At 37.6% G+C, this 144,179-nt stretch overlaps 2 protein-coding genes and 2 long non-coding RNA genes across 5 annotated transcripts; 2 read left to right on the top strand and 2 right to left on the bottom strand.

Moving 5' to 3' along the window:
• Window positions 1–30,269: 30,269 nt before the first annotated feature.
• Window positions 30,270–32,319, top strand: LOC139126956 (uncharacterized). The gene is made up of 3 exons (XM_070692876.1): window positions 30,270–30,320; window positions 31,205–31,391; window positions 32,186–32,319. Exons 1-3 carry the CDS (start codon window positions 30,270–30,272, stop codon window positions 32,317–32,319), a joined length of 372 nt encoding a protein of 123 aa, XP_070548977.1.
• Window positions 32,320–35,859: 3,540 nt separating this feature from the next.
• On the top strand, window positions 35,860–44,602 carry LOC139126955 (uncharacterized). The gene is made up of 3 exons (XM_070692875.1): window positions 35,860–36,169; window positions 36,409–36,474; window positions 39,396–44,602. The coding sequence occupies exons 1-3, from the start codon at window positions 35,860–35,862 to the stop codon at window positions 39,632–39,634; spliced, it is 615 nt and encodes a 204-aa protein (XP_070548976.1). The 3' UTR covers window positions 39,635–44,602.
• Window positions 44,603–45,514: 912 nt separating this feature from the next.
• On the bottom strand, window positions 45,515–113,795 carry LOC139127051 (uncharacterized). Of its 2 annotated transcripts, none has more exons than XR_011550911.1 (3): window positions 56,867–56,971; window positions 55,632–55,745; window positions 45,515–45,561 (listed from the first exon to the last, which is right to left on the bottom strand). It is a non-coding gene; the product is annotated as an uncharacterized lncRNA (long non-coding RNA). The 2 variants fall into 2 exon arrangements; XR_011550910.1 differs by lacking the exons at window positions 45,515–45,561; window positions 56,867–56,971 and adding exons at window positions 113,307–113,417; window positions 113,710–113,795 and having other exon boundaries at window positions 55,719–55,745.
• Window positions 113,796–125,835: 12,040 nt separating this feature from the next.
• Window positions 125,836–133,261, bottom strand: LOC139127014 (uncharacterized). Its single transcript, XR_011550889.1, has 3 exons — window positions 133,178–133,261; window positions 128,376–128,449; window positions 125,836–125,930 (listed from the first exon to the last, which is right to left on the bottom strand). It is a non-coding gene; the product is annotated as an uncharacterized lncRNA (long non-coding RNA).
• Window positions 133,262–144,179: the final 10,918 nt, after the last annotated feature.

Genomic DNA, 144,179 nt, shown 5'->3' with positions numbered 1-144,179 from the left:
GTGATTATCCTGAGGTGTGCAAATGTTGCGTAACATCTCCTTGCGTAACATCTCCTTAATATGAGACAGGTAAATGTACAATTGTTTTACGCAATTTCATAACAGTCAAAAAGTATGCAGTAATTCATGTCATACTGTATTATTTCATGCGTCCAGTAGTGTCTGATAAATGTCAATACATGTCGAGTCATAAGCAGTCAATTTCAATGCTTGATAAATAAGTTTGTAATTTTGTCAAACTCAAAGTCATTCCTTCCATTCAGGGGTCGCATTATAGGTCAAGTTGTTTCTAGTCTGTGTACTGGATATCGAACATTCTGTGGAGCGTACTACTATTAATGAACATGTTGTAAAACACGTGAGCACCTTCAGTTCATATCTGGTTAGAAGTTGGGATTTTGTACACGCATTACCGTATCCTACGATAAATAAAACACATTGCGTTCATCAACATTGCATTTTTAGCTCACGTGTGTAAACACGTGGGCTAATGTCATAGCGATGTCTGTCTGTCTGTCCGTGTGTGTGTGTTAGTGTGTGTGTGTGTCTGTCTGTCTGTCTGTTTACACGATAACTCAAAAACGCCTGAACGGATTCAAGTCAGATTTGGTACACAGGTACCATATGCTACTTGCAAGAACTAATTAGATTTTGGTTAGTGTGGCTTGCATATTAATGAAGTTATGCAATATCGTTTTTTTCCGTACAATGGTTTCCCTATGGAGACGGTAATGACAGTGTAGACATATATCAAGAAATACTGCACAAAATTTCATGAAACTTTTCACAAATGACAATCTAAGAACATTATGATGATACTGTGAGTGTCATGTCAATTATCTTCTCATTTGCATATTTAATGAACTTTTGTTATAGTGAGATAACTCTGAAATTCCTGCACCAAACTTGATGATACTTGCAACAAATATTGATCTGATATATATCTAATTATACTTAGAAGCATTAGGCAGTGTCAAGTTAATAAATAGCTCATTTGCATATGTTATGAAGGTTTTGTAATTAGTGATATAACTCCAAAATAACTGCACCAAATGTGATGAAATCTGCTGCAAATACTGACCCGACTGATATCTAACTGTAGTGTAAAGCATTTAGTAGTGTGAAAGTAATTAAGGGTTCATTTCAATATTTAATGGACTTTGTAATTAGGTATGTAACTCTAAAATTACTGCACCGAAGTCAGTGAAATTGGGTACAGATATTGTTTTGATAAATATCTAATTATACTGAGAAGCATTTGGCAGTGTCAAGTTAACAAATAGGTCATTTGCATATTTTATGAAGTTTTGTAATTAGTCATATAACTCCAAAATAACTGCACCAAATGTGATGAAATCTGCTGCAGATACTGATCCGACAGACATATAATTGTGGTGTAGAGCATTTAGTTGTGTGAAGTTAATTAAGGGTTCATTTGCATATTTAATGAACTTTGTAATTAGTGATATTACTCCAAAATTACAGCGTTAAATTTGATGAAACTTGCTACAGATGTTGATCTGATAAATATCCAATTGTACTGAGAAGCATTGAGCAGTGTCATGTTAATAATTAGCTCATTTGCATATTTCATGAAGTCTTATAATTAGTCATATAACTCCGAAATAGCTGCGTCAAATGTGATGAAAACTGCTGCACATACTGATACGACAGATATCTAACAGTGTTGTAAAGCATTTAGTAGTGTAAAGTTAATTAAGGGTTCATTTGCATATTTAATAAATTTTGTAGTTGGCTATATAACTCTGAAATTTTGGCACCAAAATTTGTGAAATGTGCTGCAGATATTGATTTGATAAATATTTAATTGTGCTATGAATCATTGAACAGTGTCAAGTTAATTTAGGGTTTATTTGCATATTTAATGAACTTTGTAATTAGTGACATTACTCTAAAATTACAGCATTAAATTAAATAAAACTGCTACAAATGTTGATCTGATGGATATCTAATTGTCCCATAAAGCATTGAGCCGTGGTCAAGTTAATGAACAGCTCATTTGCATATTAAATAAGTTTTGTAATTAGTGATTAAACTCTGAGAGTACTGTGCGAAGTTTAAAAACCTGCTACATATAGTGATAACATATATCTCATTGTTCTGTGAAGCGTACTACTATTAATGAATTTGTTCTAAAACACGTGAGCATATTCAGTGTATATCTGGTATTCGCATGCAACACGAAACTATACAAAAAATACCTGCTGCAGACACAGAAAACGGGTCAAGAGTTCAAATCAAAAAAAGTAACAATTTTTTTCGTAAATTTACATAAGAACAATAGTCCTGGCTTTTTTGGCATACTAAAAAGATTTGTCTCATTCTGTACCTCATACAGAACGGCCGTCGCGACATATCGTCTAAAATCTAAGTTAGAGTCTAATATTAGACGAGTGGGGAAGAGGCAGATGCCCGACATGCTGTTTTATCGGATAATATCCGATAAAATCGATAATATCGTCTAAAATCTAAGTTAGAGTCTAATATTAGACGAGTGGGGAAGTGGCAGATGCCCGACATGCTGTTTTATCGGATAATATCGGATAAAATCGATAATATCGTCTAAAATCTAAGTTAGAGTCTAATATTAGACGAGTGGGGAAGAGGCAGATGCTCAACATGCAGTTTTATCGGATATTATCGGATAAAATCGATAATATCATCTATTTCTAAGTTAGAGTCTAATATTAGAAGCAGATGGGTGAAAAATTCTAAAAACGCTGTTTTATCGGATAAAATCGATAATATTATCTCTATTAGATCACTTTGGTCTCATGTTCCTGGAACTCTCTAACTTAGACATTTTAGACGATATTATCCGATAATAAAGAAAAAGCCTATGTCGCGCATTCATGCAGCGAATGACCAGCGAAATCTGTGGGCCAGTATTTTCAAAATCAAACTGCGCGTAAATTTGTAACATTAAAAATTGATTAATCAAAATTCTGTACACTGATTTTATAGACCATATGGTAAGGTTGCCAAAGGTGGGAAAATAGAGAAAAACTAAAATTATCGGCGAATAGTATTTCACATTGTCTTTTAGGCATCGACTTTGAGTGTAAATTGCTTCCGACCTAGCGATCACGTGAACGGATAGCGTATCCCGTATGTCTCCATCTGTAGCCAACTTTTATACCTACACGCTGTGTTATTACCGTAACATTTGTTGTTCCGCATTACTTCAATTTACTTTCTGGTAATGAAAACAATTACTGACACCCTTTCCCAAATATCACTGTGATTCACCATCAGTTTGTCACAAAGATCGCGAAGGTTTTGCGACAAAATGCACAATTGTGCCGGTCTTTACATGCCAATAAGTTTGAATACAATGAGAACACGGCCGGTCGCAAACTTCTCTGCTCTGCGACAACTCAGCTCCAAGACGAAGTCGGCCTCTCTGTGTGTAGAAGTGTCGAAATTGGTCAAACTCTAAAGACTTTATTCCATCTAATTAATTTCTATCCCCGACTTTTGTGAGTTTGGCGTAACAAAGGTAGTGTTGAGATGGGTATAGGGTTGTTCACAGTTTACGTGACTGTTCTCTAATTAATATGCAAAAATAAATATTTGTCCGCATTTTTAGATTACGCTTTTGAAAATTACGCATGTAAAAATGACGAAAACACATCTTAGTACACGACTACTAGTGTAACAATGAATACTAAAAGGCATATTCACGACTCAGAGTACAAGCTGCAAAAACGGCCATGTATGCAACATTGATAAAATTTGTCCGCATTTCAAGCTGCGTGTCCGATGTCGCGCGCGTACAGCTATATTTAGTAACAAACATGTAACCGTGAACAGCGCTATTGTGGTGTTGCCTGAATATACTCTGGGCATGTATAAACTAACGCAATTCCTAGATTCCGTTGTGTGCTTTTGTCAGATTCCGTCGAATACTCTTTTTAATTAGGTCCTCTCTCCCTCCGTATAATTTCTCACGAGTCCCTGGCACGCTTCAATTGGCACACGTCACGTGGCACGTGAATTAGGCTTACCCCTGACGCTACTCGTTGCATTTGATGTCAAATTTCGTCGCAGTCGCCAGGAATCATCCCATTGTTATTTTGAACTTCTAATCTATATCGTTAGGACATCCCGGTCTGTTACAGCCCAAACTTTGGTAAAGAATATCTGACATACCATTACTGTGAGGAAGTGTCAATTTATTCCTAGTGTATGAACGAATACTATCTTCATTTTAAAAAGCGGTAGGATATATTCGCGTGTCCACTCCTGAAATATCAATCAAAGAGCAAGGTGTTTCTGTCGCTCCAATGCAATAATTTGTGTACATCAAACCCAAATGTGCTGCTTCAGAGATGTCTTTCACCATCGATCCCAACTTATTTTCACCAAGAGGTGAGTTACAGACCCACACTTTATCTGTGTATCAAAATTCGGTCTTCTGTCTTTGAAACAAAACGGACTGTTTCGGTTTTCTCTAGGGTCTATGGTTTAGACAGGTGTACGTTCAAATGCACCGACCGGGCAATTTTCGATAATGCTTGTTTAGAGGGTCGTTTTACCACCGCACCATCCGTAATAAAACAATATTTCAGCATCGGTGGAATGAGCTCTTGTCCAATCACAATGGCGCAGGGTGGCAGATATAATATAATTGCAGATAATCAGCATTTGACATCTTTAAGTAGATAGCTACAAAAATTGGTTCAAATGCTGATATAAGTCAAAATGCAAAACGCTATAAAAAGCCTTGTACGATAAGAACAAGTTACGCATATTCAATAACAATGTTCAGCAGAATAAAATAAATTAGGTCAAAGTACAACCAGTACAGTGCTCAAGACAAAGGCAGTAGCTCAGCAGTAGCTCAGCTGTAAAAATAACCAGCTGTAAAAAAGGCCACTAAGTAATATCAATGCTTTACCATTCCCCACAGGTTGTACGTACTAGAGAAAATGTTCATTGGACTTTCAGTCGATCGAATGTACTTCATAAACTTTCGATACGTGAAGCATCAGCCTCGAGAAACGTGTGCGAGCATCCCTACCCCTTATTGGATCTCAGCAATTGGTGTCATATGTCATTATGTGTGGTAGATTTTGCAATCACGTACGCTTCGTTCAGGTACAGCGGGGATGTCATTCAAGAGCCTCGATAAAATACCTCCTCACATTGGTATTTCACGAAGACCAGCTTATATGATGTTAGATAATACCTGGCTTCCCTCGTGTCCCTTTCGAAATCAATTTCATAAAAAATCCGCCTATGGTTTGGATTTGTAAATGATTCCACCCACACCGACTTCACTGGACACCAGCCATCATGAAAAATCTTGTTGTTACAATTTTTCCGCCTCGCATTACACCCACAAAACCTTGGATAAAATACCGGCACTCCTACCTTGAATGAACCTATTTTATCATTCAGGCAGCAAAAATCAATAGATAATGATAAACGAGCTTTCGTACAAAAAATCGCGAAAATTGCTGACCCAATTCTTTTTAAACAACCCTTGCCATTAATTGTACTCTTTACCTTAGCCTACACTGATTGTAGTAATCACAATTGACAAGCAGACAAAACAATATATGGAACAAAAAGGCTCCTACCATGTTCATTCCATCTTCTATGAGAAAGACGAACCTCTCCGGTTTGGCTTTACTGACATTACCATGATATAACGTGTCCAGGTCACGATACTCAATGTCATTGGCGACGTCATATACCAGATCCTCGGCTTCCTCATCAAAAGACGCGAAGCCCCATGACATTTGTACCACGCAAGCCGCTAGGAGAAAGGACGTGTAAAGTAGCCGTATAGTTTGAGGTCTGTCTCTTGCATAAAAGGTCATCTGTGAGAAGTAAATGTACACTGCAGATTATATACCTTGTTACTGAATGACTATTTCACTCTAGAAACAAAAAATAAACTAAAAACTAATGCAGGAGTTGAGGCATGGTATATTTGTTGAATAGATTGGCTACAGCAATACTTTAAACAGGTGGTGTAAACGTTTCCAGCCAAATTCATAATTGGTGAGAGACGACACAATTTTCTTGGAGAAAACAAAAGTGATTGAACACGTATTATTTCTTTGATAAGTATAAACCCGAACTGTGCCCACTAAAGATGGAAATGCTATACCTTAAACGTTAACCCAGTGTGCCTACTTAAATGAAGTAACTGAGAAATACCATGCAGCCTGTGAACTGAATCAGCCTGCAATTGCAGTAAGTATGAAATTACGTTCCTTGTATGATGATATGGCTCTGTGTATTGTGAGCACGAAAGTATGTATAGGAAACATTCCATCGCATAGTAAGTTGGTTAGTCATACAATGACTAGATACAATTTACATCTTCTCTGACTGGAGTATTGGATTGTGAAGTTTGCAAGTACAGACGAACTTTCTTTTATCCATTTGATTTTATAGTTTTCCTTCATTTTGAAATTAATAATGACAGTACCAGCATGTCCTCAATCGGAGGTCGGCTTTTGCTTTAAACATATATCAATTATTGTGTACCTACGTCTGTCATACTTCACGTTCTCCTCAAACATCTATCACGAAACCTAACATCAGTGCATTCTGATTATTTCAGATATAACATTACTCCTACCGGAGGCGAATATCACAGTCACTCGTGAGCTATTCAGCTCTGGGACTATTCACCCCATAGACGTATGTACATACGCGAGAGAAAAAAACGGGTTTGTCTCAAGCATATGTGCACACGTCTATGGGCGCATAGTCCAAGAGCGGAATAGATCACAGGGGACTGTGCGAATATACACGAAATGTGAATGCAAAACGGGGCATAAGGTGAGTGACATGGACGGACGTGCGCCAAATCGAGTGTATGTCCGCCTGCAGAGGGTGTTATGATATAAACTCGTGTGTTTCCGGCGAGATATAAAGTGTTTTCGTCCGTACTCCGAGCGCCCGAAAATTTATAAAGCAGATTTCTGCCGTCACCTAGCCACAGTGGTTTTTTTTCCTCGCTTATGTACACACGTCTATGGGGCGAATAGTCCCAGAGCTGAATAGCTCACGAGTGACTGTGCCTAGCCTATCGAAGTCAACACAGTCAAAACCGCTAGGTCAAACCGAGCGCATTACTAGTGACACTATGTTATAGTCGACGTCGCTATTAATGAAGGGCCAACGGCCGCCATGATTGTTGGCCATAGCTGACCTTAGACCGAGACTTTGAATAACCCTGTAGTCATTTACGTAAATGCTACGGGTCAAGGTTGATGACGGCTGCCTTTGTTGGCCCGTTGATGACTGGTTCGAGTAGCTTGTCACGCTTATCTCGTTTACATAACCTCTAACGTACACAATATGCCGTGTGTCTAACCCAGCATCATCTAGAGTTTTGCAAGCCTACTCAGCTACTGAGTTCTGTTTTTACCTATACACCAACGAAGCGAGCCACACCGTGAACAACGAAGTACTGCACGCTGCACACTGCACTGAATGCTGCGCGTCGGACGGGGACAGCTGAACGCTGGCCAGACAAAGAAGACGACAAGTGCATGCAGGAGGACTCAAACTTTGATAAAGCGTACAGTAAGGTATTGTTATTTATCGATAATGTGCAAGATTCATCATTTTATGTGGACATGGCTTTCCCCACCATTCCGCCCAGTCCTTATTCGTTGACATAAAAAATCTTGTATTGTTATGAACCCTGTCACTGGTATTGACAAAGTTATGATATAATAAAGCAATAAAGCACACCCAGCGACGGTATACCACGAGATTTTGACCAGTTCACGACATATATGCATGAGCGATAGCGAGTGCATATATGAAGTGAACTGGTCAAAACCAAGTGGTATACCGTCACTGGGTGTGATTTATTGCTATTATATCACAACAGTGTATTGAAATTCTGGCATGGAATCTCAAAAAGGATTTTTGCTATTGCTGAGAGCTCACACGTTTGCCAACTGTGCTATATCGCGATATACCACGTTCTTTTCGCGTCTCGACCAACCAGATCGCTGCATTTGCGCCACAATAGCCTATATTGGTATGATATAATACACATTAATGGTCTGTTAACATGCCCTGAATATGAATAATAAAATTAACAACTCAAAGTATGGTTACTTTACAGCTCAAACGTAAATCATAATCAATCACAAAATAAAATATAGCACTTGTAGGCCAAGTTGAGAAACTTTTTTTCTGAAATATTTTCGGATTTGCCAATTTTTTACAGCGCACGTGACAGTGCATCGCGTATCGCTCAGTTCTGGGGCTAGTTTGTCGTTTCGCGTCCGGAAATTTTCGCAAATTTTGACGGGTTTCGAGAAAAGCCAAATTAACGGCTCGGCAAGCCTTGCCCGTTAATTTTTGGCTTTCCTTTCGCCCTTGCCCATAAATAAACGTTAATGGTCAGCGCGTCACCAGTTATTTTGTATAGTTGTGGTCAGTCACGTTGTTCAGCCTCGACCAATCAATATGACCGGCAAGGCGTGGTATATAATTAAGCAATAAAGCACACCCAGCGATGGTATACCACGAGATTTTGACCAGTTCACGACATATATGCACGAGCGATAGCGAGTGCATATATGAAGTGAACTGGTCAAAATCGAGTGGTATACCGTCGCTGGGTGTGATTTATTGCTATTATATCATAACAGTATATTGAAATTCTGGCGTGGAACGTCAAAAACGGACTTTTGCTCAAGCTGAGAGCTTGCGTGTATGCCAGCCGTGGTATATCGCCAATATACCACGTTCTTTTCACGTCTCGACCAATCAGATCGCTGTATTTGCGCCATCATATACTGGTATGATATTATTTCCAATAACGTACCCCCTTTCGGCCCATAATGGACGAAAGCAAACTTTGCACGACATAATGTACGAGGCGAAGCCGAGTACATTGTGGAGTGCAAAGTTTGCTTGAGTCCATTATGGGCCAGAAGGTGATAAATTATTGCTATTATTTTATAGTTTTGCCAATGCCAGTGAATTTGTAGATGTAAACAACGAATAGGAAAGGAAATTCGAGTTTGAAGACAGTGAGCATCATCGGCCCTGAATTTTATACTGTATCCATTTACACGCACTCCACACTCACACTGCACTGGAACACGCACGTTCAACACAAAAAATGAGCAGTACTTTCACGGTTCGATTTGGAAATAAAAAACGATGTATTTTCGAAGGAAATGAAAAGAAATTGCATCCCTACCGTCTATATCGAACTTGAAACATCAACTTTCAATATCATGCCATTCAAAAAGCTGAAACACGGTGAAATGCCAGGCATAAAGAAAACGGAATGTTCATGCATCGACATCAGCGAACTGCATGGTATCAGCTGATCGATACGATCAGTATTATGTCGCTAGTAGTACAGCATTCAATTGCAAACAATATCAACAGAGTTCAACAATGTTATTCAAATGTTTAAATTTCATTAGAAATTGTGGCTATGAATTTAATGTGTGACGTTTTATGCTTCATTTGCGTGATCTTTTGTGTTATAACTCCCCCATCGTTTTTTGATAAATCGCAATGGGGATTTGGCCGAGCGGTTCTGTCTGTTACTTCTCCGCTAGGTGACTGGATGCCGTAGTTGTGGGTTCGAACCCCGATTGAAAACTTGGTATTTTACCACTCCTGAGGTTTTCTTTTACAATGTTAGCATATGATGTTTTAATTAGGTGTCGATGTTTGTACCCCTATATGAAGAGAATTACGAAAGAGCCTCTTACCTATCTCCAACATTACTGAGGTATGATTTCAATGAACCGCGAGATAAAGATAGTTAATCTTCTGCCAATTAGAGTGCATTATAGCCTTTTAAAAGGCTACAATAGTGCATTATAGCCTTTTTTATAGCCTTTTTCACCCGTAGTATTGTATTTGGTTTCCAAAGGATTGGAAGGGGGATGACCTTAAACGGTGGAGGCGACAAGAGCAGATAATAAGGTGGAAGACTTGTATTACTTTAGCATCAGCATTGCACTTGTTCTTACATGGCTACGGTAACTAGGGGCAGGCGACCTCTGTGCCATCCTTACTTGCCACGTACATTGTCCTGTTGTCACGTTGTGTAATCTTCTCATTGTACATAAATCTCGTCAGAATATGCCATTACTGGGCAAGGTGTCACCTTTATTGTACAGTGGAATAGAGTTTCTTTACCTACACCTATAATCATATCCGAATGCCCCCTATTAAACTTGTCAAAATAACTCGTATGTGTGCTATGTCTGATGCCTTTGTTGGCGGCTTGAGTTTTTAGTCTGAATTATATGGGATTAATTATTTTACCTATCACATTGCATATTGTACACAGTGCATTGTATTTGCAAGGTACCATGCACAAGCAAAGAATTCGTTATTTTTTGCAAGTACAAGAACTTTTCAACAACAATTCCGCGTTTAAACTTGTGAAATACTTTAGGAATAATATCAATACGCCGTGGGCAATTGTCTATCACGGAGCAAATGCCAGACGACCTCCCGGTCAACATCTACCTTCCCGCAAAGTTATACACTATTTTAAAGATTGCATAGGCCTAGAAATGTTCTTCAGACAAAGTTACGCCATTTCTCGAGAATAAATAATCATCTGAATTTCAACGACGCGATCTGCGTAACGTTTCGCCCGACCCAGGTAACAATGACCAGCTTCGAGTTCGTTGTCTACGCAAATTGTTCACGTAATTCCTTAGGAATTTACAGGCGGTACACTCTTGGGTTTTTTTGTTTTTCGGAGTTTCTTGTCGTAGTCTATGAAATATCGATTTCATTAGATGACTTTTAGTGGCCTGGACACCGCACTTAACCCCTTTGTTGCAGTCACTCTGGAAACTGTTTGTCTTACCGCGTGAAAGTACACTGTGCGTCGAACGTTTAGGGGAGGTGGGGTCTATACGAATACAACTCAATATGAGGAAACTACGAATAAATTTTTACGATACAAAACTAGCTAAATCTTTGCTTTTATTGATGGTTGACAATTCATATCACTGTACGAGATGAGAATAGGGTGTTCGAAAGAGCAGTTGTGAAATATATATTGGAATTTCTCCCAAGTGACTATTTGTAGATGAAAGTTTAAAGATCAAATCAGAAAATATATGTAACTCAGATATTTTTAACACGGACTGTGCCACGCAGGCGAAGGTTCAGGGTTTTTACGCACGGAAACTAGTGAAGTTCACTTTTTTCTTGCAGACACTTATGAAGGGTCAATGTTCTGTATTGAGGGACAGTGGTCATTTATTTTTCCAGCTGGAGTAAATTTCACGAGGTTTGGGACACATAAGTTATCATCTCCCAAAATGTTATTTAAAGGTTGTTTTGACCTGAAGCTTCCTGATGTCAATGGTGACTTTATGCACTATTCTAAGTAGTTTGTTTTCAGTCAAAGTTCTCACAACATAATTCTACATACGACGACATGCACGTTTGGCACTGACCTAGATCCGAAGAGCCCCGGAAAATGGAAATGGCAGAAAATGAAAGTGCCAGAAGAAGGTATTTGGAAAGGAATGTGATATTCAATAAATGTTCATTCCCCCCTGCAATGTTAATGTTTTTCAGATACCCCAATGGCATGTTGTAAACTTTTTCAACCCCCCCCCCCCCCGACATCTCCCCCTCCAGACGTGTTTGTGAATGCAGTCTTACCACTACATAAACATTTCTGGTTTTGATATTTGTATTTCAATGAGCTAAAAAAGCATGGGAATGATGATAAACAGCGTGTCCCCGCATCATCCTTGTGAAATTAAGGAACCGCCATTATGTTCATGGCAGCAGGCACGCAGTTACAGATCCGAAGGCATCGGTCTTGCATACGACTGGGTTCTCCGCAGTTGACAAAATACATTGAAACATCGGGGAAAAAAGCGCCGAAACGTTTAGTACTAAAACGACCGGTTACGAACCAAAAGTGCTGAACGGTTGGAATTAATTTGTGTAGACAGTGATAAAGCAAAAGTTACACGAAAACCATGATGGTCGCAGGCTCTCCCCACTGCCTCCATGCTGAAACTGGCCCTTGTTTGATTAGGTCACAGTCCCTCCACTGGAGGGACTGTGATTAGGCGGAGTAGACACTCCATTGAACCATGCAATCGATTATCTGCATATCTCGACTACGTAGAATTATTGATTAACTGTGTGATGTCTCTGTAAACATGCCTGGTACTTCACAATTTTAATCTCCATGGATACGGTCTGCGCGTTGATATACACAATTCAAAGTTTGTCTAAAACTTTACCGTTGTGGACTATGAACTTTGATTGAAATCACGGCATTGGTGGTACAGGTGTTGCGCCTTTGCAGTGGGAATGTTGAGATAAGTAGCAGAAGCAGTCTGATGCGTGTAAATTAAATCCCGTGTTAATCTAAAAATCTAAAAACATGACGGTACCGAATAGTTGTTTTGGATATATATGCTGGCCCTGAAAACGGCTGCACGGTTTGTGTACATGTACACGTGTTTTACACATGGAAATGACAATTGTGTTCAGAGGGCTGGTACGGTTTTGACGTAACAGTTATCCAAGTAACATTCCGACTTCATTTCGACAGTTCAAGGTGAACAAGTAAGCGCCATCTCCCAATCTCGTAAACGCTTTAGGATACCCCTGTCGGACGACAGCTCATTTAGTCCGGGCTACATCGTAACAATATGTCGACAGAGGCTGGACTCCGAAGGTTAACAAACATTTAGTGCAAAAACTTGCAATTGCTCCTATTACGAATCATGTTGAGAATTCTAGGCAGACAGTTTATGAGATTCAACATGAATGTGAAGTAGTGTGTCAGCATACCAGCGCGCATTATTCTAAACATTACAGTAAGCCACGCAAATCAATCACTGTCTGTCGCCAGCGTCAACAACGCAATATCTACGGATAATGGTTCTGTTGATTGAAAAGTTCAATTTACGTAGCAGCAAAAGCCGAACCACAGACAAAGAGAAAAACAAACTATAAACGCGGCATGCCGTATGATCTCATGGTCGTCTCGATCACCGTCCATCCGTGGTTGGAGGGACGGTGTCACGATAAACTATGGCCTTTTCATGATAAAATGAGTTTCACAGAGGTCAGACTTTTAGTAGACTTCATGCGTGTTGATAATTGCACGAGATAATGTGAAAAGTAGGACAGGATTTCCCAGAGTCATGTGTATCGTTCTGCCTGTCGCGTAGCAACCATGTTTACTTTGTGTGCTCTCAGGGCAGAAACACTGCTTCACGTCACTCAAATTATAACACGCCAGCAGTTTCATAAACTCTTCCCCAATGGCGAACTTGTAGAAGACGATATGAGTAATCGTAAACCAATAAGTGAAATCTGACAGTATGGATAAAAGACTTTCAAATTTGGTTCACACACACTTATAAATATTCAAAAAAATATGAGAGGAATTTTAAAAAATCACCTCCCCGAAGCTCAAACTTTTTTCCGTTTTCGCGTGCACGCCAATTCCGCTCAACATTATACGACAACAATAACACAAACTTTGCCCAACGTACTTTCGCTAAAAATTGGCGACAATTCAAAACCTACCGAGAGCTGCATGTTCGGCACTCTTCGGAAAGCTGAGTCAAGACTCAAGAGCTGTCTGAGGCAAGGCGTGTATGGAGGGGATTACAACCTTGAACAATACCCGTTTCTAGTCTGTTTTCACTTTTTATGTAGCTAGATAAATATACCATGACTGTAGGATTTGTATGGAATATTTTGCGTGCTTATAGGGTGAACAATCCATCAAGCTTTGTGAATGTTTTGGGCTTATTTCGTATCATTTTGAGAATTCTCGGCAGAGTTTGTGAGATTCAACATGAATCCGAAGGAGTGTGTCAGCATACAGCGCGCATGATTCTAAACATTACATTAAGCCACGCAAATCATTCACTGTCCATCGCCAGCGTCAACAACGCAATATCTACGGATAACACTTCTGTTGATTGAAAAGTTCAATTTACGCAGCAGCAAAAACCGAACCACGGAGAGAAAAACAAACTATAAACGCGGCATAGAGTTTGATGATATTGTCGTCTTGGTCAACGTCCCTCCGTGGGTGGAGGGACGATGTCTCGATAAACTATAGACGTCTAGACTTCATGCGTGTTGATACTTGCAAGAGTTTATGTGAAAAGTAGGACAGGATTTCCCAGAGTCATGTGTATCGTTCTGCCTGTCGCGTAGCAACCATGTTTACTTTGTGTGCTCTCAGGGCAGAAACACTGCTTCACGTCACTCAAATTATAACACGCCAGCAGTTTCATAAACTCTTCCCCAATGGCGAACTTGTAGAAGACTGATCGTAAACCATTGAGTGAAATCTGACAGTATGGATAAAAGACTTTCAAATTTGGTTCACACACACTTATTATATATATTCAAAAAATGTGAGAGGAATTTAAAAAAAATCACCTCCCCGCAGCGCGATTTTTTTTCCGTTTTTGCTTGCATGCCAATTCCGCTCAGCGCTATACGACAAAAATAACACAAACTTGGCTGAACATACTTTCACTTAAAAATTGGCGACAATTAAGAAACTACCGAAGGTTATATGTTCGGCATTCTTCGGAAAGCAAATCAAGAGCTGTCTGAGGCGTATATGGAGGGGATTATGCAACCGCTATAAACTTGAACAATACCCGTCTCTAGTCTGTTTTTTTCTTTGTCTGTGGCAAGATAAGTATACCATGACTGTAGGATTTCCATGGGAATATTTTGCGTGCTTATAGGACAAGCATGACTCATTCGCAAAACCCGTGCTGATATAAGGAAACACGGCATAACTAAATATTGACAAAAGGTATATTTTCACCTGAACAGTGTAGTATATGTTTTCAGTTTCTGATTATTTTTTGTATGCCTCGAATGAGACAAGGACAGTCTGAATTTCTGGTACAGAAACTTTAACACCTGCACCACCATGGTTTATATGACAGAAGTGGATTCAAATGAAAGAAGTGCACTCCATTGAACCATGCTATCTGCATATCTCAGCTACATACAAGTGTTTCTTCACTGTATGATATCTCAGTAAACATACCTTGAACTTCACAACTTTAGCGTATCTGCATATCTCAGCTACATACAAGTGTTTCGTCACTGTATGATATCTCAGTAAAAATGCCTTGGACTTCACAACGTTAATCTCCATCTCCAAGGATACGATCTGGGCGTTGATATAAACAATTCAAAGTTTGCCTTAAACTTTACCATTGTTGATTATGACCTTCGATTGAAATGACGGTACAGGTTTTCCGCCTTTGCAGTAGGAATGTAGAGATAAGCAGTCAGATGCGTGCAAATCAAATCCCGTATTCATCTAAAACTCTGAGGACTGAGGACGCATATTCCACGCACAGTGCGACAGGCTTCTTTCAATTAGGCTGTCCTAGATTACGAGTCAATGAATCATCAGAAAGATATGAGTTCTTGATTCAAGGCTTTAAATGTAACCTGATAAAATGGAGTTGACCAGCAACACGTAAAATGCTGCAAAAACTTTCAACATGCTTGTTGCGAACTTAAAGATGAAAGCGATGCAAAACTTGACAATTTAAAATCGTACATACCGTTATGGTAATGGCTTGCAAGTGTCACTCTACGAACAAGAAAACGATAAATTTCACGGTCGCAACCAATATGCTGAAGACGAAGGACCAGGCGTCTTTAGGAAAGTAGACACAAATTTGACCTATTTTTTTATTTTCGCTATAGTTTTATATCTCCGCAAGGAAATGTAGGCGTGGCTATGTTCCACCAATCATCTCCGAAAGAGATAACGCACTGAAAAGCGCGTTGTCGTGCCCCAGTTATAGTTGATGACCATATCACAATGCTATGTCCATGCACATGATGTATTCTATTATTGCGCCTGACGCAATCCACGAAACAATGTCGTTAACCTAGATGTACGATATAAGTATCCCATAATTGTAGGCTTTGCATGTGAATATTTTGCATGCCGCTCATTGGCCAGAACGACTCTTTCACAAACCCTGTACTGAATAAGAAATTATGAGGACACATAAAATCATTAAATATTATCAATTTGACCTTAATCGTGTAAAATAGGTTTTCAGTTCGCTGGCTATTCCTTTTATTGTGCCTCGGATGAGACAGTCTCACCTTCTAGCACCAAAAAACTCCAACCCCTTCATACCATGGTTTGTCCCAATTCTTTTGTTTTTCATGACAAAATTGGATTTCGATACAGGAAAATACGATGACAGAGTCAAAATGAAAGCAGTTCACTACAGTGAATCACACAATCTATGTATCTACATACCTCTGCTGTGTACTACTGTTATTTACCACCTACATGATAGTTACGCAGTAAACACGTCTGGTGATTCATAACTATAATCTCCATGGATACGGTCTAGACTTTCATATCGCATTTAAAGGATTGCCTGAAAGTTTACTACTATGGATGATGAACTCTTGGCTGAGGTAACGTTACAGGTTTATGACGCATAATCAGGGCCAAAATTAGCACCTACCATTCAGAGTGAAAAGCAATTCGTTTGGAACCAACCTCAATGCAACTCTCGTGAAATGCATTCGCTTTGAGCCAACCTCAGTGCAACTCTCGCGAACCTCAATGAAACTCTCGTGAAATGCAGTTGCCTTGAGCCGCGCTTACTGCAACTCTCGTGGAGGACATTCGTTTTCAGAATGAAAGGCATTTGCTCACTGGATTCGGTTTGAAGAGCGGTTAATTTGAACTACTCTGCTTTCGTCTTGCTTGCTCCCCTAAACGTAGAGCCTTCTACTAAATTCATGGCCCTCCCCGTCTCGATTTTAATGCCAGTACATACATAAAATTATTATTTTTTCTAACAATTATTAACTATTTAACACCTACGGTATAATGCCCCAAGGACCATGAACACGTAACCTGAAGTGGCTAACATGTGAATGACTTCATACTTTATTAAGGTAAACTTTGGAACTGCACTCCAAATAATATTTGATATTATTAAAAGGTATTAATTATTAGCAAATATTTTATATTATTAGCTTATTATGATGAAGGTTAACGTGTACAAAGCATTGTCGTAAAATGGATGTTATGTTCATTATTCAAGCAATTTTGATTATGGTTATAATCGCCATTGCTACCGTCTCGACTTCCCTGTCTTCAAATAGGTAAACTTTGTCTTCAGTAGGTATCTCTCCTCATGCTGAGAATGACCTGGTATAGCCACGGGCATAATGACACTTGATTTATTCGTCGTTTCGCAACAACGTTTCGCAATTGTCCGTTTCAGTGCACAATACTGGGTGCCTGGCATGTTTATGCTCGTTGGACGGTACACGTTTCAAGAGAGTACTAATATTCGATACAGTGATCAGACCAATTAGTATAGGACATTGAAGATGTACGTACTTCGATCGATCGACAGAGACAGAGACGATCAGATCGATGCTTTCGATGGCTTGCAATATCAGTCCATATATAAGGACAGCAGAGAATTTTGATCGCTCTTTTGCAGAAATTAGAACTTGATTTAATATTTAAAAGGTAATTCAATAGCTTTTCGAAGACGTAGAATTAAGGTAGATAGATATCAAATCGATCATTTTTCTGTTAAATTTCAAAATTCTCAGAGAATACGCCTTAAGTAAGGCCTATCATATGAGATGTGTCGCTAGTTCAAAATAAGTAATGGTTTTCGTGTAATTCACAATTTTTAAAAATTAAAACAAATCACGTGAATTACCAGAGAGCCCGCCATTTCATACCGTAGAGTATCTTTATTGCAACATTTTTTAGTTTTCGTCATTTTCCCCAATAAATACCATCAAACATTGTCTTACTACACCCTCCACATTGAAGCCGAGGAAGAAACTCAGAGAGGCGGCGAAGAGACACTTGAAAGCAAAAAATGGCCGAAGTTCGTATGACAACCAACTACCATAACGGTCCCTAGGACCGGCGAGTGGATCAGTACCGACATCCAGAAGAGGCTGTACAACGTTGCCACTTCTAGGAACAATAGCTAAAACTCTTTTGAAGGAAATTGCTACATCTGCCAAATTTTATTTTGATCTATTTTGTATCAATATCTCATGAAATCTGACATAAGAACTGTTTTCACTCCAAAGGTATTGTGGCTAAAAATATTGGCTTTACCAGTATGTTTCACCTGTGTCCATACCCAACAGAAGACACCTAAAACTGTTCTCTATCTAACTTAATACTACGATCAAAACCAAAAAATACGTCCACTTCTGTTAACAATTTACATATGAGTCGACACGCCACAAAGTTTCACACTCAAAATTCTTCGATCAAGCTCCTAATAAAATTAGGCCCGAAAAAGCAACAAGAAAAACCACGACTTTTTGTGGTATATATGTCGGTCAATACAATGTCCAACATTCAAAACTGTTCCCAGAATCCAAACCTATTGATGCCGAACACCAAAACATGCCCATTTCTGATTATAACTTGCAAACCAGATAAAGTCCAACATTCGAAATTGCTCCTGCTCCGAACTTATTTTACCCCTAATATTACCCCCGAATATTTCCCCGAAATTGTGCGCGAAAAAATACGCCGACCTCTCCTCGGACCCGATCGAGAAACGTTGCCCCGGGTAACACACGTCGACTTTTTCTACATTACGTTCGAATGACCTTGCCTTGGTTTGGAATCTCCACCGACTGACCGGAGCTCAGAGCAATTCAAAACAGACAATGGACCCTCTTTGGGTAGACATTCATGATTGATTGTTCTTCTTTCGTTCGCGGCATGTGTATGTTGTGCTCATAGGCACGTAGGCGATGCACTGATCAGATAACGGGTCAAAGGCCATCTCGATTGAACACAATTGGAACTAATTTGGAATAATTGGATCAGCGTATTTTCCCAATTTCTCAAGAGTGTTGGATGCCCTATAGCTGATTGTTGCAATATTACAAATTACTCATAAAAAAACAAGTGTATAACTTGAAAAGAAACGCAGATAAGCCTAAGAATTTGCAGCAGAACCGACATTAGTTCATCATCCAATTATCCCAAATTAGTTCCAATCTTGTTATTGTAAAGTACGCTATGATTTACAGTCCAAATTCGGGTCCATGGTCTTTTTTAAATATTTCAAATTTTGTTTGACGCAATTCTAAATTTTGGCAAGACTTTTATAGGAACACAAACCAAAACAAAAATACGTCATTGCCTAACTTGCTATTTCAAATCGACAATTGGTTTATGGTGTAGATGAACTGTACCACGCCTAGCTCCAAGTTATACCGTACCTAACGCAATGGGCAATAGTCACGAACGAACGATGCCACTTTGGTTTCATTATTTGTACAAAATTAACGTTGTGGGTCTTTAAGAATAACGTATTCTGTTATCCCTCGTCGTCATGGATTCACAATCAACTTTCAGAACAAATTGCCTTCATAACTCTCCGGACCCGTGATCAAATTGTTGTTTGACCAAATGTTAAAGAAGGCGAATATATTTTAGGAGCCCCAAACAAAAGATAAACCAATTTACATGAATCACACAACAAGATAATAGCTTTCATCCTACCGCTCCCGGCGCAAAGAGTCGTTCAGTGATCGTTGCCTTGCTCAGAAATTTACGGCTAACCCACTTACACAGCCAGAAAAAATGGAGGGTAATTACTAACTCGTGTTTTTTGCGACAGCGTGAAGTTCAGACTGTCTGCTACAAAGCGGTAGAGAGATGCGATCCTTCAACAAAGTAGGTCGCAAGCTTTCCTCTGGTTCTAAGGTGCGTAGATTTACATGCATGAATAAATAACACGTAGTGCGACAAATTGGAGGCCAGTCTACAGCATGGAAATTAAATGGCCAAAAAATTAGGTCGACACATGTCTTAATCATGCTCAGTGTAACCTTAGATTCTGTAACCACAGTATGACTGGGACAGTTATCGCTACATAATTTAAATATACATATCAATGGAGATTTATAATGAGCTGATTGTTGAAGGCACGATAATGTTGCCGTGTTACTCGTCAAAATACGAAAACATCAGTCGGTACCGAACAAACTTCGTATGATAACCCCTAATTATACATGTTTATCTCGAAAATACCCATAGGTTATGGGTAGAAGTATAAACTTTCTTGACTTGATGATTTCCATCATCACAACTTTGGTCAAAACATCGATGTTTTATCACTTTCATAGTATGGTTGGTCGAGATTACACTCGCCGCTTTGCAGTGCTTGACGTCTTTTTCGTCATTTATTAGACTACCTCTCACAGCTTGTGAACAATAAACAATTAGTCCGATCACAGGGGGCAGAGAAAAGTCCCCTGGGGTGGGGAGGGAGTGTTTTTTTTTTGCAACGGTTTACCTTATTTGATTTTATTAATTTTGACTGTGATATTTCAAATAAAGAGTTCAACTCCACACCGTCTGACTGCTTTATATATTACCGACAAGTCCTTATCTCCTCTCCAACTTGTGTATACACCACTGTAATTGCTCCGAAAACATTGCCAACTTGCTAATCCGCTGTCCGTATCAGCAGATTAATTGATTGAGTCAACACCACAGCCGTACGTGTGGGACGGCTGTGGTAAAATTAGTTAAATTAGTAAACAAATAAGGTAAACCGTTGCACAAAAAACATTCCCTCCCCACCCCAGGGACTTTTCTCTGCCCCTGTGGTCCGACAGTATCAAGTCTACGTCGCGTTGCAGTGTTTATCTGGGGAACGCACGCAAGCCTATTTACATAATTATGAATTTAGTGCACGCCATCAGTAATGACTGCTGACGTCATTGTTTTCGCCCGCTGAAGCCATTCGCTGTGACGACGTGCCGAAACGAAGGCTCAAAAAATCGGTAGTTTTCCGCGATTTGCTTTATTTTCCTCTGACGTTTTCTTTGAACAACTATCATTCCCGGTCGATACAATCACTAGGTTACAAAGTATGCCCGTGTTTAGGCTAATGTACGTTTAATTATCAAATGCAGTGTTAACAAAGTAATAAAACAGTTTGGTTTTTTTTAGTTTTTCTCGAATTCAATGTGTGAATAAAGTAGCCTTATTTGGCACCTCGTCTATTCGCACTCAGACATACGAGCTGCTTGAAATTCACACTGTCCATTCGAAACACAATGAACTCAAAATCCGTGCCTTGGATTTCCTTTATATGCCTTTGTTTTTTGTTATGCGCTCCTGAAGGTGTTAGACTAAGGTGCTTTTCAAGGAGTTGTAATTGTCACGCTATATAATTTGAATGGAGACGTCGACAAAAAATCGTAGACACAGGGTACCTAAGAAAGTGTAGCTTTTGAATGAAAACGATAGCTTTGACACCGTGCAGGATAGCTTGGGTAGGGAAACGATAGTTGCTGAAAGCGAATCCGTAAGTTTGGTCATCTAAAACGATAGCTTTGAACATATTTTGATGTTGAGGGCATAAAACAAGATGGCTGACAGCAAAAGCAGCTGTCAATAGCTATCGTACCGTTTTAGACACGGGTTTTGTGGAGGGACCGTGTTTTAGATGACCAAACTTACGGATTCCATTCCAGCAACTATCGTTTCCCTACCCAAGCTATCCTGCACGGTGTCAAAGCTATCGTTTTCATTCAAAAGCTACACTTTCTTAGGTACCCCTGAGACACGGATTTGAAGGATATTGTCAAGGCTTTTTAATGACCAAATTTCAAACGGAAATCTTGCAGCGTGTTTGGTAAGGGAGGAAACACAGATTTTTGGAAGGTTCAGCAAAACGCTTGTCACGTGACTCTTATGCAAATAATGACTGTGTACTGGGCATGTTCGGATTTATCTTTATCCGGGCTTTCAGAAAATATATACTTCTTTTGGTTTAGGACTTCTTCAAGTGAGAAAAAAATAAAAATCTGAAAGTGTCTAAAAGATATTTCCAGGCGACATCGCCAGACCTCGAGCGACGCGACGATATAATACAAACGAGGCATCGTAGCGGGCAACTCGACTTGCCCACAGACAACGAGTAAAAAAGACTATAAAATCCTAGTTGCGGCGGAGGAAGAATGGCTAAGCTCAGTACAGAAACATAGGGGGATCACTGATCAAACAACACGCACACAGGTACGTAGGTATCTTGGATCAGTAGGGTATTTATTCAAGAACAGACAACTATGAACTATTAAACTCCCGGTCACGAGTTTTACCCTATTGACATGCAAATGAAGCTAAACAATACAGATGAGTATACCGGCCTAGGGGCAAACACTGCTAATCCAACTAAAACTAACAGATAACTAACCTATGGACTAAAGTCTAAAAACTCCCAACATTAATTTTGTAAAGCGGTACAAAGATAAAATAAATTATTATGAATTCTCATTAAGAAGTCACTTTGGCATTGAAATACAGATCGCAAATTGTAAAAACTCATGTGATAATGAGCTGAAATGCCACTCATCGCATTCACCCCACTCACGCGTTTCACATGAAAACAGAACACACATCGCGTTCATCCCACTCAAACATTCACAAATCACAGACTTGAACCGAGTCTACATAACTGCCTAAAATGTAACAAATGTGCTTGTGAATAAACAATGAATAAACATGGTGATCCCTCTTGCAAGCTCCACAAGGAGTTCAAACCAGTGAAATATCTAACCAAGCCTGAAATCCTAGTTGCCGGAGGAAGTATGGCTAAGCTGTTGATAGCAAAAGAGGGGGATCACTGATCAAACAACGCGCACACAGGAACAGGTACAGTTATGTTGGATCAGTAGGGGTATTTATTATAGAGCAACAAACTACGAACAAATAAACTTCCTGTTACGTGTTTTACCCCAATTGACCTTGCAAATTAATCTAAACAATACAAATGGTATGCTGGCTTAGGGGGGCAAATACTGCTAACTCAACTACAACTAACAGACTACGACTAAAGTTCAGGAGAAGTGCCGCACTGAAAGACCCATAATGTTTTGCATTACAAGATAAACCAAGAAAACTACATCAAAGTTCAGACCAAATAACTTGGAGCGAATATTCCAAACCAGCAGGGTTCTAGCTTCTTGACCAGAATATATGTGGATGAAGAGTAAGCGCAACAGAAACTGAAACATGGTTGTGTAAAGTTGAAATGAAATCTGAGAGTAGGGAAGGGAAGGGAATGAAAACGCCAAGCTTGGCCGGCTTGATGTAATTCAGATACTGCATAAGGAATATCATTATCTTTACCTTGGTTCGTATATTTTGAAATATTGATATTGTAACGGACTGACAGCCAGAATAAATCCCATCGGGCGGACATAACCTCAGGATTACGTGAAGTACCATGGTTCTTACAGGCCATAGCAACAGTACTATCTGTGAAGATATGCACTGTAGAATTCATCCAATGCTTTGCCCAACGTCTAGCAGCTAAAATAACGGACAAAACTTCCTTATGATTTATGTTCAGAGAAGCAACATTTAGCCAGTCACTAGACCAAGGGCATACTGCCAGTCCCCTTTGCGGAAAATACCAGAAACCAAATTAGATGTATAGATGCGGACATCTGTATTAAATAGGGCTAGGGTAGATAAATTTCGTAGCACTATTGATCAAGGCAGGCATTATAACCACCATTTATTATCAAGGTGAAAATCCTTAGATAAGAGCATTTGGTGAGATGAGCAGCGTAATTTGCCTAGCTGGGAAAGAGAACGCCGGTGCAAGTTCCACCTCCGTTGACAACTCTGCATGCCCATGCTAATTTGCCAGCAAGAGTTTCAAGTTGGCGGCGGCTAGCCCATTTTCCAACAGAAAAGGAAATGAGAGATTTTGACTTCTTTAAGCTTTTGCGGCGGCAAGCTTAAAGTATTTATAAGCTGCAAAGTATCAATTTCAATGCGAAGGAAAACTAAACGCTGAGTAGGGCCTTCTAACTTCTTCCAGGATATGCGAAAACCTAGCTTTCTAAGCAGACTGAGGAGAATATTAAGCTTCTATGCAGGGTTTGAAGAGCAATTAGGAGAAAATCATCCAGGTACAACACAGGGCCTGGCAAGAATTATTAGTGTAGGAGTTATGAATATGATCAATAAATGTCTTGTATTAAACTTCTTTTCATTATACAAGCCTTACCTGTGTCTGGTGTGTGCCTATTACTTTACCCTAGCTTAGTAGCTATCTGTGTATAGTGTTTCAAAGAAAACAGTCTATATCTGTTAATTGCCCTCCCTAATCCCCTTCATTAATTTGTTCTGCCGATCACTGACGCGAGGGCTTATCGCCCTGACCAAATAACTCGTTAGCAGCTCATCTACTACCTTATGAGCTGCTAACGAGTTATTTGGTCAGGGCGATACGCCCCCGCGTCAGTGATCGGCAGAACAAATTAATGAAGGGGATTAGGGAGGGCAATTAACAGATATAGACTGTTTTCTTTGAAATACTATACAGGGATAGCTAGCGTAAAGTAATAGGCACACACTAGACACAGGTAAGGCTTGTATAATGAAAAATAGTTTAATACAAGACATTTATTGATCATATTCATAACTTCTACACTAATAATTCTTGCCAGGCCCTGTGGGTATAGACAACATAGCATCAAAGCCACGCCATGCCATCATCCGTATGGCACTCTGAGTTAGCCTATGGAGAATGCTTGGACAAAGTTTAGCACCAGATGGCAGGCAGGTGTCAAAAAGGTAGGGGGAAGAGATTTACCTTGAAAGTCCATTCAAGGCCCGTGGCTTGATAGTTGGAAGGTGAGTATTGACTGAACGATAGATAGACGAGGTCAACTTTGGAGTGGGGTGCGGAATTGCTGGTTAGCTGAATACCCCCTAACTAGCTAGGTAGCTAATAGCTACGTTAGCTATAAGAATAGCTTGTATTTAGCTGTTTGTGGCTATCTAAGCTATTATTAATTGCCAAAGGACATTTTTAGCTGCTAATAAACGTAGTAGATAGCTATTCAGCTAAAAATAAATGATTATTATAGGGCTGGCTATAGAGCTATTCAAGCTATTAGCCGTTTTTAGCCGCTAATAACCACTCTTAGCTAGCTATTAGCTGGCTACCAGCTACAAACTCCTGATGCCGAATTGGGCTGGCTATTGAGCTATTCAAGCTATTAGCCGTTTTAGCCGCCATTAGCTGTTATTATCCAGCTATTAGCTGTTATTATCCAGCTATTAGCTGGCTACCAGCTAACAACTCCCGCAGTAGGAATGGGCTGTCTATTGAGCTATTCAAGCTATTTGCTGTTTTTAGCCGCTAATAGCCACTCTTAGCCGCTTATAACAACTCCCGAGGTCAAAATGGGCTGGCTATTGAGCTATTCAGGCTATTAGCCGTTTGTTTGCCGCTAATAGCCACTCTTAGCTAGCTATTAGCTGGCTACCAGCTAACAACTCCAAAGGTCAGAATGGGCTGGCTATTGAGCTATTCAAGCTATTAGCCGTTTTTAGCCGCTATTAACTGTTATTAGCCAGCTATTAGCTGGCTACCAGTTAAGCAGTGGACACGTCTGAAAAAGCCTGACAACTACTTATTACAAAGGAAGTTACGAGCGTGACTTTCACTTAGGTGTACAAGAATTAGACATCTCATATACTGAATAAATATTGTAGAACAAAGAACGTAGTATTGAGTTCTGTATGGAAAATGTTTTCTTTCATGCAAGTGTAAGTTTCTACTAACCACGGCACATGGCATTTGTTTCTGAATTGAGAGCTAAAGAAATCACAAATTGTACGTGTTGAGGATTTCATTCACTGGCATGAAAAATTCTCTTGTAAAACGAAATGATCGGGGAATCTTGCGATTTGTAGAACCAAGAAAATATATCAAGTCACATGGCTAGTTGAGCGGTAGAGTAGTTGTGGTCAGTTAGTCTCTGTTTGAAAAGGTTTCATGGGATTGCTTGTGTCTGGAAAAGTTTCATGTAATTAATTGTACTGACATTCACGCAGAGGCTAATTAAATACCTGTGACGGGTTTCACATTGTCTTTTGTTCAAAGACTTATTAAATATGCATGTCAGTTTGCAGCTGAACACAAAAATTGTTCGGAGAAGCTTCCCACAACTGACAAGTACTTACATAGGAAGATACACACGCGTTTGGACGAAAAGCTGTTGTTTTGGCTTGGCCTCTGTATTAAATGAAATGTGCGAGAATATGGGTAGAACCAAGAAAGTAATATCAAATATCAGGTTACTTTAGAAAAACCCAATGGCATTGTGTATTTCTTGTCGAGCGGGGCTCTACAGAGGAAATGGTGATCGTGGTAACTATTTTGTTTATTATAAGCGAAGGGTAGAATCACGCCAAAAGTTAACGCTGTACATGATAATTGGTAATGTTAATGCCCACTTTACAGGTTTTAACAGATACTAATCCCGGTGACGAACATGAATGACTGATTACACAGGTTCTAAATCAGACAAAGCACTGGGACAAGTTCATGTGGAAAAGCGGAAGCGCAGTTGCTCGGGTTTAAAAGTTCGTAAGCATATGTTGAATGTGTAGTAAAAAATCAGAAAATACACGTACGAATTGTATGTCTCCTCAGTCGGCGTGTTAATGATGGGAATATTCGTTTCCAGGCAAGGCAATAATTAATACGGAAAACATGACTGATTTTGCATGAGTATGATTGATAAGAAATAGCTAATAGCCAGCTAATAGCCAGCTAACATTTACTAATAGTGGCTAAAAACGGCTATTAGCTTGAATAGCTGAATCTAGGGGATAATAATTCCCTGTTTCTGGAATTTCCGACACACGACAGGCCAGCAATCTGTTCAAAACTACAACAACAACATGTTCACAATAGGACTATCGAGTTCCACATTGTAATCTGAGCGCCTGATAAGCTGATATGCAAGAGGTCAAAGGTCTGTTTGGACACATTGTAATCTTTTTTGTGTGTATGTGTAAAGTAGTCTGCCCACTCACACCTTGGAAAACCAATAGGTTTCAATGGGTTTTTACAGGGAGTTCGATCACAATTCCGGTAGGTCTGATAAAACTTTTAGGGGGGACTACAAAAATATGAAGGTTTTACGTTCAAATAAACAGATGGGAACAAAGTTCTAAATTTTCAACTGTTCCCCTCTTGCGTCTACCAAGCATTCAGTGAAGTACAAACTGTATAAATCCAGAGCACCAATTAAGTTTATCAGTTTATCGGTATCATGATAAAAATGTGACAACAGACTACCATAAAGTGTAAAGACTATCAATGTAAAAACTATTTACCCCTTTGAGCGCCAAAGTAATTTTTGTCGCCTTTTTAAAATATGCCCTTGTCAATTTTTTTCCAGATTTTCGCCAAATTTGATAAAAAGTGTAGTCAATGAAGTGTTATGTTGGTTAATTATTTCCGTCCTGTATTTCATTAAACTTAATATGGTATGCACTGCAACTTCTCAGACTAGAACTTATCAAATAAATTTGTTATTAGAAGAACATTTTGAACAAAAAACAATAAAATTATAATTAAAAAAAGACAATTTCCATGTTTTCCTCACATGATGTTAATAATGTTGTATATAATAATGAAAATAAAAGAGAGACATTACGTATCCGGGAATTCACTCTCTGTTAACGATCGGTATCACATTAATAACATATTTTTTATACAGAAGTATTTTTCGTTGGTTCTTTTTCGTTTAAGATAAGAAACTTTAATTGAAATTTTAGGAGATGATTCCAACGCAGGCTTACCACCAATACTCTTGAACATATTAAGTGAATAATTTTATGTGCTGAGCAATTTAAAATTCTGAGAAGTTAGGACGGTGAGAGCAAGCACATTTATTTCTTACTTCCTATACCAAACTGAAAAATGTCGTATTGAGAGTTGAATTTGAGTAAAGAGATAAGGATTGAGAAACTGTCGGTAATTATGGAACAAGTATTGTAACATAGAATAGTTTCGGAAAGTACTCTCCTAAAGTTTCCATGCAGGCTGATGGGAAATCACCTTTGTGGTATTTGATAGTTTGAACAAATATTGATAGTGTTATGCCATTTCCCTGGAGACAGCGGAACAATCGTGACGTAGGAATTGTCTTTCAGGTTTGTTTGTCTACGTGGGTACCAAACTTAAGACAGCGTACAGTTGGCATTCTTACAATTTTGTAAATTGACATATTACTACTCTCCAGAATTCAAATTTTGAGGGCACAGTTTTTGACTGCATTTTGGGGATATGCAGAATGAAGTGTAAAGATAATAGAATGGTGAGAAATAGATTTATCACAAGAATTGAGCAAACTTTGGTAAATGAAATATAACAAAGTTGACACTTAAATAATCCCATAGTAAATACCAACTTCCTACTTCCGTATACTACACAGAATAGTGTACAGAGACTGTAAACCTGTAGCTAGTGTAGTAAAATCAATACCACACTGTGTGTCAAGATAAGTTAGCTCAGATGCTATCACAATCGTTGACTGTGAATCTGTAGCCAGCAGTCATGGCTTAGTAAAGTCAACATTACACTGCGTCAAGACGGGTGTAGAGCTCAGAATGCTATCAAACTTGTGAATAAAATTTCAAAGTGTTGTCAGATCTTTTGTTCTCTCTTTCACTATCAGTAAATTAATAATCATGATCCATGCGTCAACATTATATCATTTTTAAAATCATAAACATTGGTATTGTTGCATTCACCAGCAAATACACATGTAATATTTGTCGCTGTAGACTGACTTTTTTCCCAGTGTGTACTGTTACTAATTTACAATCACCACTCACTCAGAGTTCAATGACATTTTCTTTAACATACTGTCAGTTCACACAGAAGTTACACAATGACGTTGTATGAACAAACATACCACTCAGTTGTGTAATCTTGGAGCACAGAAATGTAATCTATTTATTTAAATTCCTTTTAGCGTGGGTAGTAAAGTATTGCTAAATCCAGAACGGTATTATTTCCCTAGCAGCCAGTGCATAACATAGAGTGTTATGTTATTTTGACTTGTAGCAAAAGGTACTCAGAAAATGTTTTTTAGGTGAACAGGTTAATATGTGTATGATCAATTTTAAAATTGTTACATGAGATAACAGATTGTCCTAACTCGGTGTGCAAAGAATAATGGAAATTAGATAAAGCAGTAAGATCGGTCACTGCCTCTTGTTTGTTACTGGTACATGTATGTATTCACTTCATACTAGTCTCTGCCTTCGCATACAGAAAAGATAGTTGCAAGTATAAACAGTAATTATAGCAAAAACTATTGGAACATCTCTGTATGAGAATTTAAAGAGATTACAAGAATTAACCCTTTCACCACCATAGTGTGACCCTACCTATTGTTATCAATGGTAATTGTGGACCTGTTTACAGATCATCAGGATTGTACAGGTTAATTTTGTCATGTATGACATTTGCATACATGATGATGAGAAATGAGATAATGATTGTATTGCTCTCGACGCATTCTGTTCATCGCTACTGTCAACCAAAGTGCAAGAGTTCTGTCAAAATATAACATACAAGTTAAACAAAACTATTTTAAAACATCACATCACAGCAGAATTCAGGACATACACCCAAGACACATACCTTGTACTTGTGAACAAAAGAGTAAAACAATGTGACCACTAGAGGGCATTCTTCAGCATGCAGTTATATATCTTACAAAAGGAAAGCAGCAAGTTGCATGCCAATGATATTCAGCTCTGTTCTTCAGATATTATTTAATGAATTCTCTTCTCATTATTGTTTCTTCCTTCCATTCCCAAATTTTCAAGATCTCTTTTACTTGTCATTCTCTGACAATCCTGCATAGATCAAACCATTTAAACTGTCCAATTGGTCACCTTTACCTAACATGTTAGTGCTGCATTCACACACTGATTGGTGCTATGTGTCGTCACTTATTTAATCACTTATTTAATGTTTTTACCATTGTATTAGGGTCTAAAAGCCCAATTTCAAATATTTCCCACGACACCAAAATGAATGCAAATGAAGTTATGAAATCATTTGTGAAAGTAACCCCTAATTTAGAAATGACTTTAATTGTACCAGTTATTACCCTTTCTAATGAATACCGCAAAGCGTGCAGTGTCAGATATAATATCAGTCTGTGTGTATAGTAGGGTACCTGACTGTATTATACTGACCTTGTATCAGAAAGGTATTCAAATCATATTGGATAAACTCACTGAAAGATGAGAACGTTTACCTTTCCGCTGTTGTTTCTAGTACACCAGCTGCAGGATACTATAATGATGATGATGTACCTGACTTCATGATCAAGTACGCACACGGCCCTGGCTATTCATGATCAAGTACGCACACGGCCCTGGCTATCCTATTTACTACTACTCTCAGGTAAGCCTTGTCTTAATGTTGAAATGTGTTTTATTTTGTTGTTGGGTTTTTGTTTTTTTGTATTTTCTTGTCAAAGCCCTGTACAGGTGGTTAGATATGTTTGGTATAGCACCAGAAGGTTTAGAAGTAGACCAATGGCTGCGCCCAGTTGTTGCCACAAGAATTCATCTCAGTTCTTGAATGCTAATAGCACTGCTACAGAGATTTTTATGTTCAGAGAATTTCAAACTTTCAAGCAGTGCAGGTTGTGTCACTGTCCTTCAAGTTCAAACTTATCTCTGATTGTAAGTGTGGCTTTGTTAAAGCTTAGGCTGAACAAAAACAAATTGTGATGTTCCGATAACCCGATCTACCCTATTTTTCACCGGCAGACCCTAAACTTTTAAGAGCTACGGAAACACGAAAACACGGAAGTAAAAGGTAGGAAGAAAAAATACCCGTGTAAAATCACGTGTTCATTACTTGATATTTGATTTTTGCTCGAGCAAGGATGTCTTTTATGGGTTTTTTTTCCTTTTATATGTATGATACATTTTTCTGGGAATGTTGTGGGCAGTGTTTGACCGCCCTGAACCCCTGAAAATGCTTATTTAAAAATAAAAATATATTTTGGGAAAAAATTTCTGGCCGAACTACCTACCCTATTTTGAAACCATGTTATCAGAACGGCACAGTTTTTTGGGGGGCCTTATTTGCTTACACAAGTATTGTTCCCACCAAGACAGTAATAACCAAGAGCAGTTTTTGTGTATTTTACAACATCACCAGAACTCACTATCTCAATTCAATTCCCATAGTACAGCAGCAGAGATTTAAAATCATCAAACACACCTTACCAGAACTGAAGAATAAGTCATACTAATGGTTATTCGGGTTCTTCATAGAGCACCATTTTGGATGGCAAAACAGGCAGACCACTGCTGACCCCCTACATTAGAGATACGGTGGGATCTCAGAATTCACCCCTGACGATCAGTGTTGAAGGCCATGGCAACGACATCTTCCTGTACTGGATCTCAGACTGTGAGAAACGTGACAGTGACAAAGATGAAGAATTCACATTTATTGAAGGTTAGAGAGACCACACTATGACCTTTAACCTATTATCTTTTGTACTCTTACGTCATCTGGCGCATCATAACTACCGGTACATGTATGTGACGGTGATACCAACCTGTATACTGTGTAAGCAGTGAGTAATAGTACAGCGATAAAACAGTTGGTAATTTTTCAACAAATTGATTTATAGGGGACACTAAATCTTACTTTTAATATTTTAATTAATTTCATCTCTGAAAACAAGCACTTGTACATTCTCCCAAAAGTACTTTGAAATACAAATTATTAATCTCGCCAGTTGACACTATTTGTATAATACAAGTTATTATTTTTGACAGCTGCATTCTAGTGTGCATTAATGTTTGGTCAGTAACGATAAGCTTGTACTTAAAATGGTTATGATTAAAGTAGCCATTTCGGCATAATCTTGAAATGAGACAAAAAACTAATTTTCAAACAGAAAAAAAAATACTAGTAAACACATCAGAAGTGACGGCTAATTGAGATTTAAGCACAAGGAATAATTTCAATATATAGATGTATACATGGCTATTTGGTTGCATGCTGGAAGAAAAAATATTACTAAATCAGAATGGTCTTTTTGACTTTTTTGTCCAGTGTAGAAATCCGTTTTGCGAAAATGCTACATAAGTCACATAGAGTTACAATTCCTTGATTCTCCTTATGTTGTATTTTCTGTGCAGTCACACATGACAAATATTTTCTCATATAAATACTGTCAGCTTTGATATCCTCTCCTCTGATTTCAAAGCTTTCTAACATTTACCAAATCTAATCTTCCATAGGTACCAACGTCCATGAACAGAGCAGATCTGACATGTGTAAGCTACGGTTCAACTCCAAAGGCTATACTAGAATGTACATGATGAACAGACAGTCTAATACACCAGGCACAGTTGTCTACAACTCTGGTCAGTGATTCCCTCTTCATCGACAAGTGTACCATGTGAATCGTGTGTAGTCAATTAATGATAATCAGTGAATTTACATAATCACAGGGGGTTTCAATTGGGTGCCTCAAGTGTATGTGGCAGACAGTTTTAGCTTCGGCAAACATCTTCTAACTGTCAGCTGTAATTGTTACTAAAAACAGCTACATTGTAGATCAGCTATTGGTCCAGATAGAGCCACTGCTTCATGCTGGGTTTACTGTAACTTATCAATGAGTTGATGACTTTGACATGTGTGATGGTACCCAAGGTAATCGTTTACATCGCACATACATATCTACCTCACACACAAAGTTGTGGCACTGAATTGTAACCCATTGAAACATGTCACTTAGGCTGCGTTCACAAATAAGGATTGGGGGGGCTGGAGGAATCTCGATTGAAATCTTATTTGTTTTCAGATCCCCCCCCTAAGTACCCTAAAAAATTCAAATGTCCCCCCTCTATATGGTCAAAATTTTTCAAGTCCCCCCAAAAAACTATCACAGGCCCGCATATTTGTAAAGGATGTGAGCGCAGAAAAAATAAACATGTATTGCGCCGTTCTGCTCACAGGTATTCAACACTACGTATATTAGCATTTTGTATAGTCACATTCCCAAGGCATGTTCTTTAAGTGCATCAGTGAATTTTTTAGATTTATTGGTCTAAAGCCAACTTGAGTTAATCAAACTCTGGCCAGGTCAATTGCTCCTGTTGAAGAGCACACAAAATGCAATCATGAGAGAGTAGGAAAATTGTGAATTCTGGCTAATTGCCGTATCGCACAGTGACCTACCAAAAAATTGTTTTAAAACTACAAGACGGATATGAATTAGATGCTACTCAAAATTGACAATACCGGAAGGTAAAATATTCCATCAAATAAATGTTTTAATCTCTGAAATTTTTGGTGTGATAATTGCAAATTTGGTTAAAAATAAATATTTCCATTTGGTCACATATTTTTCTTTTAGTCTCTACTATTCAAAGTTTTACTTATGTATCATTTATAATAAGAGTGTGAAAATTTAGAAAATCAAGCATGGTTACCCTATCTTTTTTCTTTAATATTTGATTATTCTCATATGCCAGAATTCACATTTCTATGTTTTCTTCCATGTGTGCTCTCTGGCCTGATCTTGTGTACAAGTGGGGTTCACAGTCATGAGTGTCATTTGACCAACACTCCTCTTCAACTACCATGTACATCAGAGTCAGAGCTGTCTCTGTCACTGTTCAGGTATGCAGTGACAGTGACACTGCAGTAGCAGGGTAGTATCTGATAGTGACACTACCCGTAGGCAGTAGCTGTATTAACTTTGATGATTTTGGCAATATTTTTGTTCAGTTGTACAACTGCGTTCTTGTTCTACTCCCTACAGCATGTTGAATTGTCCAGTATTTAGCTTGCTATATCGCAGCCTATGTACCGGTATGTGTACCATGCATTTGTATCACTGACAACTGACCGTCAGTCTGGACTCAAATTAAATTATCACAAAATACATATTTATATTTATATATACAGGCTTTGTCGACAAACTAAATATTGTGTGTTTGAGCATGCTGTAGGGAGATAGCAAGAAACTGTAGTTGTTATATTGCATAGAAATATTTCAGAAATCATTAAAAGTTGCAGCTTCTGCCCTGTTACGAGGCTCAGTTTGTTTTTACGACAAATTAGAGATTAGATTTTTTCAAGATAAAAGTCATGAAATGTGACAAAATTATTCTAGATTTTCTTAAATTATTACTAACATTTTGATGACATAAAAAATGGTATTCATTTTTCATTGATACCTACAAAAACTTGGAATTGGAAAATGTAAAACTCAAAAGGGACCCAAAAATTTTCAAGTCCCCCCCTACAGGTAGAGCAAAATTTTCAAGTCCCCCCTCCACTACCCCCAAAATTTTCGAATCCCCCCTGAATTCCTCCACCCCCTAACCATTTTTTGAGAAAGCAGCCTTACACACCAAAAATGACATTTATATCACGATTGCAGAACCGTATGATGCTAGGGTGCAAGTGTGCCTGCCCTAGTTGTATTTGTATGAGTGGTCTGGTATGGTTTGAAGTCCATGAGTGAAAGAACAGTGATCTACACACTTCAGCACTTCCACTCTTAGAAATGAATATGAAAATATATAAATTTCATATTGATATTTCTGAAATGTATTGAGAGTCTGTTGCCAAGATCTCTCACGTTTGTCACTACAGTATAAACATGCAATTTGAAACCTAGGGCTTTTTAGTCTTACGCTTAGAGCTTGTTTGTCTACTCTTGTACATCTGCATGTCCTTTGTTAACCAAACTTCTTTCTCATTTAAACAGAGGAGCGATGGGAACTGGAGCACAAGAACGTTGTCAACACATCCTCCCGGGCCTGGCAGTATGTCCAGAAACATCCAAAGTTCAAGAAAACTTACATGAAACATCTTGCGAAACAGAGACAACTTGAGAAAGGCGTGAAGAAAGGAAACACTGCAACCGGAAGCCGACAGCAAAGTAAAAAAACAGGTGTGTCAGCCACGTCCCCATCACAGGAAACATACATAGCTCATTTAGTGGGAATGACAAAAGGAAAAAGCCAAAGAAAGACACCAGGGTACCAGTCTGGAAAGAAAAATATTGGGAATATGATGAAGATATGAATGATGGAAATACAAGATACGGGGGTTGGTCTCCTCATGATGATGAGAAGCATCGCCGAGGAAAGACACCAACAAGAACATATCCTGGTGACTGGCAAGTGCAAACGCCATGGAGGTACCTATATTTCTCTGAAACAAAATGGCCACAGGGTTTGAACTTGGACTCAGGATATCATGGAGACATGGAAGATCGGCAAACTTATTTAGGGGACACTGCGGGTTTACCAGGCAGACATGGAGATTCTACCACAAATTACCTTGGCAGCTTCAGAGACTTTCAGATGGATGGAGAGCAAAGAGGTATAAATGGGCCTTACCGGTATCTGACAAATCTATATGGGAAGTACAGTACCCAAGAGCCTTTTGAGACAGCGTACAGACAGCTTGAATCTATGAACTACCACGCTGATATCTGGAAACATCCTCTAGGGCAGCCTGATCAAGAGGAACGATACAGAATGTTTGAACCAGCAGAGAATCTTGCCACTGGAGACAAACAAGGCAAGTTTAGAGGGAAAAATTCCAGGAGTGACAGAGAAAAAAAGGAATGCTGTCTTGCAGGCAAAAAATCCTCCAAGAGACTGAGGAGAAACTCCTCCATTATTTCAGACAATGGTAAGTCTGAAGTTAGCTACCCTAACAGGGATAATGCCAGGATTCTTAGGAAAAGAAGCTCAGTGCTCGGTGATGACATCCAGTTTCTGAATTCTAATCACAGGTTTGTAAAAGTTTTTGTCACAGAGGATGATCTCTATGGCAACAGTGCGCTGTCTCTTCAAATGTCGATGTCAATTCCAAGTACAAAGGCAGCCACAAACCAAAAGGGAAAACGAAGACGAGGAGTAAACACAGTGTCTTCCAAGGGAATGCAATGAACACAGATAATACACATCACATTGATCAGAGTGATAATAAAGGTCGCAAAAGAAGCATATCCGAAACACTCAAGAGAAACAGGCGCCATGTTGGCCCGCACGATGGCGGCGGCATGCAGCGACTCCTCTCAACTGGCACACTAGCACCTGTGTTGAATTCCTCAAATGCTGATGCCGAACACAGCATTGACGTGATCTTTGCTACATACTGGTTTTACCCAGCAAAGACCAGGGTGATCTTGCCTGTACAGCAGAAATGCATCGATGAGATGATGGACAATGAAGTACAGAGATTTGATCCAAACAGTAAGTAGAGCACAGTCAAACATTTGTATGGTGGCCATCCAGGGGACTGGAAAAAAGTGATAAATATATACCGGTACATATATAGAAGTGGTCTGTCTGTAGAGGGTATTCATGGCACAATGTTTTATATCAGATGGGAGGGCAAGAATAGGCAGTGTCAAGTAGTGTAATAAAAATAAATACTTTGAAATAATTTCACATTTAGCAGACACAACTGACAACGTTCTTGCTAATTACAGATCAGTACTATGGGGATGACCATGATGCTTATGAAGATAAAGTAATGGATATGTGTCTGGGTAGTGGTGAGTTAACCATTCAGATGTGTCTATTGCAGTAATGTAAACTACCGGTAGATGCAGTGCTCAGCAGTAGTGGAGTTGATTTGTAAGAAAAAGATTGTGTAGTGTTTGTAGGACTTTTCCTCTTCTATGTTTTACCCACCTTTGTGCTTCACCCACCCCTGTTGCCTTGCCCTCTTCAATCTGTTGACCACCCCTGTCACTTGCCCAATCCTGTGTGTTGCACTCTTCCATGCCCACCCACCAAAGTCACTTGCCCGCTTCCATGCTTCACCCACTCTTGTGTTTCACCCACCCTTGTGCCTTGCCCTCCTCAATCCGTCACCCCTGTCACTTTCCCAATACTATGTGTTGCCCTCTTCCATGCTTCACCAACCCCTTTCATGTACTGTCTTCAATGCTTTGCCTGCACCTGTCACTTTCAAATCCCTTGATTTAATCACATTATTCATTGCCCACCTCACAATATACTAGTACCACAGAAATTTGCGAGAAATGGACACTTTCTCGCTTTTTGCGAGAAGTAAGCGAGAATACATAACTTTCTCGCAATAACTTAGCAAGAATTTGATTTCCTCGCAATCAGCTGGTGAGAAATGTGTTTTCTCGCTCAGCATCTGCAAGAAACTGAATTCTCGCAATCAATCAGCGAGAAATTTGTTTTCTCGTTCTGCATCTGCGAGAAATTGTATTCTTCTGTGTAAGCATTCACAAAATTTCACAATTTCTCGCAGATGCAGAGCGAGAAAACAATTCTCACTGATTGATTGCAAGAATTCAATTTCTCGCAGATGCATCGGAGAAACCACAGTTCTCGCAGCTTGATCGCGAGAAAGTATGTATCTCGCTCACTTCTCGCTATACAGCGAGAAAGTGTCCATTTCTCGCAAATTTCTCGCAAATTTCTGAACTAGCTATATTTACCCTGCCCTGTCTCCACAGCTTTGAATTTGAGAAGAGTGCACCTTATTCAGTTTCTTTGCCACATGAGTAATGTTTTGACATATACTAGTTAAACTCTTATCTTTTGAACTACATATACCAGTAGTTACTTTTCTCTTTTCCCCTGATACCAGATCAGCAGTATACAGTATGGACATGTATCATGGGAGATCCCAGTGATATTTAAATGTGTACTCCTTGCGAGTTAAATACTATCAGGCATTGAATCCTTACAAGGGAAGTCCAGTTTTCAAAGAAACACTTTTAAAATCTGTCCAACAGAGTATGAAATTTCGTACTCTACACCACAATTTCCTACCAGATTGTTAGTTCCCACGGACACTGTTCGGGGGACTTATAGGTTTGGTCATCCGTGCGTGCGTGCGTGCGTGTGTGCATCCGTCCGTTCACGCAGATATCTCAGACATGCCAAGGTCAATTTCTTTTAAACTTTGCACAAGGATAGTACCCTACCCCATACAGATGCATGATGATTTGTTTCACAATGCGATCAACTTTGGCTGTGTTAGAGGACTTTTTAGTTTACACCTCCATAGACTCCCATGTAGAAGGCTGTTCTCCATAGACTCCCATGTATAAGGCCAAGAAAAATAAAAATTTAGTTTCCCATCATATTTCAGCAAAAAGGATGCAGTGACACAGTTTTTAGTCCCCACAGATAAAGTCCAGGGGACTTATAGATTGGGTCATGTCCGTCCGTGAGTCCATGTCAGTGTACCTCATTAATTATGTGCATATCTAATTTTGAGCGAGCCAATACAGCTAGAAATCTGATTTTTGGTATATAGGGATAACTTAGCAATACAATTTTTTTTGACAAAATGTCACGTGACCTTGGTGACCTTTGACCTCAACTATACATATTTGTCCATAACTCAGTAACCACAAGTGCTACACCCTTCATATTTGGTATGATGGGAGACCTTATGGCGCCACATACTGTACCTCATTAATTATGTGCATATCTTATTCTGAGTGAGCCAATAGAGCTAGAGGTCTGATTTTTGGTATATAGGGATAACTTAGCAATACAATTTTTTTGACAAAATGTCACATAACCTCAATGACCTTTGACCTCAAATATACATATTTGTCCATAACTCAGTAACCACAAGTGCTACACCCTTCATATTTGGTATGATGAGACACCTTATGACGCCACATATTGTACCTCATTAATTATGCACATATCTAATTTTAGCGAGCCAATAGAGCTAGATGTCTGATTTTTGGTATATAGGGATAACTATAGGATAGAAATTTTTTGACAAAATGTCATGTGACCTCGATAACCTTTTACCTAAAATACATTTTTATGTCAATAAATAAGTAACCACAAGTGCAATGTCCTAAAATATTTAGTAGGATGGGAGACCTTGTGACAACACATGCTTTACATCATCAATTATGCATAAATATAATTCTGGGCAAGCCAATAGAGCTAGAGGTCTGAATTTCGGCATATAGGGATTAATTAGCAATACAATTTTTTTCTTCAAAATGTCACGTGACCTTGATGATCTTTGACCTTGATTATACATATATATGCATAACTCAGTAACCACAAGTTCTATACGCTTCAATTTTGATAGGATATTAGACCTTAAGATGTCACATCTTGTACCTCATTTATTATGTGCATATGTATTTCTTGGCTGGCCAATACAGCTAGAGGTCTGATCTTTTTTCCCGATTTAGAACCATAACTTAGACATGCCTCTTGTTTCAAATTGAGAACAATGACATAGACCTATGTTCCCATAGATCTGAACATGTACACTTTAATGATACTTCTTAATGACCACATTTCCCTGCTCCATCAAGACTAATACTCCTATTACAAGTGGGGACTATGTCATTGTCAATTACTTGTTTTCCTTAAAATCAGTGGTTTCTTCAAACCTACAAATTTTATCTTTCTCATTCATTCAAGATATGCTTATGGCCTACCACTCTTGCAGATGATGACGGAGATGAAGATGATGCCATCCATGAATCTCAAACCAACTACAACCCCTTCAACATTCACATGGGACAGATGACAGTGTACAGAATGCGACTGAAATGCACCTGTGAGGGAGATCCCAGTCTGGACGATCCAAACAAACACTGCAGTAGAATACTGCCATACAGTCAGCAGCAATGGGCAGCTTACATGGGAACCCATGGCAATAGTCTGTTCAAATCTAGGGATGATTAGCAGTGGGAGCCAAACTAGTACTTCACTGTAAAAAAGTCTTTTCCGTATTTCAGTGCAAGTTTGTAATATTTACCCTTGCAATTATGCACAGATAAGACAAAATCAAGAAAAAATATAAGCCTTTTTAGCACAGTTCTCAAAACGAGCATGTCACAACCTGTTTCAAGATACCGGTACATTCTCTAAAGGTTTGTTATCATCTTGATTTGCACCGTTCTGTATTGCCAGCCCATTCAAAACAAGCAGTACGGCATTACACCACACAACATGCTCATTTGTTTTTCAATGTGTCATTAATGCCTACCTGAGTTTAAAAGAGTGCTGATGTTGACACGCTATTCAGGAACAAAATATTTCTATTACATAACGCTTTTGCCTTGAAGACAACACACCTCTTATAAAATATAATTCCTATTTTGTGAACTTTGCAGAAACCACGCATAGTTACAACGTCAAATATCCAGTCCTCACACTTTGATCACTCTCGTTCAGTCCAGTTCTCTTGTTTAACATTGAAGTTGGACATTTCCAAACAGAAATGATGCAAATGGATTAAATCTTGTTACCTCAATGGTGAAACAGTTGTTTTTTCCAAAGCTGGTAGGATAGATCTAAAAAAATAAAAGAGAGCTTAAAAGAGTTCAGGAATGCGGAGTAATATCCTGTGTGTATTTTCTGCTTGGATGATTGAAGCAAATGCAGCATTTGTACTACAGCCAGAATGAATGTACCTTACTGAGGACAAATGAGTTTCAAAAAATGTTACAGTCATTCTGTGCTTACCGTAAGCTTTTGCCAAGTCACTTTAGAAAACGAAGAGACATTGTACCAGTGTTCAACATTGAATGTAACTCTTGAGGTCCTTGAGCTTGGACCATGAGATTCACTCAACCAGGGTGTATTCATACCTACATGAGCCAGTCACAGTGGCTTGTGAATCGATACACAACATCTATGATGTGGTACATATATACATTAGAAAAGTTGGTTGATAGAAAGGCCACGATTTTACTTCAAAAACGATCTTCTTTTTTTTGGTGCGATTTCCAACAGTTCAACATGACCCACACTTTCAACATGAAACCACGACCTTCTTGCTACAGCAGTGGGTGTCATTGTGCAATCATTGTGGTACCCTAAATTTTAATGTTTCTAATGATCACGGACTGACAAGATAGCCGATCACAGCACCACTACTGTCAAACCAGACCCTGACCACCTGCTGCTGTTGCGAGAATGCCACTGTAGCACCACCACTTTCAAACCACCTCTGCTGTTGCAAGAAGTTTGCAGTTTCACGTTGAAAGTTTGGGTCTCGTTGGAAATCGCACCCAAAAATGCAAAGAAGATCAGTTTTCATGCAAAGGAGTTATCAAGTATTTATTTTGAGATGTGTTGAAAGCCGCTGATGCTGGTTGATTGAATAAATTGTGGCTTTTTGTGAGGGAAACTGTCTCCAAACTATGCGATATGTATGTATAGTTGCCATTCCGTTTCCCAACTTCCTACTTACCTGATTCATACTATACAGCAGCTGCCATGTATTGGTTCACAAGCGATTATGGTGCCAATTTTTGTCTGTGTGCACTGTTATCTATCACACTGTATATACCATGCCAGTACATGGCTACCAATGTGTATGCAAGTATTGATCAATGCACTATTGAATAGCTGTTACTTGACTGTACATGTATCATGCTTGTTAATACATAAAAGATGCATGCAAACTGCTTGTGTATGTCATATTATTCAAAAGTATTACATAGCCTACCGTACATATGTTTGTGAACAAATTTGTTATTTTATGATGTGCTTCTGATCCAGTTTACATTGATGTTCACGTGTAGTACATGTATGTTTATACCTATGTTTACACAGGGTTGTTCAGTGACAGCCAAACAGACTGAGGTGATCAGAGTTTTCTCATCAAAAACAGTTTTGTCCATGAGGCGATTAACCCATGTGATATGTTCCCTTCCCTAGAGGTCTGTCATGGACAATATGCGTCTTGAATGAAAGATTTGTTTAACATTATATACACCTTATATTATTATGTATGTACGTGTGTATGTGTATGTGTGACTATGTATGCACTAGGACATACAGGGAAGGTTATACCCGTGTACAGTTCATGAACGACTCAAAAGTGGTATTTCTTTCTACATTTTGTAAATACCACACAGTAAAACACTCCCACATAAATCCTGGTTTCTGTACAAGGATATGCACACACCATGTGCTGGCATGGCATACAACGTCATTAAGTCAATTGCAAAAACAAATACCTCCTTTTAATGTGTCTATTTAAATAAGCACATATTTTGAACAATATTAAAGTATCTGTAAACAATAACCCACATCTTCCTACAGTTTTACAATTCCATGTCACGATTTATTAAACATCAGATTTATATCAAAATAGTTCACATGACAAACCAGTAGAAAGAAATTTCATTTCAAAACAAACCTCTTCAAAATCTTTTCAAAAAATTACAAGGTCTTTCATAATTTTCTCCATGCAAACAATGAAAGTAGCTTTTTTGGGTTAATGATTCTAATATATGTGTATGCAAAGATTAAACACTTCCTTGTATGCTTGTTTGCAGATATTTAACTATTTTTTTAAGCAGTTGGTGTTTGTGATTTAGGCATGTCACTGTAGTGTCATGAAGGGTCATTCAAAAGATAATTAATTCATGAAAATATATTTTCCTGTAATATGTGTAGAAAAGATATCTGATATATGAAGACAATAAGTATGCAATATTTTGATTAACAAAATGAGTAAAGAAAGTTTGATCAAAACTCAGAACTACTTGTTGAAAATACATATCCTACTTTAAACTGACTTGCATATCATTTATGGAATAATTTATTATTGTATCAGTTGAACTACATGGAAATAAACAATGGCTATACAATATGATGTTAGTAAAATTGTACATCAATGAAAAGCACAATCGCAATCCTTTAATGCTGATACTACAAAACAAAGGCACACATAAAAACCTAAGGGTCTTGCAAGTTATCCATAAATGTCAGCAAACAGAAAAAATTTGCATGAATAAATGTCAAAAATAAACTGGATTCTTCATGTTCTCCTGGATTTAATGATCTGTCAATGCGTCTTTGTAGAGTTTTTACTTTAAACTTGAAATTGGACAATATGAAATCGGAGACATGCATATTCATATGTTTTAGGTAATTTCAATATGGTCGCCAGGCGGCCATTTTGTTCATGTTTAGAACTTAGTATCCGAATCAGATTTGACATTTTTTCATGTCGAGAGAACTTGATTTTGTGCAAAGGAAGCACAGAGTTAAACTCTTTTTGCAGACAGATGTACATCAGCTTACATCAGCTTACTGGAAGATAGATACACATGGGAAAGTGCCAATACTCACCCACAAGATCATGCATTCCTATATGAATCTATTCTCCATGTTATGGTAGAATGAACCTCGGGGACAAATACTTTGACTCTCCAACTTACAATTCTTTTCTGATCTTGTGGGGGCTCATTTCAAAGCTCTTGTGTATAATTTTTTTCACATTCTTAGTTTTATTCTCTGTAGAGGTAACTCAGGGATTGTGGCCATTTTGAATATAAATATAGGTAATTCTTGGGTAATTTGTCTCCAGTAACTAAATTTGCTTGGTGATCTCCCAATATTAGTGCTGATTTTGAAAGAATGGTGAAAAGTTTCCTCTGCCTATGTAATAACAGTTTGTTCCCACCTGAGGACTGTAGTTTAATGTGCCCTACCGTATACTTATATATCGCATCTTAATGGCTACTTCCTGGCAAGGGTTGTGTTCTCGATTTTGGCTATTCTCTGACCTAAAGCTTTGACCTTAACAGTCGGAAAGCAGCAATGATATGACTCAAAGAACCGAAGCAATCATTGTTCAAAATCATCTAGTAGGACATTTTTCAAAGTCGCAACCTCATGCAATAATGCAAGCTAATTACTGGTTTTACAAACTTGCCAAATTTCAGTGTAAAATATCGCAATATCTTCTTTCTCTACTTGGTCCAGTTTATCGTCAACTGTCAACGTCCATAATGGAAACAAATAACATGCTACAATTATTTGCTAATTGTCTTGAAATGAAAAGTTATATGCTCTGATCCAACTTCTACTTAGCAAACTCGTGGCTCAAATCAACCAAATGCAACCTGCTGTTTTTGGTTTTCCATAAGTTTTTAAACCATACATTAACTAAGTAAATATCACTTTTGAGATCTCTTTCTAAACAAGCACTAATTTAAATAATTTGCAAGTATCTCTAAATAATATACCATGTCTTCCTACAGCTTTACAATTCCATGAACATGATTTATTAAATATCAGATTTATATCATATATTCTCATGTCAAATCAATAGATATACTTTTTAGAACAAACATCCTCAATGGTAATTTTTTTCAAAATAATACCAGGGCTTTTATGATAGTCGTCATCCAAACGATGAAAGAAGTTTTTTCTCAAAGATGATTACAATGAATGTGTATACAAGGGTTAAAAACTTTTCATGTCTGCTGCGGATCTTTCAGTATTTTTTAAAGTAATCGCTGTTAGTGATTTAGGCATTTCACTGTTGCGTCACGGAGGGTCGTACAACAGATAGATATCCCATGAAAAAATATTTTCCTGTAATATGTGTGGAAAGGATATCTGATATATGAAGACTATAAGTATGTAATATTTTGATGAACAAAATGAGTAAAGAAAGTTTGATCAAAACTCAGACGTAGGTGTTGAAAATACATATTCTTTTTTAAACTGACTTGAATAATTCATTAATTTACCGGTAAAATGCTGTATAGAATTACATGAAAATAAACAATGGCTATTCAATATATGATGTTGCTGTTTTTTAATACAAAGTACAATCCTTTATGCTAATTCTATAAAATAAAGGTAAACATTAAAAACCTTAAAATCTTGCATGTTAACCATACACGCCTGCAAACAGAAAAATTGTTATGAATAAATGGAAAAAATAAACTGGATTCTTCATGTTCTCCTGGATTAAATGCACTTTCAATGTGTCTTTGTAGAGTTTTTACTTTAAACTTGATATGGGACAGTATGAAATCAGGGCCATGCATGTTCATATGTTTTAAGGTAATTTCAATATGGCTGCCAGGCGGCGATTTTGTTCATGTCCAGAACGTAGTACTCGGACTTCTTTGAATCAAATAGTTCAGGCTCACCAAAGAGAAAAGGAATATTAGGTTCATATGATATGACAGTCTCTCTTTATGAAGTGCTATTTTATCAGATTTGACATTTTTTCATGTCCAGAGAACTTAATTTTGTTCAAACACCGTCCCTCCACCCACGACGGTGGTTCAAAGGAAGCACAGATTTAAATGTACATCAGCTTACATGAAGACGGATACTTCTAGGAAATGCCAATACTTCTATACAACTTACAAGATTTCATGCATTATTCCAATAAAAATCTATTCTGCATGTTGTGGTAGAATGCGCCTCGGGGACAAATATTTGGTCTCTCAAACTTTTACAATACTTTTCTGATCTACCACTCATTTGGCCTCATTTTAAAGCATTTGGTGAAAAATATTTTTCAAAGTCATAGTTTTTGGAAACAGTTTTATTCCCTTTAGAGGTAACTCAGGGATGGTGGACATTTTGAATTTAAAATATAGGTAAATCTTGGGTAATTTGTCGCCAGTAGCAAATTTGCTCGGTGACCCCTAATTTCTATTGTTAATTTTGAAAGAGAATTGTAGAAAGATTTCTCCAGCAAAAGTTTAAGCCTTTCACTTTCGAGGTGCATACTACCTCTACCTTAAGCTTATTAATGGTTTTACAAAATTACCAAATTCAATCTAAAATATTACAATATCACGTCTCTCTTTTCTGTCCAGGCCATCATCAATTGTTAACAACGTCTGAAATGGAAATAAATAACATGCTACAATTATTTGGCAAAATATTTTAGCAAACTCGTGGCTCAAATCAACCAAATGTAACAGGCTGTTTTGGATTTTGCTACGTTTTCGAACCATGCATTAAAGGAATTCGATCTCATATATTAACCATGACATTAATTTTCATTTTGAAGGCCACACAAAAAGTGCTATTCCGAAACTACATATTGCCGCTTTTGTCTTACGAAGTTACAACCCTGGCCCAAAAATCTTACCACATACTCTTAAGGCCGTGGACTAGACGGGGGTCTATGTGCACTGCCCCCAAGGATAACAAACCTGTATTTTTCAAAAGCCCTGGGATCCCTAGGATTCGAAATGGAATTTAAACAAAAAAAGGGATTCAATACCTGTTACGCCCATGTTTTGAAGGGGTACACGAAATTACGATTTTGTGACCCACATGCGTTTTAGCCAAACATGTCTTCTTCTAAGTCATCTGTTAAGCTTATTATTTAGCATAACCTGACTTGTTGGCTATCATTGGCAAAGCAATTTATTCTTTTTTAAAATGATATATTGTAATATGCAATATCTTCTATATTTTTATGATATATGACCAAAACTTACACCACACCTGAAAACTTTATGTTACAAATTACAGCTAATCTCAAATTCTACCAATTTTTTGCCTATAGACACAATACAAAAGACAATACTTTGTATTCAGTTTGTTTTATTTGTTACAGGGGCAAGTCAGAAATATGACTTTTATGACTTTTAATAGCGAAAAGTATTGGCATGCTATAGTTGTAATGGTCATATTTTGAAGGGTACGCCAAATTCACAATATTTCGACTCGCACGCGTTTTTGTTAAACCTGTTTTCTTGTTAGTCGGTTGCTGAGATCATTTTTCAACTTTACTTAGCTCGTGGGCTATCATTTTAAAGGCAATTTATTTGTCATTTAAATGGCATTGTTATATGCAGTATCTTCTATAGTTTTTATGGAATAGGACCAAAATTTATCCCATAACCGAACGTTTATGTCGCAAATCAAGTAAGTTTCTGTCAAAACTAATCTCAAATTCTAAAGATTGTTTACTTAGACATAATACAAAGGTCAATGCGGTGTATTAAATTTGTTTTATTTGCTACAGGAACATGTCAGAAACTTGAATTAGACTTTTAACAGAAAAATATTGGGCATGCTATAGCTTTAACTGTCAAACTTTGAAGGGTACTGCAAAATCACAGTATTGCCGACTCGCATTCGTTTTTTGTTAAACCTGTCTTCTTGTAAGTCATCTGCTGAGCTCATTTTTCAACGTAACCTAGTTTATGAGCTATCATTTGCAAGGTAATTTATGAGTCTTTGAAATAACATATTGTTATATGCAGTATCTTCTATAAAAAAGATCAGCAGACGACTTACAAGAAGACAGGTTTAACAAAAACCGCATACAAGTCAGTAACACTGTGATTTATGATACCTTCAAAATATGACAATTGATAATTAAAGCTATAGCATGCCAATATTTTGTCTGTTAAAAGTATATTTCATATTTCCGACATATTCCTGTAGCAAATAAACTAAATTGAATACAAAGCATTGCCATTTGTATTATGTGTCTCGGTAAAAATAGGTAAAATGTGAGAATAGCCGTGATAGTAATTTGCGATATAAACTTTGGGGTATGGGGTAAGTTTTTATTCTATTTCATAAAAACTATAAGAACACTATTGGAACTAATTTGGGATAATAATTTGAATTTCATATTTTTCAAATTTCTCAAAAGTATTAGGCGCCCTATAGCTGAATGTTGCAATATTAAAAATTACTCATAAAAACAAGTGTGTAATGTAAAAAGAAACGCAGATGAGCTTACATTTGTAGATGCTGGCAGCGGACGATTTCCAAGAAGACTGGTTTAACAAAAGCGCATGCGAGTCGGCAATATTGTGGCTTTGCGGTACCCTTCAAAATACAACCGTTACAGCGATAGCATGCAATATTGTTTCTATTAAAAGTCTATTTCAAGTTTCTGACGTGTTCTTGTAGCAAATAAAACACATTTAATTCAAAGCATTGCCCTTTGCATCATGTCTAGGTAAATGGTGGAATTTGAGATTGGCTGTAATTTGCGACATAAAGTTTTTGGGTATAAGATAAGTTTTGGTTATATACTATGAAAACAATGTAGAAGGTATTGCATATTATATCATTTTAAGACAAATAAATTGCCTTTTCAATTATACCAACACGCCAAGTTATGTTAACGATGCGACTCAGGTTCAAAGGTCAATTTTTAGCATTTTTAGCTCACGTGTTAAACAAGTGGGCTAATGTCATAGCGATGTCTGTCTGTCCGTGTGTGTGTGTGTTAGTGTGTGTCTGTCTGTCTGTCTGTTTACACGATAACTCAAAAACGCCTGAACGAATTCAAGTCAACTTTGGTAGACAGGTACCATATGCTACTTGCAAGAACTGATTAGATTTTGGTTAGTGTGGCTTGCATATTAATGAAGTTATGCAATATCGTTTTTTTCCGTACAATGGTTTCTCTATGGAGACGGTAATGACAGTGTAGATATATATCAAGAAATACTGCACAAAATTTCATGAAACTTTTCACAGATGACAATCTCAGAACATTATCATGATACTGTGAGTGTCATGTCAATTATCTTCTCATTTGCATATTTAATGAACTTTTGTTATAAGTGAGATAACTCTGAAATTCCTGCACCAAAGTTGATGATACTTGCAACAAATATTGATCTGATATATATCTAATTATACTTAGAAGCATTGGGCAGTGTAAAGTTAATAAATAGCTCATTTGCATATTTTATGAAGTTTTGTAATTAGTCATATAACTCCGATATAACTGCACCAAATGTGATAAAATCTGCTGCAGATACTGATCCGACTGATATCTAACTGTGGTGTAAAGCATTTAGTAGTGTGAAGTTAATTAAGGGTTCATTTGCATATTTAATGAACTTTGTAATTAGGTATATAACTCTGAAATTACGGCACCGAAGTCAGTGAAGTTGGGTACACATATTGTTCTGATAAATATCTAATTGTACTGAGAAGCATTTGGCAGTGTCATGTTAACAAATAGGTCATTTGCATATTTTATGAAGTTTTGTAATTAGTCATATAACTCCAAATAACTGCACCAAATGTGATGAAATCTGCTGCAGATACTGATCCGACACATATCTAATTGTGGTGTAAAGCATTTAGTTGTGTGGAGTTAATTAAGGGTTCATTTGCATATTTAATGAACTTTGTAATTAGTGATATTACTCCGAAATTACAGCATTAAATTTGATGAAACTTGCTACAGATGTTGATCTGATAAATATCCAATTGTACTGAGAAGCATTGAGCAGTGTCAAGTTAATAATTAGCTCATTTGCATATTTCATGAAGTTTTATAATTAGTGATTTAACTCCGAAATAACTGCATCAAATGTGATGAAAACTGCTACAAATACTTATCCGACAGATATCTAACTGTGTTGTAAAGCATTTAGTAATGTTTAGTTAATGAAGGGTTCGTTTGCATATATAATAAGCTTTGTAATTAGGTATGTAACTCTGAAATTACGGCACCAAATTTGGTGAAACGTGCTACAGATATTGATTTGATAAATATTTAATTGTGCTATGAAACATTGAACAGTGTCAAGTTAATTTAGGTCTCATTTGCATATTTAATGAACTTAGTAATTAGTGACATTACTCTAAAATTACAGCATTAAATTATTGAAACGTGCTACAAATGTTGATCTGATGGATATCTAATTGTCCCATGAAGCATTGAGCAGTGTCAAGTTAATAAACAGCTCATTTGCATATTAAATAAAGTTTTGTAATTAGTGATTAAACTCTGAGAGTACTGTGCGAAGTTGATAAAACCTGCTACATATAGTGATTTAACAGATATCTGATTGTTCTGTGAAGCGTACTACTATTAGTGAAACTGTCGTAAAACACGTGAGCATATTCAGTTCATATCTTGTTTAATTCAAATTTCGAACCCCTGCTGACACGTGGCCTTTCTTTCGGCGAAAAGTGTTGGGACACATCGTACCGGGAAATTCCTGAAATATTACTAAAATGGCAAACTATAAGGGGGTTTACATGTGCTTGTTTACTCCGGAGCTGACACTGGATTAAAGTTAAACCTGTATCAGTTGGACTTGTGACCAGACAACACCGAACTAACAAAGAACTAATTAATTCGGTGTCGGAGGGCTGGTCTCAGGTTCGGTGCTCTGTACTAAACACTGGCCTCTTTACACCTGTGACCAAAAGCCGAACTAAACGCCGAACTATATCATGTGTTCTGCCTGGCATAAAAATGCGAAAGAGACTTCCCACTTTACTATCCAAAAGTTTGTGTTTCATTGGTATTGTTTCATTTCGGATATGTGTGAAATAGGATTCCCACATTACTATGCAATGGTTTGTGTTACAGTATTGCTTGTTTCGTTTATGATACATGTGTGTGTAGGGAATTACATGTACAATGTGTATGATAGTGCTTTGTTTGTGTGGAGAAAGCTTATGGACACAAGCAGCCGGACCTATAGTGTTACAAGCGTTGATAGAATGCACCTTTGTTACTTTTTTAATAAAGTCGTCGTTGTTGTTACAAGTGCGAGCATATCTGAGGAGTTTGCCTTTGATGAAATCGTTAAAGGTTGCTGTCGAGTGACATGATAGTCTGTCCATCCAAAGTCTGTCCTTCTTATAAATGTCTTTGCAAAGAAAACAAAACCGAGCGTAGACAGCAGTTGCCCGATGTTTGTGTCTACCACTAGCAATTCTGGGCCATTGGATACCGCTTGGCCCGAAATAAATTTATACCCTAGTGATTGACGTAAACATAAGATCGTTTAGATCACTGATAGGGAATATTTACAGAGCAACTAATCGGATACCTCCAGTTTAAAAAAATACAGGTGTAACCGCAGCTTATCAGCTACACCGCGTGGCATTATTTCCCTTTTGTCTAAACGGTCGCGGATTACCGACCACGATATATTTGATAAGGGACTGGACACAAATTACAGGGGGGGCGGTGTTTTTTGGGGGTGGGTCGCCATTTTTCGCGCAAGCATTTTTGAAGGGTCATAAAATTTTGTGTATGCCTATGGGGGAGGGTCACCCTTTTTTATGCATCAAAGCTGAACTTGCATGTGCACGTATTGAAGAATGGAATACTGAAAAAAGAAAAAATACCTCCAGGCACTTTCATTTTCTGCCATTTCCATTTTCGGCGCGCCCTTCGGGCGCAATTTTAAGGGTATAATAAACAATGTATTGATGATCCAAGCAGCCACATTGATTTAAGTTGTCATGATTTCTACTTATCCAACTCCTCTATTGTGCATAACTGTCCCCTATTATGACTCTTTCAATAACAATTTGGGAGATCACTTATTTGATATCATTCTCCCATTGGCAATATATTAGGTATAGGTCGGTGTCAAATGTTCATGTCGCTGTATGTACATTTTTTATTTTTTTAGGACATTGACAAAATACAAACTATTCAGAATAGTGCAAAATGTCATCAATAACAACTGGAAGCTTCAGGTCGAACAACTTTTGAATAACAATTTAGGATCAGATAACCTATGAATTATTTGTAGTTTCCTCATAGCCTACAATGTATAGTGAATCAACATTTCGATGAAATTCCAAAATCAAATTTCTTGCACAACCATGGACTTGAAACCACTCTAGTCTAATCATTAACATTAATACTAATAAATAGGTGTACACAAATGCACAGATTTACTTATAGTTTTGTATTGGAAAAACAAATATTCATAGTTTTGTCATAGACTGCTATGCATTATGAAACAACATTTCAGTGAAATTCCAAAATTAAATTTATTGCACAACCATGGGCTTGAAACCATTCTGGTCTAATCATGAACATTAATACTAATAATTAGGTGTACATAAATGCACACATTTACTTAGTTTGTATTGGAAAAAAATTATTCATAGATTTGTCATAGACTGCTATGCATTGTTAATCGACATTTCAGTGAAATTCCAAAATCAAATTTCTTGCACAACCATAGACTTGAAACCATTCTGGTCTAATCATTAACATTAATACTAATAATTAGGTGTACATAAATGCACAGATTTACTTAGTTTTGTATTGGAAAAAAAATTCATAGTTTTGTCATAGACTGCTATGCATAGTGAATCGACATTTCAGTGAAATTCCAAAATCAAATTTCTTGCACAATCATGGACTTGAAACCACTCTGGTCTAATCATGAACATTAATACCAATAATCAAGTGTACATAAATGCACAGATTTACCTAGTTTTGTATTGGAAAAAAATTATTCATAGTTTTGTCATAGACTGCTATGTATAGTGAATCAACATTTCAGTGATATGCCAAAATGAAATTTCTTGCACAACCATTGACTTGAAACCACTCTAGTCTAATCATGAATATTTATACCTATAATCCAGTGTACATAAATAGACAGATTTGCCAAGTTTTGTATTTTAAAACAATTATTCTTATTTTTGTCATAGACTACAATGTATGATGGATGAACTTTTTATGCGAAATTCCAAAAACAAGTTCTTGTACACAGATGCACGTGGTACCACCCTCTTCTAATCAAGTACAATTATGTCAATCATTCAGGGTCCATATATGCAGAAAAAGTGCATATTATTAATTGTGAAAATCTTTTTTTTACAATTTTGTCATAGACTCCCATGTATAGTGAATCAACATTATCGATGAAATCTAAAAATTACATTTTTGTACACGCATGCACTTTTTACCTGCCACTTCAGCAAAGTACATTTACATGAATTATCACACACATATGATTTGAAATTTTTTGGACAAAGCGTTATATCAGCCACATTTTGCCTTCCTTTTGGGAGGGGGATTTCAAAAGTATAGCAAGTCAGAGGGGGGTCTTGAACACATTGCGGGTTTGTTGGGGGGTATTGAGTAACAGGGGAGGGTCATTTATTTTCATGCACGGATAAGGGGGAGGGTCACTAATTTTTGTGCATGAACTTTTGAAGGGTCACTATTTTTGACGCAGCGGTGTTTCGAAAACACCGGCCCATCCACCCCCCCCCTGTAATGTGTGTCCAGTCCCTAAACACGCAGAGATTATGTATAGGCTTGGCGGCATAGTGCACAAGCTCTCTTCAACGCTGTGCTCAGCGTTCTAAACGTTGCAGGTATCGGTGGGTGGAGGGACGGTGATACCGCAAAAACACGTCCAGCAGACCAAAGCTGGCGCTCAGTACCGTTGAAAAAGCAAGCGTGGGCCACAACGGCAAACCTGAAAAAGACTGCGTGCGCAAGGTCGATTTAAATGTAAAACAGTCCGACTTTGGCTCATACTGCACTGTAACAACGATCAAGAACGTAGTGAAGAGTCAGATTTGGCCGAGGACGCAGTCGTTAACGGAGACGTGCTCAGTTCAACAACAATGAAAGTATTTGACACGCTGCTTTTCGAACATATTAGGCTACGCTGATTACATACCCGAGTCCTAAAATTAGCCTGAGCGAGATGAAACTTCTCTTAGTTGCGATAATTTTATCTCTCTTGCTGTACATGCTTGGTGTTAGTATCGTGTTCTTTTATTTTTACCTCGAAGTTTCATCTTTCTTTGTGCAGCCTTTTCGTGCCTGTCAATTATAGAAACCTTGAGCAACACCGTACCCGACAACACGCGACATTTATGTCAAGGAGTTTCCCAAGCGAGTGCATGAGTTCATACACACATAATGCAGATTCACAAGAGCAAGTTCACCGATCTGCTAATTTTTCAAAACAAAATGCAAATGTTTTTATTTTATTTCATGCCTTTTCTTTCTTAAATTAACCTAAAAATTTAATTACGTCAAAGTACACATGGATTGCGAGAGTTCACAAATGATTCTTGTCTTGTCTGAACTTGTCCATTACCCGCAGACTCCACAGCTGCTAGCTTGACCTCAACACTGAACGTGAAACAAACCTGGCTCAACTTCTAGCAGTGCCGAAACTAGCAATGAGGTTGGTTTCACGCAAGGCAAACATATACTCAGAAAATGTTCGCAATAATTTTGTATTCATGCTTTGCGGAATTTCTATAAGTGTCTGAAAGGTACGTGTTCACTGCATATGACGACCCATCAGCATCAGTGACTGACCAGACAACGATCTGTCCGGTCAGCACTAGTTGAGTACGCTTTTCTTTTCTTTTTTGCTGGTTATATTATACCATGGTGAGATTAGCGGTGCATAGAATTTCTACTTACGATGAATAAAGAATTGGTGACAAATATGGTCAGTCATCAAAAGTTTGATTACAAGAAAAAATCTCTCAAATAATTATATGTGCACTGGTAATGCGCACATCCAGTGACTCCACTGTAGGTTAGTCGATACCCTGTCTCTCGGAACACGCTGTCGATGATAGCCTGCACTGTTTTACGCCACAGCGTGAGTATTAGTTTGATAAAATCGGTACAAGAACATATATAAATAAAATTTAAAGTTTGAAAAAATAACACAAGTCCATCTCTCCCGTCGTAACGACGGGTGACAAGTTTGCAGCGCAGTGCAAACACTAAGAAAATACAATTTTTCAACAGATCTAGACATATTATGTCTAGTCAAGAGTTACATGTGTTCGTCTCATTTTGAGGTAGGAAAACTAGCAACTGACGTTCCGTTCGGATAGATGTCGGCGCTAACATGAACTTGACAATCACTTTTCACAAAGAACATGAACACATTGCCGATCGCGAGACAGGAAGTAGACAACTCGAGTCAAGAACAAGCGAATGCCCGACGCGATCGAGCGACGACAGCACATAGGTCTCGATCCGATAGACTATTTTACACAAGTTTCGACATCTTTATCTTGACCGTAAACTCTGGTGACAAGATTGTAACCGTTGAGACAACAGTATACAGTTAATCTAATAGCTTAAACGGTCGAAAAATGGATTAAATCGCTAATTACCCTTCTGTATTTGTTGTGTAAAAACCACCAACTGCTGGCACTAAGCATTTGCCAGGTCGGTGTAGAATTTCTTTCTATTTCACACAATCTGCAATCCCAAACATGTTCTAAATTCCCAGAATTGACGCTAAATATTTCAGCTTAGTCCTTCGTGTAATAAAATTCGCAGAAAATAGTGGGCGAGTCAGACTTCTTGGCCACAGTCTGTGACGCACAGGTCGTTTAACACAAATCGTCGATTTTCCCAGTTCCGTTTTTGGCAGTGCGTACATCATTCAAATAAGTATAAGTCGGCGCCTAGACAGATTAGCCTGATTTTTGACCCGTGGACAGTGAATGAATATATCTGAAAGACCGTATCTCAGATTTCCGATGAAAGGCCTGGAAGTAAAGATATCATGACAAACGTTAACAAAGGCCGATAATTTATGCAAAAATCGGCAAGTTGACACTTTGAAGGCTGATTGTGCGAAAACAAATGCGAATTTCAAAAATCCGGGACACTGTTTTTGCCAAGTATACCCAGCCGTTGATAGCCGTAAACAGATCACCAAGGCCGATTGAAGATTTGTACTTACACTTTTGTGAGTAAAAAAACTAAAAGACACTTGTTTTTGAGTAACACAACTGTATGCGCACTGTTTTTGAAAAACTAACAAATTTTCTGAACTCTTCGGTGACCGAGCAGATAAAAAAGTACCACATGTCGGGTGTGTGACCACTTCTTCTTTGTGAAAATGAGGATTGAAAATACGTGTCAATGAACCTGAGTCGCTACCTTAAAAAATGAGCTCAAAAGATGACTTCCAAGAAGACGGGTTTAACAAAAATGCATGTGGGTGACAAAAACATGGCTGTAACAGCTATTGAGTCCCTATATTTTTTCTGTTAAATTTCCATTCCGTATCCTAGGAATCCCAAGGCTTCTAAAAAATACATGTTTGTTATCCTGTGGGGGACACGTAACCCCCCTCTAGCGCACGGACTACTTGACGTATGCAAATTTGCTGTGATCGGGTAATGCTAAGGGACCCACTGAACCTACCAAGAATGTGAAGAATAAAGCACCAGCTGACAAGAAGTGCCAAATATCATGGTAGTCGTAGAAATCAAACCAGCTGCAGTCTTTGTTGCCCTCACGTGATATTGCCGGAGTTGTCTGTCAAATGAATTACATCACATCAGTTGGTAAGTATACTATTTTCAAAAGAAAACAAGTTCATTTCGGTAAAGCTTGCTACTATATGCTCTTGGCAACTTCACACAAATGTTTATTTAGGCAACGTAATAAAAATGGCTGTTTAGGCACATGGGAAGTAGGGTAAAGAGTCTAAGAAATATGATATTGATACATGATCATGAAATATTAATATTATCAATACAATACGGCGCGTCCTAATAGTACAAGTATACAAAAAGGGACGCGCCATAGGCTACAATGTCAAGTATAATTCATACACGTTCAATAATTTTATCAAGTATTGCCTAAACTCGATTGGAACTAATTTGGGATAATTGGATGGTGAAGTAATGTCTTTAAAATCTGCAAATGTTAGCTAATCTGCTTTTCTTTTAAAGTTACACACTTGTTTTTATGAGTAATTTGTAATATTGAGACATTCAGCTACAGAGCACCTATGATTTTTTGAGAAATTTGAAAAATATGAAGATCCAATTATCCTAAAATAGTTCCAATCGTGTTCCTAGCAGAGGAGAGAAGAGAATATCAACCCTGATGGAATACCAAAACAGCTTTATTGATAGTATTAAGATTTCAAAATTATATATCAATATTGTATTTCTTAGACTATTTAGTCCTAGTTTGCCTGTCCTCTAGGCGACGCGATACAAGTGATATCTCTCAAATTGCTGCCCAGAATATTTTGGCATGAACAAGTGGTGGGTTTTGCTATATTAGGCTAATAGGCGATTTCTTTTTTGAACTCCTGCCGCTGACTGCAAAGAAATTGGATGGTTTGTGTTTGTACGTGTGTATAAATATGTTCGTGTGCGCATATGTGAGTATGAAGTTAAGAGCTATCAAGTGGCGAAGTAACAACGTAGGAAGAAAGGAAACCCTAGGAAGCATGCGCAACATCGCTTTTAGCCATGCAGCTGTTGGTCAAGGATCTTGTAAATTGATATTGATACAGTTTCAACTTGACATCGCAACTTGTAACAAACACAAGAAAGATTTTTCAGCAACTTCTCCTACCTCCCATTTTCTAAAAAATTGAACAGCTTTCACGTTACCGCAAAATATATAGCAAATGCACTTACTTCCCAGCGAGTTAATCCTTGACTAAAGTAGATCCATGCTGGTACCCATAGACAACACGCAATTGTGGCACACACGATGGGAGGCACTGTCCAATGCTCCCATAAAACTACCTGGAATAGGGCATTGTGAAACAGACATTTAGTTAACTGTCTGTCCCTTGGTAGAATCAACTTGATAAATTTGAAATACTGAAAAGAAATTACACGAACCGATTTTAGTCTGATGATAATGTATTTCTTAGTGACGCTTAAAGTTACAATGGACAAGGTCATTCTTATTGAACGATTATTAAAGATTGGGGGTCGTCGACGTCTATCTTAAATTTTTTCAATTTCTGTGTTTGCCGAGCAAATGTGCTTTTTAGTAAATTGAAGTTCGAGTTCGCATCTGCAGGGTATTGTTTGTACCTTCGTAATTATGTAAAAGGAGAAGTACAAGCCTAAATTAACCATCAAAATGCCCAACAAATATGTTTCAAAATCTTCAGGTTGTTCAACAGCTGCAGCTATGGCACTAAGAGAGAGAGAGAGAGAGAGAGAGAGAAGAGAGAGAGAGAGAGAGAGAGAGAAGAGAGACAGACAGACAGACAGACAGACAGACAGACAGACAGACAGACGAAGAGAGAGAGTCAGAGAAAGGCAAAGGCAGCCTTATAAATTGGCACATAGACAGACAGACTTCATAAGTCATTAAAGAGCATCACCATGTACATCAGTTATGATACCTTTGTTCTAAAAGGGTCAAATAATGCTTTTAAATTCTCCAGAGCCCATTGTCAAGTACAAACAAGCTAGGTTATCACAAAATTGATACTATCCGGAGAGAATCGAAACTTAAAAGGATTCAAAATCTATGTCCTTTTTTCAAGGCGAGCAACGACGAAAATGTTAAAAGCGTTCCTAACAGCAAGTTCCTGAAAAGCAAAAACGCGCATACATATGCAAACTAGATGGCTGGCGAACAAATATGGCAAGACCAAGACAAAGAGTTTTACTTCTCAGAATATTTAGATTGAAGAGCAAACGATAGAAGAGGATAGCAATTCTCAATGATATAAGAAGGAAATCAGGCATACAGTAGCAAGAACACAATCAACAGGCATGAAGATATTCATTATGTAATGCAATGAAATGTCAGACAAACCATAATGTAATCACTGTTATGGAGACGAACATCTTTGGTGTTAATAAAAGTGATAAGAATCGTTATAGAACGGTAGCAAGAAAAACGTGTATAATTTCACACAACATACTAGTAGACAGTTGCCAGCAACATGCACATGGACAGCGAACATTTACTTACGTCAAGAGGTTGAATACATTGACGACAAAGATCAGAACTGTCTTACACTAGGAACAAACAGACAACAAAGAAAGAACAAATCGCATGTCTTAAGTGTTGTCAAATTTCAATTTAAAATACACTACAAGGCAATCAGAGTCTGCTCAACTTAGCGATGAACATTTCGAATTTTGATAACGAACCTTTTCTGTACTTTATCAAGAATCGAACTCAGTGTGACCAGTGTATCATATTTGGAAAGGAAACTGCTACATGCATGTTAATAATATCCATGGACAATGACTAGCGCGGTTGGTCAATGGGAACAATGTCTTGCAATATATAGATGCGTGGCGGAGTAAACTACGGGGATCCCTCCTTAAACGTAGAATGCGTCTCCGGTACAGATATTCTGATTCTCAAATTTCTACAACTGTTTTCTGATCTACAACTTAGGGAGCTCATTTAAAAGCTCTAGGAGAAAGAAAAACTTTCACCGTCTCAGTTTTCGAAAATCCAAATTTATTTTCCCCATACACTAAGGGATGGTGACTATATAAATCTCAAATATAGCAAACTCTTGGATAATTTGTTTCCCTAGTTCCAAACTTTGCACGGTGACCCTCGGTTTTTATTCTTGATTTAGTAAGAGAATGGTTGAAAGTTTCATTTAGGAAAGTTTATGCAAAGTTTGAATCTTTCACTTTCGAGGCGCACACTACTCTAATATGTTACTGCCGACTTCAATCCTTTAATATCTTCCTGCTAACTGTACAGCTATTATAATAATTCTGGTCAGGTTCCAAACTATGTGCCTGGACAATGCTTGTGTCATTACAGGGACTTTAATTTCAGATAAGTGTTTCATTGTCTTTGATATTTACCACAAATATAGTTTCTTACCCTATTCTTCTCTGCTCCTGCACTAAAAATAGTTGTCAACTACGACATCGATAAAAACAAAGGTCGTGTTGAACTTTGAGCATTTAGACATGCTTCTTGGAGTCGAAAGAGGCAGTATGTTTGTAAACACAACTAAAATCTTTTTAGCACAAATTTAAATATATTTAATATTTTTGTCAATCTATCATCAAAACCTAAACAACCCAGGCTCAGCCTGTTCAGGGAAGCCAGGCAAAAAAAGACAAGTTCAAGGAAATTTAGGATATCGTCCGATGAACTTTGTACAAATAAATGGAACTTTCATACATATTATTTTACTTTGACAATGATTTTAGTTCATAAGCATCCAACGTCGGCATGTAAGACTTACTACAATAACCACATTTTCATCGTCGTTTTGAGTGTCATCTGTGGAGGCAAAAACGAAAGGAGGATGTCTGATTAACGCATAACGAATCCATTTGCAAAACCAGCAATTTATGTATCTGTCGTCTCTTTAGGGGACAGGCAGGCTTCCTTTGGGATGCATTTGAAACTAAAAGCAAAATTTACTCAAAGTGATATTGACACCGTCCGGAACATATGATCAACGGTTCAGTATTCCTTAATGCGTGTCGGAAATTTGTCTCTCATAACAGACATACATAAATCAATATTGATATGATTATTATTCTTGATCATGATATTTGGACAGCCGTCTATTTTAGTAAACACATACGAGAGCCTGTAAGCTTTCCTTAGTAAATTAAAATATTGACTCACCATCCGAGCATGACCTGTGTCCTTTGTCATGTTTATAGTACAGCAAAGTAAGGAAGCCTGACATGCCAATGTGCACGAAGACTAAAATGGTCCAGAATGCCCAGTATGTCCCAAACACCTTACGGGGAATTACGAATTGAGATTATCAGATTATCTTCCTATTGAATTCAAACAAGAATGGGACTGACTACTTCATTACAAAACCGTCTGCATCAATATGCATACGTTTAGCTGCAAGCGTTACGAACAATCTATGCGTATTCAAATACTCTTGCTTCTGTAAATAACGGCTTGATAGAGCAACTGAAACTCACCAAACCAAGGAAAGCAACGATGTCCAAAACAGCAAGGCAAGTATATGTAACATATGCACAGGCCAGCTTGTCTGGGTGTCTATTCTGGAATAGTTTCAGTGTCGCAAGGCATACCATAATGTACATACATATATTGGTGGTGCCTGGAAGATATGTTATATTCATGTACATGGGTTTCGTCGATTTTGATGACCTTAGGACAAGTTAGTCTGAAATTTCGAGATCCATGAAACTTAAGTAACAAACTATTAATTTGTGCTTGAAGTAATCTGTGTTATTATTCACAACACTCTGTCCCTGGCATCGAGTTCTCTAATTTCTTACGATGTCATGTATTCTTATTTGTCTGTCTGTCCGTATGTCTGTTAGTTCGCTGAGATCAGGGTAACAGCATCTTTATAATTAATTACCGTCGATAGTATGATTGCTTGCCGAGAATTAGTAATTATGTCGATGCATATTTGTGTTAATTTCTGTTGGCAACGCGACATTGAAATTCTCTCTCTCTCTCTCTCTCTCTCTCTCTCTCTCTCTCTCTCTCTCTCTCTCACACACACACACACACACACACACACACACCCATATTATCACAATCATTGTCATCGTCAGTAACGTGAAAACAATGCAACCTTCATTCACAGTGCTCAATTCTTACGGGATTGATAGATATCTCTTGACTCTAGCTAACGTGATGGACATGCCATGACGATGAACTTACCAACTGATAGTTTGAACCGTTAGGACAAAAATGATACGACCCATTGAGAACACCTTCCATTAAAAGTGCCATACCAAGAGTGTAATGGAGGTCGTAATACTTCTTGATGCCATAGCCCTGTAAAGAAGAGGGTCTCTCAAAAGTAAGTCATCGATTAACAGCACTGTTTTGTTACCTTCGATGGTATCCTTGAGGAAACAATTCACTGGTCCTAAATCCCCTCCTTCATAAAGATAACAGCATGTATTTAATATTATAAATGAGTATTAGTGATGTAGCTGAAAGTTAGACTTTATCTTATTTAAGAATTGTCGTGTTTGCCTTCTACATTTCGCATGAGTGTAACGGATGGGGCTCTCTTTCGAACCATTTCGCAATCTTGCTTTTCAGATGTAAATCACTCTGAACGGGATTGGAAACATTTCGGATAAGTGCATGATGTAGTGGTGATTTTAGATTGTAATATGAAGAACTAGATGAGCTATTAATGGTGAACGAAGAAGAGTTAATTTCTCATCAGCAACATTGTCTTCTAGCTAAGTGCAAAATGCAGTTCATTTGATTTTCTACAAATTATTACATCACGGTACCTTTAATCCTTCATCGGAAGTAAGCTTATCTTTCGATAGCACTATGATCAGGTACAAAAAGCCAACAAATATGTACCCTGTGTTGCTGAAGACACTGTTAAACGCACTGAAATAAAAGAAAGTGGATCAATTGATTGCGGACGATGCGGTCAAGTATTTACAAAAATACATCGAACAAAAAAAGACGACTGCTCAGATTTCACTCAGCGTATAATCTCGGAAGCGAATGCAGTTTGAGGATGCTGTGGAAAACTAACACAAATTTTATATCGTGCCTTTTATGTGACCAGGAGACAAAATGACTGCGAGCGCTTATATTTTTAAAGAAATTACAGGATTATTTTCTTGCATGTATTGATCATTTATGGCAAAATTGAGTGTCTTTATTCCCGATCACTGATGAAGTACATGTGTACATGTCATAACTTTGATTATATATTGTACTTCCAAATTTGTTATGAAATACTTTGCACTAAATAACAGCACAAATTCAAATTTTCATCTAGGGTCAGGGCGATATATGTAATTATGATACATGCTATGCCTGTATTGCAATTCTGCTCTTGTTTAGAGAGTACTGATACTAACCAGTATTGAAATGTTTTAATGAATCATATTTTCACTGTAAGCGGAACTGCATCACGGCGTCGGGATGTTCACATGAATACGGCAAATTAACAGAGCTACTCAGTTTCCGAACGTCCAGTTATGGGCATAATTGTTGATTCTGATCCCTTTCAGCTTTTGGTATGTGCACTTAAGCACAATTTTACCGAAAAATAAAAACGCCTAATGAAAATTTGCTAGTATTATACACCTGACACGAAAAACTGCTCAAAAATATGTATTCTGCTTGCAGAGTACAGTGGGACGGCCGGCTATCACTCTACAACTGCACTCCAATTTTCCGAAAACGAGTTGTACCATCCGAACAGTGCAATTACCTTGATCGGAACCATCAATCGAGCACAAAACAATTCCAAAACACGACTGATATGTCTTCTGCATAATTTGTGCAGTGACTCCAAGTATCAATTGCCATAGTATTCTTTAAAGTTTCAGTATTTCGTTACAGACGGATATACTCAATACAAATTAGTATACTGTAGTTTCCCTGTAGATTTTATTTCTAGATTTCTTGCGAAATGGGGCAATTGTAAGTTTTTACTCGTTCGTTAACTTTCATCTTTGTTGTTTAAAACTTATTTTATTTCTGAGCTTTCTGCCGAGACGAATGCCCGCTCAGCAAATCCTTACCCTTAGCATTGCGAAGATCCGTTGTTTCAGAACTCACCTCATTTGACCCAGTGAATTTGTACACATATAGTTGAAGTAACATTTTTCTTCATTTATACCAGTATAGTTCTGTATCTAATTAGAATATTTAAAAATTGTATAAAATATATGGTTCATTAGAACGTATTAAGTAATTTTGTTTGAGAAAGTTCAGGCAAATAGTTTCGTACCTTGTCATCTTCTGCAAAATGATCTCTCTCTCTCTCTCTCTCTCTCTCTCTCTCTCTCTCTCTCTCTCTCTCTCTCTCTCTCTCTCTGTATGTAATCAGTGTCTGTCATAGGGAAAAACTCTAGCTTTAGTAGTAGTTATACTACTAAATACATCCCGTGAAGGTGAAGAAAAATTATCGGACCTCTCAAACTTGTCTGAGACTCCCGTAATCATGATCGAATTGTATTATCAATGCATATTTTTGAAGCATAATCACATTTGTGATCCACATAAACCTTTTACTTACCATATGATTGGAGAAGACGAGTTGTATCACAGGCAATACGTAGAAGATAGCTACTGGTATGAAGTACAATGAATACAAACTGTCCTCCTGTGCAGAGACACGTGGTTACAGTTTTGAAAACCACAAATATAACCAAGTCATCTACAAAATCCAACGTTGTTCGCAGGAATGATACATTGACTATTCGGAGAGTTATATATGTCGTAAAGAACATAAAGGATAAACGTAAGCTGCACTAGCACAGACAATTTTAGTGCTGTGTCAGCTTGAAAGCGATCACATATTTATATAGATTCTAATGAAAATATTTACTGATAGTTTTTGCTCCCATTAAAAAGGCCACATTTCTACAGACTTCATTACAAAAAATGACACTTTAAGCTTGAACGGATGGCCCTACCTTTGTCTTGTCATCGCCACTATCATTTCTGTTATCTGAATGCAATATAGATGACACGGATCGATATAGAATGGATCGACAAGGTTAAGAACAGCAGAAAAAACTTTCGTCGATAAATTCTTAATCAACCACTGTCAATGCCAATAAAGATTCTGTTTTCTATAAGAACAAACTCTTCAAAGTTTTTAATTCGTTAATGTAATTATATTATCATGGGATATGCCTAAATCAACACATGAGGATTCCATAGCTTTTGCAATTATATTGCAGTCAATCGATCTCTCTCAATTTTAGGAAAGGGAAGCCGGTTACAATTTGTGAACTTGCAAAATAATTGGACTTCGTCTCGTGTCTGACGCATCACAACTGACACGAATGCTGATACGACACAGGAACAGGCGATATTGGGTAATAACTTCTAAGTGTGTGTTATACCTCACGGAAATGTAAAACGTATAGCTGTTAATTAAATACGGCGCTTTCTGACAGCATTTTACATATCATGTGTCGATGAATACTTGAGAGTTACGTTAAACCTGGAAAAGCATAAACATTGATTACTTAAATTTACTTCAAAAGTGAGTAGTGTTGTATTTACCTGCATTTTGTCCGTCTTCAATTCTACCACTTCTAAGCCCACTGAAAAATACGAAGGGGGCCGTCATTATTTACGGCCTGGGGGTGGAGAATGTGAGGGGCGTCACTCAAAATCTTCATAACTTAAGGGGATTTGCTCAAAATGTAGTGAGGAAGAGGGAGGTAACTCAATTTTGTGCGAAATAAATTGAAACACCTCTCAGATTGTACCATTGCACACATCAATTTCTCAAAATTTTCGATGCGAGAGGGGGACATCCCTTTCGTGCTCTCCCGCCTTGGAGTGTTCTAACAGTTTTACTAGCAAAAGACAAATTGAAAACACCTGTCAGATTGCACCTGACTGCACCATTGCACACATCAATTTCTCAAATTGAATGTTTCACAGGATCTGGGACAAAACTGAACTGTTGTGAATTCATCCTTATTATCAAAGGAACGTATAGTGAAATTGACTTCATTTCAATAACCATTTGGACAACTAACCATGCCGTATCCAGGATTTCCGTTAGAAGCTTGCAGCTGGAGAAATAACACAAGAAGGTCAAGGATTTTCCATTCCTGCATATTATTTGGTCTTCAATCTCTTGCAAACTGACTGCATTGTCATAGTTCGGTTGTTAAGTATTTTGATTCAAACACTGATCATGTAACAAATATAATTAAAATTTCAGTATTCAATGTCATTTTCAAACAATTTTACCGAGTGCAAAATAATTGAAACATCTCTCAGATTGCACCATTACAAACATCAATTTCTCAAAATTGTCCATGCAAGATAGAGACAGTCCCGTCTGACGCTTCCCCGTCAGCCGCTCGCGTGTTCTCCTTCCTGTACTTTCAAATTCTGCCCAGTCAGATATCCTTGTACAGTGAAAGCCCTGTCATGATACAAATCAAAATTATTAAACAATCTGTTTGGTTGGATACTGGTTATGGTTATAAATCTGTATTTTGTTGTCCATTTGTGCTGTTTTTTGGGGGTTTTTTTGGTTAATTTTACAAATACATGTATTGGTATTTACCTTTTTCTAAGTGGGGGGATCAGTCAAAATTTCCGAGTTAGAGAGGGGATTACTCAAATTTATCATGATTGGCAGGGGGTTAACTCGAAATTTCGGAGTTTCCGATGAAATTCCTCCGACCCCCAGGCCGTAAATAATGGCGGCTCCCTACAAGCAACGTAAAAAACAAAAAATGTAAATAAAACTTTTAAAATTGTAAATTACGTAAGGTTTACCTACATCATTGCAGACATTAGTGTTTCGTTGTTTCGAACATGTCTAAACATTGATCAACATAAGACGCTGAATGCCTAGGTTCTGTTCCTCGCAAACGCTTGTGAATTGCGAGAGCGCTATCGAAAATCAAATAAAGCGATAAGGCTCTGCCTGTAGTCCATGTATGTGTGAACGCTCAAATTGAAAAAGTACATCGTTCGAAAAAAGCCGAATATTTACCGGTACTGTATGAAAACATAGATCGCGAAGGCAATATAAAGACAGAGGAAAAATGACGTTGTTACCATGGTGCCAGTCCAGTACACGCTACCTGCGAAACAAATAAGTCTTTTTGAATGAAAGGTTAATACCGTCTTAAATTAGAGCTGTAGATGTAGGGGATATTGAAGCAAAATGGACAACTTTTCGCTTTCTGATAGAACTTACGAATTTGTGTTAGACTGGTTTTTCAAGCACAAGGTTTAGAAGCAAAGACATGAACAGTTTTTACTGACAGTTTCGGTTGATTTTGCAAAATGCAAAAGTGATTAAATATCCTAAATTTAATCAAAGCTTGAATGAGACATGTTTTGCCTTGTACATAAATCAATAGCAAATGACTTTCGACGTGTCTGTCATTGTCATGACACAAAAATATGTCAAAAGATGATTGATTTAACTTTTTCAAGTCACTTTATTAGTAAAAAACCCGATGTTCATCACAACAATATTAAAGTTAGTACCTTTACATTATCAAAATTGTGCTCGTCACACTTTAGTTAATACCAGATATGCTGCCTATATTGCCATTACATTAGGTGACGGGATGGTATTATAGATTTATCAAATTGTATTTACTCACTTGACTTTGTGGGTATAATTTCTAGCGTCACGTTTTTCAATCTGATCATTTCATGCACTGAAGAAGTAGAACTCGCTGAGCAAAACAGAAAACGGTATATAACAGAAAATAAATGTTAATGTTGGCGGCTACAATTTAGATCTCAATACAGAAAGTGCGGAAAACGAAAGAGGTCATGATATATGACCCGTTAATGCATATCGAACATTAGAATTCTCAATATAGTGAGGTTATTCTTCTTCTATATTTTCTCAATATATTGAGAATGGTTACTCTACCCCACCGGTTAGGAAACTGGCCTGTTCCTTTGTTTTAGTCCTTGTCTCGATAAATATTTGGGACAAAAGGGTGTTAACGAGTAGTTCACACGTTGGCCTACTGGTATACAGTGATAGCACACGTAATTTTAATGGAACGGTATAGAGTCAGGACCTTGGATGTAAACAACCTGATCCGGATAGCGAAAAAAGATGGCCGCCGTCTCTAACCGAAATAAAACAATGTCTGAAATCTCAAGAAAAACAGCATGAAAGGCCAAATGAAATAGCCATTGCAATTAAGTGAGCCTTCAAATGTTTGCCAAGACTCGTAACTAACACATTTGTTGAATATTGCACTTATATTTTGGGTTGGAAGTATCGCCGCCATTTTGAAAGACCAGCTGCAATGCAATATTACGGTCTCGGAATCTATCGCCTTTTTCTTTACAGCAAAATGAAATTAACTCATAAAATGTGGCATCCAGTAAGTTTCAAACATCAGGTCACGTCAATTAAGATAATCCGTTCACTGATTGCCATGCATTTAAAATAAAAGCCAAGACACGAAAGAACAAAATGGCGGAGTTAGACATCGTCGGCAACAACATACGTAACAGTCGTAAATAGCGTCGAAATCATTTAATTTGCAAACAAAGCAATCAAAAAAGACATAAACTACTTGTTTAATTCTAAGATGTACAGTTTCAATGCTATGCATCGAGATTTGAAGGGTCGGAATACACAGTACCTGTACTTGCGATGCAATAGCGAAAATGTCTGCCGTCATACAACATACTGTCAATTTTCGCAAACATTAATTCTTATTATGATAGAAACTACCTACTCCTCTGTTATGTATACATTTTCATCCTTCGAGCAGGGCTTTTACAACGTCGGTCTCTCTCTAAACTGCGAAGAATTTGCGATTTTCTTGGCGCTTAGGTCGACGCGATGCCAGAACGCACGCTATGACGTCATAGGCTTCGGGTGCGCATTCCGGAGGTAAGCTCCTCGTTCATACATTTGAACAATACAAGTTTCCTAACTTGGGGATAGAGTTAAGGTATTAAAACACGAGTAAAATATTCGGTAGTTACCAATCAGATGTAATTCAGAGAAGAAATCTTTGACCTTTGATTATTGACAGTTTGGTGTTTATTTCTGCTTGAAGAAGGCAAAGGAAACTAGAAAACATTGTGGGCATTATAGTATATGAAGTGGGTCTTAAATTATTACCTTCAGAATAGAATTTACGCCGTTAGATGCTATAGATGAATACTCGAGTTTCTTGAAAAATCATCATAGATATTTGCCCTGTTCCGAAGGTTCTTTAGGAAGTATTTGATAAGTTTGCAATTAAAGAGCAACATTGTGATATTTTCTGGTCGCGAAACCGACACTTTTCGTACCAGCCCTAAATTAAGGATAACATTACGGTAATTTAATTATATTTGATATACCTTACCGGTTTGATAGTATACATCGTTGACTTTGCTGTCATTGACAATAGACTTGCATTGTGTTTGACGATTACATGTAGAGTCATCTGGATGGGCCAACAATATAACGTAAAACTCTCGCGATCGATAATCCTTGGCCTGGAAGTAATTGACCGTATGTAAACATTCCGATAACAAAACATATAACAAAACATGATTCTTCAGAGTACGTTTCCTACAAATAAGCCAGTATCATCTTGTTTATATATTGCTGTAGAAGATTCCAATAGCGTGGTCACCATTTGTGAACGTTAGGATACGAACTCGGCTACTTACCCCTATAAATGTTTGTTCTGTGATGCATAACGATGCAAAGGGTACATTAACATAAATGTATGTATGTATGTATGTATGTATGTATGTATGTATGTATGTATGTATGTATGTATGTATGTATGTATGTATGTATGTATGTATGTATGTACGTACGTACGTACGTACGTACGTACGTACGTACGTACGTACGTACGTATGTATGTATGTATGTATGTATGACACACACAGAGAAATGTCCTTAAGAAGCTCTTACACTAATTACCTTGTCATCCCTACGTTCTTCAATCAACAATCTGAGTATGTCCAAAAACCCACCCTAAATTATGCACATAATTCACCATAAAATTATGCCATATGTACACACTAAAGAGATCGGGACAATTGTTTTGAAGACTGATGGAATGCCATGGATTAATCAAACATACGATTTCAATTGTTCAAGCAATAATGTACCCACTCCAGGCCCATAATGGACGAAAGCGACCTTTGCACGACTTAATGTACGAGGCGAAGTCGAGTACATCATGGAGTAGAAAGTTGGCTTGCGTCCGTTATGGGGCAGGAGAGGGTACATCATCATTGCAATAATTTTAACGTTTTGGCAATGGCAGTAAATTTGTAGATGTAGAAAACGAATAAAACAGGAAATTTAAACTGTCTTTGAAGCCAGTGAGCATCGTCCGGTATGGTCGGCCGTGAATCTGTATACAGTAAAACAATTTTACATGCACGTTCAACACAAAAAATGCATAGCACTTTCACGACTCGATTTGGAAATAATTAACGCATATGAAAAGGAATTGCATCTCTACCGACTATATCGGACTTGAAACATCAAGTCTTTATAATATCATGCCATTCAAAAAGCTGAAACATGGTCATGCATAAAGAAAACGGAATAATTATGCATCAACATCAGCGAGCAACATGGTATTAGCTGATCGATACGATCAGTATTATGTCGCTAGTAGTACAGCATTCAATAGGAAACAATATCAACAAAGTTCAAAATTTTATTTAAATGATTAAATTTCATTTATAATTGTGTTTATAAATGCGAATTGTGTATTTTTGCGAATGAGAAAACTCGATGTAAACGAGTGCTTGAAAGATACTGTTGACAAAATTACTGGAGGGTCTTCGTCGGGAACTAGTCGGAACCGTTGACGAAAGTTGTCAACGATATACAACGATTCATCAGAACTAGGTAGCCGAGATGTGAGATCAAAGGAGAGCCCACATTGTCATGATTGTTGATCGTAGCTGACCTTGATCGAGACTTTGAATGACTCCGGAGTCATTTCTGTAGTCGCTACCGGTCAAGGTTGTGAGACAGCTTCAGTTTTTGGCCCGTAATGACTGGTTTGAGTAGCTTTTTACGCTTTAAACCTCGTTTACATGGCCACTAACGTACATGATATGCCGTGTCTCAAACAAGCATCCTCCAGGAATTGCAAGCGTACTGAGTTCTGTTTTATCTGCACATCAACGAACCAAGCCATGCTGTAGACAACGGAGTACAGCATTGAGCACACTGCAGCATATCGGACGGGGAAAGACGAGCGCGAGCCAGAAAGCAGACAAGGTGCATGCGGGAGGACTCAAAATATTAATAAATCGTACAGTAAAGCATTATTATCGATATTGTGCACCACTATCAAGATTTATCCTTATATGTGTTACATGGTTTACCCCATAATTTCCCCCTTTTTAAATGCCCAGTCCTTTATTCGTTTACAAACAAAAAACTTGTATTGCTATGCTCGCTGAGGGGCCACATTGCAGGATAATCGGTTACATTATCGCAAGAAATTCACTGGTATTCACAAAGCTGTAATATAATACTCGATTATGTGCCATATCATAGAATCTAGCTCACTAGACTTACATATGACTTATAAGTTGTTTGATACTGACCTGCACAGTGATGGATGACTGTGTCGTCTGCGTCTGAAACTTTCCGATAACCTCGACATTGCGCAGTAGATGAAATACAGGACACTGCAAAAATGACCAAAACAGTTTACATATATATAAACAATAAACACACACACACACACACACACACACACACACACACACCACACACACACATATATATATATATATATATATATATATATATATATATATTCCCATGGTATTTTCTCTGTTTGACGTCATCTTAACCGAGTGTTTTTCGCGGAAAACTTCAAGCCGAAGGTGAGAAGTTGTGCGGCTCCGCGATAAACACGAGTATATGATTATGTCAAACAGCCAAAAATTCCATGGGATTATATATTTATCACATGAACAGTCTTCTTATTTTTATTTTGACGCATTACATTAACGCATTACATGAATTTCGTCGATTTGTGTTTTATATACGCTGATTACTTTCATTTAATGAGTAAAGCGGCCCGTCACCCAGGAGATACTTTCATTCATAAATCCCATCAAATTTAAATTTTGATACATCGAATGGTATCTCCACCAATCAGACATACGGATTCGGTCACATGAACGTATCAATCATTGTCTCGTGCTGCACCAATGCCAAGACGAGTCGGTCATCGGCGGACATAGCTTCACCGTGCCAGAGACAGATAGCCATAGTTTTCAGAGTTATTTAAAATATTTACAAATATATTTTTGAAGTAAATGCAACGACACGATCGAAACGGTTATTCCCATTCTTAGAGGCGCCGTGGTTTTTGAAAATCTCACACAAATTTACGACCTTGGCGAGCTCGAAAGATTCCCTTCGATGGCACACACAGTGTACCCCATTGCATGTTGTAGCAACAAGTGAACGCTGTCGTCACCGGTCTCCACCGGCGTTGATACTCGTCAACCCGATCTCGGTCGTCAATGTTTTCGTCTGACCGACGAACTTTGATGTTTGCAGTGACACATATCTCGCCCATAGATACACCCAGTATTGTTACAGACAGAAACTGTGTTCTGTTGTGAGTGTTGTCTGAGTCAACTTTTGAAATACATTGGATTCCACAGCGCTGCACTGCTGAGTTAAGAGCTCGACAGCTTATGTCTTCGGTACAGCCTTACGTTGCATGTTTCATTACGGGCGAGAATATACGGACTCTTTGTGTGATGAAGGAAATTTATCTGCTGATGTGCAGCTTGAATAAGCTCTTTCTCTGATTGGTCCATTTTCACTATTCACAGCCACTTAGGGAGTCTATTTGTATTGTTTTCATTAATTGGTAAGATTCAGCTACCCAATTGGGTCAGATCTTATTCAGCGCTGCACATTAGCCCAAATTATCGTTGTTAGTCTAACGACTTTATGCTTCTGCCTCCTATGTCACTTTCCTGAAGATTATTTATTCAGTTGAACTTACGTTGTCGTGTAGATTTCAAACCCGCCAACCGGAATCGCCAGGTACGATGTCCACATCATCCTTACGAATAAACTGGAGTCGCGATGTATTGTTACTGAACCAATGAAAATAAAACGATCGATGGTATCCCGATTCGATTCTCGGGAATTAATAGCTATAGTTTTTAGCGACTCGAAATTTCGTTGGACAAGCCATGCTTTTTATGTTTCCAACTCTGGATTTAACGGGTCAACTTTTTGTAAAAATGTCATGAGGTCACGGCATCGATCACGAAAATCGGTCTATGTCGCGACGTGCATACGTGCATGTGCGAACGGTACAGGAAAAAAGTTCCGGTTGATGACGTACAACAGGGGTAATACGGATTTCTTATCTGTGCTGGTGTACGTCACACAGGCGGAGATACGGGCCAGTTCATGTGATATATTTATATATATATATATATATATATATATATATATATATATATATATATATATATATATATATATATATATATATATATATATACATATGCCTTACTTATATATATATATATGCCTTACTTCGGAAAGATTGGACATGATTTGCATAGCGTGTTGCATAGCATACGCCAACAGCACAGAATTGTCAAAATATGCCTTACTTCGGAAAGATTGGACATGATTTGCATAGCGTGTTGCATAGCATACGCCAACAGCACAGAATTGTCAAAATATGCCTTACTTCGGAAAGATTGGACATGATTTGCATAGCGTGTTGCATAGCATACGCCAACAGCACAGAATTGTCAAAATAGTCTGTCACTTGAAATCTCAGGACAAACCATTTAACATATCATGGTCAATCCTATCAAAAGCAAGCAGTTACTCAAATGTGTCAAAGAAAGGCAACCTTTGCCTTACAGAGAAGCTATTCATAATCAATGCAGATAAATCTAGCCTTTTAAACAAGCGTTCGGAGTTGGTCTCCAAGTGCCGACACGAAAACAAATTTTACTTGTCAATTTCAATCCAACCCACAACACCAAATGGTTTGACCAACCTGACACTTATATGTAAGCACCTGAAGCAAATTTCACAGAATAAAATCTACCTATCTGACGATCGCGTGTATGCGTGAAACTCGAGTAATAGGTACCAAACATACTTGATGTGTTCTCATATTTATTGTGTATATATATATATATATATATATATATATATATATATATATATATATATATATATATATATATATATATATATATTATATATGCATGGTACCGCTCATACATGCGGGTCGCGACGTGAACATGACCGATTTGTCGTGATCGATGCCATACTCTCATGTAATTTTTACAAACACGTGACCCGATAAATCCACACATGGAAACATATGTCCAGCGAACTTTCGAGTCGCTAAAACTATAGCTGTTCCCGAGAATCGAATGGGGATACCGCCGATCGTTTTATTTTAATGGCTTAGCTTAGTAACGTCGCAGAGCCAGTCGAGTCGCGTCGTAAGGCTCAATATGGACATCGTACCTGGCGATTCCGGTTCAAACCTGAAATCTACAACTCAACGGAATGTTCAACTGAATAAATGAGTACAGTATAATCTTCGGGAAAGCGACTCGGAGGCAGAAGCATAAAGTCATTCGATTTAGAACGATAAAGTTCCTTCATCATACAAAAAAAATCCGTAAATTCTCCCTCGGAATCAAACCTGTGTAGCACGTAAGGCTGTTGAGCTGTTGAGCTGTAAGCTTATATGCAGTGCAGCGCTGTGGAATCCGATGTACTTCGAAAAGTTGACTCAGGCGACACTCAAAACAGAGTTTCCGTCAAGTAAAACTAGGATGTATCTACGGGTAAGATATATGTCACTGCAAACATCAAAGTCCTTAAGACGAAAACATTGACGACCGAGATCGGGATTAACGAGTTGACACCGGCATGGCAGAGACCGGTGACGGCAGCGTTGTGGGCATAAACATGCAATGAGGTACACTCTGTGTGTCATCGAACGGAATCTTTCGCGCTCGCTACGGTCGTAAACTTGTGTGATATTTTGAAAAGCCACGGAATCTCTGAGAATGAGAATTACTGTTTCGATCGTGTCGTTGCATTTACTTCATAAATCCATTTGTAAATATTCTTAATAACTCTGAATACAGGGCTCGAAATTAACTTTTTCCCCAGGCTGGTAGTCCAGTGAAAATGGCTGGTAGCCCATGCATATTTTAGTTTAAGGATATTGTTTTTCATTAACCAGACAAGAAAAAGCAATTTTTCAAGATTCTGCCCATGAAGTGAATTTTCTTGTCATTTGATGTGAATACTTACACACCTAGTACCAAAAGGAAACAGGTATAAGCCCCTCCCCCCAAAAAAAAATGTTTCTGGTCCTTGACATTCAGAAAAAGTGATGCGGCGACGCGGTTTTCTTTTTTTCCTTTTTTTTCTTAACAATGCTGGTTTGGCACTATTGATGCAACAGTTATTGTCTTTTATCACTGGCTGCATAATACTTCCGTTTTCTGTTTAGCATTTTTGGACATGCAAACAGGGGTGCTGATTAGTATGTAACCCAAAAAAGTGCCATGACAAGCAGGTTCTGAAATGACAAACGCGGTGACCAGAAACGATCTTTTTTGGCCTAAAGGACAACAGTGATACTCAACAGTTTGGTGATCTATTGACAACTTGTTTCATTCTCAGAGTTGTATGAAAATTTTGATAGTCACCATGAGAACGACCACGACCTTCTCAGCACGTCGAGACTAGACATACTGCAGTAGTGCTAAAATAGACCATGGGCTTTCTGTAGGGAGGAGGCATATTGCCCGTGATTGATACATTATGATCAAAATGCAATGAAAATGCCTTTTCATTGACCATCACTCCAGTGCCTGTCATTCAAGTACGTCAGTTCGATATTTGACATTGCACGCCAACTACTGACTGAATTTTATGTCCCGGTCTTTGGTAGTCCGTGTTGGCTACCATTTCATGGATTTTGGTAGCCCCAGGGAAAAGTTGGTAGTCTATGGAAACGGGACTACCGCTAATTTCGAGCCCTGGAATACCATGGCTATCCGTCGCTAGCACTGTGAAAGCTATGTCCGCCGATGGCTGACTTGCTTTGGCATCGGTACAGCGCGTGACAATGATTGACACGTTCATGTGACCGAATCCGTACGTTTGGTTGGTGGAGATACCATTCGATGTATCCAGTTTCAGCTTGATGGGATTTATGAATGAAAGTATCTCCTGGGTACGGACAGCTTTACTCTGTAAATGAAAGTAATGCGCGTAAGTAACACACAAATCGCGACGAAATTCATGTTTGTTACGATAATTTTGATCCATCTACGTCAAAAGAAAAATAAGAAGACTGTCCATGTGATAAATGTATAATCGCATGGAATTTTTCTCTGTTTGACGTCATCGTATACTCGCTCGAAGTTGTGCGGCTCCGCGAAAAACACCGAGTATACGATGACGTCAAACAGAGAAAAATTCTATGGGATTATATATTTATCACATGAACAGTCTTCTTATTTTTCTTTAATGTGGAATGATCAAAATTATTGTAACAAATTGCATGATTTTTATCGCGATTTTTGTGTTTTATTTACGCGGATTACTTTTATTTAATGAGTAAAGCGGCCCGTCACCCAGGAGATGTGCGAATGTTTACAGGTAGGCCTATTCTTTCATTCATAAATCCCATTAAGCTAAAATTTGATACATGTAATGGTATCTCCACCAATCAGACATACGGATTCGGTCACGTGCGCGTGTCAATCATTGTCTCGCGCTGGACCGATGCCAAGGCAAGTCTGCATCGGCGGACATAGCGACGAATAACGATAGTATTTTGAGTTATTTAGAATATTTACAATTATATTTATAAAGTGAATGCAACGGCACGATCGAAACAGTAGTTATCATTCTTAGAGATGCTGTGGCTTTTAAAATATCACAAGTTTACGGCCTTGGCGAGCCCGAAAGTTTCAGATCGATGACACACACAGTGTACGTTTGTAGTGGGCACTGCCGCCATCGGTCTCCGCCGGTGGCCACCTCAGTCGTCAATGTTTTCGTCATACGGACTTTGATGTTTGCTGTGACACATATATCGCCCGTATGTACTCCCCAATTTTGTTACTTGACGGGAACTCTGTTCTGTTGTGAGTGTTGTCAGAGTCAACTTTCGAAATACATCGGATTCTACAGCGCTGCACTGTACAGGTCGACAGCTTATGTCTTAACTACGTATATAGTGTTAAGCTGCAGGTTTGATTCCAATCGAGAAACAACGGAATAATTTGTGTGATGAAGGAAATTTATCGTTGTTCGTTGAATGACATTATACTTGTGCCTTCTATGTCACTTTCCCGAAGATTATACGGTACTCATTTATTAAGTTGAACTTTCGTTGAGGTGTATCTTTTGGGTTTATCGCCAACCGGGATCGCCAGGTAAGACGTTGCTTGGCGATCGCAAGTATGACGACGTCCACTTTGAGCTTTACGAATGGTGCCGTGACGTTACTGAGCCATTAAAACGATCGACGTCCGGTATCCTCATTTAATTCTTGGGAATAGCTAAAGCTTTATAGCGACTCGAAATTTCGTTGTACATGCCTTCTCTGTTTCCATATCTGGATTTATCGGGTCTTGTCACCTTTTTGTCAAATTGCCATGAGGTCACGGCATCGATCACGAAAATCGGTGTATGACGCGACGTGCATACGTGCATGTGCGAACGGTACAGGAAAAAAGTTCCGGTTGATGACGTACAACAGGGGTAATACGGATTTCTTATCTGTGCTGGTGTACGTCACACAGGCGGAGATACGGGCCAGTTCATGTGATATACATATATATATATATATATATATATATAATATATATATATATATATATAAATATATATATGTGTGTGTGTGTGTGTGTGTGGGGGGGGGAATACAGTGCTCGATGCTAAAGCGGAGCGTAAAAATTATTAACACACATTACTTCAAGTACAGGGTAATGATAGCTGCTACTTAAGTTTCATGTATCCTGCGATCCTTAGACAAAAGTGAATCAAACGTACTGTTTTCATTGATTAGATGCTTAGATTGATTGATTAGATGAAGTCAGAATGTCGTCAGTAGACTAATGTGCCCCTCACATCATGTTCCTCGAACGATAGAACATAGTTCACCACTAAAAAATAAATCATGATAACTGACATGCAACAGAAACATTTTGAATATAGACTGCTATCATAAATATACTGCTCTTTTTTCTTTTGAGAAAACTGATTTTTAGACATAGCAACGAGATTTGCAGAATTTGTGATATTAATTGACACAAATTACTTATACACGTGAGTTTTCAATTATGATAAGTAAATAAAGAATTAAAAAATTTTCATAAATGCAAATAATGATAGGTCCGATTTTCACAAGAATTTCAGCACAGGGATAATTATAGTCGAAACGAACAAAACTTATGTCCGTTTTGATGTCCCAATGTTTCCATGGCAACCATTTTTGGGTTCAAAATATCAATTTTTGCTGAATGTCATTGGAAATGACTTAGAATTCAACAAAACTTTGAAAAATGGTTTCTGGTGGTTGTTATAAACAAAAGTGATCGCTATACTCAGTCTCTTTCCATGGCAACCATTTCAGGGTTCAAGATATCATTTTTTGTAAAATGGCATTGAAAATGGCCTAGAATAGAACAAAACGTTCGAAAAAATTTGTGATGCATTTTTAATTTTAACAGTTATCCTATACTCATTCAGTCCGTTTCCATGTAAACCATTTCAGGGCCAGAAATATCAGTTTTTCATAAACACTACTGAAAAGTGAAATTGTTGGTCCAAAATTTTAAGAGCAAGAGCATCTAGGGCTGAAGAAAGTTAAACGTAATATCCACTACAATGTTACCTGTACCAATAAAGAATTGATGCGAATAATAATAGGTCCGATATTTACGAAATTTTCAGGAAAGGAGTATTTTTGGTCGAAATGAACAAAAAATGATGCCCGTTTTGATGTCCCATGTTGTAATAAGTAAAATCAATCTTTATACACATGCAGCCTGTTGTAAGTTGTAATAGGTAAACTGATCTTTATACACATGCAGCCTGTTTCCATGGCAACCATTTTGGGTTCAAATATCAATTTTTGTCAAATGCCATTGAAAATGGCATAGAATGCAACAAAACTTTCAAAAAAGGTTTTTGATGGGTTGTAATAAGCAAAAGTGATCTTTATACTCATGCAGCCTGTTTTCATGACAACGATTTCATGGTTCAATATATCAATTTTTTTCAAAAAGCCATTGAACGTTGCTTAGAATTCAACATGATGAGTTGTGAAAAACAAAAGTGATCTTTATACTAATGCAGCCCGTTTCCATGACAACCATTTGGTGGCAAGATATCTTAGTTTTTCAAAGAGCACCACCAAAAAGGTTTGATCACTCCAAATATTTAACAATAAGACCATCAAGGGTTTAAAAATTCCAATGGAATGTCTACTATGCCACTTGTTTCCCTGGAAATCACTTTGAACTTCTAAATGGTTGCCATGGAAGCAGATGGCATAGTAGTGGACATTATATTGATTTTTACCCATCCTAGATATGCTTATCGTTAAACTTTCGGGGTTTCTGTTAAATTCCAGTAATTAGTAAAGATAAAGAAATATACAACTTTAAGTATAAGGTAATGTGGCCATCAAAGTGGCTGAAATGACTGCCAGAAACGCATGTAAAATATCATTTTATACTGTTCTGCCAGGCTACATTCACCCCCTTCCCTCCAGGAGTGTCTGTGAATGTAGTGTTAGTGTACAGTTTTTCTTTTAAGTGTCAATATGAACATTTCTCTGGTAAAAGTTTTGGACATGCTTACCTGTAAGACACTGACCTATGAGACATTAGGCAATACCTTTTGATCAAAGGCCAAATGACACGAAACATACATTAGTCAACATACTTTATATTTACTTCTTTATGAATCTGTATCAAACTAAGATGGTTATAATAAATACACTTATTGTACTATTAAAAAGCTCCAATTCCTATTGCCTTCAAATAATATTTGGGAAGAGTTCACCTCCGAGACATAGCTTAGCCTACTAGTATACCTTATGTATGTGAAGTAAAATGATACAAAACACAATGGTTGGCATAGATTATATGTTTACTGCGTGATGGATCTGTCTCAAATTAAGATCTATTTAGGGTAAGACATTTAGTGCAATATTGTGTATTTGAAATTTAACAAGTCATCGTTGATGACACAGTCCTGACTTATTGATGGGTACTTTGAATACGAGTCCACGGAGAAGGTAGAGTCCTGTTCATTAATTGGGTCTGTAAATAAGGGTAGACCCACCTTCCTTGGGTGCTTTTGGTCATTTTTTGTTCTTTGGTAAATTTTGAATCGGTGCAATATGGTCTTTGAGTGGACTAAAAGTTTGAAACCATAACATATCCGGAAATGTGTTAGATTTTAACAAAAATGAACATTGTAGGCCAGTTCGTGGGCCGTTGTTTTTCTTATATCTTAACGGTTTCCAGATTAGTCAAGACTATCTCAAGAACGCAAGTAGATTACGTTAATTCCATCCGGAGGAGTGCGCATACGTCGGTCTTCTTCCGCGTTACCAGTATGCAGTAGGAAGTATATCGCCCGGGTATGCGAAAGAATGGTCCACAAAAGCGAAATATCAAGCAAATGGCAGAGAATGGGAGAAGAGTTGAAATTGAAGCTTAAAACTGCAGTTTCCAATGCGTTTACAAAAGGTGTAAATTGGAAATGGTCGCAAGGGCGCACTGTAAGTTATGCAGAACTCTACTCATTCCACACTGGACTGAGCTTCGAACAATAGCTGATGATATATTTTGCGCACAACTGAGAGACTGCTCATTGTAGTCTACGTTATATTCACCTTGTTTTCATGTAGGACATATTTAATAACACTGTTCCTGTATAAAACAAATAACAGCCGAAAATCCAAATATTACGTCTCGTCTTATGTTTTACATTTTTGCCAAATAAAGTCCAGCACCAAAAATTAATCGCCGCCGAAAACCAAAACGTACATTCGTTTTCGATAACAAGTGACGTGACTCAATGCCAAGTATAGTCTCACGTTCAAAACTGACCCGCCCCAATCAAATTAGGCCTACTGCCGAAAATTCAAAAATTAACATTTTATATTTTCGTCTGCACCCTATGAAGTCCGATATCCAATATGATCCCACTCCGAACTAATTGCGACTGAAGATAAAAATGTCTGATTATGTTTTATATGTCTGCAAATGCCCAGTGAAATCAGGCATTCATAACTGTTTCCGCTTACGTCACGGTTTAAAGTATGCAATGAAGATTACGTTCCTGTATGTGACCACAAATTTTCTATCTTTTTTGTGAAAATAGTTGCCCCCTCTTTTTGTTTCGACCGTTGGTCAACAACATTCCTTTAAGTAGATATTAGAAATATGCCAAAAGTCGAACTTTTATGGCGAGAAAATCGCGCCGGTGTCTGCTCTGCCCGATTGGGAAACGTAATATATTGTAAATTCTATGCGGGTAACGCACATGCAATTTTGCTCCATTAAATAAGAATGATGCCGTGATTTACAATATAAACACAATGTTGACCTAGCATTTTGTTTTCAATCTGTACTGGAACTAATCATAGAGCAGACAAATAGTATAGTTTGTCTCGACCTTCTTTTATTGGCGGACTGCTCAAGAAATTAGTCGAAGTCAACCTCGAAAAGTATGCGATAATTCACAGTACAAATTCATGTCAGTATAGTTTTTGAATGATTACGATTCAATTGTTATTAGGTAATTATACACTTATGCAATAAATTTAAGAAAAATAATAAGACAAATAATAGAATAATTTCCATGAACTTGAAAAAGTAAACAACCACGAACGGGCATTTTCGAATCAGCAACTGCTTTTTCCTGTGGATGAACTCAATCAAGCTGAGGAACAGCGTACTCCTGGTCTGCCTATTGTCGTTGTAATAGCAGTTCAACAGACAGTCAAAATGGAAGAACGATGTACTCACGTTCAACATATATTCAGAGAACGCGATATTCAATTGTTTGACTGAAGTTCACGTATTTCATTACTTGTAAAAAACTCGACCGTCGCGATTTGGAGAATGACGCATTCCGTTATCAGCGTGGTCACAGATTCACATCTGTTTTACGTACTTGCTGAGACAAAACAAGTTGCTTTTTAACGCTTGGCTTCGTTCAAGTTTCGTGTTAGAATCGATTTGTTTCAGTTTTTCGCCAACTTCTACCTTTTATCTTGTGTTAAAAAATCGTTTTAGATACCAGATATTCTCTGGTGTAGCGTAACGATGGATTCCAACCTTGCGCAACACAACAGTGTTTGTCCTGCACTAAAGTTGCTCTGAGGTCGCAAACCGTGTTCAAGGTGGACTGTTGTCGTGCAACAACATGCGGTTGACACAAACTCGAAGTGTCGGGTTCTGATACTGTAGAAGACGTAAAAAAGCTGGGATGCAACTACAATTGACTCGGTCCCCTCGCTCAGTACTCGTACTCAGGAAGAAGTTTCACCTTTGCAGAATGGAACGTAAAACTAAAAGCTAGCGCACGCAACATGGCGTCGGAATGAACTTCACGGCTTTGTCGTCATGGATGACATGCCAGGAAATGCCAAGACGATTTGACCGGTTGACCTCGCTGTTAATTTTATGCAGGAAATTACAATAACAATGCTTGGTCGAATGACGTAGTGCCTTGAGGGCGGGATCGCCAGTGGTAGAGGGGGAGGAGTACCTTCCCGATGGTGATAAGTGGTGCGGATTACCGTCGCCTAGGTGACTGGCGTATACGCGTGCCAAAAGACACCGTCCCCGTCTCGGGGCTGTTCTCGGAGCGGGACCGTTTTCTCTGGTTTTCCGTCAATGTTTTCCACCATGGACAAATGGTAACAACACTGAACAAAAACCTAAATATCTGCTTGTCAACCCAGTTTGTGTCAGTGCCGCTGGTCACGCGCACCACCCAAAAGTTTGACCGTCACTTAATATCGAACAGTATTCAAAGAAACGGTCCTACTAATTACTGCCGTCCCTGCCCGTCATTCTTCTAGCACTGCCCGTCACGAAATTGGCCTTTTCAATACAGTAATAGGTCGATATCTTAATATTCCACAACATTTACCTGTGATATAAACTTATAAAATCATAGTCCAGGGCCCCCAAACCGCCGATCGATTTACGACCCGATAGTTATGCCGCTGACGCTGATATTCACCGGTGGTTGCCTGTGTGTGCGTACATGGACAGTTTGCATAGCCTTGAATGTGGTCTCGGTTTTGATCAAACTTACAATTGAGGAGTATATATCAAAACTGATAAATGATTTATGTTTTCACATGGATTCACAAAAAGTTTCGCCCCGGTGTTCATTTTGGCCCTGGAATTCCATCTACCCACCCTTTGCAGAGTAGTACGCTTATCATTTGGGCAAGTAAACATGGATGCGCCGGTGCGATTCAACGATCAACCTGTATATCGGATCGAAAGTCAACAATTTTACGGCTCGGACTATGATTTTACAAGTTTATATAAAAAGTATAAGGCGCAGGGTATTATATATTGACTGATTACTGTAGCTATGATGGGCTACATTCAGGACGGGCAGCTACGGGCAGTAATTAGTAGGCAAAACAGGTGGTTTTCACCGTGGGCAGAACTCGGTGCCATGATACTGAACTTTAATAGTAAGCCTGTCACCTTGAAGGTAATACTGTAGGTGAAACAAGGACTTCAAACGCACGATGGTACAAACAACACCACAAGTGAAACGTACACATAGAAATACACGCGTTCCTACGTTGTGCCCACCCGGGCCACGCGATTAAAATATGACTGATACTGCTGGATAGTGTTAATTGGGTCGGTAAACAGTCAATTAATAGTTTAATTGACTACCTGGGTAATTGGCAGGGTCGTGTCCAACGACGCATATGCAAAGCAGGCCAAAAGACAAAAGCCCCCAAAGATATTGACAGCTGGCCAGGGGTCACCATGAATACGTAATGACGCTTCACTACGCAGAAACTGCGTAGTCAAGCCCTTCTTAACCGGTCACATCCTCTTGGCATTTTCCCTCATGGACATTGTTAATTTATTGTCACTTGTCAGGACAGGAAGCTGAAAACGCGGTGACGATTGCGCAACCAAAAGACAGGATGTCATCGGACTTCGCATGCAAAATCATATCATTTTTACGAATATATACGCAGCCGGCCATTTCTTCGCTTGATAATCAGATTTTAACTGGTACACTACAGTGTACAGTTAATACGCTAGTTTGTATTTAACAAGAAGATTATCCCCATGGCCAGATTTAACTCAGAATGTAAATAAAGCCTAACGCCTCCGCCGAGAACTGGCCTTTTAGTGTTCATTTTCTTCCAATTTTTCATCACATCATGTATTATTTCATTCATACCACAAATTCAGACAATTGTTTAAAAAGTCCTGTACTTCATAATGACTGGGAATTTCCACCGAAAATGTGAGCGAACCGGATTTTAGCTGACTTTGTACGATTCCAAGGGTCGCATGCACATTTCTGCGATTTACTCCGTTCCGTTTTTGGCAATTTAAAGAATATTCTGGAGAGTGTAACTTGATGCCATGTTGACAGATTAGCCTTATCTTTGGACAGGCCGTAGTTAGTGACCGTTTTCACTTGCTATTGACAGCCAACTACAGCATATCACCTCATCACTCATGAAATTAACTTCTATACCCTACAGATCATGCAATGAGGTAGTGGCGTTGTGTCACAGTCACATAGCTTATTGGGTATCAAACATTTACCATGAGACAGTGTTATATTGAAACATCAAATAATACATTTTCGTATAGCTCCAAGGAGTAAAAATAATTTTTGTCAACTATGAACCGTTTTGTGCAATTTTGGCGTGTGCATAAAAAACCAGGCTGAGCCATGTCCCATGAGAAAGCACTTCCAAAATTTACATTAGAAAGCTGTTAATTTTTAGTCCCCACATGTTGATCTTTCCTTTGTATGATGACGTGCACAGATATGTAGTATCATGTTAACCCTCTGAAACCCGTAATTTTTCCCACACAAACTTTCGTGCAACATTTTACCGATTTTTATGAATTTTCTTTCACTTTTAGGATAATTTTGTATCAAATGGACATCACAATTTATTAGCTATAGGTTTTTCCATTTTGTCAAAAACCTGAAAAAACCTTGAATGGGGTATTATTTATAAAGCAACATAAATTGACTTTGGCGCTCAAAAGGTTAATTAATTGCTGATTTGCATATTTACTGAATTTACTTACGTACGTTACTTATGTACCTACAAATCAGGCGCTGGGGTTGTGGCGTTCTGCTGTTGTATGTGTTCCCATCAGCTGTGAAAATATGCTGTCAATAGGGGCTACTTTTTCTCATTTCAGAAATGTATGTAAATACATTTGTATTTTGCTAGCACCATAGAGAGTAGGGAATAGGGAGTACTACAAGTGCAGCAGCCTAAGTATTTTCATCATTAAAAAACAGGGTAAGAATATCATCAAAAACGTGGATTACATGTCAAAAATAACTTGTCAAATTTTCATACCAGCTTGCATATTGACATCATTGGGTGTTATGCTGATGAGAATTAAGATATTATTATTATTATTATTAATTCTTTATTTCGGACAATGAGCATGTCCATATATATAATGGTTACAGGATTGGCAAAAAGAATGATACAAAAAGGTTACATCAAGAAATATTCATTTATGGGTTAGACCATAAAGACATATTTCTGAACACAGATTAGAAGACTGAATTTATCCATCTTTCCTCAAGTCAGAAGTGAAGTACACAACATCATACACCTTACGTATAATTAGGTTCTCACTCATAGAAACCCTTTTCATCAAACTATTGATTTGCTTTCTAAGCAAAGCATCAAAAGTGTCAATCCTATTATATACAAACATAGTACTAGCACTGCTGCGTCTGTCATATCGTAGAAGTATGCGACCAGCATTATTGTAAGCAACTTTCAATTGTTTCAGGGCGCTTTTATTATAGCTGACCCATAAGTTACCACCATACAATTGATAGCAATATGCTTTAAAGAGTTTACATTTAACACTCTGAGAACACATAGAAAATTTTCTCAAAAGCATGTTAGCAGAGATATAAAAAGATCTCCTCTGACGCTCGATATCAGAATTGTCACTGAAGGTATTTGCCAACATATAGCCGAGGTGCTTTTTCTTTTCAACAAATCGCAGTTTAACTCCATTGAGATAAACAGCCGGAATATGTTCCATCATACATCGCTTGAGAATTATACACATACATACAGTTTTCTCTGTATTGAAAACAATATCATGAATATCGCCATAATTGCTACATATATTTAAAAGTATCTGAGTTCCTTTCACTGACGGGCTTATCAGACATATATCATCTGCATACATCAGATGTTAACAAAAATACCACCGATGTTGCAACCAACCTTAGAATTAATCAATCTATGGCTAAGATGATCCATATACACATTGAAAAATTTTGGGGACAATACACCACCTTGCTTCACACCGTTTTTAACAGTAAAATGTGTTGAAATACAGGAGCCCCATCGAACAGAGATTTCCTGCGTTCTGTACCAGGTTAAAAGGTATCTCACATAGCAAATAGGAACATTACGGTTGATCAGTTTCTTGAATAATGACCAGTGATTCACACGATCGAAAGCTTTAGAAGCAACTATAAAAGTAACGATAACATTGCTACCATGATTTCTATAATAGCTAATGACCTCTTTCAGGACAAACATACACATATCAGTAGAATGACAAGTTTTAAAACCAAATTGTAAGGTGAAGATCCAAGGAACGACTCAATCTTATTCAAAATAACTAATTCAAAAACTTTCGAGGTAATAGTAGACAGAGCAATCGGGCGATAGTTGTTCTTATCGCTTACATTTTTGTTCTTATCCTTAACAATGGGCACTAACAAAACTTCAGAAAATCTAGGAGGACATACATTATGAATAAGCATTGAAGTGAGACACATGCTCAAAAGTACAATTAACTTATTACTAGCATATAAAAAATGCTCAGATGAGAGAGAATCTGGACCAGCAGATTTACCTTGTTGTAACTTGTCAATGGCTTTACGAACATCACTAGGTGATACAAAACTCATTTGATCAAGGTTGCAATCGTCAACCTTATTCAACACGAATTCTTTGTCTCTAACCGAGTGCACCACATTTAAGAGATCACTAAAATGGTTCCGCCACATTTCAGAGATATTGACATCACCACTGCAGCCATCTACAGTGTTGGGTCTAGGCGGAGTCTTTGCATTAATTCTGTTGATGGACTGCCAAAATGCATTACAATTACCAGTAAACAAACTATTCGCAGCGCATCAGCTTTAATTTGCTCCTATTTACGTCTGCAACTTCTTAAAGCATATTCAAACCGCGCATGCGTACGACGCTCGAAATTAAATAGGGCCCATTCCTCGGTTTTCCACTTTCACGCCATAGTTTAAATGCATCCCGAGCAACAGAATGGACGTCTTTGAGGTAATCATTCCACCCTGTCACAGTATGATCAACATTATCACGAATACATGGTGAAATCTGAAGACCTGCTGAATACAAGCTATCAATAATATCATCATAAAACTGAGAAATACACCGAGCATGATTTGTGTTGTGGCAATGAACATCCTTACAACAAAGGCTATCAGTTGGAATGTGAATCTCAGCAAGAAGCTTGTCAGAGATATTACGATATTCATTACATGATTACAGTTCACCTTAGACCAATTTACACCTGATAGTACACCTGATTCATTATATCTGATATTTCTTTGTGGTACTACATAATTCTATTGGAACAGGTAAACTCTAAGTTTAATGTTTATTTAAGGAAGATATATCTCCGGTACATGTTTAACTAATTTGTATATATTCCCCAGAAAAGCGTCAAAGTCCACGCAACAGGACAAATATTTTCGTAAAATAATTTCAGTTATACAAGACCGGCAATTATTATTCTGGGGACTATTATTGGTGCTGTACACAGTATAATACCACGCCTAACTCCTGTGCTACTCATGTCAGGGTAAGCTTACGGTACATACCAAGTCCACCACAAAGTAGACACTGTAATTATACAACAGTTGATTAGAAATTGTGCCCTTTACAGTCCTCTCAAAATTACACAAATTCTTAGAGACTTAGAACAGTCTCTGAGAAATTTGTGTAATTATGAGAGGACTGTACTCGAAATGTCTCACTATGTAGAGATGTCAGAATTAATTCATGTACCATACGGCTGCCTTGTGTTGAATACGATATAAGGTCCTCTTTGTACAGAGGCGCGGGAGGACATAGATAATATATCGAAAAACTTTTCTGGCATCCACACTTCATGTCGGAAAGAATATTCTTCCCACCATTCAGCTTATGGTGAAAACTCTTTTTCTGATTCGTTGTGTGTCTATGATGAAATTACATGTTGACACGCTGTTGAAATGGCAAGTGTTACATTTGCATAGGAACAAGTTCAACTCGCCATCCCCTAAACCCTAACCCCATATACATAACACCAGTAATTTGTAGTAAACAAGTTAACTCACTTTTGAACATATGTTGAACTATATTCTTGAATACCTTCTCGTATAAATTACATATTCAGGCGCTCCCACAGAGAGCTAAGCTGAGCATGTTAACACCCTACATGAGCAAAATAAACGCTAAGCTGAGCATCTGAACACCCTACATGAGCAAAACGTGTTGCATTGTGGGTATTTTGAAGATGGCAGCCGCCATGACAGCCTCAGCACTGAAAACTAGTGAGTACACATTCTGGTCGATTCTATCGTTGAGAAGCGTTATTTGGGAAAAATAAAAACATCAGAGTACGCAGCATTATTTCAAGTGTCTATGCACATAGTTCATTACATAGCAGAAGCTCAAACTACAAGATTACTCCAACACATATTAGGAAAGCTCGATAACCCTCAATAGCGTTATTGGATCACTAACTAATAGTTTTTGCCGCTACACTTGTGGTTTAGCCCCTCTCAGTGTAAGCATTAGAAATATTGCATCGATCGGCCCAGATATCATCCGCTGAAGAACTGAGAATTATTTTTAGGCATTTTCATTTCACAGAGAATGGTAAGACGTACCATTGCTAATCAATAGGACCCATAGGCCTACTTTATTTCATATAATTCTTTAAGACCCTTAGCGATTGTATGCAACATAATAATTATATAATTCTTTATGCCCCTAAACTTGTATAATAATAATGTAATAATAATAATAATAATAATAATAATAATAGGAAGAAGAATAAGAAAAAGAAGATCGTATTACCCCTACTTCTTGAACCGCAATGACTGAGCAAATTTTATCCTCTGAGCGTCCCCTTACTTGAACTGAATTAACGCCCTTAGGAAATCTAAAATAGTAATACTGTAAAAAATAAAAAATAAATCAATGCTAAGGAAAAGTAGATATTTCAAACGTAAACTTATTTTACGTCGGTGAGGTTGCCGTAGCTTTGCAGCAATTCGCTTAGAAAAAAAATTAACACTAAAAAGTTGCTGTCTTTTCATTGTGATTAACAAAGCGTCAGAGTCAAACTATATAATCTAAACTTCATGCTGCTGACAAACTGATTCCTAGCATCAAACAACAGTCAATGGCATTTTCACAAGTGGTTTCATCACCACGAAATCTTCCCTGACAAGAAAACTACTGCATCTTACCTGAGGCTGGGATGGTGATACCGTCACGGACAGAGGGGACGACATTCTGAAAGTGAGAGGAGAAGTGATACTTTAGTTTCTGGGAAGTGTAAACTTTTCAATCCAACTTGATTGCCGCCATAATCATTCAATAATGAAGGGTAAATCCTTCTGTAAAACTATTACAAACGGATTATGTTGCTGAGTAAGGACATCGTTAGTTTTCTATATTGCTGGTGCATTTTTATCACATCTGGTCGGGTCACTTTTTGTTGCCATGACATAAACATGAAAATTGTGAAACAAATTCAACTTTAGATAGTCATTTGAAATATACGAGTGCAATTCGAATAAAAATTACATTTCTGCCGCGAAATTAGTAAACCGCTAACCATTAATGATCGTGGGCTGAATGCATTGACCAGCCAGTAACTGCTTCTACCTGGAAAAGCCAAGCAACGGGGCCAATTTGAATATAGACGGATTGCCTGCGAGATAATAATCGTCTATATTCTGCAAACAAAGGAATGGACAGGTTTATGTCCATCTGTCGTGCTGTCACCGATATCTTCCTGAAATCCCATGTTTCTACTAGTACGTGTTACATAAATAAGTGATATTGCAGAAGTTTGTGGTCTATAATAATGTCGTTCAGGAACTGTGTAGCGAGTATGTATGTTCTGGTAAAGAAGAAAGCAATTGACTTACTCTAAATCAAATTCGTACACCACAGTTGCTTTAAGGCTGTAATATGTATCTTCAGTTGAAGGGCAAGATACATCAATGACAACTTCTGAGATTTCTTCTTCACCAATTGCAACGGACAAAGTGTCCTTGCGACTGACTCGTACTGGAACTCACATCTAGAGGGGAGGACAGAAAAACGACCGAGTGTGGTAATCGCTGTTCCGTTAAATGATAAACTTCATCATTGCTTAGAGCATGATTTAGATTTTTGTGAGCCCCAGCATAGACCCCTCTACTCTCTATGGCCCAATAACATAATTTGGTTGCCTAAAGAACAATCCTGATAAACACCGAGCAGTCATTGTTGGGTATCAACAATTGCATACTCATTTGCGAAAAAGGAAATCATTGTCCTCTTTAAAGAACTATGGATTTGCAAAACAATACAAAAGGTAAATCACTTACTCGTTCTTGTTTATTACTTTCAGGGGTACTGCCAAGACATGACGCCTTCAGGTTGCTTGACAACAAATAGAATTGGTTCCGTTTCTCGTGCATCGCTAGCTGCTGACATGTACACGGATCGCGGCAGACTACAGAGAAACCATTGAAGGCAACATTACCGAACTCATCGGGATGTGGAAAATCACGTACAATCGACATTTTCTGTACACATCAGAAAATACCTTTTAGATCATGTCAAATTGTAGAGTGGCCAAGCCAAATCTACGCAGAAGGATTGTAAGGAAGGTAAAATGTGTATGATCGTAAATTAAGGTAGAATGCGCCTCAGGGATAGATATTCGGAGTCCAAACTTATTCAATTATCTTCTGGTCTACAACTTGTGGAGGGTTCATTTTAATGTTCTTTGTGTAACAAAATGTAACACCTTCGTCTACAGTTTTTCGAAAATAATTGTATTTTTCTCTATAGAGACAACACAGAGATGGCGGCCATTTCTAATTTCAAATGTCGGTAAATCATTGTAACTTGTTTCTCAATAGCACTAAAATTTGCACGGTAACCTCTGATTTTTATTTTTGATTCTGAAGGACAATGGTTGAAATATTCCTTTAGGAAATTTTGAGCAAAAGTGTAAGTCGTTCACTTTCGAGGTGCATACTACCTTAATTACTAGAAAATCTGGTTACATTGACAGAGAATGATTTAAAAAATGACCGGATTTCGATGATATTAAAGTAGGATGATCATGTAGATGTAAGAAGGGGCGTCTAAGAAGTACCTGTGTACAGTCACAGGGTCACAGAAAGTCTTATAATTCATTTACAGATAATCAGCATTTGACATCTTTAAGTAGGTAGCTTCAAAGAATGGTCCTAATGATGATATAAGTCAAAGTGCAAACAGCTGTAAAAAGCCTTGTACGTTGAGAACAAGTTACGCATGTTCAATAACAATGTTCAGCTGTTACCACTCGTGGCTTTTCATAGATCAAATGAATCAGGTCAAAGTACAAACAGTACAGTGTCCATGGTTGTAGTTTCTTAAAGAGAAAGGCAATAGCTTTAATAATACAATCAGCTGTAAATAAGCCAAGTGTAATATCAGAAAACCCACGTATATCAGCATTCCTCCAAGGGTGCAAGTTTGTGGGGAAACAGCCTTAGCCCCGCTTGAATTGCTAAAAGTCACTTCAAGTGTTGTTCAAAAGTCAATACCTAACATCTAGGGCGCGCTCGCATATGCACGGCATGAACACCAATATAGTCAGCTTGCAAACAAACATCAGATACAATATCGACTTTCAACGATGATGGCGTTGTTTAACAAACAACACTCATATCAAGCGGCTTTAAAATGAATGGAATGAGTTCTAAGCATTGATAAAAAATATCACAGTGTCAATGAATATTCTGCATCTCTTCAGAAAGTACCATTTATTTATTTATTATTTATTTATTTATTTATTTATTTATTTATTTATTTATTTATTTATCACTCATCCAACAGGCTCATCCGATAACAGGAAGAGGTACCCATAACCCACTAACCCCAATAAAGCACCGAGGAGTAAAGTGCCTTGCTCAAGGGCACAACACCGTGATGGAGTTCGAATTCACCGTCCTTTGACAGTGAGTCCGTTACTCAGGACCTGCCGGGTCTCAGTAACACGTTTCCACGGAAGCAAATCTGAAGAGTATGTCTCTGCGATAGCTCATAGACATTGCATATGACACTGCGTACGAGTTCAGGTGGAAAATTCGCTTGTCGCTTAAATTCAGATTTCCTTGAAACGCGAACTAAGCTCAACAATAAAGCATACATCAGTTCTGTGGTCGATAAATCATATACGTGGCGAGTAATCGTGCTAAAAAATAATTTTTCGATAGGTTAGACGTCGTCGTAGAGTTAGGCGGCTCTGTTCATTGCACGCTCAGTTCAGAGAATTTCAAAGTTAAGTCGAGTCCGATTTTCGCGCGACTTTCATCGATCGAATCGTAATTTATAAACTTACGGTACGTGAAGCATCAGCGCCGAAAAACGTGTGCAAGCATCCCTACTCCTTGGATCTCGGCAATCGGTGTCATATATGTGTAGTTGATTTTGCAATCACATGCGCCATGTTCACGTAAAGCCGGGATGTCATTCAATTCAAGGGTCTCCATAAAATACCTCCTCAAATCGGTATGTCACGAAGACCAGCTTAAATAATTTTAGATGACCATCCAGCTTCCCTCGTGAAAGCAATGTCATCACACGATTCCGCCAATGGTTTGGATTGTAATGGCTTCCACCCACACCGACTTCATCGGGTACGGGCCACCACGAAAATTATATTTTACAATTTTTTCCTCGCCGCTTTACACCGGCAATTCCTTGGGTATAATACCCGAGCGCCTACCTTGAATGAACGTATTTGATCATTGAAGCAGCAAAAGTCAATAGATAAAGATAAAAGAGCTTTCGTACAAAAACATCACACAGTCAAGGTTTTAAATCACATAGAAATAAAATCAAAACTTGTGGCGATGATTTTGGTTTCGTAATCACAAGAAAAGCGATGATCAGTATTTGGGACTGTCCATCATGAAATGTACAAGGGTCAACCAGTATGTCCCGAGGGGAAACCCAATGGTATCACCTACATACAACCAAACATACATACATACATACATACATACATACATACATACATACATACATACATACATACATACATACATACATACATACATACATACATACATATACATACATACATACATACATACATACATACATACATACTGTTACAAGGCAAGAATTATGTAGTTATTATATTCATACTTATTTACTCTTATGTATCGATATATTCATACTTATTTACTCTTATGTATCGATATATTCATATTTATTTACTCTTATGTATCGATATATTCATACTTATTTACTCTTATGTATCGAATGACTACGGAGTCTTATTAGTCATTGTTATAGGTCAATCACCTTGCACTTTAACGGACTTCAAAATGAACAAAGTTCAAGGAGTATCAGTGATTCAGCAAAACATTTATCTTGTTGGAGATATCTTGCTTTAAATAGAAAGTATATCTTAAGGAACAATCAAGGACTGTTACAAAACCGGCTTTAATTAAGTGCGAACCAATCACTCGATGTAAATTTGAGACCTTAACATTGTATGGAAATATATTTCAATCTGTGCCCAATGGACGACCATTTTAGTAAATCAATATGATTAGATTGTAGTTTCGCTCATTTAAGGGAGAATTTTATGAGAAAGAGCAGAACACGATCCTGCTGGGCACGTTACTGTATGGTGAAATCAAGCCAATAAACCCTCCTCATACCAGTCTAACTCCTTGTGAGCCTCTGCTTTGTTGATCGTCCAGTACCTCATCGCACGCATTCCCCCAGGCAGACGATACGTCAGTATCAATACATACATACATACATACATACATACGTACATACGTACATACATACATACATACATACATACATACAAACAACATACATACATACATACATACATACATACATACATACATACATACATACATACATGCATACACACACACACACACACATACATACATACATACATACATACATACATACATACATACATACATACATACATACATACATACATACATACATACATACATACATACATACATACATACATACATACATACATACATACATACATGTGTGTGCCATACATATATGACATAGATAGATGGATAGATAGATTGTTAGACAGTTAGATAGATACATAGATAGATTGACAGACAGACAGACAGACAGAAAGACAGACAGACAGACAGACAGACAGACAGACAGATAGATAGATAGATAGATAGATAGATAGATAGATAGATAGATAGATAGATAGATAGATAGATAGATAGATAGACACACATACCAGAAGGAGCTTAGGGGATACATAGGCTTAAGTGCTTGCAGTCTTTTTATCCTTTGTATTTTTGTTGACCCGGGGCGGGGCTCTCAAAATTTGGGGTGGGCTGCGAAAATACCTTACGATGATTTTTCAGCCACCCTTGCCATAAATTGTTCTCTTTACCTTAGACTATAATGATTGTAGTAATCGTAATTCACGTGCAAACAAAACAATATTAGAATCAAAAAAACTCCTACCACGTTCATTCCATCTTCTATCAGAAAGACGAACCTTTCCGGATTGCCTTTGCTGACATTACCATGATATAACGTGTCCAGGTCACGATACTCAATGTCATCGCCGTCGTCATATACCAGATTTTCGGCTTTGCAGCCCAATGACATTTGCACCAAGCAAGCCGCGAGGATAAAGGACATGCAAAGTAGCCATGTAGGTTGAGGTCTGTCCTTTGCATAAAGGGTCATCTGGGAGGAGTCAATGTACATTGCAAATTACTTTGTCGTCGAATGACTATTTTGCATGAGAATCTTAAGTACATGTTGCATGAGAGAGGTATGGTATGTTCTTTGTATGTACTTGGCACTGAGTGCTGTAATAGACGGTGTGAACGTATTTGGCCAAATTCATATTTGATGAGAGGCGACATTTCTTTGTGAAAACAAAAGTTATTGAGCACGTGTAATATTGTTTTTTGGGTAAGTATGAAGCCCAACTACGCCCTCTAAAGATGGAATTACTTGAGAAAAACGCAAACATTCACTCAGTTTGCCCAGCTTACTGAATTTCAAATATGAAATTTGCGCACATGATATCCTGTTCTATCATGATAGTGTGGCCTTATGTACAGAAAGCACAATAGTATTGACAGGAAACATTTCCTCGCAGAGTAAGTTGAAAAATAACAAAGAGACTTGTTGGTTCTATACAATGACTACATGAGCAATTGAGATCTACTCTGACTGGATTGTTGGTTTGAGAAATATTGCATGTTTGCGAGTAGACTTGAAAGCTTTTTATTCAATTAGTTTGGTTTTCATAGTTTTGACGTGACTGCAGGACACCCATCTGACATGAGCGTTTGTTTAAAATGTCATTATGTTACCAACGTAACACTTCAAGTTTTCCGCGGATGTTTGCTACAATACTTGACATCACTGCATTCTGATTATTTCAGCAATGACTCCGGAGGCCAATATAGACGCAATATGGGTGAAAAACGGGACATAGAGTGAGAGCGTCAGGCCAGTCCCACATGGAGTAACTTGTACCAAATCAAATGAATACCCGCCTGCAGAGGGCGTACTGCTGCTATAATCATATGTGTTTCCGGCGTAGTAAGTGGTTTCTTTCTTACTCTGAGCGCCCGAAAATTGAAAAAGCAGATTTCAAGTTGGAGCGAGCATCGTTGCAATTACCCTGACTACCAGTGTATAGAATTGGGATAGACTGTGTGCAAAGTCGGCCATGACATGTGGAAAGGAACTGCAAATATTAACGCCAATGAGAAAACATTCCTGTTTAACCATCAGGTCAAGACCACAACGAAACACAGAATGTTCGATGATAAACGACCGGGTAAAAACCAACACAACAACACAGGCGAGGCGGGAGGAAAGAGTGGAGCGCACGCGCTTTACAACAAGTAGAGAGTTACACGCCAGACGACAGAGGGTGACATATCCACGCAACAATATAAGAACCAAATATTATTATTATTATTAACAATACGTAGTGACGTAACGCATCTGTTGGAAGGGCATGCTAAAGATTCAAACGACGCAGTAATACGTGGCAACGTTTACGCTAGTTTTTAAAAGTCTCCTTGTTTTTACTTTGTTCTAACGGCGATTATTTCCTGCTGTCCGAACGCGTTTGCCTCGGCATTGCTTTCTATTCTAGATTATGTGTCAAATTTGACTCCCATAGGCCTACTATCATGTCAGCATGATATGATGGCTCCATCAGATGCCGATAATCTTTTTAACTCCATATGACGGAGAAAGAGGTATCTCCATACTTTTCATCTTAGATGTATTTTACATCGTCGGCGATCAGAGAACAAGTCCGTATCCTACATTCATTTTAGGGAAGGGAATCACGGTAAAACCTGTTGGTTTTAGCTCCGATATTACTGGGGTATACTTTAAATCAACCATGAGAAATAAAGGGACTTGATCTTTTGCAATGAGAGTGCATTATACCTTTTTGTCCGTAGTCTTATATCTCTTTGATTTCCAAAAGATTTCTTTGGGGAGGATTGATTTTACACGGCGGAGACGACTAAAGCAGACGATACGGTGAAAGACGTGCAGTACTGCATCACCGATATTGCGCTTCGGTCTTTAACTACGGTAAGTGCAGGAACGCGACCTATGTGACCGCTGCCATCCCTATGTGTCGGGCACATAGTCTTGTTGTCACGTTGTGTAATCTTCTCCTTGTAAATAAATCTCATCAGAATATGCCACTACTCGACAAGGTGTAATAATAATAATAAAAAAACAATAATAATAAAGTCAATGTAACACTGAAACCATGGTGGTCGTAGGCTCTTTCCACTACCTCCATGCTGAAACGGAACCTTGTTTGATTAGGCGGAGTAGATACTATGGGATCATGAACCGCCGCTTAAACTCGGTTGCCATGTGTGCTAATGCCATGTATTGTTGCCAGTTCTACGTGGTAGGGCTGTGTTTTACCGGCTACGCCTTAAGCCAACGATACCATACAGCCGTGCCACGCATAAATCGATCACGCCCGGTGCCCATGGTGACGTAAATTATACAGGTATGCGCATTCCGGAGTAAACAGTTCTAAAATATGATATCATTGATTATTAAAAATAACAAATAATCATTGTAAAATGGTCATATCACTAAAGCTTTATTGATATCAGTATTTCATGATTATGATTTATTATATTAATAATTATGAAAACAATATCATTTTACACAATTTACTTCTACCTCACGTGTGCGCACACGACGAGAGCTAATACAGAGGTTTAGTTACACGTAATTACGTTCCATCAGTACGCGTGGTTTTTTTTTCACGTGATGACCGAACGTCGAGTACGTGTAGCACAGACGTTCGGAATGGCACGTAGTCATCATATTTACGTGTAGTGTTTTTTTTTAGATTTCTGGGCGTTTCCGTGAATTTATAACTTCGTGAAGTACCATTGTAAATTAGCAAACATGTCAGATATCAGAATTTTCCTAGAGTTTGCACCAGTAGAAGAAATACTTGCTATGATTTCGCGACATGAAGGAAATGTTAATTCTCATTTCACTTTTTATCTGACGTCTCGATAAAATTTCTTTAGGCCTAAACCTCGCCAAAACTTCATGAAGGAAAATCGGCCGTTTAATTCGAGGGTAGAAAGACTAGTGTAGTCGCCAAGATTATATAATTTTTTTTCAAAAAGTTACACTGATTTCGCATGTTTCTGAGAAAAAATCCCGCAAACTCATCGGGAACCATGACTAAATCCAAACATTTGCTGACAGTAGGACGGATACGCGTTCGCCACAGCGCGCCTTCAGACGTTCGCGTAATTACGTGTAACAAACCTCTCTAATGTCTTCTCGGATCCACGGGGCTCACGACGGCATTTGGGGAGTCATTTCGGACTCAAATGACATAATGTACTAACAGCAAACGATGGGTGATCACAGAGTCACCGAGCTTCGTGGTCTGATTACGAATCATGTTGAGAATTCTGGTAGACTCTGTGGGATTCAATATAAATCGGAAAGAATGCGTCAGCGTACCATCGGGCGTGTGATTCTAGTAGGCTACTCAAAGTGCAATGATCCCGACATGATGCTACCCCTCCAACCAATCACCATCCATCGCCAATTTTGCAACACAGTGGCCACGAATAACGGTCCTGTTGATTGACAAGTACAATTCAAGTAGCATCAAAAACCGAACAAACAGACAACCCCAAATACAAACAGTGTGTGTTTAGTATGACGACAATGCAATCCGCCGCTAGATGTACTACATAATTATACCAAGATTGTTGGATTTGAACGCGTGCATTTGCATGTTTTCTGTGACAAAGTTAGGTTCGCACTCCACTGAATCATTCAACAGATTATCCTCGCATCTCGACTTACTACAATTTATTATTAACTGTATGATATCGCTCCGAACATGCCTGATACTTCAAAGCTTGAATCTCCATGGATACAGTATAGGCTTCGATATACCCAATGTAAAAATTTGCCTGGAAGATAACCACCAGGGAAGATTAAGTCTTTATCGAAATTACGTTGCAGTTGTTCCGCCTTACTATGGGGAATTTGACACAAGTAGACCAATACGTGTAACAAGATCTTGTGTTTACACACTGTATCTAAAACTCTTGAGGACCAAGGACGTATATTCCACACACAGTGCGAGTGCGACAGGCAGCTTCCCGTTGAGCTGTTGGTACATAAAGAGTCCCCGAATCGTCATGAAGATATGCTATATTGACACTCACGGCTTTAAAATGAAACCCGATGAAATGAAGGTGACGAAAAACTCGAAGTATGGTGAAAGAAAACAAAACAATAATGTAAAACTTTCAACGAAGCTAATCCTGAAAGCAATGCAGAACTTGGGAGGGTGAAATATTACCTACTCCTACGGTAATAAATTGTGTGTCTCACCCACAGTCGCCTGTTTTCTCCCGCTCTGCGTCTATGCGTCCCATAGACGTGTGTACGTGCTCGTGAAAAGAATATGACCTTTTAAGTGCATATTCACATGTCTATTGGGTGTGTAGACGCAGGGCGGAATTGAAGAAAACAGGCGACTGTGATGTCACCCTATATCGACTCAAAATATTGATAATTATCAGCTTGACTTGTACCGTGTAGAATTTCTTCGGTTTCTGGTATAATTTTTGTATGCATCGGATGAGACGGCAAGGACAGTCCTGACTTTCTGGTACATAATAAATTCCATCCCTTCATTACCATGGCTTGTCCTAATCCGTTGTTTTCTATGACAAAGGTGGATCTTCATAGAGGACAATGGGGCGACAGAGTTAAATTGAAGCAGTGCACTCCAGTGAATCATGCAATCGATGCATCTATGTATCGGCTGCGTACTTCTATTAATCCATTCTTCTTAATTTATTTTTATCTAAGATATATTAAAGCCTTAGAACGAGGTTGGTAGTGCAGAGACACAGGTTACGCCCTACTAATGAAGTCAGAAGTTTGTGTTCAAATGCCGGTTGTTAAGGTTTGAATACGGCGTTGCCTGTATGTATTTCAGTAATTTTGTATGCTTTTATGGTGGAGTGCGCCTCAGGGACAGATATTCGGACTCTCAAACTTTACAAGTCTTTTCTGATATACTACTTGTGGTGGCTCATTTTAAAGCTCTTGGCGCAAGAAAACTTTTCACCGGCTTAGTTTTTCGAAATTCGATTTTTTTATTTTCCCCATAGAGTTAACACAGGAATGGCGGCCATTTAGAATTTAAATATCGGTAAATCTGGGATTATTTGTTTCTCAAGTAGCAAAATTTGCACGTAACCCCAATTTTTATTCCTCTTTTGAAAGAGAATAGTTGAAAGATTCCTTAAGGAAAGTTTGAGCAAAAGTTTATATCTTTAACTTTCGAAACGCGAACTACCTCATGTAGACATGGCATAATGCAGTGTGTCTGTCTAAAGGAAAACAAAACAAAACAAACAAAAAGCAAAACAAAAACAACACTTTCTACTCGCTTGTGAAATAAACAAGACAACGATGAAAGCGATGTAGAACTTGGCAATGTAAAAAATGTTACCTACCGTTATAGTAATGACTTGCGTGTGTCACCCTACGAAGAGGAAAACGATAAATTTCAGTATGTGAAAGGATATGCTGGAGACGAAGGACCGGGTGTCTTCAGGAAAGGTGACGCCAATTTGTTCTGTTTTCTTTATTCAATTTGGTTTTATACTTTTGAAGATGCCGTAGGCGTGGCCATGTTTAGAAATTTTTTGAAATAACACGCACTGAAAAGAGCGGTGTCGCGCCCCTGTAATAGTTAATGGACATTCAAAAATTAACTGTTCATGCACATATGTAGCCTGCACGATAGCGCTTGACGTATGCTGATCATTACTCAACTGCACTGACTCTGTGAATATTCGAATTATCCTTAATTGACCCATTATGGTAAGACGGAACCTCGTTGGCTAAGTCACTAAAACGGACATAAGGCTGAACAAATCGCTGTAATGTACTTCAAAGGTGGCAGATCACTGAGCCTTTATACTAATCTGTTATATAAATGACACCATTATTAATACTAGCTGAACACCTTTTGGTTCGTGGTACTGTAACCCCCCTCCTTGTAGAGATTTTATCAAGGAGCGTCCCTCAAGTGGCAAAGGCGTGTGAAGATTGGTACAATATCATACGATAAGGAGATAGCGTCATACTTTTAATTAATTATTTGTAGAAGTTGAATGAATACAATCGAGTACGGGATATTCCATGGTGTGATCTTGTTTAATCATAAGAAACAATCAAAGAATGGAGGGAAAATTTCCACGTGATAACTATTATATGATGATGATAATTTAGCAAGTTATGTAAGTTTAGTATATGTAACTTGGTAGCGTATGTGCACTAATGATCAGAATTAAGACGTGGCGTGCTGCAATCTACACCTTGATGTGTATCAGCTTCAGTTCCTGAAAGCATTACGATCCAGACTGTACCTCAACTCGTAATTCCCCTAAATATACAAGCGCGTGTTTAAAACAGATAGCGTAGGAGAGCGCTGAGAACCATACTTTATGCGAGGCAGTTGACAGGCTGGGATAAAATGAAATACTTGGTACAATGTAAGTACATCTCGGCCGAGATAAGCCAACTATAGTTGAGAGAAACTTGCTGCTAACCGTATGAAATCCCAAAATTACTAGATTTCTTATTTTTTCTAATTCGTCATCGATCTATGTCGTTTTGTATTTTCGTTTTATACCTGCTCAAAAGTTGTTCATCTAGAGTACCTATGTGTAGTTTTCACTGATGCCATTGAAATGGTCAACCCTAGCTACTCAACACAAAAAAGTGATCATGGTGGCATAATCAGGGGATTGTTACACGGGAAATATCACCATTATGTACCAAAGAAACAGCGTGGGCATGTTGATCATTGGTGAGGTGCTGTCCATAAAACATATTAAGTGCCGCCAAACCGATTGTTGTATCAGTCGATGATTACAACATCTGGAGGTCAACCTATATGGTCAGTCTAAAGTCTAATCAAAACACCGATGCCTGGCTACGTTTACCATTAAGGCGTCCGCTACTCAGACCAAGCTTGTGCAGGAGTTGACAGTATCATAAGAACCTGTTTTCTGTAAGCGGGACAATTTCGGAATTTCGCGTGAGACACCTTGTTTATGTGGAGACGGCTTTAAGGTATTGTTACCCTACGAAGTGTGAAATATCTGAGGTCCCGACATCTCTAAATTGATCAATAGTTTTCTTGATCAATTGTGTATGTCACAAATAAAATACTCAGACCAATCGGACTTAGGAGTCATGTCAAATTAAAACGGAAGCGATTACGAGCGATCTGCTGTAGGCCTACCACGACCGCGCGCGATGTTGCACAGCCGGGAAACGGGCGCTAATGCGCAAATGGGTTTCACGAAACCCTATCAGTCGATAATGATTTTGTCATCCTATCAGCAAATCGGCACACTGTAGATATTTTTTTTTCTTTTTTATTTACACTTTTAATCAGCGGCCGAGTAACTCAATGAGTAATTTCATCGGGCTCAATAAATACAACAATGATAATATTGAGAGAAAGTACATGTAAAAAAGTTGTTCACAAAGGAATATTAAGTTTAGCTTAACCTTAAACTGTATAATATTAGGAGCGTGTCTTATGTCGTTTGGCAGAGATTTCTAGAGTTTTGTAGCATGGTAAAGACAACTCCGTTGACCAGTATTTCAAGGGAATTTTAATGCCATTAGCGTGTTCAGATAATGAATTGTTTGTCTGTTTCAGACGGTTCGATTAGAATTTGAAGTTACCAGAAGATACTTTTTACATTTGCAGTCATCGAGTTTGCCGTAATCTAATCAGAAATCGGTGAAATGGCATCATTCATTCTATCATTAACAACGTCAATAGATTGACCATTTGCAAGCAAAGTTTAGTCATTGGCGTACATGTGTAAGCTTGAAGAATCAACACATAACGACAGACCGTTGATAAATAGCTAAATAACAATGGGCCCAGGATTAAACCTTGGGAACACCAGCAATAATATTACGCCTCTCTGACAAACAACCTAAATAACTAAGAATTTGTTGCCGAGTAGCGAGGTAAGATGTAAACCAGGCAACAACATTAACTGCTAAACCGTTACATGACAGTTTCCTTAATAAAATGTCGTGGTTGATAAGATCAAACGCTTTGGACAGATCAAGTAAATTAGAAGACTGTTGAAGTAACCCTTGTCCATATTATGTAAAATTTCATCGGTGAGCCGAATCAACGCAGTTTGACAGGAAAAGGTTTTTCTAAAACCAGACTGGGTGTCAATCGGTATTTTTCTCAAACCAGACTGGGTGTCAATCAGTAAGTTTGTGTATGACAAGTAGTTATAAAGAACATTATGAACATGTCTCTCCAAAACTTTACAAAAGAAACGGCAAAAAATTAACTTGGACGATAATTTAACATATCTCAAACATAACTGCACCTTTGTACACAGGAACAAATCTTATACATTTGAAAACATTAGGAAAGTGTAAAATTTTACACTCATATTGAATAGGTAAGTAAGGATGTCAGCAATTGCAGGATCACCAAGTTTTAACAGTTTGGAATTAACATCGTCCACACCAGTTGATTTCGCTGTTAATAAATACGAAAGCACAACGTCTCTCTCAATAGAAGGAAATTCAAACTTGGTGGCATAACTTAATTTTGTCATCACCAAAATCCAGTCAACAGTCAAAGTTAACAGAGTTGGATGAACAATAGGAACTATCAGTATATTGACTGATGCGTATAAATGCTGATTAAAGGCATTTGCAATATCTACATTATCTGTGAGGAAATTTGAGCCTACTGTAAAAGGGGGACTACTTGAAGTGTTTGACTTCATTATACTGTCATACATGCGTCAATTCACACGGGACAAAATGCTTGATATACAACAATATACACACATATACTGACTGCAATCATTTGTCAAATACAGTTAAGCTACTTGTGTCATGTCCTATGAGTCAGCACCCATTCGCATATCTGTATCTCAATGTCACGATCCCAGCATTCAAGCTCCTACAATGCTCAAGTGCACATCGTAAAGATTCAACCATGGTCAAGACAAAGAAAAGTAAGGGCCGCATGCAAGCCACCGGCCGCTCATAGACGAGATCGAAGCGACGCCCAGTGCACCTCAACAAGCACCTGCCAAACGTCGATCGCCAAGTGCGGGACCAAAAGTCCCTCATATTTTTTTCACAATATTTAGTATGCACAACTTTTATCTACTCATACACCTTCCGCGCCAGGTTTAAAATTTCAATGAATTTCCTCGCCACAAAGCTAAATATTGATGAAAGAGTTGTAGATTCCATTTCCTTATATGCTGCCCTTTCCGTTATGACATTTTTGTAATAATTCCATGGAGGAATTCTAAAAATACCTGAGCGATAATATTAATACGCCAAAATAGGTAAAACCAAAGCCAGCAGCGCAAACGTAATCGTAAACTCGTCGTTAAAAAAAATAAAGGTGAAACTCAAAACAATAAATAAATCAAGAGTTTTAGTTAATGTTCATGACATTTGTAATATCTCAACTATATCCTGTATGTTGTGGGTTCGAACCCGATTGAAAACTTGCCGTATTTTCTATCCTGTATGTTGTGGGTTCGAACCCGATTGAAAACTTGCCGTAATCTCAACTATAGTGAGATATTACAGCGAAATGAAAAAAGGTTAAACCAACGGGCTTATTTCAGATGTATTTTTCATTTTACAATGTGGTGAATAAGCTCGATTTCCCATAGAAAACGATGGCGTTTAGTGTACCGTACAGGTTTTACACTTCTCGCCGATTCAAATTCCTCATTACTGAACCAATGACGGTGAAAAATGACACAATTACATTTCGATTCATATACAAAACCCCTATTATTTTAGATTTTTAATTTTTTGAATTTCTTCACGTAACTTATTTTAAGTGCATTTTCTTTGTTCCAATCACTGAACTATATAGCTGTCATCATTAAAATGGAAATATTCCGGCGTTTACATATGCAGAACAAGGTTCTGAAATCGACGCATTTTAACCAGTAAGCGTCTATAAAGTTTTACAGACCAGATACCTGTCAAACTGTTGTCTTTTATATCAACCTTAGGTGAATATGAACGGTGAAAGTCGCATTAGTAATATGGAAAAAATAACACAGACAGGAGGCGAAAGAGCGCAGAGTCTTCACTGTAATAACGTTATCGATCGATATTCTTTTATCGGAAATTGATACAATGTTGTGTAGCTCACTCACGCGTCATTCCAAGGTCACAATGGCGCCAAACATTGTCAAATGTGCCAAAATATGCAGAAACATACAAGCATCACCAAAACTGAAAAAAAGGCGTTGATTGATACAAGAAACCAACGGATAACGTTGATGTCATGGTATGTAACATTACTTACAGAGACGGTGTTATTTCATTGAATAACTCTAAATCCAGTGACTATCTCGCTATGATTTATTCTCCAGAATTGGAGATTAAAGAAGCAACAGAAACAGCCTTTTCTGCTTCACATCTGGATATTATCTTTGAATTTGACTCTAATGGTCACCTTTCTACTAGGCTATATGACAAGACTATATAACAAGAAAGATGATTTCAACTTTATATTATCAATTTTCCAGACCTCATCAGCAATATTTCACTCTCACTAGCTTATGCGGTATACATTTCCGAGCTTATTCGATATGCGAGAGCATGCAGTTCAGTCATATGGTGATTTTTTAGCGAAACATAGCCATCTCTCTTACAAACTGTTAAATCAAGGTTACACCAGAGAAAGATTTATCTCGACATTCAAACCGTTTTTGGCAGGTATCACAAGCTGGTAAATAATACGATATATCTCTTCGACAAATGATCGACGATGACATCAGTGACATTGGAGCTTAGTTGGTGACCACAACCAATCTGGCTTAGACATTGATATGTGGCGGATGCCACATGTGGGGCAGAATGCGCTTACCATTTTAGTAATATCTGACATCTTTGCTACAGGTCCATATATCTTCCTTTCATGATTTTGACTTGGTTGTGCGTACTGGTGCTTTACTGTTCGTTCTGAATTGTTCTGTTTGTATTATTAATTTTGACCTAGGATTTTCGGATTGTGGATTGGTATGATTGCGGTTACTACGACCAGGTCGATGCTCCTGCTGGTGGACATATTGTCCCCGAAGGCATCATCCACCTGGTACTTGTACATGATAATGAATGACTGTATAAGAGATATACTCACACCGGCTGGGACGTCGCCACACGGGACACAGTAGCTCAAAAACCATGTGTCCCTCGGATTATTTTTTGGGATGTTACTAAGGCCTCATACGTGCAATCAGAAGGCAATTTTATCACAGAATAGGAGAATACGTCCAGACAATTAAACCATGCACATTGCTACTAATTGATTGTTTAAAATCATCTCCTTGCTACTAACTGATTGTTTAAAATCATCTCCAGTTCGTGATTTTACAGGTACCATCACAAGGCGTGGCATTAAAAACTGCAAAACTTGTAGTATGCTTTTCACTACAGAACAGTTCAGTAGTAGTTTTACAGGGAAATCCTATTCTACCAAATGTCTGTAACTTCTGAATTGTACTACCAAAACGTAATCTACGGAATTGTTTGTTCTCTGTGTGGGCTCATTTATGTTGGTGAAACAGGAAACAGCGTACGATCTAGAATGAACGGACATCGCTGTGGAGTGAATCGATCTTTGGACGTGCACCTTTACACGCACTTAACCAAGCCGATCACTCAACTTTGCCCATGCGTGGTCCGTATTCTTGAAAACAATATACCATCTCACCAAAAGTCCAACACTTAATTCACCATTCCATAGACAGAGAGAACAACGTTGGATTAGATAGTTAGGTACCGCAATGCCTTATGCTTGTGATGACAACATCAAAGGTTGCGGTTTCACGTTAAAAGTGTGGGTCCCATTGGAAATCACACTCACAAATACACAGGGCACCAGTTTGCATGCAAAGAGGATAGCAGGTATTTATTCAGAGATGTATTGAAAGCAGCTGAGTCTGGCTGATTAAATAAACTGTGGTTTTGTGAGATTCTGCGATATGTGCATATAGCGGCCATTCCGTTATCCTACTTTTCTAATGCATACTTTATAGTAGCCGTCATGTATCGGCTCACAAGCAATTATGGTGCCGATATTTATCTGTGTGCACTGTTATCTATCACACTGTATATAAATACAGTATATGGCTACCAAATGTTTTAGCTGTTCTGGACTTTACATGTATAATGCTTATTAATGTAGAAAGATGCATGCATAGTGCTTGTGTATGTCGCATTATTCAAAACTATTAACATATCCTGCATATGTTTGTAAACGAACTTGATGTGCTTCTGATTCAATTTACATCCACATGTTCATGTATAGTACATGTATGTTTATACCTATGTTTACACATGGTTGTTCAGTGACAGTTAAACAGACTGAGTTGATCATAATTTTTCTCATCAAAACAGTGTTGTCCATGAGGCGATAAACATATGTGATATGTTTCCTTCCCTAGAGGACTGTCATCGACGATGTGCATCTTGGTTAAAAGATTTGTAACATAATATACACCTAATATTACTAATATGTATGTATGTATGTATGTATGTATGTATGTATGTATGTATGTATGTATGTATGTATGTATGTATGTATGTATGTATGATGTATGTATGTATGTATGTATGTATGTATGTATGTATGTATGTATGTATGTATGTATGTATGTATGTATGTATGTATGTATGTATGTGTGTATGAATGAATGTACGTTTGCAGAGATATGTATGTATGTAGGTGTATGTAAATAGCAGGCCATACATGAAAAGCTATACCCATGTACACGAACGACTCAAAAATTGTATTTCTTTCCTCATTTTGTCAATACCACACAGTAAGACATATACTCCCCCATAATTCCTGGTTCTGTACAAGGATATGTACACACTATCTGTTGGTATGACGTACAACATGGCTAAGTCAAATGTAAAATCAAATACCACATTTTAATGTGTGATTTAAATAACATATTTGAACAATTGAAAGTATATTTAAACAATAACCAAATTCTTCATACAGCTTTACAATTCCGTTGTCATGATTTATTAAACTGCAGATTTATATTAAATATATTCACTTGTCAAATCAGTAGATAGTGATTTCATGTTAAAGCAAACCTCTTCAAAGTCTTTCAAAAATTTACCAGGTCTAATAATTGTCTCCATCCAAACATTGAAAGTAATTCTTTCGTTAATGATTCTACTGTATGTGTATGCAAAGATTACAAACTTCCTTGCATGCTTTTTGCAGATATTTCACCATAGTTTTAATCAGCTGCTATTTGTGATTTCGCCATATCACTGTTGTGTCATGGATGGTCACTCAAAAGATAATTAATTCATGAAAAAAAAATCCTGTAAATTGTGTAATATCTGATATAAGAAGACTATAAGTATGTAATATTTTGAATAACAAAATGAGTATAGAAAGTTTTGATCAAAACTCAGAATAACTCCATAATCATGATTTTTACATATCAGATGAATATAAAAATATACTCACAGGCCAGGTCAATAGTACTTTTTTAGAACAAACACATTCAATGGAACTTTTTTCAAAATAATACCAGGTCTTTCATGATAGTCTCCATCCGAACAATGAAAGTAGCTTTTGTCAAAGACGATTACAATGAATCTGTATGCAAGGGTCAAAAACTTCTTTGCATAATGGCTGGCGGATCTTTCAATATATTTTAAAGTAGTTGGTGTTTGTGATTTAGGCATGTCACTGTAGTGTCATGAAGGGTCATTCAAACGATAATAAATTCATGAAAACACTATTTTCCTGTAATATGTGTAGAAAAGATAATCTGATATATGATGACTACAGGTATATAATATTTCAATTAACAAAATGAGTGTACAAAGTTTGAACAAAACTAAGAACTGTGTGTTGAAAATACATACCCTACTGTAAACTCGCATATTATTTACGGAATACTTCGTTATTGTACCGATAGAATGCGGAATTGAACTACATGGAAATAAGCAATGGCAATACAATATATGATGTTAGTAAAAGTGTACGTCAATATAAAGCACAAGCCCTTGTTAATGCTGATACTACAAAACAAAGTCAAACATTAAAACCTAAATGTTTTGCAAGCTATCCATAAATGTCAGGATTCAGAAAACCTTTGTGTGAATAAATGTAAAAAAAGAAACTCTATTTCTTCATGTTCTCCTGGATTTAATGTTCTGTCAATGCATCTTTCGAGAGTCATTACCTTACACTTGATATTGGACAATATGAAATCAAAGACATGTATGTTCATATGATTGAGGTAATTTCTATATGGCTGCCAGGCTGCCATTTTGTTCATGTCCCGAACTTATTACTCAGACCTGTTTGAATCAAAAAAGCTAAGGCTAGTCAAAAAGAAAAGGAATATGAGGTTATATCGTATGACATTTTTTTTCAAATGCAATTTGATCGGATTTTACATGTCCCGAGAACTTAATATTGTTAAAAGGAAGACAGAGGTACACCAGCTTATTGGAAGATAGATACACATGAGAAAGTGTCAACACTATCTAACCCTACAAGATTTCTTGCATTCCAGCATTGCAATACTATTCTTGCATTTTATGGTAGAATGCGCCTCGGGGACAAATATTTGGACTCTCAAATTTTTACAATTCTTTTTTGATCTACCGCTTGTGGGGGCTAATATTAAAGCTTTTGGTGAAAAAACATTTTTCACAATTTTAGTTTTTAGAAAATATTTTTATTCTCTATAGAGTTAACTCAGGGATAACGGCCATTTTGAATTTAAAATATAGGTAATCATTTGTCTATTGTACCAAAATTTGCTCAGTGACCCCGACTTTTTTTCTTGATTTTGAAAAAGAAGAGTTGAAAAGGTCCTCGAAGAAAGTCTTAGCAAACGTTTAAGCCTTTCACTTTAAAGGCGCATACTACCTTAAATGCCCTTGTAATAACAGTTTAATACAATCCGGGGAATGAAGTAATATGTGCCTTACACATATGTAACACATTGTAATGGCTACTTCCTAGTAAGGACTGTCTAATTAATTTTGCCATTCTCTAACCTATTGCTTTGTCCTTAAACTGTTCGCAAACAGTAGTGATACAGCTCAAGGAACCGAACCAATCATTGTTCACCAATCATCTATCAGAACGTTTTTCAAAGTCGCAACCTCATGAAGCAATATAAGCTTATTAATGGCTTTACAAAATTGCCAAATTTCAATCTAAAATTTTGCAATATCATCAGCACCTTCTCTGTCCAGGTTATCGTCAATTGTCAACAACGTCTGTAATGGAAAAAAATATCATTCTAGAGTTATTTGCCAAAATTTCTTGAAGTGAGACGTTTAAGGCCCTGATTCAGCTGCTATTTAGCAAACTCGTGCTTCAAAGCAACCAAGTGTAACATGCTAATTTGAGTTTTCGATAAGTTTTCGAACCATGCATTAAAGGAATTTGATCTCGTGTATTAAATATGACATTAATTTTCATCCGGAGGGCCAAACAAAATAGTGCTATGCCTAAACTACATATTATCGCTTTTGTCCCACGAATTTACATCCCTGGTCCATTACATCTAACCACATATACTTGAGACATGCAAATTTGCTATAAACGGGTAATGTTAGGCAGCCCACTGAACTTACTAGGAATGTGAAGAACAAAGCACCAGCTGACAAGAAATGCCAAGTATCATGGTAGTCGTAGAAATCAAACCAGCTGCAGTCTTTGTTGCCCTCACGCGATATTGCCGGAGTTGTCTGCAAAATGAATTACATCACATCAATTGGTAAGTACATTATTTTCAAAAGAAAAAAAGTCATTCCGGTAAAGCTTGACTTTTTATGCGCTCTTGACAACGTCACACAAAAAACGCATATCTAGGGAACATAATCCAAATGGCTCTTTAGGCACATTCAAAGTAGGGCAAATAGTCTAAGAAATATGATATTGATAACACGATAATGAAATATCAATATTATCAATACAATACAACGCGTCCTAACAGTTTAAGTATATAAAAAGGGACATGCCGTAGACCTCAATGTCAAGAATAATTCATACACGTTCAGTTATTTTATCAAGTATTGCCTAGCAGAAGAGAGAAGCTCAACCCTGATGAAAAACCAAAACGGTTTTATTCATAATATTAATATTTCATAATGATGACATTAATATGATATTTCTTAGATTTTTTAGTCCTGGTTTGCCTGTGCTCTAGACAACGTATTAAACATTGGGCCCAGGGGCACCGACATCCTTTGTATCTCCACAGTGTTTATTATTCAACATGCATGTGAAGTTTGTCAAAAAAGTCAATTTTTTGGCATGAATGAAAGTTTCTTGAACTGGTTGTTACTGCTATAGAATAACAACCATTAAATGTGATTGTCAAGAGCTGGAATCTGTAATTCAGTGTGGAATCTAAGTATCGGCAGCTTTGATATGTGTAAAAGTGAATTAAAATATGGGAGTCAATAGATGAAAAATCTATTCAACAGAAATTGGTGAACTTATATAATGTTGAAGGGGAGAAAAAATTGGCAACAAACTATTGTACTATATATGGACAGTGGCTAATCTAAACCAAATTACTTGCCCTACCTGGAATGAACGTAGACGTACATATACTGCAAATTGGTGTTAAACTTGATTATTGGTATTTTTTTTCACACGTATCTATTGTCCATCACATAGAAAATCAATTCGGGCCATTATTAAAAACCATTTTGCTTGGTTCCCACACACAACACATGTACTTTGTCATATGTCTTGAGTATACACTAATCACAATATACATGTTCGAAAGTTTATTCAATTTTGTAGAGAGGCTCTAAGTCAGCAGCGCATCTTCATCTATGTGACTAAATATAAGTCAGCTTACCCTTTTTCAAGGGTGTATAGGCAAACCAAATTTAACTTTGAATTACGAAATGCAAGGTACAACATACAATATGGGTTTAAAAACAAAATATCAAAAAGAAATGAATAAAATATGGAAATGTTGTCTGACAGTCATAAGTATCAAATATTGACATTGGCGATAAAAATGACATCAATCACCCTGACCACAGCTACTCTATTTTTGTACTCCCATGCTCTGACTAGTTCGTTTCCTTCTGATTCTGCAGTCAGAAAAATGCAACAACTTAGCTCGGTGATTGAACCACTCTTTAATTATAGTGGGGATTTGGCCGAGCGGTTCTGTCTGTTTCCTCTCCACTAGGTGACTGGATGCCGTATGTTGTGGGTTCGAACCCCGAATGAAGACACTGTATTCTCTACCCTGGTTGATAGCTCTGCTGGTGGACAGAATTGTCCCCGAGGCTGTCTTTCGCCCAGTTTAAGCGATGTATGTATTGATTGCTTGGTAAAAAGTGTGTAAATGTGTGCGATGTAGATAGTTGAGTGTACGGCGGTGAATGCTTCTGAACTCTACAACGTGTGGAGAGGTTGCAGTCAGAAAAATGTAACAGCTTAGCTCGGTGATTTAACCACTCTTTAATGAGAGTGGGGATTTGGCCGAGCGGTTCTGTCTGTTGCTTCTTTTGGTGACTTGATGCCGTATGTTGTGGGTTCGAACCCTGAATGAAGACACTGTATTCTGATACGTTCTTGTCCACAGTAGGAATTTTATGATAACTTTCGCGTTGATTAAAATTCTGGCTTCGGGTAGCACAAAAGTTGCGATACTAAAATGGTTTGATACATTACGGAGTGACTTGCACATTTGCAGTCAACGTATTCTTTTCATACATAGATGAGAGTCTACTACATTCAAGCATTGTGATGTTGACAATTACATGCATGCTGGTGCGCGATTTCAAGTAGCCAAGAGGAAATTCTGATGGTCTTTTGGCGAAAATATAGGTAACAACAGTGAAACAACATTACTTATCGTGACAGTGCGAAAATGCATACTCAGGTCATGTATCATATCATGGCAAGTCGGATCATGCCATGAATCCACGATTTGTTGTCTCATAGTCTGACAATGCAAGTACTGCCTATATAAATCGATTAAAATATAAGCATACTCTCTCTTCAATAATCGGAGTCAACAATGATGTCAAAATCAACACACAACTGACGAAATTACCCAAAATAAGAGACGGAAGATTAAAAAATTATCGCTGTCACGGCGTATCCTCGAGAGCAAAGAAATGTTATTACCAGTAATACGCGCATGCGCATTAACCGTGGCCTCTCTCTCTGGCCAAGCTCATAGCTGATCTATATACTATGAGCCGGTGGGATTGCCTTCCTTGGTGGAACTGACAGATCTGCCGACAAAGAAAGGGATTTCCCAGTACCCGGTGAGTATGGTCTATGGAGGCAATCATTCTTCCGTTGATTGAAGGAGCCTTTTGTATCAAAAAATGCGCGATGGCGACTAAAGTACCATCACTGTTAACTTCATATTTACGAGACATGTTTCAATACAGGTGGTATAGTTTAAAATGTGAAAAATCGGACAAGCCTCAAGAAAAAGATGGTGTCGGTTTTGATTCTTCAACTCACGTATTTCTTTCTTTCAGCGCATGCGCAGACGATAGCTTTAGCAAACTTTACCAAAAATCAGCTAAAATTCAAGTAAAATCGATAATATTATTACTTAAAAATAATGCAAGGCAAACATCACCAAAATTTGAATATTTCTGACAACATTTCAACCAAACGAAAACCCATGCCAAACATCAAAATGATCAAATCGGAGATTTTGAAGACCAATTAAAAATACTGATTTTCACAAAAACGCTAAAAAAGTGACTTAACAATGAATAATTCAATAAAAAAAATAAGAAAGACCTATTGAGATATTTGCCCGAATGACCATCCAACCAAAGTTCAGAAACGTTACTGAAGGGTTTAGGGTTTTTAAGATGTCTCTGTCCACGGCATACGGCACACTGCACAGTTTCCGCCATCACATTAGTCTGTTGGACCCATAGGGTCCGAAGGACTAAAATGCTATCTTTTATATTGCGGCCCAGAATATTTTTTGCATGAACAGTTCAAGTGGCTGGATTTACTCCATTAATATGTGATATCTTCTTTGAAGCCATCGTCAACTCCTGTCAGTGACTGCAAAGAAATTGGTTGGTTTGTGTATGTGCATGTGCATAAATGTGTTCATGCGCGCATGTGTGAATATAAAGGTGAGATCTATCAAGTCGCGAAGTAACCCGAGGAAGCATGCACAACATCGCTTTTAGCCATGCAGCTGGTTGATTGCTGCCTGAAAGCACGGGTTATAAATTGATATTTATATAGTTTCAACGTGACATCGTAACTTGTAACAAACACAAGAAAGATTTGAAATACCTCTTTTGAGCAACTTACCCTACCACCTATTTTCTAAAGAATGAACAGCTTTCATATTTCCGCAAAATATATAGCGAATTCACTTACTTCCCATCGAGTTAATCCTTGCCTAAAGTAGATCCATGCTGGTATCCAGAGACCAATCGCAACGAAGAACCACAAGACGGAAAACACTGCATAACACTCCCCACAAACTGGCTGAAATAGAGAATTAGGAAACTGACATTTTGTAAACCGACTGTCTCTTAGAAGAATCAAGCTTGCTACATTTGAACTACTAAAACATTTCCGATTTTAGTTTGATGACAACGTATTTCTTAGGGACTTTTAAAGTTACATTGGACAAAATCTTAGTTATGGAACGGATATTACAGATAAGGGGTCGTCAACGTCTAATCACTTAAAGTCGTTCAAATTACGTGTTTTCCCAGCAAGTGTGCTTTTATGTAAATTCAAGTTCAAGTACGCATCTGTAGGGTAATTTATGTACCTTCATAATAATGTAAAACAAGAAGTACAAGCCTGAATTGATCATCAAAATGACCAACAAATATGTTTCAAAATCGTCAGGTTGTAAAACCGCAGCAGCTATGGCACTGAGAGAGAGAGAGAGAGAGAGAGAGAGAGAGAGAGAGAGAGAGAGAGAGAGAGAGAGAGAGAGAGAGAGAGAGAGAGAGAGAGAGAGAGAGGAGGAGAGAACATACAGAGAGACACGAAGAGAAAGAGAGAGTCAGAGAAAGATAGTCAAAGGTATACAAGGACAAACTTAATAAGTCATTAAGGGATAATAATCATGTACATTGGTTTCCGGGTGTTATCTCGAGAGAATCGAAATTTTAAAGAATTCAAAATACTTATCCTTCTTTCAAGAGGAGCAACGAGGGAAATATCAAGAATATCAACTGGCAATGATTAAGGGGAAATCAGGCATACAGTAGCTGGAACACTTTGAGCAGACATGAAGATATTCATTATGCAAAGCAATGAAATGTCAGACAAATCATAATGTAATCTATGTCATGGAGACGAACATCTTAGGTGTTGATAAAACTGAATAATAAGCATCAATATAGAACGGTAGCAAGACAAACGTGTATTCTTTCACATTACATACTGGTAAACATTTGCCAGCAACATACACATGTATGGTGAACATTTACTTACGCTGAGAGGTTGAATAAATTAACGACAACGATCAGAATAGTCTGACCCTAAGAACAAAAAGAGAGAAAAAAGAATTGATACATCACGTCTTAATTGCAATTCAAATAAACTATAAATTAGCGAGTCTGCTCAACTTAGACATAAACATTTTGCATTTAGATACCGAATCTTTTTTCTGTAATTATCAAGAAATAGAACTCATTGTGATCAGTGTGTCATATTCGGAAAGGGAACTGCGACATATGTGTCACTAATATGGACAAACATGTCAATAATATCCATGACAATGACTAAAGGGTCCATCAATATCTTGCAATGTGACATAGATGCGTGACGGAGGAAACTACGGGGTTTCCATCTTTTGAGGTATAGACCGCACCTCGGGAACAGATATTCGGACTCTCGAATTTCTACCACTCTTTTCTGATCTACGACTTATGGGAGCTCATTTTAAAGGTCTTGGAGAAATAACTACGTTCACCGTCTTAGTTTTTCGAATTTGAATCTCAAATACAGCAAAATCGTGGGTAACTTGTTCCGGTAGTTTCAAAGTTTGTCCGGAGACATCCGATTTTTATTGTTGTTTTAATAAGAGAATGGTTGAAAGTTTCATTTAGGGAAATTTGAGCAAAAGTTTGAGTCTTTGACTTTCGAGGCGCATACTACCTTAATGTGTTCCTGCTTACATCCACCCTTTAGGTTCCTGCTATCTGTACAGCTATTATTCTGATCAGGACCCAAATCATATGCTTGTACAATGCTTGTGCCATTAAAGGGACTTTAATTTCAAATAATTGCTTCATTCTCTTTGATCTTTACTAGAAATGCAGTTTCTTATATTCTTCTGCTCTACTCCTGAACTTTAAGCACTTAGGTATGCTTCTTGGAGTCGAAAGATAAAGTTCGTTCTATAAATATAACTGAATACACAGCTAGAAAAGATCGAACCTCGCACCTGTCATAATTTTTTGATACACAAACAAATATTCAACAAAATTTTAATAACTTACAATATAATGATAAACCCTTTTGGCACAATTTTAAATACATTTCTTATTTTTGTTAACCCATCATCAAAACCTCAGCCTCAGCCTGCTTTGTTCAGGCAGGCCAGGCAGCAAAAGACAAGTTCATGAAACATTTAAAGACGTTTAAAACATTAAATGTCGGCATGCAAGACTTACAATCACCACTTTTTCATCTGCGTTTTGAGTGTTTTCTGTGGAGGCAAAAACGAATGGAGGATGTCTGATTTATTTCATAATGAATCCATTTGTAAAATTAGCGATTTATGTGTCTGTCGCCTTTTGAGGGGACAGAATTGCTTCCCTTGGGATACAATTGAAGCTAAAAGCAAACATTTACTCAAAGTGATATTGGCACCGTCCAGAACATATGACTCACGGTTCAGCATTCCTTAATCCGTGTCACAAAATGTGTCTCTCAAATAACAGACATGCATAAATTGATACTGATATAATAATTATTCCTGATAATATTTGAACACCCCTTTATTTTAGTAAATGCATACGGGAGCCTGTTAGCTTTTATGGTAACTTAGCAGATTGACTCACCATCTGGCCTTCGCCAGTGTCCTTCGTTATAATACAGCCAAGTTAGAATACATGATGCGCCAATGTGCACGAAGACTAAAATTATCCAGAATGCTAGTGTCCCGCACACCTTACGAAGAATAACGAATTGAGATTGAATTATCTTCAGCTGAATTTCGCAAATCATAGGACAGATGAGTCCAACAAGGCCGGTCTGCATCAATATGCACGGTCTAGCCGCAAGCAATACGAACAATTCATGCGTATTCAAATACCTATAAGGTGGATTAGCACAACACACTTACTTAGAACAATGTGAAATTTAAAGGCTTGCAGTAATGTATCTTGCCTTCTGTAAATCGCAGCTTGATCGAGCAACTGAAACTTACCAAACCAAGGACAGCAATGATAGCGAAAACAGCAAGCCAAATATATGTAACATGTGCACTTGCCAGCTCATCTGGGTGTCTATTCTGAAATAGTTTCAGTGTCGTAAGGCATACCATAATATACATGTAGGAGGTATCTGTAAGAAAAGTTATATTCATGTACATGCATAGTAAATCTATTTAAATGACTGTAAAGACCTACGGACAAGTAATTCTGAAAAGTTTGAGAGTCATGATACTTAAGTTACATATACAATTAATTTGTATTTGTAGTAATTTGTGTTATTATTTACAACACTCTGCCTTTAGCATCAAGCACTCTAATTTTTCACGATGACACATGTATACTTGTGTGTGTCTTTCTGTCTATCTCTTTGTCATAATAGCATCTTTATAATTATCGTCGATGATATGATCGCTTGCTAAGAATTATAAACAGTAGAAAATACATTTTGTCGGTGTCTCTCCCCCTTCTCTCTCTCTCTCTCTCTCTCTCTCTCTCTCTCTCTCTCTCTCTCTCTCTCTCTCTCTCTCTCATATTATCACTGTCATCGTCATCGTCAGGAATGTGAAAACAACAAAAGTTACACTTGCATTGGTAAATTCTTACAGGATCGGGCCTACCATAGAAATTATGTGTAAAGCCTCAGAAACATACAGTGAAGATACCAAAACCTGCTAGTGTGACATCCAATTCATAAAGTGTAGCCTCGGAGACCTGAAAGTGAAAGCAAAAAATCCGTAAAGTGGAGCCTCCGAAACTTGCAAGTGTAACATTGATTTCCTTCCTTGACCACTTGTGGCGCTCTTCATCCACTTCCGTCGCCGACGCAGGAACTCCGCTTTTTTACCATTAGAAACGTTTTTTGTTTACAAACTGCTATCAACGAACAGCTACGAAGACTGAGAACAACTTACGAACGTTTCAAGTCAGAATTTTATATGGTTCTTTCGAGTACTTTGTTATAATTTCAGTAGTGGCCGGGGGGAGGGTTACCCTGTATTGCCTGTGACCATTGGTACTCCGTCCCCGACGAAATAAGCGCTTTTGCGCTGTTTTACCACATTAGAAATGTTTTTTCTTTACACAATTGATATCAATGAACAATTGTAAAGACTAAAAATTACAGGCGAAATTTTCAAGTCAGAATTTAATGTAGTTCTTTAAGAGTACTTCGTTTAAATTTCAGTTGTGGCTGGGTTGGTTCCTGAGGCCAATCATCTCAGACCCTTGCAGTTTACCATACCAGGCCGGTGGTACCATATACACACACGAACGGCGGTTTTGACTCCACGTTTTCGCCTTTCACACACTTTTGACCAAGCAATACTGATCTACTTTAGATTTTCTACTAGACATAAATGGTTATTTTGCAAGCCTCATTGCAACTCGGTCATTATTTGTAAGAAAATGTAGATTTTTGACATCAGTAAATGGGTGTTGATGATGTGCATGTAACATGGAGGTACCAGAATGAATTGTAACCGCTGTACCGCTGAGGACACACTAAGTGTGACTTGTACTAGTGCAGCATGATGTAGAATGCTTTAACTTCTATAAGATTTGTGAACTCACACATAATATGTGATTGTTTAAAATAGAGATTAAAATGTGTAATATCTTTTGTATCTTAGATGCAAGTGTTAAAGTGAAAGACCGTACCTTTATTGGACCCATATACAGCAATATTAAATACCATGTATGGAGATCAAGCAGAGGTGAAACATAATGCATGTTTGTATGAACATTTAACATGCTACCTAGAATAAGTGGCGGTAATATCTCTGTGGCCTGTGTATCATACTATTGCTTTTTAATAACCAAACCTGTAAAGTTTAATGGAAACCTTTTATTTTGCCTTTCCTGTTGTTTTCATCTCAAGATACTTAAACCTCTGAAAGAAGGGAAGCCGTAGATCTCTATTTCTGAAGCTAAAAATCTTGGTCTTTTGATTTGTTAACAGAGAAATACATAGGTGTTGAGAAGCACTTTCTAAAATAAGAATGTTCTGGACATAACAAACAGTGAAACTCGAGCATGAATTTTATCATTCTAGATTAGTGTTTCTATTTTCACTGCATATTCATGAAAATCTCTGCTATATTTCACCGGTTAAAATCATAACTGCAACTTACAACAAGTGAAAAAAGTTTTTACTTCATTCTTCAAGACTCAAAGGTGCACCATCACCAATGCAAGGATGAACATACGGTAGAACTTTTAGACAAATAAAATTTCAAAATTGGAAAAGATAGAAGCATTGAATTGAAAGACTGATTTTTTTTACAATTTTCCTCTGATATACATCCTTTAAATATTCGAACAAATTTTTTATATTCATGTCTGTATGAAAAGCCTATGCTGCTGTCTGCTTAAATTCTCATAGCTTGTAAAATGCTAAGTTAAACACAGGGGATCTAACAATAAAGATGAGGTGTTTTATTATCAATTGTATGTGAAATCAGAGAAATTTAACTGCCAATTCCCTGAAAAATAATTTATGTAGCCACACGATATGGCGTTTGTTGCAGTGTGTACATCTGAAGAGACATTTAGAGGGAAATAGACAAAGGTAAAATACATGACATAGTTCGATCTCAATAACTGACATTCCACCCCCTTGTGCCTTCTTGAAGACCAAATGCAGGAGAACACCTTCTGAACAGTAAGGCTGGGATTGTAATTATTTTGAGCTATTACCTAAGGAGAGAGTGGATCTGAAAAGTATTTGCTGATCACAGATATGCTCACCCCGCTTCCAGGAGATAAAATATTGACTGAACACCAACATTTACTTTTTCCAGGCTGGTCAGTATGGTGGTTATATAATTCGTGTTGCAGCTGCTCCTAAAAGAAGACCACTGAAAAGTATGTTCCGTGAGACCTTTGACAACAACAGTTTGACCAGACTGCACAAATACTTAGGCTGTATATCATGCATTTCACAAATAACTGATGATATTGCAAATAGGATTATATGGGTGAATGAGGCTTTGTGAACATCAATCAAACACATAAAGATGAATTTGAATCTGTAAAATATGTTAGCTTTCAGCAAAATCCTAACAAGACTTTGAATAACATGCGGCAACGCATAACCTTGAGAGCCATGATGTGACTCTGGGGGGGGGGGGGGGGGCGGGGGGCTTTCCACTCACAAGTTTGGTGTGCAACCAAACTGCAGGTCTCTACACACTGAAAAGTTTATTATTACGAGTACCAAATATGACAAGAGCTTTGATCTACAGAAAATCTATAAATCCCATCTTAGTGTCCACTCTAACTGTAAACCCTACCAATAACATATTAGAACAGACACAAAACAAAGATAATGTGGATTCACTGGAGCACCATATCAAGAAATGGTCATGGAAACGTTTGCTGAAAGTGATGACAATGGCGTTTTTCACATTCTCAGGGCCACTGTTACTTACTGAAAGGTTCTATGTTTTTTCAATTTAAATTTACTTTATGATCATAATTATCGGTGCATTGTGATGATATATTTGTAGCTTCTCATGTGAAAATAAGGCTGCGTTCAAAAAAATGGTGAGGGGGCTTGAGGAATTGCGATTGAAATCTTATTTTTTTTCAGATCCCCCCTCAATACCCTCAAAAATTTCAAGTCCCCCCTCAATACCCTCAAAAATTTTCATGTCCCCCCAAAATTACCATATAGCCGCATATTTATTAAGAATACGCGTAGAGTAAAAATAAACATGTAATGTGTCGTTCTGCACACAGATGTTCAACACTACCTCTTATCAGCAGATTGTAGAACCATATAGGCCTACCTAGGGCAAGTCCTTAAATTGATGTCACACATTTTTCCATTTAAATTAGAGTCTTTACTGTTCAAAGGTTTACTTTCGTGTTATTGTACTATGAGATGTGAAAATTTCAATCACTGCACGAACTTGAATGGTTTTCTATATTGATTTTAATTGATTTTAGAAAAATTGACTTTTCATCGTACATTTGTATAAGATCAAGTATGGTGACCCCATCTTTTTTCTCTAATATTTGATTGTTCTCATATGCCAGAATTCAAATATCCATGGTGACTGTTAATCCCCTAGTCTTCTATGTTTTGCTGTCTGGCTGGATCTGGTGTACAGGTAGATGTATGTTTCACTGTCATTTGAGTGTCCTATGACCAAAACTCTTCTTTAACTACATCAGAGTCGGAGCTAAATGTATCACTGTCACTTCCAGTATGTAGTAGCAGGGCTGTAGTTGTGTTAACTTTTTATTTTGACAATATTTTTGTTCAGTTTATACAATTGTGTTCTTGTTCTACTCCCTACAGCATGTTGAGCTGTCCAGTATTCAGCTTGCCGACACAGCCTACGTGTACCGTGCATTTGTTTCATTCAATTATCACCAATATTTAGACAAACGGGCTTTGTTGACAAACTGAATTGTGTTTTTCAGCATGCTGTAGAGAGACACCAGAAACTGTGTTTGATACATTTCATAGAAATATTGAAAAATTATCGACAGTTGCAGCTCCTGCCCCATTACAAGGCCAACTTGTTTTACAAAAATTTAATGGCATTCATACATTTTCAGATTTTTTCGAGATTAAAGACATAAAGTGCGACAAAACGGTTCTAGATTTTGTATAATTATTACTAACCTTGGAACCATTGGACGACATCAAAATGTTGGGAGTCAAAATTTTTCAGTTCCCCTATAGGCAGAGCAAAACTTTGAAGTCCCCCCGACTACCCTAAAATTTTCGAATCCCCCCTGAATTTCTCCAGCCCCCTCACCATTTTTGAATGCGGCCAAAGCTGCTGGAATCATATAAAATTATATCATGTAACTTCCATATTTTATTACGTTTTTGCATTGAAGTATTGCAACAATTTGTGGATAGTTTTTGTCTCAGTTTACAGCAAAACTTTCCTGTTTGATGTCGGCGATTATTTACATGTAAATTATTTTAACTTTGTTGAATATGTGCATTAAATCATACCATTCACCTATATCTTGCAATTTCTTTTGTTACCAACGATGGATACCAGTAACAATAACTTTCAATGCGCTTTATCCAAGTTTTTAGCTACCTGCTTATTTGCCACTACTTCAGGTCTGTACGTATCGGTCCATGCATGTGTTGCAAGTGTTGCATACGGTATGTGACCTATGTGGATCGACCTACAATTTGAAACGTCTGGGGACAGTTGCTCATGGATGGGCCGTAATAATGTACACTTTCTATATAGCGGCAATTGACCGTGTTAATATCAAATGACTGTGCGTCAGGGCGTTTAGGCAAAGCTGATGTCAAACCAACAATAAATCGTTCCGAATAGAAGCTCTGTAAGCTATTATTTCTTTTGAAATTTTATGAAAACACACGCCTGTTCCATTTAAATTTAGTCTGCAGTGTACACTGGTCACAGGCACCTCCCCTGCCGCTACTAAAATTTTAATGAAGTACTCTGAAAGAACTATATTAAATTCTGACTTAAAACTTTCGTCAGTAGTTCATAGTCTTCAAAGTTGTTTGTCGATAGCAGTTTGTAAATAAAAAACGTTTCTAACGTGGTAAAATCGCGTTCCTGCGCCGGCAACGGAAGTGGATGCAGAGTGCCAAAAGTGGTCAAAGAAGGAAATTAATGTTACATTTGCAAGTTTCGGAGGTTTCACTTTCCGGAATTTGGCTTCACTTTCAGGTCTCAAAGGCTACACTTTATGGACGGGATGTTACACTTGCAAGTTTTGGTACCTTTACTGTATGTTTCTAAGGCTTTACACATATGGTAGGCGTGAGGAATGAAAGTCATTAACTCTTGTCAACGTTACGGACACGTATAAAATTCCGATGCCATGACGATTAACTCACCAAACTGATAGTTTGACCTGTTTGGACATACATGATACGAACCACTGAACACCCTCCATTATGAGAGCAATACCAAGAGCGTAATGGAGACCGAAGTACTTCTTCGCCATCGTCATGTAAAAAAGTATCGATTAACAGTACAGTTTTGTTATCTTCGATGGTCCTGGAGGAAAACACTTCATTGGCCCGAAATCCCCCTCCTTCCGTAAAAATTAACAGCATGTAATTTTAGATTATAACTTAGTATCAGTAATGTAGCTTAAAGTTCGACTTTATGGAATTAAAGAATGGTCGTGTTTGCTTTCTACATTCGCATAAGTGTTACGGAATACGAGTGGCTAAATGTAAAAAACTCAATTTACACAGTCACACTTATTTTATAGATAGAACAGACGGCAAGGTATATATAGAGGGATTAACAACTATATATATATATATATATATATATATATATATATATATATATATATATATATATATATTGCGGATGAATAAATTTGCGCACGTCTACTGATCTGGTTGCATATTTTCTGTTTTTTTCTGTTGGTAATTTTGACACGACAGAATACACAGAAATTATATTATCATGCTCTGTCCATTGCATTTAAATTGGTCGAGCTGAACCACGTGACTTCCCAACAATACACAGTAATGGTTTGTTTTCATTCCCGTAAATATTAATTATATCGTAAACACAGCAACTTTACGGCTAAAACGAAATTTGTGAGTGTACAAAGATCATAATCAACCACAAAATAAAATGGAGCATTTGTGGCCAAAGTTTAGACGCTTTTATTCAAAAAAAAACTCCGGATTTGGGATATTTTGCAGCGCGTACTACTCACTGACAGGTTCTGGGGCCCAGTTGTCGTTCTCACGGGAAATTTTCGTAAATTTTGACGGTACTTGGGGTTCGTTGATGATATAATTGAAATAACAGACTCCGCGCTGACCATTAACGTTTATTTATGGGCGCGGGCGAGAGGAAAGCCAAATTAACGGGCTCGGCAAGCCTCGCCCGTTTATTTTCGGCTTTCCTTTCGCCCTTGCCCATAAATAAACGTAATGGTCAGCACGTCGTCCGTTATTATATAATCCCATGGTATTTTTCTCTGTTTGACGTCATCGTATACGAGTGTTTTTCGCGGAGCCGTACAACTTCGAGCCGAAGGCGAGAAGTTGTGCGGCTCCGCGAAAAACACGAGTATACGATGACGTCAAACAGAGAAAAATACCATGGGATTATATATTTATCACATGAACAGTCTCCTTATTTTTCTTTTGACGTAGATGGATCAAAATTATCGTAACAAATTGCATGAATTTCGTCGCGATTTGTGTTTTACTTACGCGGATTACTTTCATTTAAAGAGTAAAGCGACCCGTCACCCAGGAGATACTTTCATTCATAAATCCCATCAAGCTGAAATTTGCTACATTAAAGGGTATCTCCACCAACCAGACGTACGGATTCGGTCACGTGAACGTGTCAATCATTGTCTCGCGCTGTACCGATGCCAAGGCAAGTTGGCCATCGGCGGACATAGCTTTCACCGTGCTAGCGACGGATAACCATAGTATTCAGAGTTACTTAGAATATTTACAATTATATTTATGAAGTAAATGAGACGACACGATCGAAACAGTAATTCTCATTCTCAGAGATGCCGTGGCTTTCAAAATATCACACAAGTTTACGACCTTTGCGAGCGCGAAAGATTCCGTTCGATGACACACTCATTGCATGTCTGTGCCCACAACGTTGCCGTCACCGGTCTCTGCCGGTGTCAACTCCTCAATCCCGATCTCGGTCATCAATGTTTTCGTCTTACGAACTTTGATGTTTGCATTGACACATATCTCGTCCATGGATACATCCTAATTTTGTTGACGGAAACTCTGTTTTGAGTGTTGTCTGAGTCAACTTTCGAAGTACATGGGATTCCACAGCGCTGCACACAGCTCGACAGCTTATGTCTTCGCTACAGCATTATGCCGCGCTGGAAGTTTGATTCCGAGCGAGAATTTACGGAGTTTTTGTGTGATTAAGGAAATTGATCGTTGTTAGTCGAATGACTTTAGGCTTGTGCCTCCTATGTCGCTTTCCCGAAGATTATACTATACTCATTTATTCAGTTTGAGGTGTAGGTTTCGGTTTTATCGCCAACCGGGATCGCCAGGTACGACGTCCACACGACTCGACTGGAGCCGCGACGTTACTGAGCCATTATATAGAATAACGATCGTCGGTATCTCCATTCGATTCTCGGGGAAAGCTATTGTTTTAGCGACTTGAAATTTCGTTCGGACAAATATGCCTTCTATGTTTCCATGTCTGGATTTATCGGGTCACCTTTTGTAAAAATAATGTGTGAGCTAGCACGGCATCGATCACAACAAATCTGTTCGTGTCGCGACGCCTGCATGTATGAACGGTACCAGGTACGAAAAAAGTTCCGGTTGATGACGTACAACAGGGGTAATTCGGATTTCTTATCCGTCCTGTTCTACGTCACACAGGTGGAGATTCGGGCCAGTTCATGTGATAATTTCTCTAATATACTACCAGATCAGTAGATGTGTGCATATTTATTCATCCGCAGTTACCAAACCATGCTACGAACAACACTGGTGCAATCTGTACATTGCAAGTAATATATATATATATATATATAATATATATATATATATATATATATATATATATCCGAGTCCCACCTACCTTCAGAACGAGTCTCTATTAAGTTTGCAGTTGTAGTCTAACCAGATCGAGGCCCTATATATGTACATTTTCGCAGTGCTAGCTGTAACCAGGTCGGGGCTAAATGTTAAAATGTTTCGTCTATATCAAATCGAGGCTCAATATAAACATTTCAAAGCTGTATGTATGTATGTATGTATGGTATGTGTGTGTATGTATGTATGTATGTATGTATGTATGTATGTATGTATGTATGTAAACATACATACATACACACACATACATACCTACATACATTTACACATATATACATACATACATACATACACACAAGGAGATATATGCATGAAACTTAAGTCACAGGTACCATTACTTTGTACTTAAAGTAATTTTGTTGTTATTTATAACGCTCTGCTTAGCATCGAGCACTGTAATTTCCCACGAGGACATCTGTATACTTATATATATTATATATATATATATATATATATATATTATATATATATATATATATATATATATATATATCTCCTCTCTCTAGACATTTCCATAGGTTCTATTTCTTAAGCGTAATTGTGAATTTTTTACATTTGGCGCCTCGTAACGTAAGGCACTCCCTTTCGAACGATTTTGAAACCTTCCTTTCTAAGATGTAAATCACTCTGAGTGGAATAGGAAATATTTTGGATAAGTGTACGAAGCAGTTGTGATTTTGGTTTGTGATATGAAGAACTTGATGAGCTGTAAATAGTAAAGGATAAAGAGTAAATTTATTTCGCCTTTCATTGCCAAACGATAACCGAAGACAGGTCTAGCCGCGTTCCATACAAAACTGAATGATAACTCATAATAGAATGACAGTTTTTAATCTGCTGTATTTAGTCATGTGTTTGGCTATGTGAAGAATGCAATTATTTTGATTTTCCTACAAAATGTTACATTATAATACCTCCGAACTGTTACCGTACGTAGCTTTCAACCGCACTATGATCAGGTACAAAATGCCAAGCAATATGTACCCTGTGTTGCTGAAGACATTGTTGAACGCACTGAAATAAAAGAAAGTACAACAATTGATTGCGGACGATGCGGTCATTTTAAATGTCAAAAACATAACGTGTCATATTGCAAAAAGGTATTTACAAAAATACATCGAACAAAAAAAACCTACGACTGCTAATTCGCTCAGCCTATAATGCACGGAAGCGTTTGAAGTTGAAGGATACTGTAAAAAAAAAAAACTAACACAATTTTCCATGTGTGGTGCCTGTTTGTGACCAGAAGCAAAAATGATTGCGCTTTATTTTTAAAGAAATTGCGGGATTACTTTTCTTGCGTGTATTTACATATCATCTATTGCAAAATTGAAAATCTCTTTATTCCCGATCACTGATGACGTACAGCTGTACATGTCATAACTTTGATTATTGTTTTCCATAATGAAATAGTTTACAGTAAATAACAGCACCAGTTCAAATTTTCACCAAGAGACAAGGCGATATATGTAATTATGATACATGCTATGCCTGTATTGCCATTCTGCTCATTCTGCCCATATTTCAATGTTCAAATAAATAAATCATATTTTCACTTTGAGCGGGACTAAAGCACGGTGATGGGATGTTCATGTGAATACAGCCAAATGAACAGAGCTCGTGAGTCTCCGAAGTTCGAGTGATGGGAATAATTGTTGATTCTTTTCAGCTTTTGGTATATGCATTTAAGCACAATTTTGACCGAAAAATAAAAATGCATATTGAAAATTTGCAAGTATTATACACCTGGCACGACAGAGTGCACGTAAGTTTGCAGTCTGTTTGCAGAGTACGGTGGACGGCGCACAATCGCTTTACTAGTGCACGCCATTTTCCAGAAATGAGTTGTACTATCCGAACAGTGCAATTTTTTTATCGGAACCATCAATCGACCAACTGAAAATATATGACAGACTATGTCTACTGCCAAATTTGTGCAGTGACTCCAAGTGTCAGTGGCCATAGTGTTCTTCGAAGCTTCAGCACTTCGTTACAGAGGAAGATATTCAATTCAAATGAATATATTGTAGATTTTGTGTAGATTTTAATTTTAACTTCTTGCAAAAGGGACAACTGGCAGTTTTTACTTTTTCGCTAATTTTCATCTTAGTTGTTTAAAACTTGTGCAATTTCAAAGCTTTCTGCCGATGCAACTCGTGATCTCTGATGGCAGAATGAAATATATTTAACAATCTGCTACTCTGATAATTGATTGTTCGACATATTTCAAAAATGAACAATTGCTTTCACAAATTTTGTTTTGTACTGAGAGCGTTGTGGCAGCACTGAGACATACCATGATTTGCAAATAAATTTAGCACATTTACAACATGGCGCAAATTTCAACCAAAAATGAAACATAGATTTCTCGGATAGTATCGAAGACTGAATAAACAAACATACGAACTTAAGGTAGTATACGCCTCGGGAGTGAAAGATTTAAACCTGCGCTCAAACTTTGTTCAAGGAATATTTCAACCATTTTCTTTAAAAATCAAGAATAAAAGTTGCGAGTCACCATGTAAATTTTGGTTCTAGAGGGACGAAGTACCGATTTTACAAGATATCGATTTAAAGATATTTGAAATTAAAAATGGCGCGCTGTGTTAACCCTATGAAAAGCAATCAAATGTTTGATTTTCGAAAAACTGAGACGGCAAGAAGTGTTCTTACACAAGGGCACTTGCTTTTAAGTACGCCTCAATAAGTTGGAGAACAAAACTAAGAAGAATTGTGTACGTCTTTTTGTCCGAGTATCTGCCTCCGAGGCGCATTCAAACCCTAACTGATCATGAATGCAGTATGTTACTCAAGTGCAATTGCACTAAATTTGCAGAAATGAAGTGAAATTCCCAAAGCAGTCAGTCGGCCTATCTCATCAAACATAGTCTGAGCTACCTTGATGATGACAGAACTTCTCGACTGTCCTCCATCAACTACCTTTTGCCTGTTACAACCTACAGAAAATGACCTGAACTACAGCATCACGACTTCAGTTTTCATATCTAAGCTATAATTTCTTAGGTAACCCTGCTGTTTCATTACCCCTTCAATTGTCAGCAGGAAAGCTTGTTACAAGACCTGCCTAATTATACTAAATCCCCATGCGTTAGGCGCTCGATGTCTTGGATGATCTTACGGGGTCTTTTAATAGTCATCTTTAAACCCTTCATTTTAAGAAGTGATAAAGTACTTATACTTGTATTTAAATCCCTTTGAGATAGAGAGTGGTTGAAGAAATATAAATTATATCATTACCACACGAATATGACGAGATATCGGCCAAATCTCGTATTCTAATAAGTCCTATTTGTTGCTATAATGTGTGAGACACATATATAATTCGTTCGAAACCACAATGTACGGCACCTAGTCACCTAGTGAAGACATCGCAGTCAAAACCGCTCGGCCAAATCCCAACCCTTAGCGTCGCCAAGATCCCGTAGCTTCTGAACTCACCTCAGCTGACCCAATGAATTTGCACACATAAAGTTGTAGTAACATTTGTCTTCATTACCAGTATTGTTGTGCATCTAATTAGAACATTGAAATATCAAAAGAAATACGGTTATGAACATAATTTTAATTAAAGTTGAAAATAACTTCACGTGCATGGTCAAAGCACATGCAAACACTTGCAAAGGGTACGGGAGTGATAATCCAAAACCCTCTGATGCTGTTAGGTGTTGAAGTGCGTAGCTGAGGTCAAAGATAATTAAGGTCACGTGACACTTGTCCAAAAACTTTCCTCACATAGGTATTCATGTTTACCAATAATCGGACCTCTACCTATATTTGTTAGCCCAGAATTAGTTATGCACATAATTAATGAGGTTCAGGATGTGACGCCACAAGGTCCCCCATCATACTGAATATGAAATATGGCCAGAGGTTAGCTAAAGAGGTATAGGACATGTCAAAGGCCATTGAAATATGAAAAAAAATACTCTAAAAATTTTGTCTTTAAGATTGGCATGGCCTGTGACCTTGAAATTCGCATGAAGGAACCTTGCCCTATGGTCTACAGTAAATACTGTTAAATGAATTTTGACTGATTTATTTTTTATACAAATGAGATTGATTTCGATGATTTAATCAAAGCATGCCCCTTGGTCATGTGACCAGTCCGTATTGTAACAAATGAAAAAATACATGTATGGTTTTCGAGTTTACCTATGTGCAAAATGCAAGTCATTTGGTGCTACGGTCTTCTAAATGGGAAGCTTTGTTACACGAAAGTACGTCAAAGGTCATCCAAGGTCATCACAAAATTTCAAAAAGTAATTGGTCTCGTATTGACTCATATAAACCAGGAACCAAACCGGAAACCCATGCATAATCAATTAGTTATGGAAAAACATGAAATAAATTACTTACAACCTTCTTCTCAAAAAAGACAGTCAATGACCTTGACATTTTGAAATTGCGTTTAGGTGATGTTACATACAAAATACAGCTTTTTGATAAGTCAAATTTTATGCAAATTATGGTGAAGACAAGATTTCAATCAAAGATGCCAGTCAGGTCACATGACCTACTGAATTGAAAGGGTCATGTGCACAAGTACTGATCAGTCCCGGTTATGTCTTCTATCTGGAACACGATTGGAACTAATTTGGGAAAATCGGATGAGAGTAATTATTAGGAAAATGTAACGAAATCGAAATTTTACAGCTGAAATTTTACAAAATGATAGAATAGTGTAAATTTGAAATACTGTTCTCATCGGACAAAACAACGAAAACACAACGATTATTGCATACCTCTTTCATCGGATTCATTTTTATGAAAATAAGTTTATTTTGTGTAAATGTACTGAAGAAACGAGACAAAATGCTTAAAATTTCTCTAATTGACTAATTTTGAGTCAGGGAACTTTCGAAATGCCCCTGACTTATTCATGAATTTAAGGCTTCATAAACATTAAATTGAGCCAGGGAACATTTTAAATGAACCTGACTGACTTATCTGTAAATCAATCGAAAAGCTTCATATATTGGTCGCGGAAAAATGACAAACTGACATTATTAGAGTGTTTCAGTAATGAAGAAATATAGACAAACTCTCATATTTCATTCAAATGTGAATATTGTTCATATGTTTTGAACAATATTGTATTAGATGCTATCAAGCACTGAATCTTACTCATAAGATTTCAACAGCATTGTAAATTGTGTATAAAATTTAAAGATGGTAAACAAATATGGTGTAAAATTAGAGAAATTTCTAAAATTCTTGAGAAATTCTGCCAATCCAATTATCCCAATTTAGTTCCAATCGTGTTCTGGAGGATAGTACGATTGACCAATCAGCGAACCTCAGTCGCCAACGCCATGAATAATTAACCATGTAAACCTCGGCCTGTAGATTGCAACGAGTTCGGAACTTTTCGGTTAGATTTCACCCTTTATTTTTAGCACACAGTAGTTTTTAGATGTAGACATTACAGTGATATTTTAACCGACACAAGTGGTTAGTACAACGAAAATTATTTGTTTGGATGTTTTTTTCTGGCCAGATGTCGCTCCTAGAAATCAGGATTTGACCCTTGTAAATATACAGCAAGCTATTTGTCACCAAATATCGCTTATTTTTGGTCAGATGTCAATTTAACCTTGCCATGTAGTATGGACAATGTTTCAAGCTTTGCAACGATGGATCAACTGATCTTTTCGGTCATCGGATTTTTTCAACCACCATGCATTTCCCGGTACGATTGACACTTAGCTCACGAAAACACGCGCCAGATCAATCGCTGAGAAGTTAACCAAAAGCTGGAAAAGATAATGAAAAAGTCCGATAAGTCGAACATGATCAAGGGGAAATAAACTCAGAAAACTATTCCTGAAGAAATCCTTGCGATTTTTAACACCGGAGATTGTCGCAAATCAACTCTGGCTGAGACACCCCCGGATAGCCAACAGTTTCACTCGATCTGTCAGGTCGGATCGCCATCTCAGCATAAAATAGCGAACCCACGTAACCTTTAATCCTCATTACATATACAGTACGTGATTGGTTCTTTCTTAACCTTCATAACATATACGGTACGCAATGGGCTCTTTCCAACTATCCTCATATGGACATAACCCGGACTGCTCATGGTTTACACTCCCGCCATCCTTAATTGTATATTTCAATGCAAAGTCACTTCAAATGAAGAACGCCCTCTACACATATAATGACGATGGATCTTTTTCAGGCAATTTTCTTTTGTGAATTTTGTCAATTCGGACGTCTTTTACCCAAAAATTAAATTTTTGGTGCCCTGGAGGTAAGTTACCACACAAAATGTTTTAGACTTGTATCAGCACGTTTATAGGCAGTGTGGACTCAAAATATATAAAACGAGATTTCGATGACCTTTGATCTCAAATATGTATATTTTCCCATAATTCAGTAACAAAAAGTGCTACATCATTTATATTCGGTATAATTGTTGAGCTTATGGCACCACATTATGTACCTCATTAATTGTGCGCATTTCTTATTCTGGGCTAGCAAATACAGCCAGCGGTAAGATTTTTGGTACATAGGGATAATTATGGTGACAACACGTTTGTAAAAAATGTCATGTGACCCAGATGATCTTTGACCTCGATTTCAAAAACACGCCTATACATCAATAACCACAAATGATACTGCCTCTATCTTTGATGAGATGAACCAACAAACGGCACCACATCATGTACCCCACTAAATATGCACATATCTAAATCTTGGCTAACCAATAGAGCTAGAGGTCTAAATTTTGGCGTACATAAATAAATTTAGGAACTTTTTTTTGTCAGAGACCCAGACGACCTTTGATTTTGATTTCACAATTATGCCTATATATCAATGACCACCAAAGTGCTACACCCTTTAAATTTGATTGGATGAAGCACGTAACAGTATTAGGGAGCAATTGATTATCATTCTGGTACCTTTGCCAGTGGTTACCGTGCTTGGGGCCCATTAAGCTGCTTGCAGTTTTAGTACTGTTTTTAATTTTCCCACCAAAACTAAACGCTAAATTCCACCAACTTTTTAATAATCGACCAAATTGTACTTCTAAATTTCATATAGCTGTTGACCTTTGCCCTTACATCATAATATACCTCGTCAAGTATGCACATATCTATTTCTGGGCTTGCCAATGGGGTTAGATGTCTATGGTATACAGGCATACGTGTGGGAACACATTTTTTGACAAAGAAATCAAATGATCAGCTACTTCCTGTACCTCGTTAATTATGCACAAACAGTAGAACTAGAGGTCAGGTTTTTGGTATAAAGGGATAACTATGGCAACAAATTCCTGTGCCTCATTAATGATCCACATATATAATTCTTGGCTTGCCAATAGAGCTATATGTCTGATTTTTGGTATGCAAGGATATGTATCTGAAGAAAGTTTTTTGGCAAAATAGCATTTGACCTGTCACTTCCATATCTAAATCTGAGCAAGCAAATAGACCTAGAGGTCTGGTTTTTGATATATAGCAGAAAGTATGGGAAAAATGCTTGACAAAATGTCTCATAGCTGCCCACTTTCTGTACCTCTTTAATTCTGCGCATATATAATTCTCGATTAACCAATAGCTCTAGCGTTCTGATTTTGGTACACAGGTATAACTAAGGGAAGAAGGTTTTTTGACATGATGTGACGTGTGACGTCGATAACCTTTGACCTCGACTATGCATATATGCCTACAAATCAGTCACTACGTTTTCACACACTTGATATTCGGTATAACAGGGGGGACCTTAGGGCGCCACATATTGTACGTCTTTAATTACGTGCAGAGCTAATTGCGGACTAGCAAATAGAGCTGGAGGTATGATTTTTGCTAATTACGGATGAATATAATAAAAAAAACTTTCTTTGCCTAAATACCAGGTGACCCTGATGACCTTGAGCTCGATTTCACGAATGTGCCTATAAATCAATAAATCAATGCTACATCCTTTATATTCGATGGAATGAAGCATTTAAAATCATAATTGGGTTATGAAGTATCACTCTGGTACATTTTGCCAGTGTTTGCAAGTGCTTGGGCCCTGGAAGCTGCTTGCAGTTTTAATTATGAAATATTTCTGCCATTATATTATTTATTTTGGACTTTTCGATGGCGACAGTTTTTTATCACAATTTTTGGGAAAATCTGCAAAAAATGACTTGGCTGTATTTTATAAAGGTGACAAATATTGACTTTGCACTTAAAGGGATAACAACATTCATGATCCACTTACAAAGGTAAAAAGAACCTGTTACTTACGACCTGGTACGAGAAGACGAGTTGTATCACAGGCAATGCGTAGAACACAGCAATTGGTATAATGTTCCATGAATACAACATGTACTCCTTCATTGCGGAGACACGTGGTTGCAGTTTTGAAAGATAAAATATAATGAAGCCATGGGCAAACTTTCATATTATACGCAGAAATGTTGCACGTCTCAAAGAGCATGAATTATAGACTCTGTTAAACGTAAGCTGCACTGATACAAACAATTTTAGTCATAGTGCTGTGTCATCTTGAAGATAACCACATATTTATATACAGTACAGTGAAAAATGTTATCATTTGTCATAAAATGTCACATTTTACAGACGTTATTGCAAATAATGTCACCATGAATAAAATTGAACAGATGCCATACCTTTGTCTTGTTATCGCCATTATCATTATTACCACTATTACCTGAATACAATATAGATGACACCGTTCGATATAAAATTTATTTATTTAGAAGAGCAGTAAATATTTCGTTGTTAAATTCTTAATTTAACCACTGTCGATGCCAGCAGATATTGTGTCTTCTATGAGAAAAAAACTTCTTCAGAGTTTTTAGTTCATTATTTGCAATTATTTTACAATCAGAGCTCTTGATCAATCTAGCCATGGGATATACCGAAATCAGTACATGTGGATTTGATAGCTTGTGCCGATACATTACAGTCAACCAATTCTCTGTAAATTTTAGGAAATGGAGGCAGATTACAGTAAGTCAACTTGCAAAATATTTTGCTGACTTTGTTTTCGTGCAAACGGAATTCGTGCTTGAATCAACATGTATAATAACTGGTGTGTTATATCTCACGGAAATTTAGAAATACAGATCGTATCTAAAATACCGCGCTTTCTAAAAGCTTTTTACATATCACGTGTCGAAGAACATTTCAGAATCACGTACAACCTAGAGGAGAGTAATCATTGATTGCTCAAATTTATTTCAAGAAAGTGTTGTGTTGCGCTTACCTTCGGTGTCTTCCCTTAGGCTAAATAGGTAACGTTGAAGCAACAATGTAAATAAAACTATGATTAGAAAAATAATTTCTCGTTTTAACTTACAAAGACTTATAAAACTGTTATATATCAGTTAGCTTAATTCAGTTCGTAGTTTTGCATTTGTCCAAACACTGATTGACATAAGAGGTTTACTGCCTTGGTTATTTCTGTCCCGTGCCAACGTATGCGAATTGCAAGAGTGCTATCGAAAATCATCGAGATCGATACGAGTCTCCTGTTGCTCCATAACAAGGTAGACCCTTAAACTGAAAGAAATGTACATTGTTTGAAAAAAAACTGAATTTTTACCTGTACTGTACGAAAGCATAGACCAGGAAGGCGATATAAAAACATAAGAAAACTGACGTCATTACCATGGTGCCAGTCCAATACACGCTACCTGCAAAACAAAGTACTTCAAGTATACATAAATACTTTAAATTTGATGTAGACAAAGGAGATATCGAAGCAAAATATATCCTTTTCTTCCCTCTGGGGTTGTGTAGGACCGATGTCTCAAGGTCTCACAGCAAAAGATATGCACAACATAATAATTTTTACTGGCGTAATATTTTTAACTGCTGTCTTTGCTAGTTTATATGAAAGAGTGATACACATAACCAAAATTTATTTAAAACTTTCATGAGACATGTTTCGCCTTGTACGTAAACGAGGGTTTTCATCAATACTAGGGGACTTTCGATTATTCTCTCTTTCTCATGACATAAAATATGTGTCAAAATAGATTATTTATTTAACTTTATTGAATGGCATATATGTTCATTCATGTATGCACGGGAATATACCGCAGGCCGTCGACTTGAAGGTGTGAATAAGCAGCAGAAGTGAGTAATTGACGGCAGTCTGCACAGAGCGAACAATGAAAACTGAATGAATGAAACGTGGCAAAAACAAAGGATGACTTAGGCTGTGTGCCCTGTGCAGAGAATGAGCTGATAGGCAGATAGAGACTACGTTTATATATAAAAATTGTGCTTGTCACCATTTACTTAGTGTCAGATATGCTGCTCATAGAGTGCCATTACATTAGGTGACGGAGTGGTAATTATAAATATGTGAATTTACTCACTTGGTTTAGTGGATATAATTTCTAGTGTCATATTTTTCAATCTGGCCTCGTTATCTGAAGACGTTGACCTCCCTATGCAAAACAGAAAACATGCATGAGTGAAAATGTTAATTTTGGCGGCTTCAATTTAGATTAAGATATAGAAAGTGCGGAAATTGAAAGAGCTTTTAATACATGAACCATTGATCCATATCGGACATCAGAAGTATCAATATAGTGAGGTTATTCTTCATTCTTATGTTTTCTCAATGTATTGAGGTTGTGCTTAATTCCAGATAAGTTAAGGTAAGGTAGGAGTAAACTATTCAGTAGTTCCCAATCAGATGTAACTCAGAGAAGAAATGTTTGTCCTTTGATTATGACAGCTTGGTGTTTATTTTAGCTTGGAGAAGGCTCGCGAAACTACAAAACATTACGGGTATACATAATATTATTATTACTTTATTATTACTTTATTGCCAATTTAAATTATTTACAAAACATGTAATAAATTCGATTGTGCATTTATAGATAACACTGGCAATATTGGAAGCCAGAAGTAGTAGCTTGCAGCTAATCGAGTCCAGCTCCATCTCTCATTACATTGCATTATATAATACGAGGGCTTAAATGAGACAGTTACTGGTAAAGATACAACATGTTAATACAAAAAATTAATAGACAGATATCTACGTGATATTGTACATATTCAAAAGATGCTCTGTTAGGGAATATGTAAATGCATTTCTTGAAGTATTTGCTTTTACATTACGTGGTAAATTATTCCAGAGTTTGGCGCCTGCGTACGAAATTGCAAACTGACCAGTTCTCGTACGCACTTTTGGCAGATACAAATTTGAACCTTGTTTGAAACGTGTTTCATGACAAATATTGTAACTTGAGTGCGTCTTAAAGTTTTATTTTCAGTTGCATTCAATTTGTCAAAAACAGAATTTACGCCGTTAGATGCTATTGATGAGGACTCAAGTGGAACGAAAATGTATCATAGATATTTGCACTGTTCTCACGTTTCTTTAGTAAATAGTCAATAGTGTGGCAACAGAGAGCAACATTGTGATGGTTTCCGGTCGCAAAATCGACACTTCTCTTATTAATCATGAATTAAGGATAACATTTCGGCGATTTACTTATATTTATATTACCGGGTTCATAGTTTCCATCGGTGACTTTGCTGTCATTAACAGAAGACTTACATTGTTGTTTGTCGTTGCAAATAGAGTCATCGGGATGGGCCAACAAAACAACAAAAAACTCTCGCGATCGAAAATCCTTGGCCTAGAAGAAAATGGCCGTATGTAAACATTCCGATTACAAAACATATTCAGCATTAACTTTTTATTCATGATTCTTAAGGGTACATTTCCTACAAATAAGGCAGTATTCCCTGGTTCATATACTGTTGCAGAATATTTCTATAGCGTGGTCATTATGGTGATCATTACAAGATAGTTAATTAGCTCTTGCATTAATCAATGTTTCCCCTATATTGCAAACCAACTTACATTCATCCATCCATACATCCATCCATGGACAGAGAGACATATAGATAGATAGATAGATAGATAGATAGATAGATAGATAGATAGATAGATAGATAGATAGATAGATAGATAGATAGATAGATAGATAGATAGATAGATAGATAGATAGATAGATAGATAGATAGATACATAGATACATTCATAGATACATAGAAACATACATAAATATGTACATAGATACACAGAAACATACATAGATACGTAGATACATACATAGATACATACATACGTAGGTACGTAGGTACATACATACTCACATACATACATACATACATACATACATACATACATACATACATACATACATACATACATACATACATACATACATACATACATACATACATACACACACATACGTACATACATACCATGCCATCGCGGTATTAAATTAATAATCAAAGTACGCTGTCGAAAACCCCCAACAAATTATGCATGCAATGCACCATAAAATGATGCCAATCAGACGGACTAAAATGATCTGGAAAATGTTTTTTGGAGACTGTTGGAACACTATCAAAAATACGATTTAATTGATTACTCGATTGTCTTCAACTGTCTTAAACTGAGCTCACGTGACTTCCATTTGAACTAACACGACTGGAACCAATTTGGGATAATAGGATCTTCATTTTTGTCAAATTTCTGTAAAGTGTTATGAGCCACATAGCTGAATGTTGCAATATCATAAATCATTCGTAAAATCAAGTGTGTAGTGTAACTTAAAAAGGAAAGTGGATGACCGTACATTTGCAGGTTAAAATGACCTTACTTCACCATCCAATTATCCTAAAGTAGATCCAATTATGTTACTTACAAAACGTTTGTTACCGACCTGCACAGTGATGGATGACTTTGTTGTCTGAGTCTGTAATTTTCCAATAAAATCGACATTGCGGAGTAGATCAAATACAGGGCACTGCAATAGTGATCAAATCAGATAATGTATATATATATATATATATATATATATATATATATATATATATATATATATATATATATATAATATGTGTTTACATACATACATACATACATACATACATATATAATATATATATATATATATTTATATATATATATATATTTATATATTTATATATAATCCCATGGTATTTTCTGTCTGACGTCATCGTATACGTGTTTTTCGCGGAGCCATACTACTTCGAGCCGAAGACGAGAAGTTGTGCGGCTCCGCGAAAAACACGAATGTACGATGACGTCAAACAAAGAAAAATTTCATGGGATTATATATTTATCACATGAACAGTCTCCGAACTCTACGTTAGATAAAATATGACAAAATTATTTCGAAGGATAGCAGAGATATTCCGTCGAGTAGAATTTTTGTGGGCCGGATTACTTTCTTTCCAGTTTGCGCATAGCTAGCTGTGAACGGTCGGTTACTCCTGGTGATATGCAGATTACTTTCCTTCATAAATGTGAGTCAGGTGTGAAGACTACCAATCAGGGAGCTGTTGTAAGTCACGGGGGCTTAAATTTTGACACAGAGCAAAGGAAACGTCTGTCAATCGTTTTACTGCCGGGGTGGTATGTCCGTCGATTTGCAATTTGAAGACAGCTTCGACCGGCTCTGATTGTTACTGTACGATTATTGCATATATTTTTATTTATTCGGCGCCTTATCTCTAGAAATTGTTGTTTGAACAATAAAAACTTTACATTTTAAAGGTAATTTTGATAATTGAACCTCATGACAAAGTAACGGTAGTTCTCTTTTTGGAAAATGTGGTGGCCCTCAAAAGGGCCGTTTACGGTTTGGGTTAGATGGCCGACCGGCTTACTGACTTTGGTGTCCTCACTGCTGTCGTATATCACTGCCACACGACGACATTTGCGTTTCGTAGACTGGGGTGATGTTGCTCCTCCGATATTTACTGCAACGTTGATCGTGCAATTAGGCTATTCTAAGTTGCAGGACCAAATATTCCACCGACTGCCGCTGTTGCCGCAGGATGTTGAACGCGGTCGCGGAGGAGACGACGTTGCCCCAGAAATAACCGGTCGCGGTTCTGGGTTGTTGGCGTCTTCCTAGCTGTCATTTGGTGTTCTTTCTGACGCAGTACAGGTTGGTTTTAAACGTGAAGATCGCGAGAGAATCTCCGACATCCGCTGCTGATCGTCCAGCCGCGTAATGGTTCACCCTTGCACGTTTCGGTGACCGGAGAGCTGCATGAGTTTTGTCGGGGGAACCCCGCTGTCATGCAGACGTCTGTACGGCGCCTATCTGACAAAATGTGCTTATCTGACAAAACTCTTCTTAGCAATACCCTGGGGGAGTCACTTTAGCCAGCGCACTTTATGCGCGCAGTACATTTCGCTTCGCGCTTCGTACCATGTTGTGTACACGGAGTTTTTTCGACATGATGTGACGAGTGACGTCGATGACCTTTGACCTCGACAATGCATAAATGCCTACAAATCAGTCACCACAAGTTCTACACACTTGATATTCGGTATCATTGGGAGACCTTAGGCCGCCACATCCTGTACGTCTTTACTTATGTGCAGATCTCAGATCTAATTGTGGACTAGCAAATAGAGCTAGAGGTCTGATTTTTTGAACACAGGATAACTGTGTGACCACTCTGACCTCGCTATGCATACAAGCCTTTAAATCAGTAACCAGAAATTCTGCGCCCTTAATAATATTATTCGGTATGCCGGGGACCTTATAGTGCCACGTCCTGGACATCATTAATCATGTGCATATTTAATTTTGGACCAGAATAGAGCTAGAGGTCTGATTTTTTTGTATATAGGAATGAATATGAAAAAAAAACTTTCTTTGCCTAAATACAGAGTGACCCGGACGACCTTGCGCTCGATTTCACGAATATGCCTATAAATCAATAACCATCAGTGCTACATCCTTTATATTTGATGGAATGAAGCATTTAACGCGTCATAATACGGTTATGAATTATCACTCTGATACCTTTTGCCATAGCTGTGATATCGCAGCGGTACTTGTGGCGTATATCGAACGCGCTCGGGTCATTTGGGTCATCGCCACAGTCCCGCTGCGAGCCAAATAATCATGACCGGATAATCGATGATATAACAAATCATTTCGGGGTCATGTGACTATAAAAAGAATGATTTGCAGGGACTGCAAGTGGCACACTTTTGGAAAGGGTAGCAATAAACATACTTTTTTCGTTGTGTCTCACTGATACATATGATGCACACAAAGACAAGCAAAGATGTCAGTTAGAAATGGTGAACAGAAAATCAGAGGAGCAGATAATTGGCAAAGTGATATATATCTTGAAGTTTAATGGTACATCATTTGCAGATATCCAGATATTTCTGGAAAGTGAGATGTACATTTACATGCACACGTTCAGCATACATTTTCATTTGATGATGCTGAATATTTGCAGACTCACTGTGAAAGTTTTAAACATTAGGAATTGAAATTGGTGAAAGCCAACTTGTTTTTTTAATTTGGTTGTCATAAAACCAAGTAGCTGCCACTGAAAGCAACAATGCTGAGGAATATGTTAGAACATTTCTTGAACAAAACACCTTATCCAAAACATGAATTCACATGTTATTCTGCTCATTCCATTCACAATCCAATGTTCATATTAAAATGCAGATAACCCTGTGTAAGTCAAAGTTCACATTTTGTCAGCAGTATTTTTCAAAATTGACAGAGCATTCATATTTCAAATTTTTTTAACAAACTTTAATTTTAAAATAGTCATGATGCGCATGTTTTCAGATGACACGAAACAATACATGTTAATTTGTTTTTTTGCCTTTTCTGCCAGCCGCCACTGTGAAATCTTTGATTATACATATCAGAATGAATGGGACACAAAAGTATTAGCATCAATACACAATGTGTAAGCCTATCCACATTTCTCCTAGCCTCATACACACTGAGATCACTTCTTGGACTACAGCAAATTCTTGTGTACACAATATTTCAACAATCCGACACCGTAGCATTGATGCAGTGCCACATGATCTTCTGGATGCACATACAGGATTATTGGAAAATCAACCCTTTTGTAAATTTTTCACCATATATTTTGACAGTAATACATAATATTTTTATTTTAACATTAAAAAACTATTCGCTGAAAAGCAACTTGAAGATGAGACGGCCATAAATTTATTTTCAAAAAGGTTTATAGTAGATGTAAGCACTGTAAAAAGTTATGTAGAACAATTAAAAAAATTAGAAAGGGTAAAATTGATGAGAATGAAACAGAAAAAAGGACCAGTAAAGAAGAGAGGATAAAAAATACAAGGACTATGACTGGTTAAAGTTTCTCTTGAGTGGGAACCTTCAAAATTTAAACGTAATAGAATTAGATAAAACCTTGATAAACATAAATTACCAAAACAAAAAAAACTGAAAGCTGAAAAAGTGCAAATTATAACCGCACATATACATGCACAACCTTCATTCAATTTAAGAAAACTGCCAGGGAAGATGTAACAACTTATGTCACAGATGAGTCAGAGTCAGATAGCAGTGACTCTGAATTGGAAACCTCTGTCAATGGAGTCATTGAGAGTGATGATGATTGTGTTGGTTCTGAATATGATAGTGACACAGACACTGACACTGACAAAATCCCAGAGAACCAACGTGACCATGTTACTTTAAGAAGTGGCAGAGTAGTAAGTCGTTTTGTTGTGAATTAAGGTGGAGCTGCATGTTGCCAACACAGTTTAATTCAAAGTAATATTTCTCATCAAAGATGACAAGGAAACCCCCTCATACTATAAATTTTCAAAAAGCAGAGACTCTTAAGTTAAGTATGGTGGCATTAGTTTACTCAAAGGATGAAGTGGGTTTATATTTGGAGTAAAAACAATTTTGGTATTAATGATAAAAATGAATTTAAGTCAAAAACTAGACAGTATTTTCTGAATGTAATATTTCACTTGAAAGGAGAGTATATGTAGAAAAAAACAACTATTTTATTTGGCATTATCCATCCTCATTTTAAAATTGTAGGAGTTTAAAGACTGACACTCTAATAATTGATTAAAATCATGATCAGCAAAATTAAAATGCCTCTTATCTTATTCAAAATGCCTCTTATTAAAAATGTAAGAGCTTTATTGCCGAACAAAACCAATTGATATAGTCGTTTTGTTATATAGCATTTAAAAACATAATGTGAAATTTCAGAAAATTTGACCCAGCGGAGTGAAGTTATATTCTTTGGAAATTTTGAATTTGGGAGGCAAAAGAAGCCAATAAATCTCGTGATTTGCATTCATTTGCATAAATTAACACTTCTTTATCATGCAAATTTCAACTGCTTTACAAGTTACAAGGTAAACCCAACCTTAAAAAGACATTTGCTGTAATTTTTAGCATTTGTTCGATGTTCATCTCTGTGTATCAGCATTTGTTTGTTATTCTATCACTACATAGAACACCCAATGCTGTATTTAGCAACATACCAGTGTGAACATAAATGACCATTGTTATTGTTGATAAATGAATTCTAGTCTGGACTTGATCCGATATCTCTTTTCAACAAAAACAACCCTGACTGTTCACTGTATGGTTTGTGTTGACATGCTAAATACTGGACATTTCATGACTCTTCAGGGAGGAGAACAAGATACTGCAGTAGATGCATAAAACAAACCACTGTGAATATTACCGAATTTGGCAGCTAAAGGAGTTCACTAAACATGTTGAGTTTATCTGTCACCCGGGTAGCGTCTATGGTTCTCTTTTGTAGAGATCAGAAATTCTGGGCAAATAATGAATTGATTTTTTTTTCCTTGGCCCCCCCCTAAAAGATTGTGTTATTTTTGTCTGCCCCCCCCTAAATTTTCTTGGGAAAAAATGGGTGCCCCCCCCCCTGAAAATCCTCCACCCCCCTGGAAGTAAATTCTGAACCGTCCCTAATTAATTCTTTTTATTGTGGTTGTTCTCCCATCTCCGGGCTCGCGCTAGCTCACTCAGTCACTGTACTCTACTCGAGACCATGGAGATAACTCCATATTGCAACATGTATGATGTAGGTGCTTTTCTTCTCATCCACTTGCATGTTTATTGAGTATAATTTATGTACTCAAATGGCAAAATTAGCGATCGAGGAAGGTGATGAAAAACAAACACACAAGTATCTCTGCTTGCCATTGTGGTGATTTTTGATACTCCCGCAACCGTCAGAGCGAACATGTGACCTCGTGCCCTCTCCTTTACCCCTTGAGACAGCCTCTATGTGTTGATCGATGTACTGCACAGTGATTAATTGAGGTGCTCTGCGATTTTTACGCACTCAATGAAAGTTACTGTATTTTTTAACTATTTATATGGTTTTTTTTGAGATGTTTGTGATTTTAGACTGCTCTAATTAAGATTTCGTTTGTGCGTTTAACAGACGAAGTATTCAAGTGAGGTTTTACACAAATGAGTAAGCGCTACAAGCAGTAATTAGGGACTGGTCAGTTTCTTCGGCCTGGGGGGGGGGCGGTGGATTATTTTTTGCCGACGTCAAAAAGTGGCTGACCCCCCCTATTCCAATTTTTGAAAACAGGGTGACCCCCCCTATTCCAAATTTCAAAACAGGGTGACCCCCCCCCCCCCGGCGCCGACATAGGTAAAACAAAAGGTGGACATATATATATATATATATATATATATATATATATATATATATATATATATATTATACTGGTATATACATATATCTATATACGTATATATATATTACATTTTACATTTTACATATATTCATATTTTAAAGTCATTCTATGTTTTAATAAAATTGTTGACATGTCAGTTGTAAGATAGGAATTTCAAAGTGTCAATCTTAAAGTTTGAATACAGTACACTTTTGAATGAGCTGTATTTTGAATGAGCTGTGAATGTATTTCACACTTTCTATGCTTAACCAGATGTCCTGAACTGTTGTACAGAAATGGATGACAATCATTAATATCAAAGAGGAAAAAGCAGTGAATCAAAAACTTTGATGGGTGTTAAGACTTGCCAACCATCCAATTAAATCTCCTGAGGAGCCATAGAGAGCTTTTTTAGCCAAATCTGATGTGTACAGTGTCTGAGAGGACCTTCTCTTGTAACATTGAAACCATAAAAGCACAGATAATAATGACAAAAACTGCCTTTTTAACTGTTATTTTGTTCATAAAAAAGCATCTTTCTACAGAAAACCTGTGACACAAAGGAAAATAATTGCATCAATGAGAAGGAAAGATATCTTGTCATTTTTCTGTCCCTAAATTAAGTCACTGTATCAAATATATATTGTGAAATATTGTGCATGTTGCTTTCTCATACTGAATTCTCATAGAGAGAACAGAAAAGTATCAGGAATTTGTCAT

This window comes from Ptychodera flava, unplaced genomic scaffold, assembly GCF_041260155.1.
Source record: "Ptychodera flava strain L36383 unplaced genomic scaffold, AS_Pfla_20210202 Scaffold_28__1_contigs__length_4768798_pilon, whole genome shotgun sequence".
In the NCBI taxonomy this organism is placed as follows: Eukaryota; Metazoa; Hemichordata; class Enteropneusta; family Ptychoderidae; genus Ptychodera; species Ptychodera flava.
Note: the sequence above shows the minus strand (reverse complement) of the source record. Positions and strands in the feature narration are given on the sequence as shown.

Excerpts from the sequence above, each read along its gene's own strand:
- LOC139126955 (XM_070692875.1), top strand. The coding sequence starts at position 35,860 with ATGAACACAGATAATACACATCACATTGATCAGAGTGATAATAAAGGT. Across the intron at positions 36,170-36,408 it reads ACAGAGATTTGATCCAAACA|ATCAGTACTATGGGGATGAC; the intron begins GTAAGTAGAGCA and ends TGCTAATTACAG. Across the intron at positions 36,475-39,395 it reads GGATATGTGTCTGGGTAGTG|ATGATGACGGAGATGAAGAT; the intron begins GTGAGTTAACCA and ends CCACTCTTGCAG.
- LOC139126956 (XM_070692876.1), top strand. The coding sequence starts at position 30,270 with ATGATCAAGTACGCACACGGCCCTGGCTATCCTATTTACTACTACTCT. Across the intron at positions 30,321-31,204 it reads CTATTTACTACTACTCTCAG|AGCACCATTTTGGATGGCAA; the intron begins GTAAGCCTTGTC and ends GGTTCTTCATAG. Across the intron at positions 31,392-32,185 it reads AGAATTCACATTTATTGAAG|GTACCAACGTCCATGAACAG; the intron begins GTTAGAGAGACC and ends AATCTTCCATAG.